Genomic DNA, 123,283 nt, shown 5'->3' on the forward strand with positions numbered 1-123,283 from the left:
CAGTTGCTTGGAAAGTGCAAACTTGGCAACCTGGCTGAGTGGCCCTATTTGTTTTGCTTGTTTTTATTTCTGTCTAAAAGCAAGCATGGCAAGTGGCAATGTTTCTCTATACCAAGTTGCTTGGATGTCGTAAATGTGGCAACCTAGCGGGAATAGTATACTGTACTCCTCTGTACTGTAGTCCTCTGCACTGTCCTGTCCTGCTGCACTGCACTGTACTGTACTGTACTGTACTGTACTCCACTGTACTGTACTGTCCTCCACTGTACTGTACTGTCCTCAGCTGTACTGTACTGTACTGTACTGTACTGTACTGTACTGTACTGTACTGTACTGTACTGTACTGTACTGTGCTGTGCTGTGCTGTACTTTGCTGTACTCCACTGTACTGTACTGTACTGTACTGTGCTCCACTGTACTGTACTGTACTGTACTGTACTGTACTGTACTGTACTGTACTGTACTGTACTGTACTGTACTGTACTGTACTGTACTGTGCGGTGCGGTGCGGTGCGGTGCGGTGCTGTGCTGTGCTGTACTGTACTGTACTGTACTGTACTGTATGCCACTGTACTGTACTCCACTGTACTGTACTGTACTGTACTGTACTGTACTGTACTGTACTGTACTGTACTGTACTGTGCTGGGCTGTACTCCACTGTACTGTACTCCGCTGTACTGTACTGTACTGTACTCCGCTGTAAATGGTAAATGGTGCATTTATATAGCGCCTTTATCCAAGGCGCTTTACAGTGATTGTGCATTACATTCACCCATTCACACATACATTCATACACCGATGGCAACGGAAACCATGCAAGGCACCAACTAGCACATCGGGAGCAATTAGGGGTTCAGTGTCTTGCTCAAGGACACTTCGACAGTAACTCTGGGGGAGCCCGGGTTTGAACTGGCAACCTTGCGGTTACCATCCAGGCACTCTACCCCTGAACCACCGCCGCCCCTGTACTGTACTGTACTGTACTGTACTGTACTGTACTGTACTGTACTGTACTGTACTGTACTGTACTGTACTGTACTGTACTGTACTCCTCTGTTCTGCTCTCTTCTGTACTGTACTGTACTTTACCGTATGGTTCGGTACCATAATGTACCGTACTGTACCGTATTGTAGCATACTGGACCGTACTGTATCATACTGAACTGTGCCATACTATACTATACGGTACTGTACAATACTGTACTGTACAATACTGTACCATACTGTACCGTACTGTACTGTACGCTACTGTACTGTTCCATACTGTGCTGTACTGTGCTGTGCTGTGGCTTACCATACTGTACTGTACTGTGCTGTGCTGTGCTGTGCTGTAGCACAGGGGTTCTCAACGTTTTTGGCCGGGGACCCCCGGAAATGCTTTGGCAATGTCTCGGGACCCCCGCCCCGCACCCTCCCGACAATATAGCAATATAGCAGTCAATATAAATTGACTGCTACAATAACCTTAAACCATTTTGGGCGGGAACCCCTTTTGGTGTTTTAAGCATTGTTATAATTTAGCTATTGAAAAATAGCAGATCTACAAGCTCATAGTGCGCCACCGAGTGGCGCGCTACGAGCTTGTAGGTCTGCTATTTTTGAAAAATCGTGAAAATAAAATTTAAAAAAAAATCTTTTTTTTTTTTTTGAAAATAATTTGGGGACCCCCTAAAATAATTTGGCGACCCCCCGAGGGGTCGCGACCCACGGGTTGAGAACCCCTGCTGTAGCATACTGTGCTGTACCGCGCTGCTGTGCCCTGTGTATGTGTGTGTATGTGTGCAGAGAAAAGGGGAGGTGCCGGGGAATGAGGAAGTTGTGATGTAATTTGCATCACAGCGAAATGTTGCGCAATAACAGTGTGTCTGACAAAAGTAATATTTGTACAGTAAATATGACAGTTGCGTGGATGCAATGTAGTGCAGCTGGATTCGGGTGGCGTGCAGATTTTTTTTTGCATGGAGAGATGTGTGCTAACAGTGTGGTTTGGTAGGAGAAAGACCACGGATAAACGGCCATGTGCTTGTGTACCCCAAGGCCCCAGTGAGGCTCTTCAACGTTGAAGCACTGGGCCCTAGTGGTAAGAGGAGGGACTACAGGCAGACCCATGGATTCATGACCGGGAAACCCCATGCAGCTGGGCTTTAACATTGAGCGCTAAGGTTGCACTTCCGCATTTGACCACCAAAATTTGGTGGAGTGTGGGCAGTCAGTCAGGCATGCAGGCAGTCAGTCAGGCAGGCAGGCAGCCATATTGTGATATCAAATATCACAATATGTTGAGCAAATACCATGCCATTGATATTGTTACAACAGCATCGTATTGTGATGATAATATACATTCTTAAAAAAATCAAACCATTTCAAAGATACAGTACCAAAAGCAGCCGACAATACTATAAGGTTTGTGAGCTTGTAGTTGGCTATTTGTGCTGCCTATTTTTTTTCTTTTCTTTTTTTTTTAATGAACTAGTCTAGTATCATGTCATGATATCGATATATTGTCCAGCCCATACGTGTACAGTACATGTATACATTAGTCTGGAAGTCCATCCAGGTGTAAATATCTGTTATTTACTATGAAGGAAAGGGAGCGGAGCAGACAGAGGGAGACCCAGCTGTACAACTCTACTGGGATGTTGTAGTAGAGAGGGAGTTATTGTCCCCATAAAACCAGGAGGTGGCTTCATTCAAGCAGAAGGCGGCAGATATTTTTAGCTTTGAGACAATAGGCAGCCAGCTGAGAAAGGTTCCCTATGGTTATGTGGTTTTAGGGTTAAGTTGGTTTGTTTATCATTTGATTCCCATCAGCTGTCGCCAGAGCGACTGATAGTCTTCAGGTTCCACACTTTCTCACATTGTCAAAAATAGCAGATGTACATGCTCACAGTGAGCTTGTATATCTGCTATTTTTGAATAGCCAATGCAAAAATCCAAAATGACACAGATATTCCCGTTTTTTAATGTTAAAAGGACATATATGACAGACATTCAACACAATACCCATTATTCACATGATCATAGACATTACAACGTGACAAAGGATATGAATACGTCTTTGACAACTAGAGTCCAGTAATGTGGTCGGCTGTGTGAGGTATTTTTGAAGGTTTTGTGTGAATGTACTTGAAGAAGATAATTGTAATTACAAGAAGATCTTGTAAAAATTGTGCTTTTTTATTTTTTTAAGGAGATCTGATCTTGGTCTAGGGGTAGTCTCGCGTAGCCAGACAACCATTCCACAATTTCCGAATGCTACCGTATATAGAGTTTGGAACTACACCTCCCGAAATCTGAGTAAGGAAGCTGCCATTTCTGTTCACAAAAATATATTTTAAAATATCTTTACATTTTATTTTTGTAATTTCCATTTCTGCTGAGCAACAAGCTAGAAATGCTTAGGTGATTTCTATTTATATTGGGATACATTTGCGTGACTTCGCTTTACAGCTTACTCATGATAGAGCTTCCATTACTCCAGACTGTATGACGGAAGCATTTGAAAAATGCGAGAGGCAACAGTCTGGCCACGCAAGACTAGTCTAGGGGTAGTCTAGCAAGTAACACAAACTGGTACTCCATGTGTGGGAATTATCTCCACCAGGTGATCAGTCATGTCTCTCTCTCTCTCTCTCTCTCTCTCTCTCTCTCTCTCTCTCTCTCTCTCTCTCTCTCTCTCTCTCTCTCTTTTCTCTCTGTGTGTGTGTATACTCGCTGTTTGTCTGTCTTCCACAGCTAATCTCGCAATAGACCAATCAGTGTCATATTTCTTTTGCACACTGACAGCAGGCCAAGGACCTCAATTTCAATATTTTTCAAATCTGTCAACTATACAGTTATGTAATTTGAAGAATTTAGTGGGATAAGCATCCCGTCAGTGAGAGAGACAGAGCAAGCGAGTCATGTGAGAAAGAGTTTGAGAGTGATTAGTAGAATTGTAACTCATTATGCCACCAAACCACAACTTCTATTGAGTCATTGCGGAGAACACTGACGAAATAGTAAAATGATACACTCTACAGTGTAGAGTGTATCATTTTTGGGGGGCGGAAGTTGCAGGACTTTGGAAATGCTCAAGGAAATGACATTGACGCTTTACAAATCTGTTTACATTCTCCGTGAATGAAACAAGTGTTGTGATTGGTCGGAAAAATATCATATCCGAGGGAAATACATCTGACGGATGTTCCAGCCCGACACGTCCGCCGATACACTCTCTGCCTTAGGTTGTGACCAGGCTTTTCTCTTCGCAGATGAGTAAGGCTGGGACCGAGGCTAACGTCACCACATTTGGAGTGACACCCCTCTGCACTGTTATTGGTTAGCGAAAATACAAGGTTCACTCCAGGTTCACGCCAGTTCTCATGCTTGTCTCGGCCACGCGTTTTTTCTCCTTTGAAAACAAAACTCCTGCAGGTCTCCAAGGCTATTTCCACTGTGCCAGCCCATTTTCTGTTTTTAACAAAGGGCCACGTATCGTATGTTGTGATTACATGACACCTCTAAAGGGCCACGTATCGTATGTTGTGATTACATGACACCTCTAAAGGGCCACGTATCGTATGTTGTGATTACATGACACCTCAAAGGGCCACGTATCGTATGTTGTGATTACATGACACCTCAAAGGGCCACGTATGGTATGTTGTGATTACATGACACCTCTAAAGGGCCACGTATCGTATGTTGTGATTACATGACACCTCTAAAGGGCCACGTATCGTATGTTGTGATTACATGACACCTCTAAAGGGCCACGTATCGTATGTTGTGATTACATGACACCTCTGCAAGGGCCACGTATCGTATGTTGTGATTACATGACACCTCTAAAGGGCCACGTATCGTATGTTGTGATTACATGACACCTCTAAAGGGCCACGTATCGTATGTTGTGATTACATGACACCTCTGCAAGGGCCACGTATCGTATGTTGTGATTACATGACACCTCTAAAGGGCCACGTATCGTATGTTGTGATTACATGACACCTCTAAAGGGCCACGTATCGTATGTTGCGATTACATGACACCTCTGAAAGGGCCACGTATCGTATGTTGTGATTACATGACACCTCTAAAGGGCCACGTATCGTATGTTGTGATTACATGACACCTCTGCCAATTGCGTTGGCTCCAGATTCTCAAGTGTGCTGACTTGATCATCTGACATATTCAAGTGGCACTTCCTGATGTTGAAAGACATCTGGCACATCAAAGTACTGTGTTCAACTAGGTTCCAATTTGTCAGAGAGAGAGAGAGAGAGAGAGAGAGAGAGAGAGAGAAAGTATTATAATTGGGGCATTACTCCTGGTGGACATTTGTGCTCTACTGAGCACAACTTTTTTTTTTGTTCTGTTTCTGTCAGTGTGTAGGATTTCATGATCATATAACTGTTCTGGTTTCTTTGAGGATGATATTTTGTTGAATGACATCAAGAAGTTTAATAATTGAAGTGTTTTAATCGATTGTGTTTGTTGTTGTAGTATAGTACAAAGCATGTACTTGAACATGTTTGCATATATCTGTCAAAAGGATGAAACACAAAAATGCTTGAGAGCTAATTTCCACTTCAGTTTTTAGTGTTCCAGTTCCAATTTTGCCTGCAATTATTTATTTGTTCTGGGCACGGTTTTTCTTTCTTTTTTACATGAGTTGGGCGTCATAATCTAGAGCCGGGAAGTCCGTTCTGGCAGCCAGCTCGTAGCATGGCTCATTAGTCAATAGACTTTCAATCCATACCTCCTGGGTTCCAATCCTGCTTACGCCGCTATTTTTGTGACAACTGCAAACAACTTTTTTTTGCCGATAAAGTAAAGTTTTAGACCATGGCCGGTTAAGACTGAGGCGACAGAGACCGACTTTCATGACTGAGGTTAGGGTTAGGGTTTGGGGAAGGGTTCCGACATACAGTACATACGTTCACCCGTGGCTTCGTGCGGTGCCACTCAAAGTGACTACTGGGTTGGGCTTGCTGGATGGGCCAACCCCTAGCTAGTATGTATGTCATAAGCAGTTGAGGGCTAATTTCACCCCTGTGCATACTGTATAATTGGTATTCTGACCTGGAGATTTTCTGTTTTAAAAAGAGCTGGTCAGACAGCTGTTACCAAACAAACAGTGGCGCACAAAAGTAATGAAAAGAGCAGATCTACAACCTCAGGTTGTGAGGCGTTGTGAACTTGTGAGCTTGTACAGCAGTTTGACTATTTTGTTTCATTATCTTATTTTTGAGTGGTGCAACCACGTGTGTGGCTGGCTGGCTGCCTGGGTCTGAGCACGAAAACAGCATGGTTGTTTTTCACCACCTGTGCGCAACCTAACACACACACAAACACACGCACATATTAACTGTATATATGATGATTTCGGGTGTGCCAGTACAGTACAGTAGAGCAGGGGTTGCGAGACATGGCCAAAACATTTCCTGTGGGTAGACATAGAGTGGAGCGCGTCTTTTTGGCAGCTTAAAGGGATAGTTCAGATTTTTTTAACTTCAGCTGTATGAAATACGCATTAACCCTTAGAAGATGAAAGACGCCAATTGGCGTCTTCATCAGAATTCCGTAAATGATCAATGACGCCAATTGGCGTCTTCACAGTTTTTGATGAATCTAAACATATTAATATGCTCCGAAGCGCTGTTTAAATTCCTGAGCTTATATTCCAACTACATTACCCAGAAAACCCGTGTCACGTGACACACGTGTACGTGTTGCCATTGGAAGCTGGTCCCAACCCCTGTAAACAGTGGGGGCAGAGGGAGTCTTCATTGTTTTGCCTGTTTTGCCGTCTCGCCCGAGCGATTTTCTAGCAGAAAAAGTTGAAAGCAGTACTATTTATTTGAGCGAGTTTTGTGGTAGTAGTATTGATCCATACGCGTCCCAGTCGCCTTCTCCAGGCGGAGTAGCCCTGGTCCAGTGCTTACAGCGAGACTCGCTGCTCCCTCCCTCCTTTTTTCATTGTCTCCCCATCGTCGTCCGATGAGCTATACCGGGAAACCATTGAAGAAGACGATCAACCCGGAATGTTTTGAGGTAATCTTATTGTAGAAAATGCCCTTCTATAGTGATCAGAAATCATAAGATGATCGCTACAAATAGATGCTTGGATAATTACTACTACTAGTCAGATCATGACGCCAGAATGACTCACCACGATGGCCCCCAGCCATTAGCCAGCACCAAAGGTGCTGGCTAATGGTGTTGGTCGGTGCATTGGTGCTGGATAATGGCTGGAGGGGGGGTTGGTGTCGATCGGTTGGTGCAGTACAAATGTATCGTAGCAGGCATGCACGCATGGCAGTACAAGTATTTTCTATTGTAGCGTGCCTTATAGGCGATCTGATCTTTAGAGTAATGTTCGCTCCTTTTATTTACTGTCTACAAAGACGGAGAACAAACATGCATCGTTTACTGAAGCAACGCGTGGTTGCTTCGATCCTAGCCCCATATGTGCCCTCTCCCTACGCTCATTCTGTAGCTCATCTCGGAGCTACAGAATGAGCGTAGGGAGCTACAGAATGAGCGTAGGGAGAGGGCACATATGGGGCTACTTCGATCCTTGCTACAAGGATCGGAGGGGGGACGGGGAGTGAAGCTAACAGTAGCGTATTATATAAGATCTGTATGACGTTTCATTGACGTCTGAGCTTGCATGATAATTGCATTCATTGTATATTGTATACGGTCATGACTGTACATTGTTTAGTGTGTCTCCGTGTGATGATGATGATGACGATGATGTCAGATAGCCTACGTCCCCCGTCCCCCCCCCAACTGGCTATTGGCCGGGCTGACTACAGCTAAATGTTTATTTTTATATATTTAGAACTGGCATCAGATGAGGAGGAGGAGGAGGAGGATGATGAAGACGAAGAGTCAAGACTGCGATGGAGTTCTCCGACACTGAACCGGATGCATTCATTCATTTCAGTTGTTTTTTTTAAATTTAGCCTACACACACACACACACCGTCAAGAACAACTGGAATGCAGTGGTTTTGGGACACTGGGGAGTTTGGGGACAACTGTTTTGTATGTAGGCCTATTTATTTTCTGTATTATTTATTATAATTGTATTATGTTAGTAGTCATAAAAAATAAAAGACAAGCTTTTACAATGAGTTAGACCTGTCATGGCTATTTTGTTCACTATTCTGAGGTTTATGGTTTGACTAAGCGAGTTTCAACTGTGATTTACTCTGTAACGGTAGATGGTAAGAACCCAATTTTTTTGTTATAATACAGTATACATTCAAGTCTATATTTTGATACATATCATGGGCACAAAGTCATATCAAAACAATGTCCTTGGATGTGTTTTTTATCCAAACTGTTTTTTCACAACAGGTTTTTGAGATACATGCATGAATAGACACGGTACTGGTAAGACTATGTAAACATGGTATATATCAAAATGTGCGTTAGAATGTCTAATTTTACCCCAAAAAAGAATTGAGTTTATATGATGTTCCATTTCAGAGCTAGGGGGACTTTTAGCTGGATAGGTCAGATTGATCATGACTGACCATGCTATTTATAGATGGCAAAATATCTACAGTGGTACATGTGAGAAACTTTTTATTTTATTTTAATTGAACTAGACAACTCACCCTTTAAAATGAGATATGGCATGGGTGTGTACGCCCAGCAGAAAAAAAGTTCTTTAGAAAATAAAACTTCAACTGGTCATAACTTTTTTTGTTGTCCTAGAAACAGAAAACAGTGTAAATGCAGGCTCTTTTAAATGGCTTCCAACACAAGAACTAAACATTTTATCAACTCAGTTCATTTTTTTCCTGGAAGCAGACAAGTCAAGCTTTCTCTGAAGGTCTTTCGTTGTCACACATTCACAACAGAGAATTTTCAATAAATCATTCAAAAACGCCATTCTGCCATAGAGAAGTCTAAAAACTATATAGAAATCCATGAATATCTCAAAGAGTTAAAAGTAAATTAATCCACAAGACTAACGTAATTTGTATTGTTGACCTATTTCTAAAATATTAGTGCAACTTTCGTTCATTTTTACCCCTCACACGGAACTATGTTTTTTGTGTCCATATCACTACGCCCAAAAAAGAGTTCCATGGTCAAAGTTGAACCAAAGTTGCACTAATATTTTAGAAATAGGTCAACAATACAAATGACGTTAGTTTTGTGAATTAATGTACTTTTACTGCTTGGCCCCAGTGCCCCCCACAAAATGACTGGAACTACTTAATATTCACCAAAACCAGAGCAGAACTCCCACCACGGGACTCGGGCAATCAATTAATACAGTTGCAACCACTGTATTAATGGCAAGTATTTCATACAACTTAAGTTAAAAAAATCTGAACTATCCCTTTAATAATTTTATAAATAATTGCACATTAATAAACAATGTGCAACTTTGGTACAAGGGTGACAAAGTCAAACAGCAAGGCACTGTTGTGGAAAATGTTAAAAGCCTTTATTGATTTGGCTCATGCATACGAAGGGAGTTAAAATGCATCTATGCGTTTGCGGCACACAGCCTTCATCATGGAGACCAGCCCCCTTTTTGAAAACCAGTCCCTTGATCGACAAGTGCTCTTGGGAGGTTCCCTCGTTAGGAAGTGCCCCTCCAGCTGAATCAAGTTCCCTTGATTAGGGTGTTGGGTATAAAAAACCTTTTGGAACGCACTCGCCCTCCTTGCATAGCCTCCTTGTGCCGAAACAAGAAACAGACACCATTCGTTGCCATGGTTACCATCATGCCATTGTGTTACTTTTTAGTTTTTACAAACTATTTTGTTTGTACAATTATATTGCATTGCATCGTGTATTTGTTTGTGTGACATGTGGATTTCATTAATATGGACATTTAAAAGGAAACTGTCAAAAGGGACATTTCATATAAATCCATGGTGTTTATAAATCAGTGTGTTAAAAGGTGTTTTGTTTGTGTGATTTCATTTACAGTTTTTCACGGTGTCTTACACTTGGTAAATAAAGAGCCCTTAATTGTGAACATCAGTTGGAGCGTTGTCTATTCTGCATCAGATGAAGATTGTTTAGGAGCAGTTACACAACGCAAATGTAATTTATTTGTGGTGGTACTTTCATTTGTAGGTCGCGTTTTCCATTCGGACAGAGAGCAGTACTGCACAAGCCAATCGAGTTTAGATCGGCATAGACTCGCCCTTGAGGGCTTTATAAGCCACTTTCACTCAAAGTTGCTTGGTTTCGGACGACACGGCGCAGCCTCCCGTGAACGCGCATACCGAGTGCAAGTGTGTAGGGCGAGTGGGCGAGGAGGCGGTTTCAAAAAGGGCCTAAGCATTAATGAGGAACAAGCAATACTTAGTTACGTATACTGTATAGGAAATGACATCATAGGCTCATTACCATACTAGATTGAGCAGGTGAGTAGATAATGGGAGGGAAGAATCTTCTTTTTTTTCATACTCAAAACGTACTGTTGAATTTCATGCTTGAATGGTATTCTGTGTCTGGGAAACATGGTTTAATGGGTTCTGTTAGAAAATCTTTGTTTTCTGGCTATAAGGGGGTTTATTAGGATCAGGCAGAGTGGTGCATTATTGATTCTTAGTGTGAGGTTAGCTTTGAAGTCTTGCCTGTGTCTAGAATTGCTAAAACTGACTTTCCCTGTGCATGTGTTTCTCCTCCAGGACTACACTCTGACTATGTACTTCCAGCAAGCGTGGCGAGACAAGCGTCTCTCGTACTCTGAGATTGCACTCAATCTCACTCTGGACAACAGAGTGGCAGACCAGCTGTGGGTCCCAGACACTTACTTCCTGAACGACAAGAAGTCTTTTGTCCATGGCGTGACTGTGAAGAACAGAATGATCCGCCTCCATCCTGATGGAACCGTTCTTTATGGTCTCAGGTAAGCCCTCACCTGTCCTGGTATCTCACCATGTTCGGATAGCACCTGGTTGATCATTTGATTAACCACTTAAATATACATACTGTAGATGACCATAGTCCACTCTATATTACTTATACAGGTCTGTATCTCTGAGCCGTGGCGATGGGCTATTTTCTAAGAATGTTCACACCCAGAATAGCAACGCTGTAGGCTTTGTGTGGTGTTCAGATTATTAGCTGGATACAGAAAAAGATTGCAATTTAGTCTCTTCTCTTTTGGGTCAGCATACAACATTATTGTTAACGTCCGTATTGTAGGCAGGAGTGAGTCTCATGCATTTTAGTCTCTCCGCTGGCCCCTGCTGATTATCGATATCAATAATTGATTTGTTATCAATAATGAAGCAGTGCAATACAAATAGAGGAAATGTATTTGATCGTGCAGACTGTTTCTCTTCATCTAGAAAACATCTCTTTGTGGTGTTAGTCTCTGATGCTTGTGAGAAGATTGCTATCCATAATTGATAGATCATAATCAATAATGTAGCAGTTCAATACAAACGCAGAAGCTGTATTTGCATTGCTGCAGCATATTTGATTGCACACGCCAGCATATTCTGTCCATGTTGTTGCCATACTGCTGGCCGCTGTCGCCAGTTTTCTGCCCCTCTGACCCATAGAATGCCATCTATAAAGTGTCTCTAGAATGTACTTGTGTATTCACAATATTAACATTGCAGTTGTTCATTCACTCCTTCTCCCTCTCTCTTTCCATTGTGCTTCCCCTCTTGTACGAAGACGGCTTAAAAAGTTTAAGTATCTGCACTGCACCAGAGAATTTGTTGCTTTTTCTTTCTTTTTTTTTGCTACAAAAGTAAATAAGTGTAATTTATCATGCTCTGCTTCTAGCATAAGAGCTGAAACACTTTTCTTTTGCATACAAAAACAAAAAATAATGGAGGAGGGAGGCAGGGGTGGGTAGGTGGGAGTGACTTTATGGTTGTAATTTCAAATGGCGTGTCAGTACCGGGGTCAGTACCACTACCGATGCCTCTGGGCTCCTCTCTTATTTGCGTCCTGGGTTGGTTTCCGCGTCTTATTTAATGCTAACACAAGCTGCTGTCGGGGTCAGCCAGGTCACATTCCTGTGTGTGCTCAGAACAGCAGGGCTCTGTGGCTGATGGCGGGGACTCTCACAGGACACACACGCCGCACGTCACGCAGTGTTGAAATGTGTGTGACAGCACAACACACATTTTCTGCTGTACATCAACAGGCCAGTGATACAGATATACTGTAAAAATAGACCCCTCCCCCCTCATATCACAGCTACCTTGTTTTTAGTTGAAACGCTTTAAAGAGCATGAATAATAATGGCTTTAAGGTTCCATATTGTGGAATATCAGGTGCTGAGCAAGCAAGCAGCATGCTGCCTGCTATTAGCTCTGAAGCTGAACGTGTGTGTGTGTGTGTGTGTGTGTGTGTGTGTGTGTGTGTGTGTGTGTGTGTGTGTGTGTGTGTGTGTGTGTGTGTGTGTGTGTGTGTGTGTGTGTGTGTGTGTGTGTGTGTGTGTGTGTGTGTGTGTGTGTGTGTGTGTGTGTGCGCGTGTGCGTGCGTGTGCGGGGGCAGTGAGGCGGGGGCAGTGGTACTTCCAAAATGTTATTTCCAGTTTCCAATACTTTTACTTCTACTCCACTACATTTCAGATATACATTTGAAAACTTTAGTTACTAGTTACTTTGTAGATTTTGTTTATTATTACAAAACACCTGTACCATGGCGACTTGGCGCCAAGTCGCCCCAACTAAAATGTTGGGGCGACTTGGCGCCAAGTCGCCATGGTGCCCAAGTCATAGACCGTGACATATGCGGAGTATGCGGAAGTGCCGTTGACGCCTGTGCTGTGCCTGTGCTCTGACGTCACTCACTTTACCTTTGCGTTTTCAACCCAGTTTTTGCAGCTTCCGTTTCTCAAAGCTGCCATTACTCACTCCGTCCGTCCAATGACTCCATTTCTCTTCAGAAGCGTTAATATTGTAACCTCGGCACAGCATGACATCAGAAATGATCCCAGAACGTCCGCGTTCTGTTCAATCACCGCAGATGCTGCCTAGATTCCGAGAAAACAGCCTTTTAAAACGGCCCAGAAACAGGAACTGGACTCCTATGTTGCCTTCTTCCGATTGGTTATGGCCGCTCACGTGACACGCGCTTTGACGCAGTGCAAGGCATGTTGGGTTACAGGTGTTGGGAAAGGTGATGGGAATGATGGGAGAGGTGCACATACTCTGCACCACTCAGTTCACACATTGGTGTTATTTTCTTTAAGCTAGATGTGAGCGCGCCGAAAGTGCCTCTAGTAGCCTATATTAACGACTTAATTTCGGCCATTTGAAAGTAGCCGATCTAGGGGACACGGTGGCGCAGTCGGTAGTGCTGTCGCCTCACAGCTAGAAGGTCCTGGGTTTGATTCCCGCTGGGGACGCTGTGGGCGTGTTCTCTAGCCATAGGGGTGGGGTGGGGAAACGGCCTTTCAGTGTGGAGTTTGCATTTTCTCCCCATGTCCCATACAAGGCCCCAGTGAGCCTCCCTAGTGGTAAGATGAGGGACTGCAGGCGGACCCGTGGAGGTATGATGAGGAAACCCCGTGCAGCTGGGCTTTAAAGTTGAGCGCTCGTTTGCACTTCCGCATTTTGGACACCAAATTTGGTGTCCAAATCGAAAAATTCCAGGTGCTTCAAAACGCCACTGAGCAACTTCCACTGACATGAATAGTGGGGGGGGGGGGGGGGGGGGGATGGGGCTATCGCGCCGGTTCAGTCTCTATCCTTCTTTATACTCTATGGTCCCATAGGGTAGGTACCCTCACAAAAAACATGCAGTAATCCTGGTCTCTAAACTGCCTCCCCCTGGCCAGCTGGGGCGCATGATTGAGGGGAAAATAACTAGTTGGAATAACGTGTTCCTTCCACGCGCTACGTACAACCAGGTGAAACTCGCCCCTGTCAGGTGAAAAGAAGCGGCTTGGACTCCTCATGCATAGAAGGAAGTATGAGGACAGTCCGTTGCTCTCCCCGGGTTGACAGAGGGATTGTAGAGCCCATGATTACTTTTTATTAAGTAAAAAAAAAAAAAAGATAAGAAAAAGAAAGTAGCCGATCTACAAGCTCACAATGCGTCGTGATCTTGTAGATCTGATATTTTCAAAAGATTTTTTTTACATTTGAAAACTTGAAATGGGACATTCCGCATAATCAGTACTTTTACTTTTGTTACTTTTACTCAAGTACATTTTGAATTCCGGACTATTCTATATTGCAGTACTGATACTTTTACTTAAAGTACCTTTTCCACCACTGGGCGGGGGTGAGCATATTTGACGTAGTTGATGCCAGTGCTGCCAGATCTTGGTCTTCATGACCAGAACAAGCAGGAGATGACAACAGTTCTCCCAACTGTCACCAGAGAGGCAATTTACAATTTACAATTTAGGCATTTAGCAGACGCTCTTAATCCAGAGCGATTTACATTAAGTAAAACAAAAGCATGGCATACATCACATATATAAAAAGTAGTTATCATGAATCATGCGTAAACTAAGAACGTAACAGTGGAGTATCTATGTTAACTATACATACTATACTATATAATATATTATACATGTGTGCTATAAAGTGCTATGACTGCATAAAGTGCAATTCTAGAGCTGTCTACGTAACAAGCTATAAGTCTGTTTAAAATACTATCTAAGTCTACATAATGTGCTATCTAAGGGGCTAGGGCAAGTGCTACGGGCCATGGTGGAGTCTGAAGAGGTGGGTTTTCAGACTACGGCGGAAGATTGGGAGTGAGGCTGCAGTTCTGACTGTGATGGGCAGATGGGCAGAGATGCTCTGGCTATCCAGCCTCATCTAATTATCCATAGCTTGAAAAGGCTGAGCCAATAACATGCACACCACACAGGCAATGCAGGCAGACCGACAGACACGGATGCACGCACGCAGGCAAGCACGCAAGCACGCAGGCTTTTAAAAAAAAACATATATATTTTATTAGGCAACATATAAATGCAAACAGCACAATGTACAGTCAGGCATTTTTGTCCAAAAAGGATTTCACAGAAGAAAGACCTTGCGGCCTTGTTTCCATTCGGGTCCCATCCACTCACACATGACATGAATAATAATTTAACACAGTAACAACAATTGATATAACAATAATAATTTAAAACAACATATGAATTTCCTCTAAACATGAAATATACAGTATGCACAATGCACAGGTTGGGGCTGAAGTTAATCGGAAGGAGATTATTAGCATAAAGAGGCTGGGGCGATCACCTCCTCTCCCTTTGACCTGCTGACAGGTGAATTTTTAGGCCTGTCTTGAAGGAAGCCAGTGATTTGTTTGTTTTGAGGGATGGGGGAGGGCATTCCACGCCTGGGTAGCAGTGCTTTGGAAGGTGAATTATTTGTTTTATAAATGGGTGGCACCAGATCGTTGTTCACGCTCCTTCTAGTATTATGGCTGTGGGTGTTGCTCACTTTTTTAAAGTAATTAGTCAAGTAAGTGGGTACTGAGGGCATGGAGGGTAAAGTTGCATTTACAATTTTGAATGTCAGGCCCATCTTCAATTGCTTGACTCTGTCTTCCGCATGCAGTCATGCGATCACAAACGCACATATTTCTGCACATGCGCACATTATGGTGCTCTAAAACCTGGACACACACCTGCACAAACATGCACTATGCACTCCCACAAACTCACGCATACAGTACAAACACAGTAACACACACATAAACTTCATGCAGCCATGGGCAACATCCTCAATCCAGATATTAGGATGCCCACAGCATCAATTTGGTTTTGTTTTTTTCAAATTCAATGTTGGTTAAAATTCCATGAGAGAAGGAACAGAAAGTACGAGCGGAAACATCCATATATCAGCCAGGTCAGGTCATTCAAAATGGAGAAACATCCATATATCAGCCAGGTCAGGTCATTCAAACATCCATATATCAGCCAGGTCAGGTCATTCAAACATCCATATATCAGCCAGGTCAGGTCATTCAAACATCCATATATCAGCCAGGTCAGGTCATTCAAACATCCATATATCAGCCAGGTCAGGTCATTCAAACATCCATATATCAGCCAGGTCAGGTCATTCAAACATCCATATATCAGCCAGGTCAGGTCATTCAAACATCCATATATCAGCCAGGTCAGGTCATTCAAACATCCATATATCAGCCAGGTCAGGTCATTCAAAACATCCATATATCAGCCAGGTCAGGTCATTCAAACATCCATATATCAGCCAGGTCAGGTCATTCAAACATCCATATATCAGCCAGGTCAGGTCATTCAAAACATCCATATATCAGCCAGGTCAGGTCATTCAAACATCCATATATCAGCCAGGTCAGGTCATTCAAACATCCATATATCAGCCAGGTCAGGTCATTCAAACATCCATATATCAGCCAGGTCAGGTCATTCAAACATCCATATATCAGCCAGGTCAGGTCATTCAAAACATCCATATATCAGCCAGGTCAGGTCATTCAAAACATCCATATATCAGCCAGGTCAGGTCATTCAAACATCCATATATCAGCCAGGTCAGGTCATTCAAACATCCATATATCAGCCAGGTCAGGTCATTCAAAATGGAGAAATAGCTAGAATTCTTTTTAGCTGCCTTTCTCCTGCTCTCTTCTTCACTGTCACTCTCCTTCTCTCTTCTTTCCCCCTTTTCTCCGCTTCTCACTCTGTCTCTGTCTCTCTCTCTCTCTCTCTCTCTCTCTCTCTCTCTCTCTCTCTCTCTCTCTGAATATTGTAAGGTCTTTTGTGAGAGGACATATCCTTGTGCTATGGAGACTGACGTTTTCTTTTGTGAGGGAAGCACAGCTCTGTTCCACAGCTCAATAGATGACATCACATGGCCAGGAGGAGAAAGCTGTCGAGCAGAAGAAGAGACGGATTTGAATAACCCTTTTTTGTCAATGGAGGCTTATGGTTAATTTATACTTCATTGTATGGCCGTGTGGCTTACCGTAAATAATCACCTCCGAAAAACAGGACATGATTATGTTTGTGTAGCACTGCTCAACTCTATAGTTTTTAAATGTGCTACATAAATAAAACTGGATTAGATAGATTTTTCAGCATGCGACACGGTCATACCACAAAGTATAGATTGGGTGGGCTTCACCGTTGCCTTCAAGTGCCTCTGGAATTGATGATCATTCCATGTTTGATGTGTTTGATGTGTTTCCAGCTATGGGCAAATAGCATGGGCAGATGGATCTCATAGCCATGGAAGGCAACCCATCTAGGAGAAGGACACTCTGAACTAGGGCAGATGGATCTCATAGCCATGGAAGGCAACCCATCTAGGAGAAGGACACTCTGAACTAGGGCAGATGGATCTCATAGCCATGGAAGGCAACCCATCTAGGAGAAGGACACTCTGAACTAGGGCAGATGGATCTCATAGCCATGGAAGGCAACCCATCTAGGAGAAGGACACTCTGAACTAGGGCAGATGGATCTCATAGCCATGGAAGGCAACCCATCTAGGAGAAGGACACTCTGAACTAAAACTAGGACTGTGAGGAGTTGCGCCCCACAGTCCTTAACCCATTTAGACCTGAGACCGATTCTAAAAATGGCTTCTAAATCCTAACAGTTTTCTGAAATACCTATGTTTCTGTATCAGTGGTGCTCAATATTTCATGTGAAGGACCCCCAAAAATTGGCCGCCGACCCCCATCTGAAAATATGCCCCCCCCCCCCCTCAGAAGCAAATAATTGAGTTAAAAATGTTCGCTCGAATATATATTCAAAGATTTGTGCCACATTTTCACGATTTAAAAAAAATAGCAGACCTACAAGCTCGTAACGCGGCACTCCGCGCTATAAGCTTGTAGATCTGGTATTTTTCAATAGCTAAAGTATAACATAATGCTTAAAACACCAAAAGGGGTTTTTGGTGTTTTATCCAGAATGGGTAAATAATCAGCATAGAAAAGCCAACTATGGAAAACAGTCATCCCAAGTCCTATACTTCCAGTGGCGGGAGTGGTGGACAGTGGTTCTGGTCCTCCTCCCGGAGGACATCATGACGACAGGACCGTAAACCCGCAAGGGGGGGTCCTATCCGATCACAGCACCACGTATAATGCACTCTTGTGTTGTCGCGGGCGGAGACCATTCATAATGGTAATCTTCAACGCATGTACAGTGAGAGAAGAAGCTAGATTGGTGGAGCTAGCACACTGTGCTGAGGAACAGTGAGTGGAGATCCAGGAAGAGTGCACACTAAAGACCGGATTGTGTACCGCAGAGTGGAGAGATGCACGTTCATCATTTCATCTGCGTGGCAAAACAAGGCCCAGGCTGCAACAGTTGGCATAGGGCTAATGCTGGGTTCTCTGGTGCGTAAGGCCCTCTGTCAGGTTTACCATCACACCGGATCCATAGGATCCTTATCGCAGAGTTCTCCGGTAACAACAGTCATAGTTGTGTACTCACGCACCATCTGAGGAGGTGGAGAAGTTCTATGAGGACCTTGCGTCAGCGGTCCGAGGCGTCTCGGCGCACAACTTCCTGGCAATCCTGGATGACTTCAATGCAAGTGGAGGACGTACCCATGGGCGTCAGTACGATTCGACACCACCACTCTCACAGATCTGTGATGTCACAATCCCCCCCCCCCCCCCCCCCCCCCCTCACACACTTTGACTGGCTGTTTTTGTTGCTTTTTCCCGCTTGGATCTCCGTGATGCGTTATTATGATCCCACCACAGTTAGAAAATCCCTGCTGTGATTGGCCAACTCTGGCAGCATCATAAGTGTAAATCATACACTGTAGAATTGCATGTAGAATTGCATGGATTCTGAATGTATTCACTTAGCTGTTAAATTATTTTCTTCAATGTGTCAGATTAATCAAAGACCAATGATGAGCCTCACCTCGGTGTGTTTATATTTCTGGAGCTCTGTCTCCAAATGAGATTCTGTCCCAGTATTCATGGTGGTTGTTGTGTTTCGTCCGTAAACAAGGTCATTTGGAATAAAGGTGCATAGGCTGCCTTAGGGGGCACGCACGCACGCACGCACGCACGCACGCACGCACGCACGCACGCACGCACGCACGCACACACAGCATGGGATGAACTGTGAGAGCGACCATGCGTGTGGAGGAAAGGGGCGGGGGTCGTTTAGACTTCCATGTCCTATTAGCTCCAACACAGTGCAATCTTTGTTTGAATAGATGTAGTCCGGTGGAACGCAGCGTCTGTGTTGAATAGATGTAGTCCGGTGGAACGCAGCGTCTGTGTGATGGGAGAAGAATGAATAGATGTAGTCCGGTGGAACGCAGCGTCTGTGTTGAATAGATGTAGTCCGGTGGAACGCAGCGTCTGTGTTGAATAGATGTAGTCCGGTGGAACGCAGCGTCTGTGTGATGGGAGAAGAATGCGTTGCATGTAAATAAACAGGTGTAATCACTGCTGATGTCTAACTATACTCATCCTTCAATGGAGAGAAAGAGACCGAGAATTCCTGATCCTGTATTTTAACAGGATACATTGGCTTTTTTGAGTGGTGTAAACCACTCCTACAACTGGCTTTTTTGTGCAGAAAAAATGAGCATGGTTGCTATGTTCACCCTGTTGTAATGACGTAATGAAATCACACCCGGGTGAACAGGGTGAACATAGCAACCATGCTCATTTTTTCTGCACAAACAAAGCCAGGTAATGAAATCACACCCGGGTGTGATTTTATTACGTCAGACATGATTTCATTACGTCAGACAGACCTTACACCACTCAGTTCACACGGGTGTGATTTTATTACAGTAGGATGATGTGTGTGTGTGTGTGTGTGTGTGTGTGTGTGTGTGTGGTATACGCCTGGACTGCTAGGCCAGCGGGCGCCCATGGGTTGTGTATTCATGACATGCAGTCTCACACATACAGCGTCTCTCCTCAGACAAAAAGCTTCAAGACTCCATAGCTGATGATGGAAGGGGTCTATAAATAGGCTGTTATTTTTACCCCTGCCATTTTGGCCTTGTTTCCATATCCCCCCGTGCTTCCTGTGGTGATTATGGCAGAAATGGCAACTGAATGACTGACTGGATGGTGAGCATATAGCAGTCCAATAGGTTGACTGACTGACTGGATGGTGAGCATATATCAGTCCAATAGGTTGAATGACTGGATGGTGAGCATATAGCAGTCCAATAGGTTGAATGACTGGATGGTGAGCATATAGCAGTCCAATAGGTTGAATGACTGACTGGATGGTGAGCATATAGCAGTCCAATAGGTTGACTGACTGACTGGATGGTGAGCATATATCAGTCCAATAGGTTGAATGACTGGATGGTGAGCATATAGCAGTCCAATAGGTTGAATGACTGGATGGTGAGCATATAGCAGTCCAATAGGTTGACTGACTGACTGGATGGTGAGCATATATCAGTCCAATAGGTTGAATGACTGGATGGTGAGCATATAGCAGTCCAATAGGTTGAATGACTGACTGGATGGTGAGCATATAGCAGTCCAATAGGTTGAATGACTGGATGGTGAGCATATAGCAGTCCAATAGGTTGAATGACTGACTGGATGGTGAGCATATAGCAGTCCAATAGGTTGAATGACTGGATGGTGAGCATATAGCAGTCCAATAGGTTGAATGACTGGATGGATGGTGAGCATATAGCAGTCCAATAGGTTGAATGACTGACTGGATGGTGAGCATATAGCAGTCCAATAGGTTGAATGACTGACTGGATGGTGAGCATATAGCAGTCCAATAGGTTGTGGAGCGACATACAGTACAGTAGAGGGGTGTAAACTGGGACAGCAGTTAAAACTCCACTGTTTAATCCCCCAGTGCACTGTGGCCCCACTAACTGGCTGTCAATCCCCCAGTGCACTGTGGCCCCACTAACTGGCTGTTAATCCCCCAGTGCACTGTGGCCCCACTAACTGGCTGTTTAATCCCCCAGTGCACTGTGGCCCCACTAACTGGCTGTCAATCCCCCAGTGCACTGTGGCCCCACTAACTGGCTGTCAATCCCCCAGTGCACTGTGGCCCCACTAACTGGCTGTTAATCCCCCAGTGCACTGTGGCCCCACTAACTGGCTGTTTAATCCCCCAGTGCACTGTGGCCCCACTAACTGGCTGTTATGTAAGAACCAGAGAGAAAGAGAGAGAGAGAGAGAACCATCTTTGACAAGGTTATGACTGATTCTCCAACCTATACGGAGAATTCACCCACGGGCCTCCAATTATCGTTAATGTTATCATGTTCAATATCAATCAGTGTGACTCTGTACAGTATGTGTGTTTTTCCCTACACAGGTAAATCCTCAGTGTTAATGTGACCCTTACAGGTCAATTGTTACACTCTCAGAGTTAAATGAACCCTGAGGTGTGTGAGATGATGCTGGTATAGACTCGTGTCCTGTCCCCTGTTGTCACGGTCACCAGTTGTGTGTCTGTCTCTCCTGCCTCTGGGGCTTAGCACGGGATGCCAGCCTGTCTCAGCTCTGACCAACTTGTCGTGCATGTGGCAGGAAGTCTGTCGCTTGCAGTGAACCCTCTAGACGTAAAGTAAAATTACAGTGCAAGTCTCACATGCAACGGCTCCTCATATCTGTGTCAGACAGATCTGCAATGTGGACCTATATACAGGGAAATGACAGCAACAGCAGTCATAAGAACACAAGAACATATAAAAACAGCACCCTTTTGGGTCCATTTTGTTACATTTGTACACTATCTGAGTAACAAATTGATAAGATGACATTCGGGATTTTACTGTGCATGTGTATGAGGGAGCTAGAGAGCTTTCCCCCTCATGAAGGTGAAAACAGACACACTGCAAAGTTTGGCAAAAAGTTGTTGCTGGAATCATACTAATAATGAGATCTACATCTGGGAGGCGTGTCTTTATGGAGTGCACACATGAGAATGTAGCCACAGGAATCCAGCTGATCAATCCCCTTGTCATACTATCAATCACCTTGTCATGCTGTCAATCACCTTGCCATGCTGTCAATCACCTTGTCATACTGTCAATCACCTTGCCATGCTGTCAATCACCTTGTCATGCTGTCAATCACCTTGCCATGCTGTCAATCACCTCTTCATACTGTCAATCACCTTGTCATGCTGTACCAAGTGGTCAATGTACCAAATGGTACTGGCTGTATGAAGGATGTATACCAAGTGTTATTAGACAAGACTCCAGTGTTTTAGACCGCTAAATCATCAAACACCATGTCCCAGTGTTTTAGACCGCTAAATCATCAAACACCATGTCCCAGGAAAGTAGGCCAATCACAGCGAACAGACAGACAGACATTAACACAAAGCTGAGGCCACTCAAAAACATAAAAAGTTTCCGGTCATGAAGTGTGGGGTCATGACTGAAAGAATAAGGCTGTGGATACAAGTGGCCGAAATGAGTTTTTTCAGACGGGTGGCTGCCATCTCCCTTAGATAGGCTATACGGTGAGAAGAGTAGGGCGCTGCTCCTTCACTTGGAAAGGAGCCAGCCTTGGTTCAGGCATCTAGTACGGATGCCTCACGAGCGTCTCCCTTCGAGGTCCCACTGCATGTCCCACTGGGACATCTAGCTCATTTTTATGAGACTGTGTGAATGATCTGTTTGTAGACAGGGTCTGGATCACTGGACTGGTCCCTTCTCTCAGTAGTGGGCTCCTCACTCCTCGTCTCCAGGGAAGGAAGGAATCAGTTGGTATCCCAATGATGTGGCAGCACCTTCAGAGCTCTGACTTAAATCTCTGCTTGGCTCACCACACTTTACAGCTCAATCCTGCTGGTTCCATCATGGTTGCATGGATTCACCACCATCCAAACCTTACTATATGCTTCAAACAAGCACAAATTGATTAAATAAATTAATTACCAGCTGCATTATTATTATCTGCGGGGGTCCGCTATAACTGCCTCTGTGTCAGTTTCAGCCAAATGTATTACTGTCTGTTAGCCATTAAATCAGCGGGTCGGGTCTGCTGCTGACGTTACGGCACTTTTTAGCTGCGCTCCGCTGAGGCAACATGGCTGGAGACGAGGCAGCCAATCAGAACTGCTCGACTAGCCATGCCATGCAGACGATGGGATGTTATGGGTTGTTGCCAGTGGTGGCAACTGTCATGACAGAAATAAGCTAACCAACCTCCAAAAACCAGGCAAGCAACTGTGGGGAAAAAACAATCCAAGTGCTATAAGCAGCTATAGGCTTTTGCATGAGAAGTTGGCAGACGTATAATAGCTCTAAATCTGGCATTAAAAAAAGATTGACGTTCTATTCAATATCTTAATTACAATGAGATTGAGCTAACAGTTAAGTTTTGTTTCTCTATGTGTTCAGTTTGGGAAAAGTTGTCTAGTCACACACCCATCTTAATGTTGGGTCTACTCTGGACTAATCTGTCTCTGGATCGGAGCTGCAGACGATAGGAAAACAGAGATAACACTTGCAGAAAAGGCAAAATGCCCCACAATATGAATACAAATGTATATATTTTATTTTTATGGTAACTGTTGTATAATCGCAATATTACACTTAGGTGGCTTTACTGTGATTATTGGCACTTCCCGACCTCGTTCCTGAATGCATCACCATGCTAATTATCACGATAATGCACACCCTCATGTAATATTGCTTAATTGGGAGGGGGTGGGGGTACACGGCCATAGAGATGACTCCTCCGGCTCTGACCAGCGCAGTGTTCTTGTGGTTAGAATGTCCGCAGTGGGACTGGGAGGTCGGGTTTGATCCCCGGCCGGGTCATACCCCTCCCTGCTTGGCACTCAGCATCAAGGGTTGGATTGGGGTAAGTTCTTGCAACATACTAGCGTCATGTCCAGGGGGTGTACTTGTACATAATGCACAGGGTGTGTACTTGTACATAATGGCCAGGGGGTGTACTTCACTTCACGCTACACAAACAGGAGATAGGCTCTTGTCCTATGGGCCTCATGGCTTGGCAAGGCTTACTTACTTCCTCCGGCTCTGGGTGCCGTTTTAGGGGAGGCATGCTTCCACATGCGGCACAGGGTCAGGTCTTTTCGTAAACCCAGGGTGCGTTTGGAAATAGACACTGATCATTTCCTTGAGCGGTACTTCCGCCAAAATCCCGCAACTTCCGCCCCCAAAAAAATGATACCGTCTACAGCGTAGGTCTTGCCCAGCGTGACACCAATCACAGTCCCCACAAACGTAGACCATAGCCTGGGCGATCCCATGGCTGATTGAAAGGAATAGTTCACCCCCTTGAATTCATGAAGTTTGTTCACATTCCTTCTTGGTGAAAAAAACAAAACAAAGAATTCTCGCAGTGCAGGATTAACAACAGTAAAGCTAACGGGGAATAATAACAAGGAACGTGTCTCTCCTTGGTGTGTGTGCCTCATTCATGCACATTGCACTATAGCTGTCAAATATATAATGAAACCTTGAATAATCATCGACTTTGGGGATTTTTTTTTTTTTTTTGGGGAACAATCGATTGTAAAAATCACACCCGTATGAAGTGAGGGGCGCTCTTATCATTATACATCATCATATGTCATCTCATGAACAACTGAATTTATGTGATTGGTTAGCCGATTTGCTCGTCTACATATGACAAAAGCTGTATATAGGAGGGGCTAGCGCCCCTCAAAAACACACCCATGTGAAGTGAGGGCCGCTCTTATCATCGTACATCATCATGACGTAAGATGTCGATTTGCTCGTCTACATACTGTATGACGTAAATTCTCCATTCATTGTCAATGGCATTTAATGTTTGTGTTAAGACGAAATTGCCGATTTGCTCGTCTAAACATGATGTAAATTCTCCATGCATTGTCAATGGCATTTAATGTTTGTGTTAGGACACTATAGCTGAATATAGGAGGGCCCCTCAAAAAAGAAAACTAGATAAAGTGCCCGGGGCACAGGTCTCCACCAGGGCAGGTCAGGTTGTGGCCTCCTGGTGGCGCTATAATAGGCCAATGTGAAAAGGGTGCCATTTCTTTTCACGCCTTGGATGGCAATTGGATGATTTGAGGCATTTTCTTTCAAAAATCAGTTTTGCAAAAATCCACCTGTTGGTGGCGCTATAACAGGCCAATGTGAAAAGGGTGGGATATATTCCTCAGCCTAGTAGGAAAGTCTGTGAAAGATTTCACGTAAATTGCACACTGCTGATTTGAGGCTTTTTGTTCAAAACGGGCCAATCCTGCAAACTTTGGAAGCCATTGTTAGCCAATTAGGATGGAATATGAAATATCCGACAGATCTGTCTAGAACACATGACTATAGAGATAGTGTATAACGATTTGCGGGATTTTTGGACAGAATCTGGAGGAATAATATCAAAACATTTGTTTTTCAAAAGTTGGCCTGCTGGTGGCGCTATAACAGGCCGTTCTGGATGGACGGATGGACACACGGACACACAAACAGACGGAGTGCAAACCATACTCTCTCCCCATGCCTTCGGCCTGGTGGTGTGTGTGTGTGTGTGTGTGTGTGTGTGTGTGTGTGTGTGTGTGTGTGTGTGTGTGTGTGTGTGTGTGTGTGTGTGTGTGTGTGTGTGTGTGTGTGTGTGTGTGTGTGCGTGCGTGCGTGCGTGCGTGCGTGCGTGCGTGCGTGCGTGCGTGCGTGCGTGCGTGCGTGCGTGCGTGCGTGCGTGCGTGCGTGACGTGCATCTTATATCTCAGGAAACTGAGACGTTTTAATGCTAGTAAACGGGCCCTGATCATGGTCTACAGGTCACTCACAAAGTGACCTGTAGCACAGCACTTTGTTGCCATTTGCAGATTTTCAAAAACGCAGCATAGACAGAATACATTTTGGTGTGACCGCACTCTTAAAGTTGGATAATATTTCAATTGCTGTCAAGTAACACGTTACTTTAAGAAACTGTTGTTTATTTAACACAAAAATGTATATATATTTTCTTTTTTGTTTAGCTTCTAACGAATTCATGCACTCTATGATAATGCATATACAAACTGTCCAGATGGGCACTGAGTTGTTTATGTTTCATCATGGCATTGAAATGTAGGCTGCTAAAATATTATTTTAATTCTAATAACATGATTGTGGCTGTCATCACATTCCATTTAGCCTCCCCTCTAACATTTCATATTATACTTTTGTGTTTTGTGAAAGTGACACAAGTAATAGAATTCATTACTTGGAACAAAAAGTTCCAATTTTGACTGCTTATTAATGCAGATTATTTGCAATGGGCAGGTTTTTATTTGCACTGGTGTCACTGTTGTTGATTGTTGTTGTTGTGTGTGTGTGCGCGTGTGTGCGTGTGCGCGTGTGTGTGCGTGTGCGTGCTCGTGCGCGTGTGTAGGATAACCACCACAGCAGCTTGCATGATGGACCTGAGGCGGTACCCTCTAGATGAGCAAAACTGCACCCTGGAGATCGAGAGCTGTAAGTACACAAATGCACGCACGCACGCACGCACGCACGCACACAGAGTTGAGGAACAGATACATTCCCCCATACTAACTAGGCCCAACCCTCCATTGCTGGATTTGATGCTCAGTAGCGCCCCCCAGTGTTTGCGGTGGGAGTGTCTGGATCTCTCTGTGTGTGTGAAGAAACGCTGAGAGAAGCTGATGGGAGCGATAGCCACGATGTCGGAGAGATAAAAATACACACACATCACTAATGGCTCGGTGATTGATAACATCCAGCCTAATTATTTCGGTTGCGTCTGCGGCCAATCCAAAAGCTGTGGTGGCGGTATTTAGTGCTCGGTGGTATTGTGTGAGTGTGTGAGTGAGTGTGAGTGTGTGTGTGTGTGTGTGTGTGTGTGTGTGTGTGTGTGTGTGTGTGTGTGTGTGTGTGTGTGTGTGTGTGTGTGTGTGTGTGTGTGTGTGTGTGTGTGTGTGTTAGTGTGTGTGTGTGTGTGTGGGGGGGGGGGGGGTTGTTTGGCAGGTAGGTGGAGGTAACATCTTCCCTTGGAGGGCATCTTGGACCGGCCCCTAAAGTAGCCCCTGACTGCACAGCCCTATGGGCTTAAGGACGGATTTCTTGTAATTAGGCTACTGCACGTAATGTAGTGTTCATGAGTCGGCTGTGAGAGAGTGAGAGAGAAAGAGAGAGAGATAGAGAGGAACATAAGGGAGAAAGACGAGGGTCTCTCTGTGTTTCATGTGCGTCCCTGGAGACATGGATTATCATTGCTGTCGAGTGGAAACCTCTTATGTCAAAAATTCAAATAAAAAAAGCCATAAATAACCGATCTACCAGCTCAAAACGATGCGCATCGCAACCCGTTTGTAGATCGACTACTTTTTTGTGACACTTGTACTTGTATGACGCTCGTATGATTAATTTATGGGGGGACAAATCTGCCCGACAGCAACGTTATGGGGCTGGGATGCGGTGTAGAGTTTAGGGTGGAGACATGCATGTATTCTGGAGCTGGGATGTGATGTAAGGTCTAGGGGCAATCTGAGAACCCATGATCAAAAAATAAAGGAAAAACACCGCCCTCTTTTCCTTTGAATTTGATGGAGTCAACAGTCTTTCTCAAGAGACTAGGTCTAGGGTGGAGGGGTGGAGGCATGTATTCTGGGGCTGGGATGTGGTGTAAGGGTGCAGGAGTCCCGGTTTGTTCACACTGTCACAGTGTACAGTGTGCACTGTTGCCGGCAGCAGCGCTGAGCACACAGCACAGGCACACTGCTTGTGCTGCTCGGTGCTAATTGAACTCAGAGTGTGTAAAAATGGAGACCCCCACGGGTCAATTAACACAGGAGACCCCCACGGGTCAATTAACACAGGAGACCCCCACGGGTCAATTAACACAGGAGACCCCCACGGGTCAATTAACACAGGGTGGGTCAGAAAACACTTCTCTACTATTGTGCTGTCATCTCATCTCATCTCATCTCATCTCATCTCATCTCATCTCATCTCATCTCATCTCATCTCATCTCATCTCATCTCATCTATTCTGATCTCATCTCATATCTCTCTCTCTGTCTCTCTAGCACTCTCTCTCTCGCTCACTTTTTCAATCTTCCCCCATCTCATCTCCTCCCCCCTCTCTTTTTTCTGCCAGCCTTTTTATCTCTCTCCATCACTCTGGCTCCTTTTTTCCCTGCTCTGTCACACACACACACACACACACACACACACACACACACACAACACACACACACACACACACACACACACACACACACACACACACACACACACACACACACACACACACACACACACACACACACACACACACACACACACTTGTGCGGCTCACACAGGCACCAGTTTTGATCAGCAGGCAGTATCTGCTCTCATATGGATTAACTGGCGACGGCTTGAACATTGAACTGGCTTCATGCCAGAGCATGCTGTTTTATTCAGACTAATGAGCCCGGAGAACTCGCACTTCCCTTGATAAACTTGATGTATTTTTAACCAACAGAACTGCGGAAACCCTGGTGGATGGCTGTTTATAAGCCACTCAGTACCGCAGCTTATGGCTCATTCATATGTTCCGCCATACGACCATGACGCTCACCAGGGGTGTCGCGCTACTTTTAGAAGTGGGGGAGCGCATCTATTATGCTTATTTCCCTCTAAACCCAAGTGTCTTTGCCAAAAATAGCCGATCTACAACAAGCTGCTACGTTGGCCAATGTTCTCCCCAGAATATGCTAAGAAGTTAGGGGAGTGTCGCTCCCCTGAGCTTCCCCTCCACTACACCCCTGCTCGATAGATTTTCAAGTGAATTACACAATGTGTAAATGAGGCTTCAGGTCAGAGGTGTGACATGAGCATGCATTGAGCAAACATTGATTTCTCCATAAGCATGCAAATACACCCATCCTGCACACATACTGTTGTAGTGCCATATCTTGCGCGCTGCCTCGATCTCTCGATGTCTCTCTGTTGGGAATCTCTACACGAGTCCAGTGATGTAATAGGTGAACAGACTTCTGTCTGAAAATGTACAATGTTCGAAGCGAGAGACAGTGGACCAAAACTAATGGACTTTGATGCAAACTGAGTGAGCAGCAACATAGAGGCCATGGTGACCTCCTCTCCTCTCTATCCCATCTCTCTGCACTCCCCTCCTCTCCTCTCCTCTCCTCTCCTCTCCTCTCCTCTCCTCTCCTCTCCTCTTCTTTATTGCTACTTACACTACACGCACGCGCGCGCGCACACACACACACACACACACACACACACACACACACACACACACACACACACACACACACACACACACACACACACACACACACACACACACACACACTGTAGTGTATAAACATGTTTTTCTACAGCTAAAGGGATATGGGTACTGTTGGATACTTCTTATTTTGTAATCTTACTGTATCTTATAGTTTTTATTTGTTATCATTACTATTGTCATTGTTGTTAGCACACTACTTAGACCTCACAAAATTGCATTTCGCTTCTTGTATCTGTATGAGTAGTGACAAATAAATCCTTCCTGATTCTTCTTCTCCTCTCCCTATTCTCCTCTATACCCCTCTCCTCTATTCTACCCTGTTAAGGTGCTTGCACACTGGACGCGTTTTTCGGAAAACCGATGGAAAACGTGTCCAGTGTGCAGGGACCTTTATTCTCCTCTCTTCTCTCCTCTCCTCCCTGTAACTGAGGTCCCTCTCGGCTGATCAGTGCTACACATAAAAACGTCCAGCATGGTGGACTTGAGCTGCTAATTGGGGTGATGCTGGGTTGCACTAGCCAGGATGTTCATGTAGATAAAGTAGGGGGTGGGGTGGGGCAGGCAACGCATTTGATGTCCGTTTTCCCAGGCTCTTGTAGAGCGCCACATGCACCTCGGCTGCACTCCGGTTCCATTGCAGCCGCTCCTGCTCCTGTGACTTCCATTCTGTTCTTAATCTTTCTTAACCGTTTCCGTACATAGGACGTCGTCACACGTCCTAGGGGTCCCAATCGACGCGTACATCCGACGTCCTCACACGTCTTAGCGCATCCTCAATGATACGGGGCGAGATAAGAATATTCTGAATTTTTTCCTTTTTTTATTTGTCAGTTCGCGTTTCGGCTACCGTATGCTGCAGTCTAGGCAATTGTTATCTTACCATTGCCTTAGCCGTTAGCACGGCGGAAAGAATGACTCGTCTCTCCTAATCCAGGGCGCTCTCCGTGGTGTTGAACGGATCGATATACTGGCGCTTCATTTCTGCTCCTCATCCGTCTCTCCCGCAAAATATGAACGCTTTTTGGATCATATGTCGTATAAATTAAAACGATCGCAATGTAAGCTAGCTATGTAACGTAAACTTTTTTTAGTGGATTGTTTCCGGGTCGTGGGTTTCCGAGTAAAAGCGGCCATGTCTTTCTGGGAACTTCCGGCACTGATTGTGTTAAAGGACCACTTCACCACATTTCAACCTATCTTCATCTAATAGGTCCTCACTAATAATCATGGCACGATTTTTTTCTACTCAGTCTGTCTCATAGGAGGGCTGTGGGCAGTTTAGAAACCAGTGACATCATCATTAGACAGATTTCTTTTTAAACAAGATTGTTTTTACAAAAATGTTTAGATTTTCATTATCGTGAGAACGATGGCTTCCAACTTTTCAGGACTAGAAAGCCTGCAGTTTCTATTAGCTTGTATTCCCCATCGATGATGTCACTGGAGGACGGTTTCTGAACTGCCCACAGCCCTCTTATGAGACACAGCCCTCCTATGAGACACAGCCCTCCTATGAGACACAGACCGAGTAGAAAACAATTGCACCATTCTTTCATGATTATTAGTGAGGACCTATATGAAGATAGGTTGGTGGTGAAGTGGTCCTTTAAATCTCGCTTGGGAAAAAAAAGGAAAAAAAAGAAAATAATATATATATATATATATATACACACACACACATACACACGTCACAGGTTCAGGGTTTAATTATTAATGCCACCAAAATGTGGAACGCCCTACCAACAGTCATTACGACATGCGAATCCCTTGACTCCTTCAAATGCGCTCTCATTGATTGATTGATTGAAATATTTATTAACAGTTTGCAGAATTACAGTACATTTCAAGCACAAACTCAATACAAAGACTGTTAACTGTGAGTGGACGACCCAATTAAGCATTACACTTGTTTACAACCAGATCAGTGGCCTTGTGGTTGAGTGTCCGCCCTGGGACTGGGAGGCTGGGGTTCAATCCCCAGTCGGGTCATACCAAAGACTCAAAAAATGGGACCCAGTGCCTCCCTGCTTGGCACTCAGCATCAAGGGTTGGATTGGGGGTAAGTCCCTGCGACATACTAGCGTCATGTCCAGGGGGTGTACTTGTACATCAAGCTGCCTCATGCTACAGAAACAGGAGATAGGCTCCTGCGCTATGGGCCTCATGGCTCGGCAAGGCTACTACTTGTTTACAAGAGGGTCCACCATGTTCAATTCATCAAAACATTTAGAGACGTACAGATAGACACTACTATATAGTCAAAGAACAGGAATTCATCATAAAGGAGGTAAAAAGGGAAAAGAAACATACAGTGAGGGGAAAAAGGGGGGGGGGGGATTCAGATTTTACGGGGGCCAGTTTCGAATTGCAGCCGTCCGTAGGTGCCCTTTGAGATCGGTTTTGAAGGAGTCAAGGGATTCACATGTCTTAATGACTGTTGGTAGGGCGTTCCACATTTTGGTGGCATAGGAGCGAAAATAATTTAGTCCCTTGTTTGTCAAAGGGCACCTATACGGACGGCTGTAATTCAAAACTGGCCCCCGTAAAATCTGATTCCCCCACCCACCCCCTTTTCCCCTCACTGTATATGTTTTTCATCCCTTTTCACCTCCTCTATGATGATTTCCTGTTTTTGGCTATATAGAAGTGTATATTTGTACGTCTCTAAATGTTATGATGAATTGAACATGGTGGACCCTATTGTAAACAAGTGTAATGCTTTATGGTGTCGTCCACAGTTTTGTATTGAGTTGTGCTTGAAATGTACTGTAATTCTCCAATCTGTTAATACATCTTTCAATCAATCAATCAATCAATCAATCAATCAATCAATCAATCAATCAATGTTGTCTAAATAGGTTGTGTTGCCTGTTATCATCGGTGTGAAATGGAACACAGAACAAAGAGATGCATGTGATACCTGGGATGCAGCGCAATCAGCATGTGATGCACGGGATGTGGCGATGCCTGGGATATAAAGCACATACTGTATGTTGCATGGGATACAGCACATATGATGTATGGGATGCATCATCTGCTCAACCATGAGCAGATTTATGTGCAGCCATATTGGAAAACATGCCACCATATTGGAACCTAATGTTATTTTGTTACGCGGTAGAAATAGGCTACGTCCAGAACATATTATATCAAACAAACTTACAGTATATCAAAATGAGGGTCAAATCAAACATTTACAGCCCCAGCAATTTAGCAAAGTGATAGGCCTATAGTCCAAAATGTGTAGGCCTAGGTCCAATTGCAAACTGGCGGCCATCTTGTAAAATGGAGGAATTCTGCGTGGCATTATCAATTAGGGTCATATGAAGGTCATCTGTGCCCAATGTCATACTTTTATCACCAACTGAACTATTACATCAATTTCCCGCCTAACTAGTATATGGCACCCCCATATCTTCAAAGTCTACAGGCATGGACACTTAAACCTCTCCAGTTTAATCTCCAATTGATCCAAAATGCTGCAGCTCACTTGGTCTTCAACCAGCCAAAAATCTCACATGTCTCCCCCGTTCTCCTCTCCCTCCATTGGCTGCCGGTCGCTGCCTGCACAGAGTACAAAACTCTGATGCTAGCCTTCAAAGCAACCAAAGGTATGGCACCCCCATATCCTGCAAGTCCAATCGGACCCTACAAACCCTCCCACATGCTTGGATCAGCCGACGAAGGGAGGCTGGATGTACCTTCGCTAAAAACGCAGGGACAACGCTCCACGTGTCCCAAACTCTTCTCCCTTCCGGCTCCAAAACTATGGAATCCACTTCCCATTGCAATCAGAACTGCAGACTCACTCCCAATCTTGCGCCGTAGTAAACTCTTCAGACTACATCTTAGCCCGTAGCACTTGCCGTAGCACTTGCCCTAGCCTCGGCGACATTACAGGCGTACGCCTGTGACTTAGATATAGCATTTTATGTAGACATACTATAGACATACTGTAGCACTCTATAGTGTACAGTATACTCATAGCTGTACTGTACAGTTTTACTACTGTTAGACAAATGCTAGGTTCTTAGCTTCCTTATGATTCTTGATGACTATTTTTTTATGTATTTGATGTATTACCATGTGTTGTTCTTGCTTACAGTACGCCCTGGATTAAGAGCGTCTGCTAAATGCCTAAATTGTAAATTGTTGTATATTGAAATGGCATGTATAGTGACATTGAGATGACTAATCAAACATATGGGACACTTTATTAGAACAAAACAAATCGCTACAGCCTCAGTAATCAACCAGTGAAATTACGATACCTCTCATATGGATTACATTGACAGCTGGAGTACACCATTCTCCCGGACCAGAAGTGGTGGCACTGTCTCAATTGTGCGCGTGAAATTGTAGTCGCCCATGCCTGGGTGAAAGTGGTAATAAGGAACCTCCTGTATTTGCTAAAGGAGTAGTTTACCCAAAACTTATTTTGTAACAAATACACACCCCATGAAGCCTTGAATTCATGGATATTTTTGTTTGGTTTTTGTCGCATTCCGAAGCCAATAATTTGATGACCAATTTGTTTAGGCCTCCTTGAAAGCCCCTTTCAGACACTTTTCTGTGTCTATACAGCTATTCCCGTGATGGATTTTACCGTACTTTCAATGAACTCAGCTCACCTGCTGAACAGACTGTACTGTACTTCCAGGCAAGGCTGCACTTGAGGGTGTTGAGTTTCATCTCAAATGTTCTGTATATTTCATCTTAATCCTTAAAAGCACCATTAGTAGCGGAGCGTGGCAACTTCCGTTTCCCTCGCAACTACAGCGGTTAATTGTAATGCACTCTGGGTCTCTGGGGCTTGTCTCTGCAGATGGCTACACCACTGATGATATCGAGTTCTACTGGCGGGGCGGTGACGGAGCCGTGTCAGGGGTGGACAGGATAGAACTGCCCCAGTTCTCCATCGTCGACTACAAGCTCATCTCCAAGAACGTGGTGTTCTCCACAGGTACAAGACTGGGAAAACAACCCACACGAGGCAGTCTCACTGCATGCAAAAATGCATGATTTCTGCTGCCAATAAGATCTGTTCCATAACCATGTATACAGTAATTCAGTTTCAAAATGAACCACTTATAGTGAAAGAAAATGACGAATTAATGACGTACACAATGACGTACACAATATGGACGCCAGGTCGCAAGTGGTTAATATATATATACTGTGTATATATATATATATATATATATATATATATGAAAAATAAATAAAAATAAAATAAATCAGAACCAGCACCAATGCGCTGGCAATGAATATGCCACGCTCTTTGTTGTCGGGGGAAGATATAGCTTCCCCGTGGGCGTTATTCAGTTCTGTTCTATTGAATTCTATTTCCATCTTCCATCTCAAGCATCCAGCACTCTCTCTGCCTCCCTCCCTCCCTCAGGTTCCTACCCTCGCCTCTCCCTCAGCTTCAAGCTGAAGAGGAACATTGGCTATTTCATCTTACAGACCTACATGCCGTCCATCCTGATCACCATTCTCTCCTGGGTGTCCTTCTGGATCAATTACGACGCCTCTGCCGCCAGAGTGGCCCTGGGTACGACTAACCCCCCCCCCCTTCCCTCCTGGTTGCTGATGACTCATTACCCCTGGGTTATAATTGAAAATTAATTGATAACAAAACCATTCAAAGAGAGCTATTAGCCATATAGTACTGTAAATTATGAGGGGGACAGGTTTGGATTAGATTCATCACTGTTATGAATGGTTTTAACTTAGTGAATATGAGGCATTTGCATATGGAAGCCAGGTGATTCATTGTCTCCACCAGGCCAAAAGCCACATGGTGATGCAATAACGGGCTGATTTGCCTTTTTGAGGAGCGCTAGCCCCTCCTATGCCCAGCTTTGTGTGTCTGTGCCACATAGTGATGATTTGATTGGCTGAGCACGGAATGTGATACAACTTTATGATGATGTATGTGTGATTTCTACATACAGTATAACTGCACTAAAACTTTGTATGCACACTCCCTAGAGCAGGGGTTCTCAACCTTTCTATTATCACGGACCAGCTGGCAGTTCATGAAATGTTCACGGACCGGCATGGGCGGGGGGGGGGGGGGGGAAGACTGACTGGCCTAAGTAGCCTACCCGCTGCGCTGCTATAATATCATTCACAACATAATGTTGTATCGTTGTCCTAAATGGCGTTATATTAACAAGGATAGTATGATTAAAAAAGGATTAGGCCTATGTCTTTTTCATTCAGAAATGACTTTGGACATGTGGAAAACTTTAGTTAAACATGCAGAGTGACGCATTAGCCTACTTTACCTGGGTTACATCATCTTCTGATACTTCAATATGTTTTGACATGAAATAATAATCCCGTACCGTGTGGTGTTTTGTTTCATTAGCGCGAGTGTGACAAAATAGGCTACAGCTGGTTATTGTTCCGCTGCTGCTGCTGCTCTGAACACACGGTAACGGTAAAGATACCAAGGATTCGAAAGTGACGTCACTGTTATGCTACGCAACACGGAAGTAACACAGACTCGAAGCAGTTTATAAACCACAGTCAGTCATGTGTCCCTGACGAATCCTTGGTATTTTCATTCAACCGGACAGTCAACTTTTCACCACTGTTTGGAAAATCCTGGTGACGGTCGGGAAAACTTGGGATTCCCTTCTCGCGTACCAGTGGTTGGGAACCTCTGCCCTAGAGAGCAAGGAAAAATGTCTGCCTCTTAAAGCAGCGTCTGATTGTGGTGAAACTGCGCGCACATTCCCACTACGCTGTGGAACAAATGCCACCCTTTTCACATTGCCCTATCATAGCACCATAGTCCGGCAGTCGAGGTGGACGGGTGGGAAATTTGGTATATAGTCTTTTTTATTGGCCTAAAATATTGTCTACATATATATATTCAAAATGAATGCTTGGAATGGATTCAGAATCATGACAACCCCCTAGTTTGACATGTCACATGCTACTTAAAGCATAAGGAAAGTTTGACATTTTTGACAATTTTGCCTGCCATAGGATGTTAATGAAAAAAATTGCCCAATACTGACAGCCGGTCAGCAAGTGGATTCATGAATGTATGTATATAGACAATATTTTAGGCCTTAAAAAAGACCATATACCAAATTTCCCACTTTAATCAAAAGAAGCCTGTAGACTACCACCAGGAGGCCAATTTTTGCAAAATACTTTTTTATATACAGTAGCTCCTACAGATTTTGTAGGAGAAAATCAGTACGTGATCAAGACGGATCTGTCCTATTCCATCCTGATTGGTGAATTCCGAACATTGCTGGCCCACAATAACCTAACTATCCTGGTGGAAACATGTGCTACAAGGAGCACTTTTTTAGTTCTTTATGATTTATTGATGTGTTTTGCCAAGAGACTGGCTGTCTCTTTCCCGGCATTTTAACCTTCTGTTTTTATTTCTTCTCATTAGGTCTAAGCGCGTCTCGATCGTGCTTGCTGATAGGCCGTCTGCTGTTTATAAATGACTATAATATACTGTAGGCAGAGCGGAAAGCGTTACAGTGTGACCTTGAATCACACACCGTTTCTTTCTTTCTTGTAGTTTTGTCTGTCTGTCTGTCTGTCTGTCTGTCTGTCTGTCTGTCTGTCTGTCTGTCTGTCTGTCTGTCTGTCTGTCTGTCTGTCTGTCCGTCCAAGCTTTTCAGACTCAGAGAATAGAACAGCCTATTGGTCAAATAGTACCTTTTTAATTCAGTGCCAAGATTGGAAGATAAACATTCATACCGATGTCAAATGAGATGTACTCTCTGTTGATACAGTATAAGAGTCTCACACAAAAGTAGAAAAATATCTACAAGTTGATTTGCTATTTTTGCTATTTTTGAAAAAGAATAAGTGAAAGTGGTTAAATCTGTTAAATCTGGATCCATTTTGAACACAGATTATTTTCTCCATTTTCTGAAAAGTAACGGTATTGGACATAATAGGTTTCCACCTGACAGCAACTAACTGTCATATACGTGTATATGCATTGTTGATATAAAAGGATGATGTCAAAATGGAACGCCAAAAACATTTAAACATCCTTTGGACTAAAACAGCTGATGATAGGTTCAACGTCAGGAAAGCAGCTTTGAGCTCTGTGTGTGTGGCGGCGTTGTCACAAGGCATTTGTTTCTTGAAGAGATTGAGGCCCACGAGGGCCTAAAACACTGAGCCCCAAACGGCGCCTGTAAAATGCACATCTGTTGTTTAACCACTTAAACCTCAGCATCCTTGGAAAACGTATGCAGAAAATAGCAAATCTACAAGGTCACAATGCATTGCTCACGACGCTATTTTCACCAAAGATATTTAATGTAGAGTGAAAAGTCACTAGTATAGTTTGAGTCATACCTGGCATGTCAACCTTATATACTGTAGGGTTTAAATGGTTAAAGCAGTGGTTCTCAAAGTGAGGTCTTAAAAGGAGTCCTTTGATGGGGTCTGTAGGAAAATGAGGAACAAATTAACCACTTTAACCCTATTTTATACTTGGGCTATTAAAAATTGCTGAATCTTGAACTTGGGCTATTTTCAGATCATTTTGAAAATCCTTGTAATTGTTTGAATACTTTTCCATAATTTGGACACAATTTGACACAAATAATCTGTTATGGTGGCCCCTGGCAAAAAAACACATTTTCAGACGGGGGTCCACGGCCCCCATTATACATATCAATTTGGGGGGGGGGGGGGGCCCTTGACATGAAAATGTTAGAGAACCAGTGTTTAAAAGGATCTAGTGAACGGCAGAGAGACAGGCAGAACGTGTCTGCGAGCGAGTAGAGTAGAGAGTAGAGTAGAGTAGAGAGCGACAGGCTACATCAATGCTGAGTAGAGTAGAGTAGAGAGTAGAGTAGAGAGTAGAGTAGAGTAGAGTAGAGAGCGACAGGCTACATCAATGCTGAGTAGAGTAGAGTAGAGTAGAGAGTAGAGTAGAGTAGAGAGCGACAGGCTACATCAATGCTGAGTAGAGTAGAGTAGAGAGTAGAGTAGAGAGCGACAGGCTACATCAATGCTGAGTAGAGTAGAGTAGAGTAGAGTAGAGAGCGACAGGCTACATCAATGCTGAGTAGAGTAGAGTAGAGAGTAGAGTAGAGTAGAGAGCGACAGGCTACATCAATGCTGAGTAGAGTAGAGTAGAGAGTAGAGTAGAGTAGAGAGCGACAGGCTACATCAATGCTGAGTAGAGTAGAGTAGAGAGTAGAGTAGAGTAGAGAGCGACAGGCTACATCAATGCTGAGTAGAGTAGAGTAGAGTAGAGTAGAGAGCGACAGGCTACATCAATGCTGAGTAGAGTAGAGTAGAGAGTAGAGTAGAGAGCGACAGGCTACATCAATGCTGAGTAGAGTAGAGTAGAGAGTAGAGTAGAGTAGAGAGTAGAGTAGAGTAGAGAGTAGAGTAGAGTAGAGTAGAGAGCGACAGGCTACATCAATGCTGAGTAGAGTAGAGTAGAGTAGAGTAGAGAGCGACAGGCTACATCAATGCTGAGTAGAGTAGAGTAGAGAGTAGAGTAGAGAGCGACAGGCTACATCAATGCTGAGTAGAGTAGAGTAGAGAGTAGAGTAGAGTAGAGAGTAGAGTAGAGTAGAGAGCGACAGGCTACATCAATGCTGAGTAGAGTAGAGTAGAGAGTAGAGTAGAGTAGAGAGTAGAGTAGAGAGCGACAGGCTACATCAATGCTGAGTAGAGTAGAGAGTAGAGTAGAGAGTAGAGTAGAGTAGAGAGTAGAGTAGAGAGTAGAGTAGAGTAGAGTAGAGTAGAGAGTAGAGTAGAGTAGAGTAGAGTAGAGAGTAGAGTAGAGTAGAGAGTAGAGTAGAGAGCGACAGGCTACATCAATGCTGAGTAGAGTAGAGTAGAGTAGAGTAGAGTAGAGTAGAGTAGAGTAGAGTAGAGTAGAGTAGAGAGTAGAGTAGAGAGTAGAGTAGAGTAGAGTAGAGAGTAGAGTAGAGTAGAGAGTAGAGTAGAGTAGAGAGCGACAGGCTACATCAATGCTGAGTAGAGTAGAGTAGAGAGTAGAGTAGAGTAGAGAGCGACAGGCTACATCAATGCTGAGTAGAGTAGAGTAGAGAGTAGAGTAGAGTAGAGAGCGACAGGCTACATCAATGCTGCCTGCTGGCTGCTGCTGAGTTATTTATAATCCGCGTGAATCTGACCAAATGCAGATTGTGCATACAGATGACTAACGTATCAAACACAATGCACGGATGTCAGAGAAAAGCAGGTGAATCGTGCTGTGACTAATAGCAGATGGTTAGCGGGGGGAGCGCTGTGCTTTTTATATATAGCCGCCAGGATTCGTTCCTTGTCTGTTTCGATATGCGATTGGACAGAGGCCCAAAACCCTCTGTTGAACACAAAACAGTCACATGCACGCGTGTAATTGCGCACGCACGCACGCACACACGGACACACGGACACACACACAAAGTTGCTCTTTGTCAGGGGGAATGTTTTTGTCCATATGGGGTCTCAATCTTTCAGCTCAGTCGGTAACGACGTGTCCTGTGTATGTGAGGACACACATCAAACACATCCTCACAGCCTGTTAAAACACCTGATTTGTGTTAATGTGAGTTATGAAATGTGTGTGTTAGTAAAAAAAAGAGATACAATAATTTACAGGAGTGCTACTGGTATCCCTCTCAAACGGAGATGAAGGGAATAATATTCATAGGGAGGAAAAGAATGCCACAAACTAAGGCATAAAAGTCCAAGTCCAGGCACTCAAGGTGGATTTGTAAGTAAAAGGCCTTCATTTAAATACAGGCTACAAACATAAAAGTGTCGGCCATTGAGCCTTCTTCAGGGTGTGATGACATGCACGCACGCACGCACACACACACACACACACACACACACACACACACACACACACACACACACACACACACACACACACACACACACACACACACACACACACACCGTTGCCGTTGGTGTTTTTAATAATGTTTCTCCTAACGTGTGTTAGTGTCATTAGTGTCAGACCGATTTGACTGCACATTGGCTTCATGAAGCTGATGTTGTGCATAATTATGAGCATGTGGACACGATGATAGTACATTAAAAATCAATCAATCAATCAATCAATCAATGTACTACATTTTGATTGATTGATTGTCATTTCTATTGTAAAAAATGCATATACATATATTTTCTACATACCTGTCAAAAGAATATGAATAATATTTCCATTGTTGTCCTTTGAGTGCATTTGTGTATAAATTGGCATGTGTTGGGCTGGAGCAAAATCGTACAGAAAAATATTATCAATAATGAATAGATTCATACAATATACATACAATATATTAGACAAATAAAATAGCAAAGAAATAGCATGGGTACAAGTATATCTTGCTACGACTCAACTATTTGATGGTTGAGTCTTCCAGGTAAGCCATTCCACATAACTGCTGCAGAGTATAACTAGATAAAGTGCCCCTCGGGGCACAGGTCTCCACCAGGGCAGGTCAGGTTGTGGCAACCTGGTGGCTCTATAATAGGCCAATGTGAAAAGGGTGGCATTTCTTCTTACGCCTTGGATGGCAATTGGATGATTTGAGGCATTTTGTTCCAAAAATGTGTTTTGCAATAATCCACCTGTTGGTGGCGCTATAACAGGCCATTGTGAAAAGGGTGGGATATATTCCTCAGCCTAGTAGGAAAGTCTGTGAAAGATTTCACGTAAATTGCACGCTGCGTGCATGATTTGAGGCTTTTTGTTCGAAACGGGCCAATCCTGCAAACTACTAAACTATAACAGGCCGTTCTGGAAAAGTTGGGGCAGAGGTTTATCGTTGGCATCCAGGGAGTGTGTGTGCAAAATTTGGCACCGACAGGGTTAACGGTGTCAGAGATTAACAGACGGACGCACGTGTACACGGACTCGGAGTGCAAAACATACTCTTCCCCATGCCTTCGGCCTGGTGGAGACAAAAACTAATTCTTGATTGTGGAGCTCCCACTGGTGGAGTATCTGTACATCATTAACTTTTATGTGTCTACGTCCAGTGGTGGAAAGTAACTAAGTACATTTACTTAAGTAATGTACTTGAATACAATTCTGATGTATTTGTACTTTACTTGAATATGTCCAATTTCCAGTACTTCTACTTCTTCTACTCCACTACATCTCAGAGGAAAATATTGTACTTTTACTCCACTACAATTATTCTAAAACCTTTGTTTACTAGTTACTTTGTAGATTTTGATTATTATTACAAACATACATTAACCACCTCAGCCCTATAGACATTTCGGCTATTTGAAAATAGCAGATCTACAAGCTCACAATGCATCATACATTTGAAAACTTGAAATGAGACATTCTGCACAATGAGTACTTTTACTTTTGTTACTTTAAGTACATTTTGATGTCAATACTTTTGTACATTTACTCAAGTACATTTGGAATTCTGAACTTTTACGGAGTAGTTCTACATTGCAGTATTGATACTTTTGCTTAAGTAAAAACTTTTTCCGCCACTGTCTACGTCTGAACTGGTCTAAACTGTTGACTCCATACTGAGCTCCATGCAGGGATCACTACGGTTCTGACCATGACCATGACCATGACCATGACCATGACCACCATCAACACCCATCTGAGAGAGACCCTCCCAAAGATCCCCTACAGTATAAGAGTCTCACACAAAAGTAGAAAAATATCTACAAGTTGATTTGCTATTTTTGAAAAAGAATAAGTGAAAGTGGTTAAATCTGTTAAATCTGGATCCATTTTGAACACAGATTATTTTCTCCATTTTCTGAAAAGTAACGGTATTGGACATAATAGGTTTCCACCTGACAGCAACTAACTGTCATATACGTGTATATGCATTGTTGATATAAAAGGATGATGTCAAAATGGAACGCCAAAAACATTTAAACATCCTTTGGACTAAAACAGCTGATGATAGGTTCAACGTCAGGAAAGCAGCTTTGAGCTCTGTGTGTGTGGCGGCGTTGTCACAAGGCATTTGTTTCTTGAAGAGATTGAGGCCCACGAGGGCCTAAAACACTGAGCCCCAAACGGCGCCTGTAAAATGCACATCTGTTGTTTAACCACTTAAACCCACATCTGTTGTTTAACCACAATTGCTTAAGTAAAAACTTTTTCCGCCACTGTCTACGTCTGAACTGGTCTAAACTGTTGACTCCATGCAGGGATCACTACGGTTCTGACCATGACCACCATCAACACCCATCTGAGAGAGACCCTCCCAAAGATCCCCTACGTCAAGGCCATCGACATGTACCTCATGGGCTGCTTTGTGTTTGTCTTCCTGGCGCTGCTGGAGTACGCCTTCGTCAACTACATCTTCTTTGGCCGCGGTCCCCAGCGGCAGAAGAAGGCTGCTGAGAAAGCGGCCACTGCAAACAACGAGAAACTGAGGCCTGACCCCAACAAGGTGTGTGTTGGTGCCAGACCTGTGTACGTACCAACCTGAGGCTGTACTGTTCAGGTGTTAATGTGCTGATGACCTTCTTCTTCTCTCAAGGTCAATGTCATGCTGTGATACAGCAATGATTATGTAGGGGAGGGGCCATGATTGGTAGGCCCAGCTCTGATCTCAGCTCTTGTTGAGTTTTCTGTAATTTTTAACTTTATATTGTACTAATTAACAAAATGATTAAATTAATGTAATTGTGGTTTGTAGGATGTGCACAAAAAAGACTGGGGGAACAACTTTAGTTAAATTTGATATAGTTGTGTATTGGCATACAAGTGGCATTAATGTAAATGGGGATGGTGCTTTTTTTCTCATGGCAAAATCTTGTCCCTCTGCTGAATGCTGCGATGAATATTTCAAGTCCTCCTACTTCAGCTCTCCATTTCTCTCTGGCCATGTGTGTCAACAACAGCTGAATGAAAATAGACAAGTATCTCTATTAACTCAGACCACTGTTTCTCAACATCAGATCAGGGGACCACCAGGGGTCCAAATGGAGACTTGTAGGTCTGTCACTCTGGGAGTGTACACATGGAACCAAATGGACCCATACGGTTTCATTTGTACACTCTGAGAGTTATTAACACTGAGGATTTTACAGTGTAGATTGGGGTCACCGATTTTTTGTTTTAATCAAGTGGTCCATGGCCTAATGTACATACCGGTATATCAAACTTCAGGGCTCCTGGAAATTCAAAAAGGTTGAGAATCTCTGGACTAAGCCAATCATCAACAAATGGCTGGTATAAATACCTTCAAAGGGCAAGGCGTTTTGGGTAGTTCATTGACTTTGCTCCAAAGCCTTACCTTTAACTTCTATTCAGCTGGTAGTGTTAGTTGCAATAACAACAACAAAAATAAAATATCCTTTCCTTCTGAGTGTGGTAAGCTACCATTTCCCCCCCAAGTAACAGTGCTGATTTTGTATGCTTGCAGTGGCTGGTGGGAAATGTAGTTCAGAGAGATGATGCTCTGTATGCCAGAATGAAACAGAGGGAAATTGACGCGTATGACTCGATGTGGGATCCCATCTTTGTGGACGATGGCGCATTAGGACTAGGCGAGCAAAGAAATAAGGTACTGGCGGTTTTGAAAGTCAAAACTTAACAAATGTCATCAGTCTGATTCAAGCCGATCAGAGGAAAATGCTGTAGTTATTTTGTGCATTTCTTTGATTTTTTTGTAGATTTTAAGGCAGCTTTGATCATCACTCCCACCATTGTGTTTTATTCCCTGCTCTTGGTTTGCTCTTCATGCATTTCCCTGACAAACAATCATGGCTGACAAGCACTTTGGCTTCAGCACACTTTAATCTTGAATGCGAGTCAAGCTGTAGATTTAAGTTGATGGGAAGTGGCGAATTTGCAGTGGTGGACAGTAAATAAGTACATTTACTCGACTATTGTACTTAAGTAATTCTGTTGAGTATCTGTACGTTACTTGAGTATTTATTTTTTGGAGCAATGCACTTATTTTAAAAAGAAAATTTACATTGTAATTTGTGCTTTTTAATACTTTGTGATGTTTTAAAGCAAGTAATCCAGTACTTTCTCTCAAGTACAAATTTGATTAAGACATTTTCAGTTGTACAGTAGTTGAGTAATATTTGACCAGACATATCAGGATCTATCTTTGACTCAAGTACTGGAGTTGAGTACTTTGTCCACTACTGAGAATGTGGTTGTAGAGAAGAGAAACAGGATTAATTTAAGCTATTCTTAACATAATTCTGGTTTGAGACTGATTGAATCTCAAAGGCAATCTAAGAGTCTCTAAAGAGTAAAACAATAGAAAGAACAAGAACAAGGGCCTCAGCCCAGCACAGAGCGAGAGAGGAAGATCATTTGCAGTTGGATGACTAGTGCCAACTGAGAGGGTCTTTCTTCAGAGTAAAATTATAGCAAAACAACAGATATCATGTATCCTTGCTGTTGGGCAGAAACCTTGTATGTCCAAAACCATTACTTTTCAGGAAATTTCAGAGAAAAAAAAAGAACCAATGTAGTTATTATTTAGTCACAAGCTCTTGTGTCTAAATTGTGCTTAGATATTTATAAAACCCACATACAGACTTGACCACTTTCAACCTGGTGTCCCTATTTCCCTTTATACAGTAGGCAAAAATTTCAAATATTTCCAATGTTTTAAGACATGAGGGAAAATCTACAAGCTCACAACACAATGCATCTTGACTTGTTGGCTTGTAAGATAGGCTACAATGAAATATGGAGCTATAAGGTTTCTGCCCAACAGTGATGATATGTAGTCAGGCTATGGATGAAGAATTGTTGATCTGAATTCACTCCCTTCAACGCCCATCCTGACCTGACCCAAGCCTTCAACCTTTCCTCAACCTTATCCTCTCACATTTTTTATTTTCCTTTGGTTTATCTTTGTTTACTTGGTTTGACAGAATTTTAACCCCATCTCGGTTGAAATTCTGAGATGACAGAGGATTTCTCCATTAAGAATTAGTTTGTGGAGTGCTCTGCACTCTAAAGAAATGTATTTTCATACTTTTGTGGTTGTAGTCATTTAGGGCAGCAAAGGTTAAACAAACTAATTGATTTCATCGATTATAAAAAACATATATATCGATCATTCAGTAAAATAATCGATTCATAATCAATGCCTATTTTGGCCATGTCATTATAGCTGAAACTCTTAAAAGCAAAGTGAAAATAGCAGATCTACAAAGTTACAACGGGGCACATTGCGACCTGTTTGTAGATCAGCAATTTTTTTTGCTGTACAGCATTTTTCGACTAGTGGCCTTTGTAAGTAGTTAATGGTTTCGTGGACATATTAAAACATGCACTTTTGAAAAACGTGCTTCTCAGTTATTCGATGAATCGAAACGTAATCAATAGTTGCAGCCCTATAGTTATTAGATATTGACTGATGGTTTTCAATATAGTAATGCTATAATTCATTTGAACTCAATTTACTGTGCTCTAAGTAGCACGGTTTGTCTCATTTGTTATGATTTCTTTTGGCACATCACTATTACTGTATTTAAGTTATTCTTTGATAAGTTGATAATGACAGTATCATAAGTCTATGTTAGAAATATGCATGCTAGAGCGTTTTGTATGTTTTAAACCTGTGGTTCTCAAACTGTGGTCCAGGGACCACCAGGAGTCCTTCTCCAGGTTCCAAGTGATCCCAGTAAAATGAGGAACAGTTAAACACTTAAAGCCCTAATGTATATTTTAGTAGATATACAAGACCACATTGTGAGCTTGTATGCCATTTTTGAAAATTGTAACATGTTAAAGATTTTGCACGACTTGTGACATCATCGTCCAGAATGTGAGTCCTTCTTGGACTACAATGAATAGACTACAGCCCATGTTTCCTGCAGTTCAAGTCAAACATTTATTTTTTGTTGGTTTGGCTTCTGTTTGGAATTTCTTTAGTTGTTCATGCATTTGTTTTAACCTGTATTAGGTATTAGTAATTTGTATTATGTCTGCAAATATTAATGTTGTTATATGGTGTTTACATATCTTTTAAAGTTATTGTGGTAGTGTCATGGTGCCCTTCACTGTGGAGGTGCTGTTAGACAAGGTCACTGACACCTTAGAGCAGTATATTAACCAGGTGATTGGCATCAGCTGGAGAGACCAGGCTGAATAGAACTACAGGAAACATAGGCTATGTAGTCCAGGAAGAACTAGCATTCTGTATGATGATGTCACAGTTGCCAAATTGTTAAAAATATCGAAACGTAAAAAGAAAAAAACGGCACAAAACTTTTCAAATGAGTCTAAAGGCCAAACAACACAAATGCAACTAGTCGCAACTCTTTGCAACAAAACATTTTTAGGTCAACCACACCAATGCCACAACTTGCAACTCCCATTGGGGAGTTGCATAGCGAATCATTGGTGTGGAGTGGGCTTAATACGTATCGATTTTCTGGGGTCCTAGACGTGAAAATCTTTGAGAACCACTATTTTAAACATAAGATCGTCTCCCCGCCGTCACTTCTTCTAACACCTCTTTCTCCGTTCCTCGCAATACAGATGACCCCCGATGACAACATCCTGTTCAGCACCCTGGAGATGAAGAACGAGATGGGAGGGGGCCCTGGGGACCTGTCCCGGGGTCTGGGCGCTCCCGGGGACCCCCGCAGCAACACCATGCTGGCCTACGACAGCTCCACACTGCAGTACCGCCGGGCCGCCATGGCCCGGCAGAACTATGGCCAGTGCGCCCTGGAGCGCCACGCCCAGAAGAAGTCGCGCCTACGGAGGCGGGCCTCGCAGCTCAAGGTGAACATCCCGGACCTGTCCGACGTGAACTCTATCGACAAGTGGTCCCGGATGATCTTCCCCACGGTCTTCTCCTTCTTCAACGTGGTTTACTGGCTCTACTACGTGCATTAAGGCAAGATGGTGCGGCCAGTGGCCATCTCACAGCGAGCGAAGAATGGAGGAGGACGATTTGGGGGGAGATGAGAGGGAGAGAGGGGGAGGAATGAGAGATGCAGTGCACCAAATTTGTTTGCAGATCAATTTTAAGAAAACGTAAGGACTTTTGGAGGGACTGCGGCACCAACACCTCACGTCAGCAGTGACTCTTTTCGGATTGGGGGAAACACCTTAATGACTGACTCACGCTAACGTAACGAACAAAGGAGTGAGATTTTAAGACAGACATGGTGCCTGGTTCCAGAATTTCAATATATCACTAATATTTGTCATTCGTAGCTTAATCTCTGTGGATCAAATATTTATGCTTGTGTTTGCATATACTTTAAAAGATTTGTTTTGTTTAGTATATCTATTTACTTCGTAGCCGAGCTTACTGCATCCAGGGAAGCTTTATAGATGATTTAAAAGGAGTCATCCTTGATAGACTATTTTCCTATAATTACTGTATATCAAAAAAGAAAACATTCTTTAAAAAACAAAGCATGCTTATGTTTGATTTCATTTGCATCTCAGTCATAATAATGAGCTCAAAGATTTTACTTTTACTAGCTGAGGTTTCATCTGCCTAGCAAACGCTGCTGTAGCCATTCTGCAGATCTCTTGTAGTCATCATAGCTTTCCATGCCATGAATCCCCAAATAGCCCCTAATTGAGAAATGGTTTAAAAGAAAGGTGAGAGAGAGAAAAAAAAATAGATGATCTACAAGCTCACAACATGTTGCACTGTTTTGCTGTTTGAAATGTTTTTAAACATCTTAACATTAATGACTTGACCAAAATAGGGATGCCAGGTTGAAAGTGGTTCAACTGGCACAATAATGTTATGAATTGAATTTGAATTAAAATTACACATTATATATATATATATATATATATATATATATTGAAGTATTTTATTTTTTTCAGTTGATTTTCCAATTGTCCCCCTTAGCGTCCCCTTGCCGCCCCCCACCTTGAAAACCTGTGGCTTGCAGGCGTATTACCTTGGGGGCCCCTGGAGATGGGCACTTCCACTGGAGGACAAAGGGTGGTCAGCAGGGGGCACTATTTTCTAGGGACATCGCTATTATATGGGTCCTCAGTGGTGCTAATGTTGGACAGAAGGAGAGCTTCCATTTTTGTGGAGTTTTTAATCACATGAACCCAAACCTCATTACCAGGCTTTTCTCATCTTACAAGGAAAAGCCTGCTAACGACCTAAGTTAGAACCAAGACGGGAATAGCCGGTTTACTTTCCGTATCTGCGTGAGATGGGAAGAAGGTTGGAGTCTTTTCGTTCCAATGGAAGAGTGAACGTGAACACAGCTTCTGAACCATTCCTTAGCTCCATTGTCACTGAACTTGGACCCGATCATCACAAGCAACACTATTCTCAAGATGTTCATACTAAAATGGCTGTTTTTCAGAGAGACAAATCAGGAGAAAATCTACTTTATTATCAACCTTTCTCTGTCCCAGAAACACACTCTCGCGGGATCTAGCACCAGTAAACATAGGACGCCCGCAAGATTTTCCCACTTAGGAGGCCAATTGTTGCCTCTAGTGACTCCAATTGGGATGGACTATCTTCCTAAATAAACAATCTTTGGTTAGAATGTGTCTGTGGGGTGGGACATCCGTTGTATGTACTTCCCCGGAAGCTGTCTTTTTTGACCAATCACAACACAACTTTCATGCTCAGGGTCTGCACATCATCAATATAACTCCCATGGGTGGTTGTTCTCGCCCCGTGTACATTAAGCCTAGCATTCCTATTTGGGGCGAGCATTCACTGTAAACAGCCAATTATGCTTCCGCTTAAAATTTAAGTTCTGCTCTCGTTGCACCCTGACAGAATCGTGTCCTCATCGAGTCATCACAAAGCCCAGGTTTTCATTGTCTTTTTGGTTTTTAAAAGATGAGAACCTTTAATCATTGACTCCTGTGTGCTTTTGCCATCGTGTGAGCAGCTTTAAAGGAATAGAATGGCTTTAATGTGACTTAATGCCTGGTGGAGGAACCCATTGTTGACGGATGGGTTGAGTTGAAGCCCTTTCATTGCAAAGAACGTTGCTGCATAAATATGATAATCCACAATCACCATTAACAGTAGAACTGAATGATAGATGTACCATGCGTTTCATTGTGATTAGGGTTCTGTTTCAGAAAACTGTAGATACGGTTAAATCATGTTTTAAAAAAAAGAAACAAGTACCATTTTTATAAATCAATATTCATGATACAGTATGTGTAAATATTATGGATTTATTCTACGGGTCTCTATTGTTGTTTTTGCAGTTAACTAACAGGTAAAATGTTCCATTACATTTCAAAAGAAAAAAACAAACAAAAAAATGTTCTCTGAGGAAAAAAAACATGATTTACAATTTTGCTGACCCTATACTGTTTGGAGTTCGAGTTCTCCCTTTTGTTTAATTTTTAATGGACTCTAAAAAGCATCTACTGGCCAACTCAAAAGCACTTCCGGACTTTTGGGTCAATGTTTTTGTTTTTCTTCTCTAGAAATGACTTTACACTACCCTGCTACTGAGGTGTCAAAGCGGGGCATATTTTGTACAAAGTTCCTGTAAATTCCAGTTGTAATATTTCATATTGACTTGTAAATATCTTGTGTAATGATTGTCAGCAATTATGAAGATGTATCTAAAATTAATTAAAGCTCAACTCAGCTTATCACTTCATTTACAAAATATGTGGACGGTGGTTTTGTGTTTGATTGATTGATTGAAGAATTTATTAACAGTTTGCAGAATTACAGTACATTTCAAGCACAAACTCAATACAAAGGCTGTTAACTGTGAGTGGACGACCCAATTAAGCATTACACTTGTTTCCAATAGGGTCCACCATGTTCAAATCATCAAAACATTTAGAGACGTACAAATAGACACTTCTATAGACAGGACAGGAGTTCATCATAAAGGAGGTAAAAAGGGAAAAGAAACATATACAGTGAGGGGAGAAAAAAAAGGGGTGGGCGGTGGGGGGGATTCACGTTCAGCTCCGTTAATTTGTTTGTTTTCCTTGGAGGAGCTGCGTTGGGTCCCCAAGTCGGCTCCGTGGCCGTACCTTGAGTTGGCTGTGTGGCCGTGACCGTCTCTTGTGTTGTCCTTGCGTTGGGTCCCCAATTCGGCTCAGTGGCCATACCTTGAGTTGGCTGTGTGGCCGCGACCGTCTCTTGTGTTGTCCTTGCGTTCGTGTTTGAGGGATTCCGATTTTACAGGGGCCAGTTTCGAATTGCAGCCGTCCGTAGGTGCCCTTTGAGAGCGGTTTTGAAAGAGTCAAGGGATTCGCATGTCTTAATGACAGTTGGTAGGGCGTTCCACATTTTGGTGGCATAGGAGCGAAAAGAATTTAGTCCCTTGTTTGTGCCGAATCTGGGTTGTACATGGTTCGTTGCACTCCCTCTGGTGTTGTGGGTGTGGACTTCGTTAACATTAAGGAAGTATCTAGACAGGTACATGGGTATCTTGGTGGTGTATCGAATCTTGTGGACCAGACCCATTGCAAGATGCTGTACTCTGTCGTCGACCCTAAGCCATTCCAGCCTGTCGAAGTGGGCAGGGGTGAGGTGGGTTCGGGGGGCTAGGTCAAGTAGGAGCCTGACCAGTTTGTTTTGGGAAGTCTGGAGCCTGGTTTTAAGGGCCTTTGAGGTGCTGTGGTACCAGGAGGTGCATGCATAGTCAAAGAAACCCTGTACAAGGGCTCCTGTTAAGGTCTTCAAGGTGTTTTTGTTGACCAGTGAGGAGATCCTGTAAAGGAATCTTGTTCTATGGTTGACCTTTTTGATTACGTTGGCGGCCATTTTATCACCGGAAAGATTAGCCTCCAGGATGGAACCTAGGTAGGTAATTTCATCTTTACGTGTGATAACATTGTCACCCACTTATGTGTTATGTGCTTCTGTTGGCGGTCATTGATAAAAAAGAAACTGGGCTGTGTGTGTGTGTGTGTGTGTGTGTGTGTGTGTGTGTGTGTGTGTGTGTGTGTGTGTGTGTGTGTGTGTGTGTGTGTGTGTGTGTGTGTGTGTGTGTGTGTGTGTTGGAGCTTGCATATCCATTCATGAGTATTGAAGCTTTGCCCTGGGGGTGACACAGCAAGTGACACAGTAAGTGAATGAGAGAGTGACCACACAAAACAAGTGAGTGAGTGAGTGAGTGGGTGAATGTGTGAGTGAATGTGTGAGGAAACGGGTGAGGTGAAGACTGCAGCCACTGCATAATGGATGGGGAGACACAGGAACACGAATATGGTGGTCTGGTGGTGGTGGTCCGGAGCTGTGATGGGGTGGGCTGGGATGGAAGCCAGTGTCAGTCTCTGCCTCAGGGGACATTAAGGCAGAAAGCCTTGTACATGCAGGCATTCTCTGGACTCACTGGCCCGAAGGGCCAGAGGACCCCTGAATGAAAGATGGGAAGAGGAAAAAGTGAGCGAGTGAGAGAGGTGGGGGTGGAGAGAGAGAGGAAGGACCTTCGATTCTTTCATTAAGCGGCAGACAAACTGCAATGAATCGGCCCCATCACCCTCCCTTGCTGATATGATCAGTGTTGCGTGAATGTACTGAATGCGTGTCAATATTTAATGTAAAAAAAAAATGCTGAATTGTTAATGCTTAGTAAGAGTGGTTGTTATTACTGCATCTGATATGCAGTTAATGCTTGATAGTTGCCCGCCAAAGTTGTAGGACAAATTGTAGGCAAGGCAGTCAATTCTGTTTTGTAACGCAAATGTACCTTCAATTTGAATGTAACATAGTAAACCTACCACATTATAATGTAATACCAGTAAGATGCCTGATCGAGGTTGCATGCACTGGCCATATATGGAGGGTGTCTTGGGTGTACAGGGTGTGATGAGGTCAGATCAACATATGGAATGTCAGAACAGGTCAGCTCCATATATGGAGATCTAAGGGTGGCAACGGGGGCAGTGTCTTGAGTGTACAGGGTTTGATTAGGGCCCAGGTAGGGCCGGGCCTTAATTTTCGGACCTGTTGAGAACTCTAGTTTTCGCCGGCTGCCAGGCGCGGCTGCACAAATAACTTTGGGGCAGGCCGGCTAGAGTTTAAATGGACAGGTATCAGTCAAAAGGGAGACATCAAAGCGGAAGGATGGATGGGGAAGGAGTTGTTCTGACATTGAACTAACTAAGTGTAAGAGCCATACATGATTTTAAATGGTATATTGATGACATCACAGCAGGGCATGGGCGAGGCCAAAGTTGCCATGGTTACCCAGGGTATTTAAGCCTAGTCCCTGATTGAGCACAGGTGTTGCTGACAGGCAGAGGCACACTGTTTTAAACTGTGTTGGAGGAGCTGTGGTCTGACTCTATAATATCTATGTGTTTGACGGTTTATTTATGTATTCATTTCTTACTGAATACATAAATAAATGAGAATAAATATCATTTATCAACTCAACAAAACGTTTGGTCTGCAGTTAAATTAGAGCACACGTCTGAACAACCTCCCAGCCGTCAGTAACCAGTTGTGCCAGAAGTATAGGGCTTCGGGCACTACACTAAGGTATGGGCTTAATATCCCTGATGATGTCATAGTGATGTAAAGAGACCTGGGCACAATGTATGGGTTCTTTCCCCATGTATGGGGATGATGATGTCATAGTGATGTCACAAGTCCTGGGCACAATATATGGGGGCTTTCCCCATGTATGGAGATTTTGAGTGATGAAAAACGCCCCATGTATGGGGATTTAAAACGCACGATTCCATAGTTAACTGCGACCTTCTGTCGCAAATTATGTGACAGAATAGAATAGAGCTGGAGACTCTAAAAACCTCCTTACTGATCTTCACTCTAATCCAACTATAATAAAGAAACATGTACAGTATCTGGATGTCAATGTCAATTGGATTTGGATGTCAATATCCCCTTCTGAAGAACATGAAGAACATGGCTTTGACTGTTTTACAAGAATAATATAGTCAAGAAAGACCAGTAGTTGTTAATCTGAGTATCGAGTACCGATTAAAAACGGCCTAATCAATAAGCACCTGCACAAATTCTATACTAATGACCACTGCTTTGGTGCTGGTGAGCTGGTCCCGATGGAGCACCCTGCAGCCCTGGCCCCTCACCAGTTGCACCCGATAGACCACGTCAGAGTTTTTCCTGCAAGCTCTATCTTTCTTGATGGGTCAAATACTCATACCTGAGCCCACTGTGGCAAAGTCTGCAATTCGCCTGGTAGATCATAATGGCCCGGAGGCATTGTAGGTTTTTGGAAACCCCAAAGACCCCCCTTCACCTCCCTCTCTCCCTCCCACAAGCCATTGATGATATTCAGACCGTGGCCACCTTACCAGCAAGGTGCTAACTACTGTAGGTGCAACTTCTCATTGACAGCCCATTCATCAAAACAGAAAAGTCCTATCTGATTGTATTAAACAGCGTCAAACTCGGGTGCAGTACTTAGTTCAGACTAGTCATTGGTCCGACAAACGACAACCTAATTACTTGCGGATCCTGTCACAACTCACCAACGTTGTAGCTGTGCGAAAAGCTTAAATTATCCTCTTTCTATCTGCAAAGTGTTTGTTTCATAGAAATCCACTGTAGACATGTTATGAGCTAGTTTTGAGCTGCTTCCTGTCATGAAATTCCTTGCAGGTGATTTAGGTCGAAGTATTGGAGTTTGGAAGCACTCGTTTTTAGTAAAGCAACCTCCTGCTGCCTCCTGCATTATGTGCAAATTCAAAACAGGTGGTACGCAGGGCTGTTGAGTGATATCCAACGAGCACTCCCAAACTCTGACACTTAGGAAAAAAATAACATGCACAGAATTTCTTGACAGGAAGTAACTCATAACATGTCTATGGTGGGTTTTTATGAAACAAATACTTTACAGATTGAAAGAGGAGAATTTAAGCTTTCCGTTCAGCTGCAATGTTGGTGAGTTTGACGTTGGTTAATACAATTAAATAGGACTTTTGTGTTTTGATGATGGGAAGTTGCACCTAGTTAGCACCTTGCTGGCAAGATGGCTGCGGTCTGAATATCGTCAATGGACACGATGGGAGCTGTTGTACCTGGCTTCTCTCCTCGGACTGCCGGTTCTGTTGATGACAGAGAGAGGCAACAATAAGCCTTGTTATCGTTGTCCAGTGCCGACACAGTGGACCATTTCACTTTGACCTGCTGTAATCAATCCTAGACCCAGTTGAGAAGGACAACCTGATGATCTCTCTCTCCGCAGCTAGTCGTTCTAGAGGCTACAGAAGTGACACACTGTTCCCATGTCTTTTTTTTATATATATTTTTATTAGGTTTTTTCCATTTTAAAATATAAGACATACATGACCAAACAAAACATAGGAAATAAAACAAGAGTCAAAACAAAAAAGTAAACAGAACAAGCGGAAACAAGACAGACAACAACAAAAACAAAACAGACCCTCCCAAGTATCTACCCGCCCTCACCCTCCCATGACCCGGGGGAAACGGAATAAGTTACTAACTGTTCCCATGTCTAAGTCAAAGTCAAAGTCGTACGATTAGTCACAGACGTTACCGCAGTGAAATTTGTTCTCCGCATTTGACCCATCTCTTGGAACGGTGAGCCACAGCGTGCGCCGCGCTCGGGAATCATTAGTTGATTTGACCCCCAATCCAACCCATTGATGCTGAGTACCAAGCAGGGAGGCATTGGGTCCCATTTTTACAGTCTTTGTATGACCCGGCCCGCCCTGAAACTGGGAGGTCGGGGTTCCTCCCAGTTTCAGGGCGGACACTCTAACCACAAGGCCACTGTCTGGTCAGTAGGAGGGCCAGTACCACCAGTGTCCCATTCAGGTGCATGGAAACGGTCCGCCTGGTGGATATCTCAAAATGATAACTTGTTAAATAAAAAATAACTTGTTTTTGGCTTTTCTGCCTTTATCGTTAGATACAAGTGGAGATTGACAGGAAAGAGGGAGAGAGAGAAGGGGAGAGACATGCAGCAAAGGTCGTCATGAACGAGACTCAAACACGCAACACGCTGTCAGGCCAGAGCCTATATGTGGCATGCGCCTGGACCACTAAGCCAGCAGGCACCCCATCATGTTTAGTGTTAGTTTGTGAATATGACGTTTCCCTGTTATTTTGTATGAAATCACCCAATTTGGGTGATTTCCTTGCTGTCCTGCATTTGCGTACTCACCTAACCACACCACCAGATCGTGACAGAAGTAGGGCAGTAATGTGCGAAAAACACAAAACTTTAGAGATACAAGGTTTCTGCCCAACAGCGACAAAAATGTACAACCTCTGTTACATATTGTCTCAGAACAGTATTAATAGACAGCTGCTGCATGTCTCTCACTTTTCCAAAAGGGCATGGGGAGTATGGGGGTGGGGTGCAGATGCTTAAGCATTAAAGTGGAAATTTCCGCTTTGTAATGTTTTCGTGTCACTGGACTAATTAGGGATTCACAGACCTTTGCTCTATTTTTTTAGGGTGTGTGGGTGTGTGCGTGTGTGTGCGTGCGTGTGTGTGTGTGCGTGCGTGTGTGTGCCATGGAGGCTCACAGCTGTGCCACTGTGCAGTACTGCAGTTGAACTGCCAGCCAACAGAAGCCTGGTCAGTGAGAGGGCAAATCTGTTACAACCCACACATCAGAGCACATGACATCATGCCACACCCCTGCACGCCGTATGGACTGGAAACAACACGTCACAGCTCGGTCACAAGACGTCTTGTCGTCCTGTGACATGCTGTGACGTGTTGTGAAGACCACATGCCCCTGTACGCTACCCAAAACCCCCCGAAATGCACATACAAAACTGCATGTTGGCACAGTTATTATTATTATTAATTACCTGGCTGTGCTTCCTCATCCTCCCATGTGTCTCAAAACGTTGTCTTTAGTTTAACCACATTATCAGCAGCTCCTTCTTTTCTCTTAAACATCTGAGTAATTGTTCGTTGCATTGTGCTCTCTTGTAAAACTGGGCGAAAAATGAAATAACCGCGCGATAAGGATAACCCACTGTCCAAAATTAAGCACTCCAAACTCCATTAGTGGTCAATAACATTTAACCCGGATGTATATCAAATAGCCTGATCTAGCCTAGCAGGAACCGGATATGGATATCGTGTTTTAGAGGCGGGACAAGTGCGAGGATTCGATTAAATGGCGATAAAACATTAAAAATAACTCGCCATGTCGTTAATGACATTGAGGGCTTAATACAATGCATCTCCATGTGCCTCCATGTGCTTGATGATTTACACAGGAGTGGACCAAATACAGCCTTCAAAATCGCGTTTATGGGTGCAGGATTTCAAAAGTGGGTGCAGGTTCTATTAAATAAGTATTTTAACACTATTGTTTATTTATTTATGGATCTAAATTACTCCTAAAATCACTTTGGGTGGGACAAATGTGATGCTGGGGGGGGGGGGGGGGGGATTTAACCCCCCTGTCCCCCACCCATTTGCGCCCATGGCTGTACGCCATATGGACGGGAAAAAACACGTCATCAACCATCACCAACCAGGTAAAGGTGACATCAACCATTTAATCACATCTTATATCCACTTAAGCCCCTATTGACGAATATTCAGACCGCTGCCATCTTGCCAGCAAGGTGCTAACTAGGTGCAACTTCCCATAGACAGCCCTTTCATCCAAACAGAAAAGTCCTATCATTAAACGTCAAACTCACCAACATTGCAGCTGTATGGAAAGCTTAAATTATCCTCTTTCAATCTGCAAAGTTTTTGTTTCATAAAAATCCATCGTAGACATGTTATGAGCTACTTCCTGTCAAGACATTCTGTGCAAAGGTTATTTTTTGTGTCAGAGTTTGGGAGTGTATCGTTGGATAATCACTCAACTGCCCTGCATACCACCTGTTTTGAATTTGCACATAATGCAGGAGGCAGCAGGTGGTTGCTTTACTAAAAACGAGTGCTTCCAAACTCCAATACTTCACCTGCAAAGAATTTAGCTCATAACAAGTCTACGGTGGATTTTTATGAAACGAAAACGTTACAGGTTGAAAGAGGATAATTCAAGCTTTCCATACAGCTGCAATGTTGGTGAGTTTTAAGTTATTTAATACAATTTGATAGGACTTTTCTGTTGATGAATGGGCTGTCTATGGGAAGTTGCACCTACAATTTACAATTTACAATTTACAATTTACAATTTACAATTTAGGCATTTAGCAGACGCTCTTAATCCAGAGCGACTTACAATAGGCAAGAACAAAAAGCATGGGAATACATCACATATGTAACAAAATGCATTTATCGCGAAACATGCGTAAGCTAAGACCGTGACTAGAACATATCTATATAATGACACTATACATATAAACTATAACTAGAACATATCTATATAATGACACTATACATATAAACTACACATATGTGCTATACTATGCTGTACATATATACTATGAAGTGCTATGACTACATACAATGCACTTATTGTGCTGTCTACATGACATGCTATAAGTCTGTTTCAAATGCTATATAAGTCTAAGAAGTGCTGTCTAAGGGGGTAGGGTAAGTGCTATGGGCCATGATGGAGTCTGAAAAGGTGGGTTTTCAGACTACGGCGGAAGATCGGGAGTGATGCTGCAGTTCTGATTGCAACGGGAAGTGCATTCCACAGTTTTGGGGCCAGAAGGGAGAAGAGTTTGGGACGTGTGGAGCGTTGTCCCGGCGTTTTTAGTGAGGGTACTTCCAGCTTCCCTGCGTTGGCTGATCTGAGTGCGCGGGAGGGTTTGTAGGGTTCAATCATGCTGGCAAGATATGGGGGAGCCATACCTTTGGTTGCTTTAAATGCCTAGTTAGCACCTTGCTGGCAAGATGGCAGCCTACTTTCCCCTGTGGACACACTCTGAGCCCCCCACCACATATGTATAAAATGCACTTTTTGGCCAGAAAATATATGTATGTATTTTTTTCCACTGGAAGAAAAAATACTTTTAGTTACTCCACTGCACCCTCTACAGATATTGCTAAGGGAAAATCCCATTGACGAAAAGTGCATTTTATAGGCTTGTGGTGGGCCCCCGGGCTGCAGCCCACCCTAGCCCAATGGTAAATCCGGGCCTGACGATGGTGTGTCACCTACCAGAAATAGTCGATCTACAAGCTATGTGTATTATTCGCATACGTGTGTGTGTGTGTGTGTGTGTGTGTGTGTGTGTGTGTGTGTGTGTGTGTGTGTGTGTGTGTGTGTGTGTGTGTGTGTGTGTGTGTGTGTGTGTGTGTGTGTGTGTGTGTGTGTGTGTGTGTGTGTGTGAATAAGTGTTAATGGATATCTCTGTGAGAGATTCTGGCCGGATTCTGGTTGGATAGCCTGCTCTGGGAAAGACAACATATGTCACTATGAGGAAGTAAGAAGCATCCTACATGCACACCATCTGTGCCAGGAACTGCTTTGTGTGTAGCCCACAATAGATCAAACTCTATCACTCACTCACGATCTTTCTCTCTCTCTCTCTCTCTCTCCTCTCCCTCCCTCTCTTTCTCCCTCCCTCCCTCCCTCCCTCCCTCCCTCCCTCTATCTCTCCCTCCCTCCCTCCCTCCATCTCTCTCTCTCTCTCTCTCTCCTCTCCCTCCCTTTCTCCCTCCCTCCCTCCATCCCTCTCTCCCTCCATCTCTCTCTCTCTCTCTCTCTCTCTCTCTCTCTCCTCTCCCTCCCTCTCTTTCTCCCTCCCTCCCTCTCTCTCTATCTCTCTCTCTCTCTCTCTCTCTCTCTCTCTCTCTCTCTCTCTATCTCTCTCTCTCTCTCTCTCTCTCTCTCTCTCTCTCTCCAGCCTGAATTGTTTAATTGTAAGCCTGTCTCTAAAACGCTTTGTCCTCGCAATGAGTAGTTTTGGTGTGCACATGCAGGCAGTGGCGTGCACAGATAGACACTAGGGGGTGCTAGAGCACCCCCTGCCCTTTTGGCAATGTGCCCTTTTGAAAAAAAATATATATATATGTTTTTTTCTTTTTCTTTAAAAAAAATAGCAGACCTACAAGCTCGTAGCGCGCCACTCGGTGGCGCGCTATGAGCTTGTAGATCTGCTATTTTTCAATAGCTAAAGCATAACATAATGCTAACACCAAAAGGGGTTCCCGCCCAAAATGGATTAAGGCAACCGGCCGGTTCCACGCGCTGCACAAGGTGCCCTTTTTTAACTTGAGCACCTGCCCCTCTAAATGTCTGTGCACGCCACTGCATGCAGGGATAACAAGAACAAGAAGAATGCTCATTACTCGCCACTGGGCGACCAATAGTTCCGAACGCTACTGTATAGTTCCAAACACTACTATAAGTAGCCTATAGTTGATCCCTTGCAATGGATGGGTGTTGTGATGAAGCACACACAATACTTGAACCAGGTGACTGTGAGACGGCGAGATCACAGAATATCGTAACTCTTTCAGATGTTAAGAATGTGATTTAATTTTGATAGCATGTTGTAGATGGATGCTATAGGTTCCTTGTTTATCTGGTATCCTAGTTGCCTTGAGGAACAACAACAGTGTTCTGTCTGCACTACTACAGCCTACTTATGTGACTATACCTTGGCTTAAACAATTGTTTCTTATTGACTATAGAGTTCATGCTTATTCTGCTTATTCCGATTTTGCACTTGCAAGTCGCTCTAGATATGATTGTCGGCTAAATGTATAAATTGTAATTGTAATAGTAGCAGATGTGGTATAACCTATATTGTACTGATTCATAGCCCAGACACACTCTCTTGTGTTGATAATTGAGGGGAGCTATAGCCCCTCCTATGCCAAGCTTTGTTGGTCTGTGTGAACAGAAACATTGGCTGATGATTGGCTGATCAATCACCCCATAGCGATGATTTGATTGGTTGAGCAATATATTGAAGATAAGAAAAGTGATTGGCCGGAATGACATTTGTGATGATTTGATTGGCTGAGCATGGAATGTGATGTATGATGATGTATGATGATAAGAGCGCCCCTCACTTCACATGGGTGTGATTTTATAAGTCTGATTTATTGATTGATTGATTGATTGATTGATTGATTGATTGAATACTTTATTAGACAGAAAAGCAGCAACAGAGTACAGTTAAACACTTGGTCTAAAAGGATAGCACAAAAAAAAGTCCTTGCGGTCTTGTTTCCTTTCGGGTTCTATGTATTCAATTCATGAACATGCCATGAAAAATAACATGTTAACAACTTATTTAATATTATTATTAAATGTATTATATTATGTATTATATTGAAAATAGCCCATCTATTAGCTCAGAACGTGTAGCGATGCGACTGGCTGTGGCTGTGCTGGTGCTACTCTCTCGACAGACTCGACTGACTCGACAGTCACGTCTCGTGACTGTCTTGACCGTGACACTGGTAAAGTCAGCTACCTGGAGCAAATATTCACGCATCCTAATTATTTGTCACCTCTCTTACCTCACTACAAATAGCTGGCCTACATCTACTTGAGGAATTCCAAACAAACTGCCCAGACAAGATGCCTGTCTATCCTGTCTATCGGGGCGGCGACACACAGGCAAGATAGGTGTCTGCCCATGTGCATTGTCTTAAATGTGGCCTTGAAACTACATGCCTATAGTGTGAACTCATTGCAGAGGAGACTCAGGAGAGCATGGGAGTCTGGGTTAGGTGAAACATCCAGGAAACTCACAGGAGAGGTACATTTGCAGTAAGTGATCTTTTCTTTTTGTTATAGTAAGTGTTGATTACCTCTATATTCTGATAGTAGGCCTAATCATTACATTGCTATGGAGTGTTTGTTCAGTACCTGGTGTCTCCCTGTCTCTCCAGCTCTTTAGTAAACAGAAAATACATTTTCAAGACAGTTTACAATTTTCATCCAATAAGGAAAGAGAACCCATTTATCATCTTCAATTGTATAATGTTCCAATTCCAATTTTTGTCTGCTCATTTGTTTTGATTTGTTGTTTATCCTGATCTCTTCTGATTCCGACCTGAAAATGTATTTTCTGTGTACTGAAGAGGTGTAGAGATAGGACGACCTCTGTTATTTAGAAAGCATACAATGACTGCCACCAGAATATAGACCTAACATTTTGTTTCAACCAAAACATATCATTGACAGCACCTTTAAGAATGAACTGAAGGAGATGGGGGCCAGCGGTTTGTGAGAAGAAGTGTCGCATCTGCCGCCATGACGTGGATAAATCCCCTGGCATTGGTGCGGGACGCCCTGAGAGGTCAGAGAGAGAGGGAGAGAGAACTCCGCACCCTGGTGTCCAACCTGCCGTACGAGGGCCTGGAGAGGAGCAGCCAGCCGAACCGCCACTTCCTTGGCAACGCCATCAAAACCACCAAATACACCCTGCTCCTCTTTATCCCCATGAACCTCTTTGAGCAGTTCCACCGCATGGCCAATATCTACTTTGTGGGCCTGGCCATTCTGAACTTCATTCCTGTGGTGAATGCCTTCCAGCCTGTGGCGGGCCTCATCCCCATCGTTGTCATCCTGATCCTGACCGCCTTAAAGGATGGCTGGGAGGACTTCAGGCGCTACCAGTCTGACAGGAAACTCAACAACACACCGTGCTACGCCTATTGCAGGTAATTGATGGCCTTGCTTTGCTGCTCTTGGGTGTTTTGCATGCAGTGGTGGAATAACTACTCCATTTTCTTTTTGCTTATGAATAGCAATTCCACAATGAAGAAATGTAATGATTACCATAAAATTATACTTGCAGTACCAAGATAGATAGCCGGTCTACAAGCTCAAAACGTGGCACATGAATAGACAAAGTAGTAGAAGTATAAATTGGTTATGTTTTGTTATAATAATATAAATCTAAAAAGTAACTTGTAACTAAAGTTTTCAGTGGAGTAAAAAGTACAATAATTGCCTCTTAGAGTTGAAGCATAAAGTATTGAAATTGTACAGTACACGAGTAATATATTTACTGCAGTTAACTGGTGGCCTTGCATTGCTCCTCATGGGTGTTTTTCATGTTAACAGTAATTCCCGGGATGATTTCCCGGGAAACACTGGTTGTGGTGCACAGATAAAGATCCAGCTGCGTAGCTACAGTACATGATGTGCAGGCATATTGTGAGAGCAACCAAAACAATGAAATGACGCCTTACAGACTAGTGTGTGCATGTGTGTGTGCGCTTGTGTGTCCGTGCGGATGTGAGTCTGTGTGTGTTTCCAAGCTGTGTGTGTGTGTGTGTGTGTGTGTGTGTGTGTGTGTGTGTGTGTGTGTGTGTGTGTGTGTGTGTGTGTGTGTGTGTGTGTGTGTGTGTGTGTGTGTGTGTGTGTGTGCTTTACTTCATCTGCGTCTCAGCGCCCCATGGGAATTTTTGACCTAGAAATAGAAAATATGTGGGAGATTATTCTTGGTTTGAAGAGTCTCTCAACAATATATTGCATCCATCACATTGTGTGCACACTGATGAAATCCTCATCTTAGCGTTGCGTCAGTCAAGACGGTGAGTTTAGCAGTTATCTATTTTGGAATTACTGGTGAAAAATGAATAATTCACAAACACGGCAAAACAGTCATTTTCAGCCCTTTCATTATCTGAAGCTAATTCGTTTGGTGGGAGGGTGGATGGAGCATGGAGAGAGAGAGAGAGGGAGAGAAAGAGAGAGAGAGATTGAGAGAGAGAGAGAAAGATTGAGGAGAGGCGAGATTGCGCGCGAGAGAGAGAGATTGAGAGTGAGATGAAGAGAGAGAGAGGACAGATTGAGAGAGATGGGGGGATATCGAGTGAGGGGGGAGTGGAAAAGAGAAGATATACAGTAGTACAACAACTACAACATGATGCTAGGGTATCATCGTTATGTGCATGCTTTCGTCCATGTGTGAGTTCATCCATGTCTGTGTGTTCGTGTGTGTGTGTGCATGTCAAAGTGGAGGCAGGCCAGGGTTCAGGCCAGAAGCACAGGCTCCAGACACAACAGTGGGCAGTCTGGGCAAACCAATTATAGATATTTTGGGGGTCTCTTCTGCCTTTATTGATAATCTCGAACCCAGGACTCACTGTCAGGAATCAATGGGCCTCATGCGCCAATAAGTTCATAATTTTTCCTCTTACATTTCTTCCTAATGGCCCCTACACACTGTAGGAGTTTTAAAGTTGTCGGCGAGTCATCAGATCGTTATGTATTTCACACTGCAGGAGTCTTTTTTTTAAATCGGCTGTCATTATATCTTTGTGGCTTTCACACTAAACGATTGATCGCCGACCAGGGATCACACACTGCAAGTGTGTGATCCCTGATCACCAAGATGCGATCCAGACCCGATACATATAGCCTGCGGCTACATCATTTGTTTTTTTATTCCAATTCATTTTGACATGCACGTGCAGGATGCCGTGATACAAGCACGAGACCCACACAGGGCGCATCTCTCTCTCTCTCTCTCTGCGTGCACGGCCACGGCACGCCACACACACACAGGAATAGCCATGCAGGCTACACACAGGGCGCTATAGCGAGACAGGACGCTATAATCTTGAGTTTCATTAAATATCTGTCTCTCTCTCTCTCTCTCTCCACGCGCACACGCACACGCACGCACGCACGCACACACACACACACACACACACACACACACGCACACACACACACACACACACAGCGCACAAGGTCCAAACCAAAAGTTTGCTCTGCACTGTTGATTCCGATGCGGTTTTATCAACATTATTCAAGTGAAATGCGTAACGGCAATATTGGGCTTATATAGGCTACCAATATGTGGGTAGCCTACAGGGAAGGTTATATATAGGTATATATATATAATCTGATCATCTATACAGTCGACAGACAGACAGACAGACAGATAGACAGCAGTGCTGTGAGCAGTGTGCTCTCATTGGTTGTAATACAGGCCTTATCGGGGCGCAGTCGCAACCCAGTTCATACTGTATGATATCCAGTCGGCGACAGAGTCAAATATCAAACGTGCTAGATGTTCAGAAATGGTCTGGGAGGCGTCGGCGAGCGCTTTTATCGGCGCTGGATCTTCTCGCAGCTCCTTTCACACACAGCGAGCAAAACCTCGCCGATCAAAGCCCGATTTTACGTCAGCGGCGAGCGCCAAAAATGCTCCCCGACGAGAATAATCGGAGCAAATATCGGGCAGTGTGTACGAGCCATAAGTGAATTCCTAAGAGAAGTCCAGTCAGATTCATGAAACGTTCTTAAGTAGGCAGAATTGTTCGTAAGCATGTTCTTATGATGATGAATCCAAATCCTCGTAACTTGAAGGGGTGTGCCAGTTCATTCAAAATAACATAGGTATCACCTGTGTGTGATTGCAGCACACAGAAATCACAGGACCTCACACACAGAAATAAAGTTGAGTGAATGAAGTCAAGAATACATAAACTAAAGTCTAAATATGGTGGAACACCAGTGGACTCCAAACATTAAAAATCAATAGTAACCTACTGTGGAGGTACTTCTGAAGTGAACAGCACATTTTATTCATGAATGTATTTTATTATCTATCTCACATTAGTCAACTTATCACCACTAGACATCAATGTAAATTTGCTGAATTTAGCATATTATCCATATGTCATGTTCAGAAGTAGTGGATAGTAGTGGATATAAAACATTTTATTACTGAACACTGGAGGGTGGGTATGGAGGGGCTTTAAAGCAGCAACTGTTTGGTATGTAATGGTGAGGAAATAGGGGTGTTGAGGGTGATATGGTGGTGCAAGGGGTGGGATAGGGGGGGCTTTCAGGTAGGAAGGCGGGGGGGGGGGGGGGGTGATGGTAGGTGGGGTAGGGGTTATGGGGTGGGTATGGTGCTTGGCTTCAACTCAACTGGTCTGTTTGGGTTGGATTGTAATTTTCAGGCCAGTTGAAAACTCTAAAGCAGTGGTTCTCAAACATTTTCATGTCAAGGAACCCCAAATTGACATATAGTCTGCAGACCACATCTGAAAATATTTTCTGCTGCTTCTGCTGTTTTGAAGATTTATCAAAATGTTTTGAAAATAGCCGATCTACAAGATCAAAATGGACAGTAATGGGATGCGTTGTGAGCTTGTAGATTGGCTATTTTCAAAGTATAAAATGGGATTAAAGTGGTAAAAATGTTCCATATTTTGCTGTGGACTGCCGGGAACTTCCTCAAGGACCCCTTGAGGTCCCCAGACCAAACTTTGAGCATCATGCAGAGGGCGCTGTGTTTCCTTTATGTTTTCAGATTGCACTTAAGAACAAAAAAGGCACACTAAGAGTGCTCCACAGTGTGCGTAGATTCTGTTCTTACCTACGAACAAATCACAGCTAAGAAAACATTGAGGCATCCCAAATCCTTCTTAAAAACGTGGGTCTAAGAATACATTTCTTCTTAAGAACGGTTGGCGCATGAGGCCCATTGCCTATTTGGTACACACCTTAACCACTTGACTATCGGCACCTCAAATGATGTACCTTTGTCTCCTCTACATTTCTAGGAAGGGACCCCTGGGACTCAAACATACAAATTAAATATTATGAAATAAAGGTAGTGTAAGTGATATTTTTTGGATAAAACTAAAGGTTTTTTGTTAAAAGGTTAAATCACTATACTATAGTAATTATTGCTATAGAGTGTTTGTTCAATAACAGGGGTGCCTGTCTCTCAATCTCTTTAATAAACAGAAAATTCATTTTCAGGTAGGTGACAAATGTACAGCCAATCAGGAGAAAGTAGCCATTTATCAGCTTAATTTTTATAGTGTTCCAGTTCCAATTTTGTCTGCTCATTTCTTCGTGTCGTCACTTACAATTCCACTTCCACTCATGTAACCTGACTGAGTTCTCTATCCTGATTGGATAAAATTGGTATAGTATCCCGACCTGAAAATGCATTTTCTGTTTAATAAATTCTACGGAGACTGAACAAACACTCATAGCAATGAGTACTATCACAATAGAGGTTTTTTTAACACTTATTTAAGAATATCACTTACACTTTAACCACTTAGCTTCTCTACAAGCTCACAACGTGATTCTTTTTTTGAGTGGTGTAAACCACTCCTACGACTGGCTTTGTTAGTTTACGTGTCTGTCTGTCTGTCTGTCTGTCTGTGCTCAAAAAATGAGCATGGTTGCTACGGTCACCCAGTTCACCCGGGTGTGATTTCATTACGTCAGACATTACGTCAGATCAGAGCTGATCAGGCTATATAATACCTTAGGCTTACACCACTCAGTTCACACAGGTGTTTAGTTCGTGGATGTGCGTCACTGCGTGCTCTATTGTATTTTTTTGAGTGGTTTAACTGGCTTTGTTAGTTTACGTGTCTGTTCGTACCAAAAAATGAGCATGGTTGCTATGGTCACCCAGTTCACACGGGTGTGATTTCATTACGTCAGACATTACGTCAGACCACAGTTGATCAGTCTATATAAGACCTTGCACCACTCAGTTCACACGGGTGTGATCTTTTTTTTTACTCGAGGAAAGTACTCCAGCACAAGTACAAATTTGACTTTCATTGTAGTAATATTTGACTAAGAGTAGATCTATACTTTGACTCAAGTACTTGGATGGATGGATGGATGGATGGATTTTATTTTGTCATTGAACACTGTTTACACACATGTACAACGAAATTGATCTGTTGGCATCACTCCAAAGCAGTACAAAAAGTAATCATAATGTGTTAGTAGTAGCACCCAGTAGGTACCAAGAATAAAAAGCAGTAAGAAATAACAGTGTATGTACAGTCAGTGAAGAGTTCATGTTTTTTAACCGGAGGGGGGGGGGGACTCTATCTCTTGGTCAGAGAGTTCAAGAGGACAATGACTGAGGGGAAGAAGCTGTTTCTGGATCGGGTGGTTGAAGTCTTGAGGCATCTGTAGCCTTTTCTCCTCTGTGAATGGGAGGGGTGGAACAGTCTGTTGTTGGGGTGGGAGGCATCCTTGATGATGCTGAGGGCCTTAGACTGGCAGCGTTGTTTGTGGATGGACTCAATTGATGGTAATGAGGAGCCTATAATATGCTGCGCAGTTTTCACCACCTTCTGTAGTGATTTCCGCTCTGCCACAGTACAGTTTCCGTACCAAGCTGTAATACAGTAGGTCAATGTACTTTCAATGGTACAGCGGTAAAAGTTTTCCAGAGTCAGGTGGGATAGCTTGACTTTCCTTAGTCTCCTCAAGAAAAAGAGACGCTGGTGGGCCTTCTTTATGAGGGATGATGTGTTTAGGGTCCAGGAGAGGTCTTCAGATATGTGGACCCCTAGGAACTTGAAGCTGGTGACACGCTCCACCTCCACACCATCGATGAGGATCGGAGCATGCTGCCCCCCTCTGCTCCGTCTGAAGTCCACAACCAGCTCCTTTGTCTTGGAGGTGTTAAGGGCGAGGTTGTTCTCTGCGCACCACCTCACCTGGTGTTGTACTTCCTCCATATAGGCGCGTTCGTCGTTGTTTTTGATAAGGCCAATCTGTAGTGTCGTCTGCGAACTTGATGACATGGTTTGAGCCATGTGCAGGTGTGCAGTCGAAAGTGAAGAGGGAGTATAGGAGGGGGCTCAGGACACAACCCTGCGGGAGACCAGTGTTCAGGGTGATGGTTGAGGAGGTGAGGTTGCCTATCCTGACCTGCTGGGGTCTGTTCACAAGGAAGTCAAGGATCCAGTTACAGAGCAGGGGGTCAATGTCAAGGTCGGTAAGTTTCTTAATCAGTTTGGAGGGGATGATTGTGTTGAATGCTGAGCTGAAGTCTATGAATAGCATTCTCACACAGGTGTTGACAGTATCCAGGTGAGAGATGGTGAAGTGTAGGGCTGTAGCAATGGCGTCCTCCGTGCTCCTGTTTTCACGAAAGGCAAACTGGAACTGGTCTAGGGTTTGTGAGATGGTGGATTTCACATGAGCCAGGACCAACCTCTCGAAGCACTTCATTATGATGGAGGTGAGTGCGACAGGGCGGAAATCATTCAGCCTTTCAGCAGAGGGGTGCTTCGGTACCGGTACGATGGTGGTGGTTTTAAAGCACATAGGAACAATTGCTTGGGTCAGGGACAGGTTGAAAATGTTAGTCAGAACCCTGGATAGCTGTACAGCACAGGCCTGGAGAACCCGACCAGGGATTCCGTCAGGCCCAGCAGCCTTCCGTGCATTTGTCCTGCACAGTACCGCCTGCACGTCAGTTGTGGTGAGTATGAGGGGCTGGTGATTTGTAGGGAGGACAGCTTTGGTGGCTGTCTCCATATTCTCCCTATCAAAGCGAGCATAAAAAGTATTTAGCTCGTCAGGGAAGGAGGTGTCACTGGACAGAGGTGAAGCTTTAGTGGATTTATAGTTTGTAATAGCCTGTATACCTTGCCACATGCGCAACTTGGGTTGCGGTTGAAGACTTTGTCCCCACTGCAGAGCTCTAGTGCAGTAGAATGTTACTGAAGAAGGACATTGGATTATTCTGGTCAGTCTTGAAGCCCTTGGTCCTTTGAAAGCTAACTTTAATAAAAAATGTATATTTTATTACCTTTTTTTTGTTTTCTTTTCTTCTTCCACTATTTACGGCTACATGGTTTTGCATTTAGTGAGAGAATATTAACACAAACCTTACAGTATATATAACAATATATAACAATTTCTATTATTATACCATACTTGACAGATCACACCCGATCACACACATCAGCAACACAGACACAACCACAACGGACTTACAGTATACATAGTGATCCAAGCATTTTTTTATTGGGGCGGCAGTGGTTCAGGCAGTAGAGTGGCTGTTTGGTAATCCGAGGGTTCTCAGATCGATTCCCCGGCTCCCCCTGTGTTAGTGTCGAAGTGTCCTTGAGCAAGACACTGAACCTTCAGGGGTCACTGCTCCTGATGAGCAGGTTGGTACCTTTCATGATTTCAACTGTCATCCGTGTGTTGAGCACATTGTGAATGGGTGACGGTAATGCACATAGTAAAGCGCTTTGGATGGCATCATGGCACTATGCACCATTTAGCCTTTATTTAACGCAGACACAACAAGGTTATGTGGAAACTTTGCATTGTCATGCCCGTTTTTACACACAGATGCGTTCTTGTGGCTTGAACGCTGCACCCTGCTTTCAGCAACAATTATCCTTTTAAAACGTCATTCATTTTGGCCTTGTCAAATACACTTCTTAGTGTCCGTGGAATGTTGTCGGATGACTAGGATTTAACTGAAGACGCACACCCTTATTTTAACTGCATGCATTGCATAACAGAGTGTTTGTTAACACACGTGTTGTTACTATCTATGACGTTTCATGTAGCTACCGATACCGGCACGCACACGCGCGTGTGCGTGCGTGCGTGCGTGCCGGTTTTGGCTGCTGCTAGCTCTGGTTTATGCGTTGCATTTAGAGCATGAATGCAGACCTGCAGCCTCTTATCTTTAGCGTAAATAAAAATAACGTTTTTGCTACTCACCAAAACAAAGGCGGATTGTATCATTAGAAAGCCTACTTTCCTTTAGTGGGAGCACTCTGAGCCCTCCACCACACGTATAAACGGTACTTTTGGGCCAAAAGGGGATTTTGTTTCCACCGGAAAAAATACTTTTAATTACTCCACTGCGCCTTCAAGCGATATTGCCCAATGGCCAGAGAATAGAGGGTATGCGCGTGACATCATCATCAAACCAGGAAGTTATGCAGGAATGCCTACTGAGCCCCCATCCTTTTATATACTCTATGCTACTGAGTGGCAAAAAACTACTTTCTGGCCTTGACAGCCCATACATCCACACAGAAAAGTCATATCTGATTGCATTAAACAACATTAAACGATGTTAAACTCACGTTGCCTGTTGCTTTGCCACTCGATGTGCCATTCACTTTAAGCATGCGCATACTCTCTATTGCCTCAGAGAATATTTTTCCACCGGTGAAAAAAAATCCCTTTCTGCCCAAAAAGTACCGTTTATACGTGTGGTGGGGGGCTCAGAGTGCTTCCACTAAGGAAAGTAGGCTTTCTAATGACACAACCCGACTTTGTTTTGGTGAGTAGCAAAAACGTTCTTTTTATTTTACGCTAAAGACGAGAGGCGAAAGTCGAGAGCTCCAAATGCAATGCATTGTCTGATATGCCCATTGCCCATATGAAGATCCCTGTGTCATCATATGCCCATATATAGGCATGCCTCCTTTTGTGCCCATCATTTATGGAGCTTACTGATTTGTTTACTGATAGACATATGGGTGTAGCTGAATTGGGAACTTTTATGACTGAGTCACGGTGACACTGCTGTATACGCTGTATACACTGTATAATCTAAATAGTAATAATTTCAAGTGAATTTAATTATATTTAATTAAACAACTAATTTGGCTGGCGATCCCCTGCAGCCAATTTGGTGTATCTGTGATAGATCATGTAAACACATTGGATTCAAATGTCTACAGTAGCTAAGCTCATCTTCTCAATCGCTGTCATTGTCAGTCAACCTGTGCATTATTCACTACTGTGTTGGAGCTCAGCTGTGTCCAATAATCATTAGTGTGGATATTGCTCTGCTCTGAATGTGACTCATCCTGTTAGCATTGAATTAACCACACAGCATTGCCAGTCTGTCCACAATGATTATAACAACCAATCTTAGCCGCTTCCCACTGAGCATTTTTTTGTCTAATAGACGTCTAATATACGTCTAAATGGCCGTCTAAAATGGGCTAAAAATGAAAGTTTATTTTGTGGTATAGGCTTAGATTAGTTTTTCCCTTTCTTATTTTTTTCTTAGGAAAGGGAAGAGATTAAAAAATATATATTCAAATGTTCCTGATGAAAGTGTAAAGAAGATGTGAGTAAATTAAGTATTAGTAGTACAAAATATAATATAATATTTCAAATATTCCATATATGAGTAGAGTGAGAAACATACTGTATTGACATGAACATGTTTGAGATTGTCTGCACTAGTTGTGGAGCTGCTATCTCCACACAATCATAAAACATCTGTTGATCTTATCTCAAAAGACACCTCAGATAACCTGTTGTCGAACAGAGCCATATTTAGCGCAGAAAGCAACTCCATTCCATCTCACTTTGAAGATTAGAAATGCACATCAGTTGGATTAATTGTGAGTTAATTAATTGAGTTAGATTGTAGATGATATATATATATATATATATATATATATATATATATATATATATACACATATACATATACATATACATATATGTATATATATTTTTTTGGAACAAAATGCCTTAAATCATCCAATTGCCATCCAAGGCGTAAGAAGAAATGGCACCCTTTTCACATTGGCCTATTATAGCGTCACCAGGAGGCCACAACCAGGCCACCTGACCTGCCATGGTGGAGACCTGTGCCTCGAGGGGCACTTTATCTAGGTGTAAATTAACTTTCCCACCATCACTGCAGTTGTTACGTCTAGATCTTGTATCTCTATGTGTTATGTTCCCTGGGCTATTTTCCTCCTTCTGTCATAATCTACTCCAGCCCTGGTCAGTCCTGAGTCTGACTCCTCTGACCATTGTCGTGTTTTACGTGTTTGTGTCACCTGTGCATTAGAACACCCAATCCTAGGTGTTCGTCACTACGTGGCTTGCTGTCCTGTGCTTGGCCCCTCGCCACAGCAGCGGTGACAAGAAGGCTTTCCTCTAAACCTGCTGGAGCATTTCTGTGTTCCAAAGAGCCATAAACAAACCTGGGCCTCATTCCAATTCCAACATCACATGCTTTTTCATTGAGTTAGTCTGTTCATTCCCATACAGTCACTGTAGTTCCAGTGTGTTCTTGCAAGCAAGCCAATATTTCACCTGATAATTACCTGATAATTTAACCTAATATGCATACAGTAATCCATCAACTACTCCCACTGCACGTTTAATAAATGCATACAGTAAAAAATCAATCTACTGCAACAGCTGCGTAATGACTGACTATAATTAACAACATGGACATTTCTCATTTCAGGAAGGAGAAGGATTTTGTGGAGAAGCGCTGGAAGGACGTGAGGGTGGGAGACTTTGTGAAGGTGGTGTCCAACGACATAATTCCTGCAGACCTCCTGCTGATGTGCACGTCGGACCCTAACGGAGTGTGTTACGTAGACACGGCCACCCTGGACGGAGAGACCAACCTCAAACAAAGAAGGGTTGTGCTGGGCCTGTCCGCTTCTGTGAGCATCAGTGTTTATGTGTTTTAACCTGTTTCTTTCCTAATTGCCTCTTACTGCTCAATGCTTCTGTTTCATAGATATACTGTATGCACTATGCATATGACGTAGATACATACCACAGACATACAGTACACTAAATGTGTGGATGCCTCATTGGCCGCTCTGGGGCCATACATTCATAGTTACATGCTGTATGTCGCAGAAATATTATCTGGTATAGCTTGCCTTAACTCCACTGCATGATATATGACTGAGTTTTAGTAGAAAACCACTTTATCAGGCCACTTTTCGAACCGTTTCTTTTTTCCCCGCCTAATATTGAACCAGATCAGAACGTTTCCAAATGAATTGATTCGGAATCCTAAAAGTTGGTTTGGAACTAGCCTCGGTACCCAGGCTTTTATTTTCGTTTGCATTTGGTTCAAAAATGCCTACTGCCAGATACATAACAATTTGGGGTCCTTGACATGAAAATGTTTGAGAACCACTGAGTTAATGTGTGAGCGGTGTGGTTATGGAAAGAAAATGTGCATCATGACGTATGCTTTTCCCCTCCTTTTTCCCAGCATAAAAACGCTCTAGGCAGCACCGTTTCTTCATAAAAGCTTTCGGCAAAGATATTTGGTGTAGAGCAAAAACAGTAGGGTTCTTAGTATAGAGCCCTCAGGGACTATACGGTCAAAAAGTATATAGGGTTTGGTTTTAAGTGGCTACGGTTATGTTCTGTGGTCCATTAAAGATTTACTTTACATCAGATGGCTCTGGCATGAGGATTGACTAATGACTTGTTCCAATGCAGTCTACTATTGGCAGTGGTGGACAGTATACCAAGTACATTACTTGAGTACTCCCTCCTTACTGGCCTACCGGCATGTGCACTTAAGCCTCTCCAACTGATCCAAAATGCCGCAGCTCGCTTGGTCTTCAACCAGCCAAAATTCTCACACGTCTCCCCCCTTCTCCTCTCCCTCCATTGGCTCCCGGTCGCTGCCCGCACAGAATACAAAACTCTGATGCTGGATTTCAAAGCAACCAAAGGCATGGCTCCCCCATATCTTACAAGTATGATCGTACCCTACAAACCCTCCCGCGCACTCAGATCAGCCAACGCAGGGAAGCTGGAAGTACCTTCACTAAAAACGCCGGGACAACGCTCCACACGTCCCAAACTCTTCTCCCTTCTGGCTCCAAAACTATGGAATGCACTTCCCATCACAATCAGAACTGCAGCCTCACTCCCAATCTTCCGCCGTAGTCTGAAAACCCACCTTTTCAGACTCCAACATGGCCCGTAGCACTTGGCCTAGCCACTTTATGTAGACTTAGATAGTATCTTAAACAGACTGTTATTGCTTAATGTAAGTCGCTCTGGATTAAGAGTGTCTGCTAAATGCCTAAATTGTAAATTGTAAATTGTAAATTGTACTGAACTTAGGTAGATTCTTTTGAGTATGTGTATTTTACTCAAGTATTTATATATTTTTGTATACTTATGACTATTACTCCACTACATTTTAAAGGCAAATATTGTACTATTGGCTCCACTACATTTCTAGGAAGGGAAAAAGTACATTTTGAATGAATTAATTATTTCAGACAGACAGACAGACAGACAGACAGACAGACGTCAGACAGAGAGGTCTAGGAACATCTGAAAACTGCATTTAACATACTGCAAGTTAACATACTGATGCCTTGCTTACACGTGAAAATTACTTGCAGTTCACTCTACACATGTTTTTATTTTATTCGTCTCCTCTCTTGTCATTTTGCAGACCTTGGACTTTGAGCCTGAGCGATTCAACAGCACGGTGGTGTGCGAGAGGCCCAACAACAATCTGAACCATTTCAAGTGTTACGTGTGAGTATCAAGCACATGAATCACCAGTACTCCCCACACACGTCTTTGAGTCTCCGAAAGCAGCCGAGCAAAACTAATTTCCAACCCACTCACTGCTATTCCGGACGCATTATTGGCCTGTAATAGGCTACGATCGATTTCCTCCTAGCGTACTGCCGTACTGTAGCTTTTATAACAGCCGGGCTTTCCTTCCTGTCCAGCTAGAGGCCATGAGGCAGCACATTCACTAATAGGGAATATTATGAGGGCTAATGAACATCTAACGAGATCTGACAGTAATGAGTGTGAGCGTGTGTGGGGTGGGCATTTGCAGAAAGAAACAAAGTACATTTACTCAATCTAGAGTTGGGGCCGCTACGTGGCCCTCACACCCATACCTCACACCGCCAATCTGACCGATACGTCTGACTCTGAGTCATAGTGACGAGGGCTTTGTCAGAGTATCCGTTGTTCCCGACTTCCCTGACTGTTGCCCTTTTGTGCCTATATGGAGATCTCTGTATCTGTAAAGCTTGTTTTCAGCTAATGAATAATATGAGTGTATCATCCACGACTGTTTCTTTCTTTCTCCATCTGCAGAGAGAAGCCTGATAAGAACAAGCTGGGTGTGAGCATTGAGAGTCTTTTGCTCAGAGGATGCACCGTGAGGAACACAGAGCACGCGGTGGGGTTCGTGGTGTATGCAGGTAGGTTCACAGGCGGATACACCATGAGGAACACAGACCACTGCATCTTTCTAAATGAGACAGCAGTGGCACAGGGGGTGTTGTAATGTACTGTAGACGATAGAACAGGAAGGTTCCTGGTTCAATCTCGGCTCCTCCTGGCATTGCGTTGAAGTGTCTCTTGAGAGAAGGTTGGCATCTTGCATGGCTGCCAATGCCTCTACCTGAGTAGAGATGAGTGGAGTTGGAGGATATATATTTTTTTTGGGGGGGTGCACTTTCATGCTTTATTCAGATAGACACGGTACAGAGAGAGACAGAGAGAAATGTCGACAAAGAGCAGGGGAGTGACATGCAGCAAATGGTCTGTCCGTCCGGAAATCAAACCACTGACTCACTGTTGGGCATTAGAGCCTTTTTGGTACGCACCCCGACTGAAAAGTGCTTTATAAATGCAGTCCATTCTATGTGGTTCCCCACAGCCTGCTACAGTATACTACCATCATTGCAATGTTCTGCTGCACAACGCAGTGAACCCACCACTGCATAAATGTTTCACTATCATTTGGAAACCATTTCTTGTACATTTCAATGCGGCAGAGGCTCAGGAGGTACTCTTCCTCGGAATAAGAAGGACCCCGGTTCGATCGGTGGCTCCCCCAGGCTTCTTGTGTCGCCTGGTTAAGTGTCCCTGAGCAAAACCCCAACTGCTCCCTCATGTGGCCACTCCAACCAAATCATTGCATGGGTCAATGAAAACTAACTAAGTATGCTTGATTTATAGGCAGCTATAGTTGCGTGCCAGTGTCATGTAAAATAGTCAATCGAAAAGCTCTTAGATCTGCTATTTTCTGTATTTTTAGAAAAAGTGGTTTATTCATAATGTATTTTTGTACGTTTGAGTCCCTGGGGTCCCTTCCTAAGTAAGTAGCGTGCCATGTAGCCCATAGGGCAGGAGCCTATGTCCTGTTTCTGTAGCATGCGTGAGGTGACTTGATGTGCATCCCCCAGCCATGATGTACAAGTACACCCCCTATACATGATACTATATGTCGCCCTATATGTACCCCCAATCCAAACCTTGGTGCTGACTGCCAAGCAGGGAAGCATTGGGTGCCATTTTTATGGTCTTTGATATGACCTGGCTGGGGGATTGAACCCTGACCGCCCAATCTCAGGGCAGACACAATATTTGTGTACTGTATGTTTGTGTAGTGGAGTGAAAGTCATGTTTCCAAAACAAAACATACAGAATATCTGTAAAGTACAGATATGTAGACTTAAAACATTTACGTAAGTACAGTACTCAAAGTAAATAATGAGTTACTGTCCACCAGGTAGGCCTATGCATGGTGTTGTGTCTGTGGCTGTGCTATGTGTGAATTGTTGCATCATGGGTCTATAATGGGTCTACGGTGTTTTCCCGAGGGCATCACATCACTGTCTCGCCTAATGATTTCCCAAAGAATAACGAGCAGATGAAACTGTTATTATTGCACTCTTTGAGATCAATAATCACTCCTCTCCTAAGTGAGTTTTTCATGGCTTGTTTAATGCCTCTCTGTACTGGTGGTCATAATAATTGGATAAACGCCCTTCTGTCCCATGTTCAAGGTCACGAAACCAAGTCCATGCTCCACAACAAAGGGCCGAGGTACAAGCGCAGCAAACTGGAGCGCAAGTTGAACAGTGATGTCATCTTGATCGTCATTCTGCTCTTCGTCATGTCTCTCATTGGAGCGCTAGGTACAGTGACATTAATCATAAATATCATTACATTATACAAAGAGTGATTCATGGAATATTCCTTACAGTGTGTTTATTTATCCGAATATATTTAGATAGTATAGTGTAGAGCAAACATGTTCATGTCAAGGACCAACAAAATCGATATGTATTTTATTTGGATCGTGGACCAACATTCGAGAAGATTATGTGCAAATAACCCCCATAAGAGAAAATGTGTCAATAGCATAGCAGATATACAAGCTGTAGGTCTGCTTTTTTTGGAATAGCTGAAAAATAAAAGGTGTTTAACCACATGAATCCTAACGTCCTTATTCTGGGGCAAACATATAGCAAACATAGCAGATAAAATCTCAACCCAACGCGACGATAAAAGGAGGGATTCTTCTAGTTCTATAGTAGACCCATGTGGTACTCCGTCCAACTAATTAGTACAGTAGGGGTTTGGGGACCCCCTGAAACCCCTGGGGGTCCCTGGATCCCACTTATAGAACCACTAGTGTAGAGAGACAGGGAACTGCGTGCAGAAGGACATGCAACACAGGTCTCCAGAATCAAAAACGTTGCAATGATGTGGTCAAGCCAAGGCGCTATCTGGTAGCCTGCCCGGCACAGTGCATTTATGAATGGGACCTGTCACTTCCTGGAGGCTGTTGGCCTAAAGCCCAGTGAGAGCAAACACTGTAGGTATACGAGACAACTGACCGAGTAAGGAAGGACTCGGAGTGGAGCCAAAAATAGCTGCCTCCCTTGCAGACAGAGTGGGTGTGATTAATCCCCTGTCCTCACATACAGGTCACTACATCTGGCTGCAGACACTTCCCAGCATTCCTCCATTCCTGGTCCCCGACAGCCTGGGACACCACGACCCTGCCCCGCTGTCTGCATTCTATATGTTTTTCACTATGATTATCCTGCTGCAGGTAACGCACAATTGTGGGACGTGCGGCGCGTGCGTGCGTGCGTGTGAGTGCTGTGCGAGTGTGTGCATGCGTGTGCAACTGTTCATACACATGTGCACGCCCCGCGGTCTACGTGATGAAGTGTCCCTGAGAAAGACACGTAACCCCTTAACTGCTCCCCAAGCACTGTACTAATAGTTACTAATAGTGCCCTCTGCACCTAATAGTTAGGATGAGAAAATGCAGAGGACAAATCTATATGCAAATATAGTTACAGTTTCCTGTTTCCTTTGATTCCTGTTTTCTAGTTTGATTCCTGATTCCTGGGTTAGTGTTGAAGCATGTCAAAGTGTCCTTAAGCAAGACACTTACTAACAAACTAACTCCTAACTGCCCCCAATGAGCAGGTTGGTGCTTTCTTTGCATGGTTTCCTCTGCCGTCGGTGTGTGAATGTAATGCACATTGTAAAGCACTTTTGACAAAAGGCGCTATATTAATGCATCATTTACCCTTTAACCCATCACCTCCTGTTCCCCCTCAGGTCCTCATACCTATCTCTCTCTACGTATCCATTGAACTGGTGAAGATCGGCCAGATCTTCTTCATCACCAACGACATTGACCTGTACGACGAGGACTCGGACAGTCGGGTGCAGTGCCGAGCCCTCAACATCACAGAGGACCTGGGTCAGATACAGTACATCTTCACAGACAAGACCGGCACGCTCACCGAAAACAAGATGGTCTTCCGTAGATGCACCGTAATGGGAAACGAGTTCTCGCACCATGAGAACGGTAAACCTCACACATAGAACAATTCAGTCTAGAACCACACACGCACATGTAATACCTGAGATTCGAACCCTGTTCAAGGGGGAATCCCCCCTAGCCAGGGGCGATATTAGGCGTCAGACTGAGCAACTCTGCTGTGTGTGTGTGTGTGTGTGTGTGTGTGTGTGTGTGTGTGTGTGTGTGTGTGTGTGTGTGTGTGTGTGTGTGTGTGTGTGTGTGTGTGTGTGTGTGTGTGTGTGTGTGTGTGTGTGTGTGTGTGTGTGTGTGCGGGCTATGCAGCTGTTCGACTGGCCGTCCTTGATGATGCTGACTCTGAGGAGGATGTGGTCTTCAGCCAGATGCCGCGGCCTCCTCCGCAGACAGGATGGTCAGTGGAGGCCGAGGACACTGGCTCCGAAGCCACGCAGCGTCGCCATGGCGCCCAGCGCAGGAGCAGAGCTGCAGGGAGCACCTCGGGCGATGTGGCCTTCAGCAGCCCGCTGGTGAGATGGCAGCTCAGTCACAAAGCAAAACGTCAACGTGTCATATGCTGTGAATTCCACTCGGTATTATGAGACACAGAGCCCAGGGCCGTATTGTCATCAGCATTCCACTGGTGGGGTGATGCTGGAGCTCAGACACTCAGCCACTGGAGGTTGCTAGGGGTGTCCACCTACCTTGCAGGTTTCCATTTGCCGGGGGAGGATGGGAGGAAAATCGTGCCTCTGCTTCTGATTATCCCCTCTCTGTCAGGTCATTTCTATGGCTGGTGGGGAATGGGGATATGTTTTATTGCTGCTGCTTCTGGTCATTAAATAATAATAAATGCAAATAAATAAATATAAACATGCATATATACGTATATATATATATATATTTCTTAGGAAATTGTTAATTGATTTTGACTCGTTGGTAAGAATCACAATTCTTCTGTATAGTTTAGTATACGTACAGTACGTTAACCACATGAAGTCTTTTAGGCAAGATCCATTTGTCAAGATAAAGAAAGAAAAAAAGATGGCAAAAATGCAGATCTACAGTAGAAGCTCAAAAACAAAAAGGCCACCATAGCAGAGCATTGAACCGTGCCTAGTACGGTACAACAATTAATTTGTTAAAAGCTCAAGTTGTCTTTATTATTGCATTAAAATGAGCCAGGCAGCGACACGCGGCGGCCTCATGTGGCCGTGGGTTCATGATGCAGATGGTCAAGCTGCTAGGTGTCAGCGATGAGCACTGCCCCCGTGTCTGAACCAACATATGGCCCCGCTGGGTTACATTAGGCATGGACTACTGATGGCACATAGACTACAGTAAATGTGCATTATATATTAGTCATGGTGTACAGTACAGTGGTCACGGTGCCAGTTCTATTTTTGCCCACAGGAGGAAGGGTGCAGGCCAGCTGTTGTCATGGAGAAGCATGATGCGCAGCATCACTTATACCTTATTTACTATACTTACACCAACATGAATACCATACCACACTCTGTTACCACATGTATAAACACCAATAGTACTACTAATAATAATAACAGTAACAATGATAACGATAATAATGATGATGATAATAATGATAATAATATGTAACATGTATTATGTATTTTTATATAAAGATAGACAGAACAAAAACCAATGTGTACAAAAGGTGCAGTGAAATAATGTCACGGTGTGTATCAAAATGGAACCCAAATGCAGGCAACACAGGCAGAGTAAGTTCAACAAGTTTAATAGCGATCAAAACCAAGGGAAAAGGCTTACATCGAAGTACAGCAGGCAGAGGTCAAAACCAAGAAAGCATTCCAAAACGGGCAAACAAATCCAAGGGGGCAGGCAGAATATCAGAGTCCAAAAACAGGCAGGAGGTCAATATCCAAACTAGGAAATAATCTAGGAACACTAGGAAAACACTAGGAAAATACTGAGAACAGGAATACACACATGTAACAAATGGTTATCTTCTAGCAAGGAATGAGGCAGAATGAGTCCAGTCTTGTAGGTGGTGGCTTGATTGCGGAAGTAGGCACAGGTGTGTAATGAGAAGGGAACTGTTGGGCTGATGAGGCAGTGGGAGACAGGTGTATGGGTCTGCAGTGTGGTGGAATAGAATGTGGGAGTGGCCAGCATGGAGACATGGTCTGTGGAGAGACAGACTGTGACAAATAAAATAAAAACATTAAGAGAAGCATCATGGAAAGGCCCTTTGATAAAAGCAAACCCAATCAGATGATGGAAAACAAAATGGAAAACAAAATGGTGACCAGGCTTTTAAATGAACAGGACCACAAATAAACCTTAAGTTGTGCCAACAGGAAATGGAGGTGGTTCCGGATAGGAAGTTGCTTCAGCGGCTCCTGGGGAGCGGCATCGGCGTTGAGGCAGACCCCTATGTGGACTTCTTCCTGGCTCTCGCCATCTGCAACACTGTAGTGGTTTCCACGGCAACAGCTCAGCGACAGAGGGTGAGCTGTGTGTGTGTGTGTGTGTGTGTGCGTGTGCGTGTGCGCGTGCGTGCGCGTGCGTACCCTGGATGAAAGACATAGATGAAGGCTGCATAGAGAGCGAGAGAGACAGACAGACTGAGACACTGCCAAGCATGAATTTGTGCTCTTGAAACTGGCTCCATCATCCTGTCTGTCTGTCTGTCTGTCTATTTGTCTTGTCTGTCTGTAATCTTTAGTTTTGTGTTGTTGCCCCGCCCCCCTGCATCACGTCCCCCAAAGGAGCACAAAACAAGCGTTCATGCTTTGTGATTTTATCCTTTTTCCTGTCTGTCTGTCTGTCTGTCTGTCTGTCTGTCTGTCTGTCTGTCTGTCTGTCTGTCTGTCTGTCTGTCTGTCTGTCTGTCTGTCTGTCTGTCAAACTCGATTTCTAGCCTACAGCCATGAAAGTAGCTTGGCATGTGGTTTACAGTTGTACTGTCACCACTGGCTGCCTGCCTCAATGGTAATGGTAATTCCTCAGTCAAAGGTTGCAAGACTGCATGTTGAAAAGTGTCGGGTTTTCGTCACCCCACAATCCTTGAATGAGTCCAGTGAGCAGTGTGCAGTATAGGGTAGGCTTTTCTTTAAACACGCAATCTTTATAATCTGCAGGAATAACTAGAAATGTGCAGGTCTTTGACGGTCATTGTCACATGACTCACAGGATAATTTAGGCCTATATTTACGACCTGCTCTACCTCCTGAGCCACAGCCGCCCTGATCATGCAAAATGGAAGATCATCTACTGTAGTTATTGATAATAGTATATAAGGAGTTGCATCATGATCAAAGGAATCCATGGCAAATATTTTTGATTGTATGACCTACTATGGGACAAAAGTGATTGCCCAAAATGTAAAGTGACCTGGTATAGCACCACCATGAGGCCTATTTGAGTAATTTGGAGAGTCTTCTTTGGCCTACTGAGAGTGTGCATGCAAAGTTTATGGAAGTTCGGTCGGTCAAGCAGCACACAGTCACACACTGCTACGTACCGTGGCCCGGTCAGCCTTGTAAAAGCAATGACTGCTATCATCGGGTAAGGCCGGGCAAATTACACAACTTCTTCACAAGAACAATGTTGGTGTAACAAAAGAAATATGAAAAATATTTTTGCATCTAAAGATTATCATTGCATATTACAATGCAACTCTTGTTAATTGCATGCCATTGGTTAGTACCCACACATCCCATAATAAGCCATAGGGACAGGAGCATTGTATTTGGATAGGTAGTATAGTGTAGTATAGATAGTATATATAGTATAGTGTATAGTATAGTGTAGTATAGATCCAATAATTCAGGCGGACAAGCACCCGATTGGCTAGTGTGCAGCCTTGTGGGACGCATATTATTCACAAAAAGATTGTACTACTTTGAAAAACATTTAGCAATTGAGTTTGTTGCCCTACTAAGCACTAAAAATATGACACTGATCAGCCCTGTGGTTAACACACACACGCACGCACACGCACGCACACGCACACACACACACACACACACACACACACACACACACACACACACACACACACACACACACACACACACACACACACACACACACACACACACAGGGCCAAATGCATGAATCTCCTGGTGGAGAATAGATTAATTAAGTTGGCATTCCACTTATCGGCCTCTCAGTTTGACTTGGATTTTTCATGCTCACTGGAAATGTTAGCCAAAAGTTGCCTCTCTCTCATCAGTGGTCAGTGCTAATTTCTGTAATTGCTCTTCTAAAGCCCCAGATGAAATGGCTTTGTCTCTTCTAAATTAACCACACAGTGAGGGGTGAGTGCTGGGGGAGTCGGGTCACCCTTATTAATTTGATTACCCGTTGTTCGTGACTCGTCTGTTTCACGTTCAAATGGGACAAGATGGTTGGTTGTAATGGAAGGTTCCAAAGCAAAAGGAACAAGTTGTTCCTTTTGGTGGAACGCATGCATCCTGTGCTTTGTGGAGAGGGCCCAGAATCTCCCATTAAGCCGCTTTGTTGAAATGTCAGTGAAGTTATCAAAGTGGGACCTTGGGACGAATGCAAAATAATAATAATAATAATAATAATAATAATAATAGAAACAACAAGCTGCAGCCTATTCATTCCTGTCTCCTTTGTAATTACCCAGCTGAGTGGGAGCCAAAGCTCATCTCCGTACCCATTGGACACTTTGTCGAGCCTGGTGAGGACGGCCAGCTCCCTCCGCCAAAAGATGGCCTCTTGGCAACGTGAGCTTTGGAGGAGCCAAACTCTTTCTGAATGCAAGCCGATGGAAGAGGAAGATGTCCCTGCTAAAACAGATGAGCCCAAAGGCCTCGACATGATGCCCGTCCAAATGAAAAGTGCTCTCCGTACCCAAACCGCCGAGCCTGTGGTCGACTTGGACAAGCTGTGTTATGAGGCAGAGAGTCCGGATGAAGCAGCACTGGTGTACGCGGCCAAAGCATACGGGTTCGCCCTTCTGGCCAGGACCCAAAACAGCGTCACTGTGAGGCTGCCACATGGGGAGGAAGTGAGGTTTGAGGTGCTGGACACCTTGACCTTCGACTCCAACAGGAAGAGGATGTCGATCCTGGTGAGAAACCCAGTGACCAAAGAAATAGTTCTCTACACAAAAGGGGCAGATTTTGCCATAATGGAATTGCTTGGCACACCATATGCAGGTATGTGTAGGTAACAGATATACAGGTATGGTGTCAGACTATTTGTAGCCTATATATTGTTTGATATGTAGCTCAAGGTGCTTTACACTGTTTACAGCACAAATTTTGCTTTTTAACTGACAAGTTAACAGATAAGAAAGTAAGAATTGCGGCTTTGCAATCACATACATTGTCAAAGTACCGTAACAATTGACTCAAATGGACCCGCAACGGCTCAGTACTATGTTGTCATATATATTTCCAGAGCACCATGGCAAGCAGTTGCAGACCATAGCAGCAAATACTCAGAAACATCTGGACTGGTACGCTAAGGAGGGGCTGCGGACCCTCTGCTTTGCAAAGAAGGTACATGCTATGGATATTAATGTTCACTGAATAAATTAATTAATTGAACTCCCAAGAGTGTAGGCTACAAATTGTTAAACGTCCATTTGGTTCCATTTGTACATACTCTTGGAAGTTAAGTCATACTGTGCAACTTTGTCTGTTAATTTTGATATAATCTTTCACTTTTATATTTTTCACAATCATCAACATACAGTAAATGTGTTGTTTTTGGACAACTTACTTTTTGATGAATTGTGACCTGATGGCCAATATAAAATGTACTAACCCCTGATCAAGCAGGCAGGCTTTATTAGCTCAATGGTAATTGCGCATAACAGCTTTTGATTCTGTACACACTACACAGTATATACTTCATCCCACCTAACTGAACGTACAGTAGACCAGAGTAATCTAGTAAGAGAGTGGCGACACTAGCGTTGACTCCCATTGTTGTAACAATGGAATGCGGAAGTGCTCATTCTATCTCAATGGGATAGTTCCAATGTTTCGAACTATAGCCGATAGCACACCGCTTTGCGGCTAGATCAAAGCATGTCGCCACTCTCTTACTAGATTACTCTGTCTGCAGTAGACGTACTGTTATATTGGCTAAAATAATGTTTTATTAATAAAAAATCACACAGTGTGATTTTTTATCACACCCGTGTGAAAAATGGGTTCTGGATTGCAGAATTTACCATTAATTAGTGATTGTGTGTTGCAGGTGATGAGCGAGGGGTCATATAATGACTGGTCAACCATCAGACAAAGTGCGTTGACTGCCATGAATGACAGAGAACAACTCATCAGGGAGTCCTCCGTCCATCTAGAGACAAACCTCAACTTGTTGGGTAACACACTTCAGCCACACACCTGCCGCACACTCATGCACGCACGCACTCATGCACGCACGCACTCATGCACGCACGCACGCACGCACTCTCGCACGCACGCACACACTCACGCACGCACACACGCATGCATGCATGCACGCATGCACAATTAAGTTGACGTTAAAGTTAACCACTTCACAACCCCGGCATCGATATTTGGGGAGAAGCGGATCTATAAGCTCACGCAAAGAGAATTGGTGAAGACCAGGACTAAGTGTAGAGGGTTTAAAGAGGTTAATATATGCTCCATCTTTGTATTCAGATTAACTGAACCTCTTCTTTGGACATTTAATTGTGCCCTATAGGGGCCACGGGCATCGAGGATCGTCTGCAGGAGAGCGTCCCCGACACCGTTGAGGCACTCCGGGAGGCAGGGGTCCAGATGTGGGTGTTGACGGGTGACAAGCCAGAGACAGCTGTCAACGTGGCCTACACCTGCAAACTGCTGCGCGAGGAAGACCTAGTCATCCATATGAACGGCAAGGACAAGGTAGGCCTTCTGAGCTTGTAGTTATGCTATTTTCACTATTTATGAGTATAAAATACTGCTTAAATGCATGGTTATACTGTTCCTCATGTATTCCTGTTGACCCCCTGGAACCCCCTCCATGACCCCTGGGGGTCCCAAGACCCCACTTTTACAACATCTGCCTTAAACTGTTGATTTTCTTTTCTTTCTTTTTTATTTTATTAAACTTTTCGTTTAGCCATGTATTGTCCAAGCACCAAAGTTTCAGGAGATGTTTCTCGGTAAGACTGTCTCACTCCATGCAGTGTTTTAAGCACATTTCCATTTGAGCTAAAGGTCAAATCTTCACATTTCCACCTCAGAGAGATAAGATGTCAAGAGACGGGCCGTGGCTGGTCATTAGATGTGCTGACCTGACAGTCAGGAGGAGGACCGGACACTTTAGAAGAACACCCGGCCTGTCTCCTAATCAGTGACAGTGGTGCAAGAAGTATTCAGATTTTATTTTACTCGAGTGCTTTTAGTATTTCCATATATTAATCTCTATCATTGACTAAATCAATTAGTTTGATTAAATGTTGCACACCAACCGTCTTCTTCTTTATACTAATATACAGTACACAAAGGTGGTACTTACCGTTCCCAAGCCTTCTCTTCTGAACAAGAGTGTATGTATGATGTATCTGGAATGGACAACTTTGTACCATCCCACCCACTGTACCTAATAATAAAGTCCTGCCAGCAGTTAATGATATGACCCAGTTTAGCTTAAAAGAAACAAATTGTGCAGATGAGCTTTCCCTGAGGCTCAGAGAGAGCTGTCATCATAAACATGACACTGTGACATGCAGTGGCCAAACTGGGCACACTGACGGATATTATGAATTCAGCAGAAAATGATATCATTATTTATTCCATCCTGCACTCCATCCGTGTTTTTGTAACTGCATTTCCTTTGATAGTACATTAAGTATGAATGGCATTTTGATTCATTGTCTGAGTAGATTTTTTTTGTTTGCTTTTTGTGTTGTTTGTTAATTACACGCTTGGTTTTTGATAATGGAAGCTGTTTCATACATGACAAGATCCCGGGAACATTATCTTTCAACCATCTTTACAATAACCAGTAAGACACCTGAGGCCTGAGGGCGAGAAGTGACCTCGCCCTAAAGGGCATCCACCTGGGTGACAGCAGACTGCTGGGCGAGTGCTGGCGCTTTGGCATGGGAGGTCAGATCAACATATGGAATGAATTATGTACTGGCCATATATGGAGCATGTCTTGAGTGTACAGGGTTTGATGAGGGCCCAGGTAGGGCCGGGCCTTAATTTTCGGGCCTGTTGAGAACTCTAGTTTTCGCCGGCTGCCAGGCACGGCTGCATTAATAACTTTGGGGCAGGCCCGTCTAGAGTTTAAATGGACAGGTCAGTCAAAAGGGAGACATTGAAGAGGAAGGATGGGGAAGGATCAACATATGGAATGTCAGAACAGGTAATGACATATATCCATATATGGAGATCTAAGGGTTTGAGGTTTGAGGTCAGATGTAGAGTTGCTGGCCAATATTGATGACATCAGGGATCTTCATATATGGGCTTAATTGCGACAGCAGGTCACATTTTCTATTACATCTCCATCCCTGATGATGTCACGTGATGTCACGAGACCTGGGCACCATATATGTAGCCTGGCTAATAAGCCAGACTAATATCACACAACACTGTCGCGGTATATCAGTCTGGGCTGGCTCCACTTGGATTTCATTTCCCGGGGGGCGGGTTCAAACATTTTCTCTTTGACGCAATTGGTCAGAGCTACTGTCAGTCAAAAGTCTCAAGCATTGAACGTCACTGTACCAAAGCCCGCCCATATTGCATACCGTGTCCCGATTGGTCCGACCTGTTCTCGATTGTAGGAAAGAGGCGTGCTACTGAGCCTCGCCAGACCGAAATCCGCTGGTAGGCAACTTTTTTTTGCCAACGGCTGATTCGGTCTGGTTTATTAACCAGGCTACCATATATGGGGGCTTTCCCATGTATGGTGCACCCTCCGTGCCTGTTTTTAAGTCTAAATTAAAAACGTACCTCTACACCAAATGTTACGCGACTTTTTTGACTCTGTGCAGCACTTTGGAACATTGTTTTAAAAAGGTGCTATATAAATAAAATTCATTATCATTATCATTATGGGGATTTTGAGTGATACACTGACGGACAAAAATGATTTCATAGTAAATGCGACTTGCGGTCACAATAATTATTACAATGATTTTGTTGCCTTTAAGTTCCATTAGCAACAGCACTGAGCCCATAAACACACCTGAAAGGTTTACTCCAGTCATATGACTGGAGTCTCCAGTCATATGACTGGAGTCTCCAGTCATATGACTGGAGACTCCAGTCATATGACTGGAGTAAAATGTGTGAATTTTAAAACTACAGCCCGGTGGCGCCATAGAGTAATAAAAGGATAGAGACCGAACCGGAGCGTTAGCCCCGCCCCCCACTGTTCATTTCAAGTTGCTCAGTGGCGTTTTGAAGCACCCGGAAGACTGCCGGAAGTACAATTATAACTCAATAGCTCGAGCGAGCGGAAGTTTAGCCTAGCCCAGATCTCAAATTTGAGGTCTGGGGCTTACGCACGTGACGTCATGAACGTCCGTCCACCTCCATGAAAGTGCTGCAATTCCACATTTCGCCAGTAGGTCGTGGCAGCTTCAATGTTGGATAGCCTTACTGGGGGCTTGGGTGGCGCTTGGTGGTGGAGGCCAGGGGTACAATTCCTGTCCACCATCAGAGATACTTGAATTCAACAAACACAAATCAAGTTGTGTAATGGTGGCCATAGAACAATGGTTCTGAAACTTTTTCATGTCAAGGACCCCCACATTAATATACATAACACACATTAACATCTGAAAGGATTTGGTGCCAGGGACCCCATAAGAGAAGATTGTTGTTGTTAAAATGTAATATAATACTATCACCCTGCAAGAGACCATGAAGAATACTCTGGCGGTTGTTTTTTCAGGACATGTGTGCATCCATCCTGGACTGCATTGCGGAGGAGGTGAAGCGCTATGAAGCCGACCCCAGGAACGTGGGCCTGGACCCCAGCATGGCTCTGGTGATAGACGGACGCAGCCTGTCCATCGCTCTGGAGTCTGACCTGCAGGACAGGTTTGTGGATGTGGCTCGACGCTGCCGCTCCGTCCTCTGCTGCAGAGTGACGCCCTTGCAAAAGAGTCAAGTGGTCAAGGTCGTCAGGGACAAACTCAAGGTCATGACACTTGCTGTTGGTAAGTGTGAAACTGTTTTCTTTTTCTGTATTATTGTTACTATGTTGACATAGTGTATAAGACAGACAGTGTATAACTATCTGCCTTTAACCAAACATTGGCCCTGTGATTTTCAGGTGATGGCGCTAATGATGTCAACATGATCCAGACAGCTGATGTGGGCATTGGGATATCTGGTCAGGAGGGGATGCAGGTCTGTCTGTCTGTCTGTCTGTCTGTCTGTCTGTCTGTCTGTCTGTCTGTCTGTCTGTCTGTCTGTCTGTCTGTCTGTCTGTCTGTCTGTCTGTCTGTCTGTGTCTCTGTCTGTCTGTCTGTCTGTCTGTCTGTCTGTCTGTCTGTCTGTCTGTCTGTCTGTCTGTCTGTCTGTCTGTCTGTCTGTCTCTGTCTCTGTCTCTGTCTGTCTGTCTGTCTGTCTGTCTGTCTGTCTGTCTGTCTGTCTGTCTGTCTGTCTGTCTGTCTGTCTCCTTTGTGCACAGACCAACAATCATGTGTTTGTCTCTTGCAGGCTGTAATGGCGAGTGACTTTGCCATCTCCCACTTCAAACATCTGAAGAAGCTTCTGTTGGTCCACGGGCACTGGTGCCACTCTAGACTGGCAAACATGATAATTTATTTCTTCTATAAGAATGTGGTCAGTTGCCCTCCTATATTCAGCTATAATGTAGATTTGCGTCTTACACAAACATTAAATTCCCATTGACACTGAATGGAGAATGTATGCATATGTGGACGAGCAAATCGGTATTTTTTGTCTTACACAAACATTAAATTCCCATTGACAATGAATTTATGTCATGAAGTACGATGATAAGAGTGCCCCTCACTTCACACGGGTGTGATTTTACATAACTGAAATAAATAAATTCACTTGTAAACGGCTATAAAGATGTTGTATGATCATGCACAATGATTTTTTTACTGGCTTGTGGCTTTTGTCAAAATGTATAATTTTTATTATATTACAAAAAACACATAAAAAGCTACCCTTGAATGACCATAACAGGCCTGTAACTCTGAGAGTGTACAAATGGAACCAAATGGACCCGTACACTCAAGAGTTAAGGGGGTCCTTGCAAATAAAACATTTGAGAACCACTAGTATATTGGACTCTTAATGTGACATACATAGCGTCGTAGTAAATAAGTGTCATAGATATTCTTAAGAAAACCTTGAGGCTTAACATTTAGTAAATGATCAAAATAAGAACATTACAACGGTGTGTAAAAAGGAAAATGTAGAATTTTCCACTGTGTATGGTCCTACTGATGACCCCATGTCGTCTTGCAGGCGTATGTGAACCTGCTGTTCTGGTATCAGTTCTTCTGTGGCTTTTCGGGGACCACCATGATAGACTACTGGCTGCTGGTCTTCTTCAACCTCTTATTCACGTCGGCCCCGCCCATCATGTATGGGCTGATGGACAGAGATGTTTCTGCTGAGATGCTGCTGGGCGTTCCTGAGCTCTACAGAACTGGTCAGGGCCCAGGGGTCAGTGGCACTACTTTATTCCTAGCCTCGTAGCTTCCTTTAAGGCACACAAATGTATACAGTCTACAATGTACAGTACTATAGTTCTACAGCGAAAGCTTCTCTTTTGATTGTTGAAGTGTGTGTGTGTGTGTGTGTGTGTGTGTGTGTGTGTGTGTGTGTGTGTGTGTGTGTGTGTGTGTGTGTAGACAGCACTATAATTGCATTGTATGTAGTCATAGCACGTCATAGTACATATGTATAGCATAGTATAGTATATATGTATAGTTTATATGTATAGTTTCATTATATAGATATTCCACTGTTACGTTCTTAGCTTACGCATGTTTCATGATAAATGCTTTTTATATATCTGATGTATTCCCATGCTTTTTTGTTCTTGCTTAATGTAACTCGCTCTGGATTAAGAGCGTCTGCTAAATGCCTAAATTGTAAATTGTGTGTGTGTGTGTGCGCGTGTGCGTGCGTGCGTGCGTGTGTGTGTGCATCTGTGTGTGTGCATATTGATGTGCGTCTGTGTGTACACATGTGTGTGGATGTGTTTAGGTATACAAGTTTTCAACGTTCTGGATTGCCATCCTAGATGCCTTCTATCAAAGTCTAGTGTGTTTCTTCATTCCGTACTTGGTAAGACAGAACCTGATTCTTCTTTTCCTTTCGGCTTTTCCCTTCAGGGGTCGCCACAGCAAATCATCTGCCTCCATCTCACCTATCCTCTGCCTCCTCTTCTCTCACACCAACTAACTTCATGTACTCTTTCACTACATACATAGATCTTCTCTTTGGTCTTCCTCTAGGCCTAGCTCCTGCTTGGCAGTTCCAACCTCAACATCCTTCTACCGATATACTCACTATCCCTCCTCTGTACGTGTCCAAACCATCTCAGTCTGGCCTCTCTGGCTTAGTGGCTTTATCTCCAAAACATCTCACATGCGCTGTAGAGTCCAGTGCTGAGCATTTATAAACTTTTGACTGAGGAGTTTCTATACAAAGTTGGTCATTTGTAAATTGTTTTTGTGTTTGAAATAAACAGATTTTTATTATTCATGTTATTGATGCTATGTAGGCTATTCAAATATATAAATTAAATTCATTATTTCATGGGACTTAAAATCATTGTTTATTTTGCTGGCCTTCGCGATCCTGGAATTTCGCCTTTTTGTACCAAAGATTTACAACACCAAAGGTTAAGTGACCTTGCCCCTAAAATGATGAAATTCCAGGCCCGGTAACAGGGGTCTTTTCATCTCTATTAATGAACCGAAAATACATTTTATGGTAGGTCACCAATGAGAGAGAACCCATTTATCAGCTTCAATTTTATAGAGTTCCAATTCCAATGTTGGCCATTTATATTTCCAATTTCAAGTGTTTATCCTGTATGATTTCTCTCTCCTGATTGGATGAAATTGGTATCCCTACCTGAAAATGTATTTTCAGCACTGGGGAGACCTCTGTTACTGAACAAACTCTTCTGTATAACGATGATTATTATCAGAATATAGAGCTATTTAAAACTTATTTTAACAAAACACTACTTACAATTAAATGGTCAAACTATATTTCGATGTGTGTTGGGTCTTCCTAAAAATATTCTTGAGTTATTTTGTTCACTGCTGAGAGCAGCTGACCCTGCGGTTCCCTGGTGTTTTTCTTTGTTTGTTTGTTTTAATGACACATTGTCTTCTTCCTTCAGACTTACCGAGGTTCTGACATTGACATTTATACCTTCGGAACGCCGATGAACACGGTGTCTGTGTTTACCATCCTGCTGCATCTCTCTATTGAGATCAAGTCTTGGGTAAGTTGTGTATCGACACCAGATTAGATTTATTCATCCCAGAGGGGGAGTCTAACAGCTTTACAGCTGCCACAGACAAGCGTCGTAAATAAACGCTATATGAGCCGAGAAAACAATAAAGGCATCCATGTGCATAATATAGATTTGAATAATACTAAAATACTATCTTATTTAATTCTGTATTATGTATTAAGTTATGTAATAACAAATAAAATACAGAAGAGAAAACACTATATCCATTCTTAGAATTCTGAATATTACTGCAACATGGTAAAACAATTAATAATAATTAAAAGGAATGCTGAGTTAAACATCATTATTGTATACAATATATTGTATTGATTATCATCCTGGTCAGATCAGATCAGTAAACCAAAGCAAAGAAATGATTCTCCTCCCTACTAGGGCTGCTATGGCTTATCATCCCCTCTGGCTTTTATCACTCCCTCACCTGACTGGGTATTTTAGAATTTGCATTATATAACCAACATGTCATTATTTGTGCCGTTAGAATACTTTGTTATATTTAGACGAAGTAGGACATTACATTCACAGTTTCAGCCCAATATATGAATCTGCATGTGCTGCTTTCGTCATTCTTCATTATTGAGTGTGTCTGTTGAAGAGAGAGCTGCCGGCTGCGTGATTTGCTGATATGAACGGTGTAGTGATGATGAGTATTAACGTTGACGTTTGTTGGCGGTGCGTGTTATTGGCTGTCAGACGGTGGTTCACTGGGTCATCACCGTGGGCAGCGTGGTGGTCTACTTCGTTGTGACCCTGGCCTACAGCACCATCTGCCTTACCTGTAACCCTCCATCCAACCCCTACTGGATCCTCCAGCAGCAGATGACGGAGCCCGTATTCTATCTGGTGTGCCTGATCACCACCGTGGTGGCGCTACTGCCAAGGTACCATCTGCAGGCCCAGATTGTGTGATTCCCCTCTAAAACCTAATCTGTAGCACTGTGGGTGCGTGCGCGTGCACGTGCATGTGCGTGTGTGTGTGTGTATGTGCGTGCGTGTTTGTGTGTGTGTGCTGTGTGTCAGTGAAGTGAGGTTTTTATTTTATTTTATTTTACTTTTATTTACCAATTCTGTTGAGATATAAGATTTCCTTTTCAAGAGAGCCCTGTCCAGGATAGCAGCAGCATTATGAAAGATTCAAACAATATAAAACATCAACATAAAATGCTGAAATTACAGTGTAGTTAATGACGTGAAAATGAAAAGTAAATGAAAAGAGTACTGTTGGAACAGGTAGATTAAAAGAAGCATTCATATAAAACACAGTTCAATTAAAGTCAAAGGTGACGAGGCTTAGGGTTTGTTCAGCAGTCTGATGGTTGCTACTGTAGTTAAAAACTGTTCAGAAGTCTTGCCTGGCAATGGTCCCCTAAAGACGGAACGTAAGAGGGTGTCGTTTTAACGTAATCTACATCTTGTAGGCAGATTTCTAACCGGATAATGTTAATAGTGAAGGTCAGGGCTGAGTGAGCAGGAGGCTCACTGTTCCTCTCTGTGCAGAAGAGCTCACAATGCTCTGGTTTTACATCAAAGAAACGCATATTTTCCACTGGCCTACTTTCCCACCACCACCACCATCACCACCACCGCCAACACCCCCCTCTCTCTCCCCCCCAGGTTCATGTTCCACGTGGTGAGGAACACGCTGGCCCCCACCCCCCTGCTGCAGGCGCGTCATCTGGACCGCCTGGAGACCTCCGTCAAGCAGCCCGGGATGAAGGAGTGGAGGAACCTCAGGCAAATGGGGGAGGTGACGTGCTCCAGGCTGTCCCGTCCGCCTTCTCACACCGTGGACCAAGACGAAGAAGACCCCCCCCTCATCATGACCTGATGATGTCATCATTGTGGGACATCAGAATGTCACAGCACTTAGTTAGTCTCAGGGGTCCTTTCTTTGTCCTCCTTGATGGACAATAAAAAGCCAGAGGCTTTTTTACTCACAATGAGTAGCAATGTGACGCATTGTGAGCTATTTTCAGCGAAGATATTTGGTGTGTAGAGGGGAAAAATGGAGGGTTTAATTTATTCAAGACAATGTTGAGGTTGTTAAAAAGAGTTTTGAACTGGTTCATATCTGGATATGTCTCAGTGTAAAACAGTGTTTCACATTTTTGGAGAGAGTAGGCGGTGGGGGGTTACATAAGAACAATCTGGAAACTAAGCTGTTTTCAATAACACAATTCTTCCTCTGTCTGTGTTGTGACAAATCATCAGCTACGGTGATGAGTTCATTTTGTAATGGAATGCTTGAGGAGAACCCCCCCACTCTCTCCTTGTAACAAGCTTCCAAAGTGAACACATAAGCCTGTTACTTTCCTGATGGGTTTTGAGTGCACACTGGTAACCCAATCAGTCACGCTACCCGCCCTTCAAAAAAAGAAAGAAAAAAAAAAGCTTTTCTAGAACAAAATGGCTCACGGACATTTAAAATATTCCCCTCACCTAGAAACCCGAACGTAAAATTGCTCAATGGATCTATCGTACCACATGATGCATTGCTTCATTTGCATCCCATCGATGCACTTGTGGTTTGCAGATGGCACAACATGCTTTGATATTTTCATCCCATTTGTCTATATTTAGAGCAGTTACATATGACGGTGTCAGAGAGGAGGAGAATGACAGTGTTTATTAAGGCTGGGCCTTAATAATGTGTATTATGTATTTGTTGTGTTTTTCAAAAGTTTTACACCGATCAATATTCAAATTGTGACACTGCTGTTGGTATATTTTTATAGACCCTACTAAACAGCATCTTCTATTACTATGACCCAGATAAAATGGCAACATCACGAAATTGAGAGGAAGAGACAAAGCTATTCAAATGTAAAGTCAGCTGCCTTTATGAAATAAAATAAATGTGAAGCAGCTGAATCCACCTGTCTGAGATAACTATACAAGTGTTTATATAACAAGTTACTTGCCTTCATATTGAAACAATGCTGCTCTCTAGTGGTCAGATGGTGAGCAGCACAGAGGTCAATTATGACAATGTCATTGAAAAATACTGTAAAATACACTGTATGGGGAATTTGTTAAAGAGCACATAAACATAATAATCATTTGTAGGCCTACAATGGATGTGGGAGCCCAAAGAGAATGCAACATTGACTATGAATATCTATTTGTATTAACAACTTAATAATTAGTATAATACAATTATTCATTATTAGTAAAACAAATCATGATTGTTTACAACTTGTTCCACACCTTCACATGAACATGACAAGCCTGTAGACTACATTATCCCTAAGAAGGTATGTCTACAAGTCAAACAAACACTGTTTTGTTTCGCATAAAGCCGTGCTGGATAGGAGTGGAGGGCAGCGATCCAGGTGTGCCTAGAGCCTAGACCAGTAGACCACACTGTCGCATCGCATCGTTCCATTAAGTGAAACACTGTATGTACATCTAAATATTAGATATGGCCTCCCCTTTGAACAGAGTAATATTAATATAATTGTTCTCTTATTTTGCTTCATTTGATTTAATTTGAGCCAGCAATACCCAGGTGTCTTCAACCAAAGGAAAGAAAACAACAAAAAAATGAAAATACATAAACATACTATACATACATAGTGAACATACAGAAAAACAAAAGAAAACTCAAGTCTAAAGAACATAGACTGCAGCTTATGTAACAATTGTGTTATGTTATATAGGCCAACGGCGAATAGGTGAACATTTGGCAAAAATGTAAGATCTACCAGCTCACAATGAGTCGCAACTTGTAGTATTTTCATTGAAGGCCTCTCGTGGACCCCAGTCAGGGACGGATTTACAGTAGTAGGGGCCCCCGGCCTAGACACATTTTTGACAGACAGACAGACAGACAGACAGACAGACCGACCGACCCTGTGCATGGTGGGCTTTAGACTGGATAAGGCACAGCAGGAAAATCCGGCCCTGACCCCAGTTAATAAAGTACAGTAAATAACAGATCCTTGTTAACAAGTTAACCAAGTCTGTCTGTAAGCAAGTCTGTCCGTAAACTTTTGGTCATGATTTGTCTCATAAAGTGGTCATACTGTACATGAGACATGCCACAGTACATCAGGCTACCAGGTAGGCATCATATCCGGGAACCAGGTGCGTCCAAGATGCTTGGACACCTCGCTGTGGATCTGGTCCATGTTGCTGTACGTGTTATCTGGGATCAGCACCTCCTCCATGATGGACAGCTGTGTCAACCTCCCCCCGCACATCTTCACAAACTCCACGAAGCCACTGCAGGTGACCTCACACTCACCCAGCCCAATAGCCGTCAGGCCCCCGCACCGTCGGCCGATCTGGATCAGCTCCTCGTCCAGGGGCTCCAGGCCATTGGCGCAGACCACCAGCTCCACCAAGCGTGGGCAGTTCAGTCCCACGCGGCCCAGCATCTCCTTGCTGACTGCCCGGCCGAAGTACAGGTGAGTGACGGGGGTCTCCTCGCGGAAGAAGGGCTCAAATTCCTCCTTGTAGATGTAGAAGTACATGACGATGTTGACCTTTATGGGGCAGTGGTGGAAGAAGTACTCAGATTTTGCAAGTAAAAGTAGCAACCACAAAAGATGTTTTACCCTGAATGTAAAAAATACTCTGTAAAGTAAATGTCCTGGAATCAAAGTTTTATTTGCGTAAAAGTACAAAAGCGTATTGGCATCAATATGTACCTATACCAAAAGTAAAAGTACTCATGCTAAATGTTATGTCCCATTCCATTTCAAGTTTTTAAACATTTGTCAAAAACTTAAAGATCTACAAGCTCACAATACAATATGATACGCATACTACTGAGATTTTGGATCTGCTATTTTAGAATAGCCAAAGTATAAAATAGGGCTTAATTAATTGTAAATTGTAATCATAATCTAAATCTGCAAAGTAAATTGTAAAGCTAAAGTTTTCTAATAATTGTAGCCGAGTAAAAAGTACAACATCCACCGCTGCAATGTACAGGAGAATATAAATGATCTAAAAATGTAAATACTCAAGTAAAGTAAATTGCCTCAAAATTGTACACAGTAAATGAATACAGTAAATTTGTAAAATTTCCATCACTGACCTTGGGTGAATGTTGAATGAGGGCCTCCCAGCTGCTCCTCTGGATGGGACGGAAGGGTGTGTGTTCGTTGTTCTCGCTCACCACGTCGATGCGGAGATGCTCCAAGTGAACGTGCTTCTCGGACGACAGGGCGAGCAGCAGGTCATCGCTCAGCAGGTGGTAGTTTAACGCCAACTCCCTCAGCCCGTGGCACTGGTCTGCCACACACAGGATACCTGAGCACAGGGGCAAAGCAGGAGGGATTACAGTGACAATAACGGTTTTGACATACAAGGTTTCCTCCTGACAGTGACAGCATATTGAATCTAATGTACGTAGATGTACGTATCATATTTATACGATAATTTTACCCTCTGTACGATCAATAATTCCAAAAATGCCCAAATGTTCCATCATTTCACCATATCACAAAGCAGTTGTGAATTTGCTAAACTAGTCCTTACTCGTTCGAATATATGCACACTAGTGATGACCATGTACAGTGTGGGTAATTTCGTTCATGATTTGTGACATTTTTTGTGAAATAAGTTCCTCTCACTAACTTCGGAAGCCGATTACAGCGGAACGATACGGACTATCACAATTCTCCCTGTGATGGGTATAGGTCCAGACTCAGAGATCATGTGTACCAACTTTTGTGAGATTTGGACAAAATCTGTAGATTTTCATTGAAGATTCTGGGAGATTTTGAAGATTCTAAAAAAATTCTAAATGGTGGAAAATCCATTGTTCCACTGTCTATGGTCCTGTCCAAAATTGATGGAGTTTTGGGGGAAGGTCGGGCAGGAAATACAGAAGATTTTGTCAATAAATATTGTACCAGAACCAAAGTTCTTCCTGCTCGGTCTATATCCAGAGGGACACAAGATAAAGCGTAATGAACAAATGTTTATAGATATATGTATTTTACAAGCTAAGAGAGTGATAGCATTGACCTGGAAAAGGCCAGACAAACCAAGTATTACACAGTGGTTCAGGGAATTGTCTTTATGTTTACCGTTGGAAAAGATTGCATACATTCTTAAGGACAAACAAGAAATGTTTCAGGAGGTGTGGGGCCGTTTTATAAGATACATAAAGAACAATAATTTGTCACATTTAATGGATGGAGCTGAAGAGGAGTAGTGCTGTTGTTTGTTTTTTTTTGTTTTTTGTTTTTTGGTTATTGTTGTTTTGCTTTCTTTATATCAGTAATTGTCTTGTAATGTTCATTGTTGTTGTTTTTTGTATATTTGTATTGTCATTTGTGTGTAAAAAAGGAAAATAAATACATTGTTGGGAAAAAAAATGGTGGAAAATCTTTCTAGACGGATGGGAGATGCGATGCAACGGGAGATGCGTCATAATGACCCAAAGAGTCCAGAGAAAGAATCCAGAGAAAAATATTTTTTTGATTTAATGACTTACGGTTCAAGAGTTATAGGGCAAAAGGTAAAGTGGACTGTTATAGCACCACCTAGTTAAATTGAGAAAAGGGCCTTGTTATAGACATCCATAATGTAATGGTCAATACCTATGTAGAAATTTTGAGTGATTGGTACAAGTTGTTTCTTACAATAAATAAAAAAATGTTGAAGTGAGTGGTGCAACAGTGCCCCCTGTTGGTACCCTAAACATACATACGGACATAGGGACGGACGGACATTGCTGGTTATAGGAGTGGTTGCACCAGTCAAAAATAAATTGTAAAATTACATATTTACAGTACACCTGTGATATACAATTTTGTCTGTGTATGATAGTTTTCTTTCAAATACGATAATTTTAAGCCTTTCCCATCTGGCAACACTACGTGGGAAGCACGAATCTTGCCAGTTGTAGTGAACTTACTCTTAGTGGATTCAAGTTTTCCTAGAATGTCTTCTTCTGTAGTTGTGTTCCTAATATTTCTTGCTCCTGTGTTCCTTCAACTCAAACTCTTCTTCTTGTCCCTATTCTCAAGAATGGGTAATAGATATTTGGCTTATATAAGTATACTAATACTATAAATCTTATACTGTCTTCATCCATTATCTCCTCAGTGGGTTGACCAATCGATCTGATCTTGAACATGTGCATTGACCATTGGCATATGCAGTGAGTGAGGAAGCCAATTCTTCACTTTTGCTGTTTATTTATAGCATTTTTGTTAACTCTTCTTCAATTAACACGTCTCACCAGGTCCACTCCTGCTCTCACCAGGCCCAGGACCTATGCGTTGCACCAGAGTCCCAGCACCAGACAGTTCATTCAGGAGTGGTGGGCAATGGTTCCGCTGGGAAATGGTGCTGTGGCTCCGCTTGCTGCTTGCATGGCCCTCCTAAAGGCCTCACCGAGGGTTGTTGGGCTTCCTCATCACGGAGGACACAGGCTGGGGCGATAACCCATACTGCTCACCCGGGTGCCGTCTACTGTACATTCTGTCTGTCACCCGTCTCTCCAGTGGTCACCAGACTATACCTGGTTGTCACATAGTCTATTCCTATGAGTCACTATAAATAGAAAACTATAACTAAAAACACATCGCATGGATGCACGTGGGACATATCCTCAGTGATTTATCCTGATCGGGTCTTCCAACATCATACGACTCACTCAGGCGACCCAGCTGGGGTGATCAAGTCCCGACTTACGTCCCAGTAGCTACCCTCAATCAGTCCCACTAGGGCAAAAGCAGGGCCACACAATCCGTTGGAACTACTCCAGAACTACTCTGCCAGGGCTGGGAGGTACTAACACTGCCTGTAGATGGAGACAGTGGATAATGGACTAATGGGAGCAGTGCCAAGGTTACATTTGATTGGCAGGTGTTTCCAATTGTCTAATTGTAGCATGCTGTATCTGGGCTCATGCAGGGCCGCAGGCAGGCAGGCACGTACAGAGAACTACACTGAACCCCCAAATGCTATATGATCAAGTTAGTCCGTTGCATGGTTTCCTCCACTGTTAGTGTGTGTGTGTGTGTGTGTGTGTGTGTCACCGTGTGTGTGTGTGTGTGTGTGTGTGTGTGTGTGTGTGTGTGAATAGGTGAATGTAATGCACATTGTAAAGGGCTTTCGAGAAAGGCTCTATATAATGTGCTACTTAACATTTATTTATCTTACGCACGCACGTACGCACGACGCACACACACACACACACACACACACACACACACACACACACACACACACACACACACACACACACACACACACACACACACACACACACACACACACTTTTACCTTGATTATTAACTAGAGTTCATGCTTTGCTTATTCTGATCACAGATTGTAAGTCACTCTGAATAAGAGCAGATCTGCTAAATGTGTAATTGCAGTACCATTGCAGCAAAATAGATGATTTCAGTTTCTTTAAATTCCAAATCCCTTTATCTATTATCCACACTTTGAGAACGCTCACATTTTAATAATTTAATATAATAAAAAAAAAAATTCTAATATTTCTAGCAGATCACAACGCAACACATTATGAGCTTATTGTAGATCCGCTATTTTCACTATTTGTCGTATGATGAAGTGTTAAACCTTGAAATGCATTCTATTTGATATATTAAAGCAGCCACCCTGTCTTTGACCCACTGACCTGCAGGGGACACGTAAGGACAGCTGTTCATCTTCAGTAGCTTAAGGGTGTCACTGTTGTTGGCCACCAGCACCTTGAGAGACGGGTCATCTACCGGCGTGTCCTCTATCTTAATAGAGGACAGCGACTTGGAGTTGACAAACAGCACCGTCAATGCAGATGCAAAGTGGGACTGTGAGAGACAGAAAGAAAACTTCAGTGGAGGAGACAATTATTTTTGTCTCCCAATTTAGTCATTATGCCAATAGAGGGTATGCGCGTGACATCATCATCAAACCCGGAAGTTATGCAGGAATGCCTACTGAGTGTCAAGAAACTACTTTCTGGCCTTGACAGCCCATGCATCCAAACAGAGAAGTCCTATCTGATTGCATTAAACAACGTTAAACAATTTTAAACTCACTTTGCATGTTTTCGATTTGCCACTCGATGTGCCATTCACTTTAAGCATGTGCATACCCTCTATAATAGGCTCTGTGTTTGACGGTAGTTCCATTTTGGTGGCATTGAATGAATGAATGAATGAATGAATGAATCCATAGAAAAACACACTGTTTACTGTTTCTCATGGCTTCATTTGACTGGCTCAGTGGCAGATTGGAACTGGAAATGAACCACACCTTTTTACTGTATGTATTTTTATTTTCTACTGAGTTATGCTGCTGAGCCAATCAAATTGAGCTATTTGAAGCTAAATGAAGTATAAGAAACTGACCCAGAACAGGGAACGGGAACGCCACCATCTGGAAAAGGGAACTACTGTACAGTCGTGCACAGAGCCTATTATTAACCCTCCCCTTACATTTCTGTGTGGCCACTGCTGATGTACCCCACTGGCTCAGCTGCCAGTGAGGAGCCCCCACCAGTACAGGAGGACCTACATATAGTGCCTCCATCCTCCCATTCAACACCATAGCCCATAGTATGTGCATAGACAAAGATCACCGTCCCCCTAAACACGGCGAGTGGTGTTCATCTACTGTAGTGTTCTAGATGCACTATGGTGGATTTTAACCTCTACACGTATATGTTTGATACACTTCTGATCTTTTTGTGTGAGATACTGCCTGGTGTCACTGTCATCTTGTTCTCTAAGCTTGCTGCTTGCTAACATTCATCACCCATAATAAAGGAATACTCTATAGGACCCCACCAGCGCAGTGACCTTGTGGTTTGAGTTCCCGCCCTGAGATTAGGTGGTCAGGGTTCAATCCCCCGGCTGGGTCATACAAAAGACTTTAATGCCTCCCTCCCAACGGTTACATAGGAGGTAAGTCCCTGCGTCATGTCCAGGGGGTGTACATGTACATCATGGCTGGGGGATGTACATCAAGCCATGCACTTACGATACATAAACTGGAGATACAGTAGGCTTCACATGAACCATATGAGGCTACTTGCTTACTTACTTATGGGTATACCTTAAGTAAGTAAGCATTAAGGGTATACTATTAAAGTTCAGTTGGATTAGTCACATTAGTTAGACGTGACTATTACTCTTAACATACTTTAAATAGGACTATAAAAATGATCAAAATGTGCGTGCCGGCATACTGTACATGCTTGTATGTTGATTGATTGATTGATTGATGCCTATGAGCGTGCATATGCTACCTGGCACATGTCCATGAAGCTTGGCCGAGCTGTTGAGATGAGCCCCAGGGTTTGAATGGTGCAGTTCACCAGCTGAGAGAGGATGTCACACGCAGCCTCCGCAGACTCTGTACAACTGTCCACCTGTTTACATTTAGATTTCATCGTTTGGGGAATCAAGAAAAACGAAACGGGAGTTAAGCAAAGAAGGAGGTTTAAGAATATTGGGCAAAAATGCTGGGACGGTATATCATCTCGATGTGTTAAACCCATTAGCTCAGACAGCTGCTGCGTTATGAACATGTTAAGGCCAGATGGTCTGAAAGCAGATCCCACATGGTTTATGACAGCTCTACTGAGTGCCAGCTTCTAACACGTCGATCTGCTCTTCATTTTTCAAAACCCTTTTTTTTTAGTAATCATCATTCGAGTGCCCTCAAGATCTGCGAGATAAGCTTAAAAGTAATACAAATATTATAATAATAATAAAAATAAGAAGAAGAAGAAGAAGAAGAAGAAAATGAAAAAGTAATCAAAAAAGAACAATCCTCGCATGCAGTAGAACTACTATCAGTCACCAGAAGATGTGAATGTGAATATAAAAACGAAATATCGATTGAATCAAGCAACTTAAAAACTGAATAGATATGAAACATATGAACATAAGTGTTTTGAATTGAAATACCCTTAATACCTTAAAACCAGGAAAACATGTCATGTATGCCATATCACATTACAATCCCAAACTATATAAAGTGTCATATCACGATATTGATATAGTATCCACATTATCGATATATCAACATATTGCGCAGCCCTGATATAAGGGGAGGGATGGTTTTCACCTTGAAGCTGACAAATTGCAGGTGCTGTGCGTGTCTCTTAATGATCTGTTGGATGAGGTCAGGGTGCGTGGAGCGCAGGTATGACGTGGCCGGCTGGTTCAGCTCAAACTCGAACCTCCTCCACAGGTCGGGGAAGTGGAAGACCTCGTTCCAGTCGCGGCACACGGACGATGCCTGCGCCCGGTCCACCAGGGACAGATTTTGGAAGATCTGCAGGACCACGTGATGGGGCAGGTTCCCCCAGTTCTCCATGCATCTGTCCTGGAGGCCTGAAGTGGAAAAACTGCTGGTCTTATATCTCTTGGCGCCGTCATCCTCAGAGGAAGGGAATGTTCGAAACATTGATTTGACATTCATCAATCCTTGCTTCATTCTGAAAGAAAGTAGTGAGACTGTCAATATTATTATAATCATATTTTTTAAGGCAGTGTGATATTTGTGTGTTAAAATAAGTGTTAAATAGATATACATTCTGATAGTAATCATTGTGTATTTATCAATAACAGGGTCTCCCTGTCTCTCAGTGCTCATCAGAGTTAACATTTAGTCCAGTCTTTAGAAAAGCAGGTAATATACACAAGTGCCAAATGATCGGTTAGGCTATACATAAAAACTAGCATACAAAAATCACACATCTGTGAGCACTTTTCATAACTAATATAAAAAGACTTGTTGCTTTCTAATAAAAATATAAATGTCCCCTTAGCTGAAGGTTGCATAGCCTAATATAATATTAGGCTATAACATGGTGGTATAATATTGCAACCGTGTATTTTACAGAAACTATGACAACGTTCCCAAAACGGTATACTTACTTGATTGATCAACATGCGTCAATGTTCCGTTCAGGTTGTTGTTGCACAACATCACTCAAGATCAGCCTGATGAAAAACTGGAGACAAAGACCCATCATAATAAATGCTTTGCAGAGAGAACAACACATCACACACATACAGTAACAAGTCATGTAGCATAATCTATGAAGCAATTTAAGGTAAAACATTTCTCAGTCAAGTCTTACCTGTTGTAGCAGAGTATTGTTCTAGCGGCAGTGTGTGTTGCTGTTTGAACACAGACCACACACTACTCATGCACGACTGAGAGAAAGTAGGTCAGTGTGCCAAGGGCGTGTGCATGTGTGTGCGCACATCATTGCTAAAGAGAGATTAGTGGGGTGTGTGTGTGCGTGTGTGAGAGAGAGAGAAAGAGAGAGAGAGAGAGTGTGTGTGTGTGTGTGTGTGTGTGTGTGTGTGTGGGGGGGGGGGTAAGGTAAGGTCATTAATTATTTGTGTCAGTGAAGTCATCATGCACTAAAACATGCACAGCCAACCTGGATTTACAAGCAATGTGAAATATAAATTTTGGTCCACAATGTCAAACTACAAAAAATAGCATCCGGACAAAATCAATGGTTGATAGCTGGGAACCAAAATAGATACTTACAGCAAGATTATTCATGTTAACAGTGTACATCATGGAACCAAATGGACATGGTCATGGTGGACCCTTTTATGGTTCAATTTTCTTCCATGTGTACACTGTCTGTGATATACACACCAAACTAGTTTTGAGATCCACTGACATAAGACTTCAGCGGTCGTCATCTATCCTTATGGTCTAAAGCCCACATTAATGCTTACATGAATGCCCTGCTGCTGGTTGTTATATACCTGGTTATATATTCAGACTGAGAGCCTTGGAGGCTGGTAGGTTGTATTATGTGATTTAACCTGTCCTGGATTCATCTGTCAATAGGTTTAGTGGAGGTGCTTTGCTGCCCTCTGGTGGACTTTTTTGTTTTTACAGCTTGCCCACAGGGCAACGCCATAGGTTGGCCTTCATGGTCATCATTGCGCTATAAAAAGTAGTTCGCAAGCGCAAGTTGCTCAGCGTTTTCACTTGTTATTTTGTTTAAAAACGACTTTCTTACTTTTAAAAATATATAAATAACTATGCTATTCATTTAGAAACGCGTACTGTCAAGATTGGTGAAATTATTAGAAAAGTAGACCGTTTTGCGGAGTGATACCATGATGAGTGATTGAGTTGATTGAGAAGGAGTGTCAGCCGAGAGAGTTCAGGACACTGAGGACAGGTCAGAAAGTCAGATCGCATGATCATCCGAGTGGAATCAACACGTTTGCAAAGGTTAGTTGGCAATAATTAATCGATACAGTTTGAAGATGACTTATTGTTTTTTCTTGTTGTTCTACTAAGATGTTGTACTTTTATGAGTAGTTCAACCGAGTCCTGAATGATTAAACATTGTTTAAAGAAAGCTGGTTAACAAACTCATGTTAACCCGTGGCGTTTAACAGGTGTGTCGAAGATTTAATGTGAACAATAAGGCAGTTCACTGGCTATAAAAAAAATAATTAGGCCTACCTAACAATTTGACACTTTTATATAACGTTTATTTTATAGACTTTCTCCAACAATGCGCCGTCTTGCAGGTGTAGGCGTGTAGCACATGGCCAAATTTAACAATTCGATAGTATGAACATTACAGTATGTGGATTTATATTACATGTTGCCTCTGACTGAACTGTAACTGCATTTAGCCTAGTGTAGTAACTTTTTCATGTTTTCTTCAAATGCAGGATCGAGAATTGATTGAAAGTCAAAATGAGTGGACGAGCAAGAGCCAGATCAAGGGGCCGAGCACGTGGTCAGGAGACCGCAGCTCCTGGAATGGTAGGACTACTGTGACAAACATATCAGTTTAGTTGACTTGCAGAAGCATTGTAGGCCTACTTGGAATTATTAAATACACTAGTTCCCAACTTCCCGTGCCTTTTGTCATCCTTGGCCTGCAATATGCTTCTGTTGGTATTCACTCTCAGTTTGAGCTTCAAGTGCTGGCAGGTGTGTGCCAGGCACCTGGACATGGGTCCTGCAACTGTGCTGTTTTTTCCAAGCATCAAAACAAACATGTATATCAAGCTGCACGTCGTTGTAAAGGGGATGAGGCTTTCCATTCAGAGAAATAATCGACTGAAATAAAGTTTCTTAACTTTTTTTTCGTAGGATATTCTGTTTTAGGGGAAACCAAATGATGATGTACAATCAAGTTGGCATTAGTGTACTAGATTAATTTATGCAGCTAGTGGCAACAATTACAATTCATAAGCACAGCATAAGAACTGTAAAGCAGATCTAATTGTTTAAGGGACTCTATATAGTATATAGTTGCTCCACTCTTCTCTGGTTCTTAAAACTGGAAAAAGTAGCCTGTACTGGAGAATCAAAAATGTACTTTTATTTTGGGTGGGATATGATGCCGCTGTGCGACCATATTTAGTATTTAAGGTGTGACATAAGCACCTCCTCCAGAGCCACTTCCGGGTCCTACTGTTTGTGCCGCTTTTGTGTCCCCATAGAGTTATACTGTGTCCCTCCATCGGAGCGGTGTCTGAACCGATCTGAGACTAAAACCACTAAAGTCTCATTTTACCGCTTTCCTTGCAACAACAAAGCTACTGACATATTGTACTGAGCAAATGGACTGTTACCACCTTCAATAATTATAATGATAGTCTATTGTCTCCACATCATATATTTTCTTTGTCATGGACAATTGTACAGTTAAATTAATAATTTGTAAAACTGTCCATGACAAAGAAAATATATGATGTGGAGACAAAGACTATAATTAATTATTATTATTATTGAAGGTGGTAACAGTCCATTTGCTCAGTACAATATTCCGTGGGCATATTTAGAATGTGTGCAGGGTTGAGTACGTTGAATCTAGTTTGCATTACTACAATCTCTAATGGAGGATTTAGTTGACACAATGAAATAAAATGGCGATAGTATTCAAAGTAGCTTTGTTGTTGCAAGGAAAGCGGTAAAATGCGATTTTAGTGGTTTTAATCTCCAATCGGTTCAAACACCGCTCCGACGGAGGGACACAGTATAAAGGCTCATACATAGTCTGGATTTACGATGGTTAGGTGACCACCGAACTACAACATGATGTCACAAGCTGCGGTGAAGAGGGAACCACCGCCACGGCTCCAGCCCTTCTCTCTGTTTTTACTCGCCACCGCTCAATGTTATTTCAGCTCCGGTGGTCAGCTCACCACCGGAGCGGTCACCGAAAATCCAGACTATGAATAGGCCTTAACTCTATGGGGACACAAAAGCGACACAAACAGTAGGACCCGGAAGTGGCTCTGAAGGAGGCGTTTGCATCACAGCTTAAATACTCAATAACTTCAAAGCTACAGGTATAGTAATGACATTGTTCAATGTTGAAAATTAGTAATGCCCGTAAACCCTAGTTGCCCAGGGGCCTGTACTTGGCCTCTTCATTTTTTCCCTCTACAATAAACTTCTTAAACTAGCCGATCTCCAAGCAACGCTTCACAAAGGCTATTTTATTTTCACTAAATGTTCTATAATGACATGCTCAGAATAGCGATGCTAGGGTAAGGTTCATGTACTGTATGTAGTGTGTGATGCCAACCTAATGTGTTTCTGTAGGCCCCGTCTCTGGAAACCGCAATGGCACCGTCTATTCCTGCTCCTGCTGAGGGTGAGCTGCCTGGCAGAGGCAGGCAAAAAACTGCCCCAGGAGCCATAGCTACAGAAGGTGACTTATCTTGTATCATCCTATTCTTGTGGTCTTTCTGCTGCCTTGCACTGATGTTTGTCATTGTCATAAAAATTTGCATGGACATTTTTTCAATTAAATCTCTTAAATAAATAGGACCACAAAACGTGGTCCTATAAAAAAGTCCACAGGACGTCTTTGTGTTATCCTTTTAGTTTTAATGTCTTACTGTACCATGTGCTGTTCACATTTCTGCCTAATAAAGTATTCAATTAATTACAGGGTCCTGTAGTTTAAGTAGTAACATTAAAAGAATTATAGAATAGGTGTTATGGCAGCTTTATTGAGCTCAATCAGATTGTGATGATGATACCCTTTCCTGGTTCTAATCAATAGAGGTCAAATGCTAAATAAATATAGTTAAGCAGAAGGAAAGTCATTAGCGTTGTAATTTATTTATTTTATCCCTTTTTAGAGGATGTGCTGCAGATCTCTGGAGGCTTCCAGAAGGTGAAGATTGGAGAGCGAGGACGTCGCCGCGATTTCCACGATGCAGGAGTGAACACCAGACAGTCCATGGAGCACGTCAAAGAGTGCAAGGCTGGTCTGTATATGACATGATTGTATAAAATAATACACACACACAAGATGCACAATTGTTTCTCTAGGTAACTTACATAATGTGCAGAACACATAGCTACAGTACATACCTAATATGTTTCAGAGCTCACACATGATGGTGATATGAAGCGTCTCAATTTCAGCACCAAGAGGATTCAATTAATTCATATGCATCACACATTGTGAGGTCCTCACTTCAGGGCCTTTATAAAAATATGCAACATGCAAATAAAAAAATAGAAATATAGCAATAACATTTTAATAATGCTGTTACAATTACTATAGTCTGGTTGCCCTGTTTGGGCATCCAGACTAATTATATACGGGTGCATAATTATGTTGGTTAGACCAACAATCCTGCAGTCAGTCAGACAAACCCGTGCTGTGAGTTAATCACTCGTGGCTCTCGACATGCGTAAAGGGTTAAAACTAAAATGTGCTGCGGGTTAAAAATCACCCGTAGCTTCCTGTGAGGTGAAAGGTTGGGGAGGGTGTCTGACTCATGGTGTCTGACTGTGTATACACAGACTATTATACACCACCCTACCCTATACAGTGTACAACACCATACCCACCTGCAAACATGACAGACCAAAACACTGCTGTAAATTGTTTTTCCTCTTTGTGTTCACTGATTGCTTTCAAAGGAACCGCTGGCTCTGTCATTCAGTTGAAAGCCAACTTCTTGCGCATCATCTCGCGTCCTCAGTGGGCTCTGTATCAGTACCACGTGGACTACAATCCTCCCATGGAGTCACGCCGCCTGCGTAGCGCCCTTCTCTACCAGCACGATGAAACGCTTGGCAATGCACGCTCCTTCGACGGGGCCATCCTCTTTCTGCCTCGCAGACTTCACAACAAGGTACTAAAACACAAGCAGTCACATCTCACCTGGCACAGAAATTGAGCCCTTTAAAAAAAACAATTAATGCAGAAACATTCAATTAAAAAGCTGATTGAAATAATATGTCAATAAATGTAAATCAAGAAAAGACAACTAAACTCAGCAACAAAAGTTCGGAAACTTAACTTTGGTCCATTATTTCTCCACTTAAATGATACCAATCGGTATTGTATTTTATATAATTTTAATCGTTGATTAGTCACCTTTACAACGGGGTATAGATTGTAAGGATCAGGCGTTCGTGGAATGAATGCTAAACGTGTGGGTAGCGCCTCCAAAACATTTGCCAAAATGGCAAGTGGTTGGTATTCAACCCTTGCTTGGAGTTGCTTAGTGGCCATTTTTACACTTTATTAATTTTACACTCAGTGTTAGGGAACTTCTGCAAGATCGAAAAACAGCTGCAACAGCTTTGCACCATGCTGGTCAGCCAACCTAGCCACATTTTGCTGTGGGATGGCATCCCATTCCTCAACCAGGTTTTGTTGCAAGTGCTAGAGTGACCAACAGAACCACGTTGGCTGAGTCAGTCAACGTGGTTCTGTTGGTCAGCTTGGTCACTAGCACGTTACCAAGCTGATCAAAAAGTGTTCAATTGGGTTGAGGTCTGGACTCACGGCAGGCCATTCCATCCTCTCCACTCCCAAATTCTGGAGGTAGGCAACTCTAATGATCCTGGCTCTGTGGGGGGCGAGCGTTGTCATCCTGGAGGGTGCCGTTAGGTCCCACATTCTGAATGTATGGGATCACCACTGGCTCCAGAATCTCATCCCGATATCTCACTGCATTGAGATTGCCTTCAATGATGACAACTTCAAGTTCTGTCTTTCCTGTGAGACCGATACTGCCCCATACCAAGCTGTTGTGGCTGCGTATGGATCTTCCAGACTCTACTGAGTTTCCTAAAATTAATAAAGTGTAAAAATTGCCAATATGTGAATTTGTTTTTCCTTATTACTGTGGGAGAGTGCAATCATCCAATCCACTAAGCAACTCAAAGCAAGGGTGAATACCAACCACTTGCCATTTTGGCAATTTCTTTTTGGAGGCACTATCCACACGTTTAGCTGTGTTGCTCATTCCACGAAAGCCCGGTCCTTACAATCTATACTGCTTTGTAAAGGTGACTAATCAAGGATTAAAATGATATAAAATACAATACCAATTGGTATTATTAAAGTAGAGAAATAATGCACGAAAGTGAAGTTTCCAAACTTTTGTTGAGGTTATTATTATTATTGAACAACATCTCAAATGATATCTGTCCCATAAGGACGCATGTTTAGGAGTCCTACTGTTTATGTGTTTGTGTGTTAACTGTTTAGGAGACAGTGCTTAGCAGTGAAACCCGACATGGAGAGAAGGTCCAGATAACGGTTACACTGACCAATGAGCTACCTCCAACCTCGCCTGCTTGCCTTCAGTTCTACAACATTATCTTTAAAAGGTCAGATTTCTAAAAATGGTTAGATCTGCAATATCTTATAACAATACCAAGTTCACAGAAAATATATACAAAATATTAACCAACTTAAACCCTATTGATGATCTATTCTTGGTGCGCTAATTTCTCCCTCTACACCAGAACACTTAGCTGTAATCTACAAGCTACAAGCGTGATTGTATCACGTCAATGCGCTGTGAGCTTGTTAAGCTACTTTTGGCGAATGTTCGCCAAATAACTTTATTTATATAGCACCTTTCTAGGCATGAGCCGCAAAGTGCTGCACAACATGGAAGGAATAAAAAACAAAATTCACAAGGAAAATAAGATGATCTATCATAATAAACAAATAATTACCAAACATTCAAGCAAATGAAATAAAACGTCAGTAAAAGGCAGGGAAAAACTAAAGTTATTTATAGTAATGTTTTTTGAAACTAATAGGGTTTTAATAGGGATTTAAAACGTGTAAGGGAGTCAGTGAGGCAATTTTTTTTCTTGTAGCGCATTCCAGAGGTTAGGAGCTCGGCTGTCGAAGGCCCGATCGCCCTTAGTGACATAGTTTGCAGTACGAATTTTTCGGAGCCCCTTGCCTGTGGACCTCAGGCTGTGAGAAAGGTCACGAGGGGGCTCTGTGCATGACTAGTTCTGTTTAGCAGATGGTGGCATTCCCATTTCCTGTTTTTTGATTATGCTTATTTATTTGCCAATACATTTGCACCCCTACTTTGCACATCTACTTGGTTAACTTTAATTCTAATACATAACTCTTATATTTGTTAGGGTTCTGAGAATGCTGAACATGCAGCAGATTGGACGGCACTATTACAACCCAGACGATCCCCTCAACATCCCACAGCACAGGTACTGATCCACTCCACATCCCACAGCAGAGGTGCTGTATAAACCATAGAGAAAATAGTCTGCACACTGGAAATTATGTTGTTCCTCCTTGTCAATTCGTCAATTCTACGTTTCGATCATGAAAGAACTTAATATTTTTCATGACAGGTTACATTAGACATGCATTACATTAGTCTTGTTTGTCCTTTCTCTTGTCCTTTCAACACAATGACATTGTTTCTCAGATTGACGATCTGGCCAGGCTACACAACGACCATTTTGCAGTATGAGTCGAGCATCATGATGTGTGCTGATGTGAGTCACAAGGTGCTGCGCAGTGAGACTGTTCTGGACTTCATGACCAACCTGAAGCAGCAGTGTGGCATGCAGCGCTTCAAGGAGGCATGCACCAAGGAGCTGGTCGGCCTCATTGTACTCACTAAGTAAGAGGAGCTGAATATCGTATATTAGGGTGCTGAATATCGTGCTAGGAGTCTAAAATCGTCTGTAGTTGTCTTTTCCTGGTTTTAACCACTTAAGCCCCATTTCATACATTAAGGAAATGTTCAAAAATAGATCTACAAGCTCAGTTGTAAGCTTGTAGATCTGCTCTTTTTTTAAAAAATCGTGACAATACAGCTTCACCTGAAATGAGTTTCTGTATACTGTATCTGCAGAAATCCCATATATTCTTACTTTCCACAGGTACAACAATAAAACCTACAGGATTGATGACATTGCATGGGATCACACTCCAAACAACACGTTCACCAGGGCAGACACTGAGATCTCCTTCGCCAACTACTACAAGACTGTACGTTTTCCAGCTGCCAATACATGTATAGGCACCTTGAGAATTAGCAGCATTATAAAGAACACCAATAATTTGTTTTCCCTGTACCGTGTTTGTGTAAATGTCAGCAACTGATTTTGTTGGAGCAGGTCCATAATTGCTGCATGAAGACAAAATGGAAACATTTTATTTGTAAATGCATACAACTTGACAGCAAGCACAGATTATTATTCTTTATTGTGACATCAACTTATGGACCGTCTGTGTACTGCATGTAAAGGCCTACACTTAACTAATGGAATAATTTAATCTTTCTTCAGCAATATGGGCTGGACATCCGCTGCAGTGACCAGGCACTGCTGATTAGCCAGCTGAAGAGGAGAGGTCCTGCTGGCGCACCAGACCCTGGACCCGCCATGCTGGTCCCAGAACTCTGCTATCTCACAGGTGCCAGCTCCTTCATGCCACTTTCATCTCTATAACCCAAGAACCCTAACATCCTTTTTCAGGAGCTAAAATTTGGTGAAAATAGCCAATCTATAGGCTCACAGCGCGCGTGTGTGTGTGGGGGGGGGAGGAGGGAAGTAGTGTACAAAGGACTCTTGTCAACTAAGTACACAGGGTTAAAGTAGAAAGAAACCAAAGGCCCAAAGTTGTTTATCCAGTACATAAAGGTATATTTTGTTGTGCCAGTGTGCAAGCATAGACAATACCGTTGACTACTGTCAATGAATGCATGCACAGTAGGTGCTATATGCACCTACTGTGTATATAGCATGAAGAACATAAAAAATGCCCTTAAACCAGAATGCCATTACCCACAGGTCTGACTGACAAGATGCGTGCCGACTTCAACATCATGAAGGACTTGTCCGCTCAGACCAGACTGACCCCAGAACAGAGAGAGACACGCCTCAGCACTTTTGTAAACCAAATTCAAAAGTAGGTCATCATGCTCATATTTGGCAGCAGGCACATGTACAAGACTTATTAGTGTACAATCCTGGTACAAGAGTGAACAGAAAAGTGTTGCCAAAATGATGACTTTAGATAACTACATTCTCTTCTGTTTTTCATCAGCAGCAGTGTCCTAACGGTTGCCTTCTTTTTTCTTTCTTTTTTTAGGAACACACAAGTCCAGACGGAGCTAAACACCTGGGGTCTCAACTTCGATAAAGAGCTTCTGAACATAAAGGGCAGAGTCCTCCAGTCTGAGAGGATTTTCCAGGGTTCCCGCTCGGTAAAATAATTATTATAAATTATATCACATTGTACCTGGCATACCTATTTTGGACATGTCATAGGCCAAAGAATGTCAGTAAATGTTGGGGTGGGGGGGGGGGGGGGGTGGGGGGAAGCATTTTCCAAAATTGCAGATCTAAAAAACATTTTTAAAAATGGCAGATCTGCCCACATCACGACATGTGACCTTGTTGATCTGCTGCGCGTGATGTTCTCGGGCGCAGAAAATAGCTGACCTACAAGCTCAACACATGGCAGCCGCGCTGCATTAGGAGCTTGCAGATCGTGCAACGAAATATGAATCGGGTTTTAGAACTTGTTGAAACCCTGTGCCTTCTGCACAGGGTTTCAACAAGTTCTAAAACCCGTTGAGGAAGCGATTACTAACAAAACTGTTTTGTTTTTTAACTCAGTACGACTACAACCCCATGCAAGCTGATTGGTCCAGAGAGATGCGTGGGCTGCCTATCATCAGCTCCCCCCCTCTGCGTAATTGGCTGTTGTTCTGCACCAGACGCAACAGCAATGAGGCCCAGGGCCTGGTGCAGACCCTTGGCAAGGTCTCTGGTCCTTTGGGCATCCAGCTGGACAGACCTACCATGTGAGTTAATGGAAGTACAAATGTGTTTTTGTCCACATGGTGGCAGTAGTATCCTTAGATTACAGACCTTAAACATTCCAAGGTTTGTGGGAAATGTCATGAACACATCTTAAGCTGTCACAACATAACAAGATGTTAACCTGCATAATTATGTTATTTGTGTTTAATGAACATATGTATGTCACATTAAACTGTTATGCTTTTTTAAAGGGTCGATTATGAGGACCGGCAGGAGGCTCTCCTCAGAGCTCTGCAGCAGAATGTGACACAGGACACTCAGATGGTAAGTAGGACTGCAACTATCCAATATTTTATCAGATTATTCTTAACTTTTTGATATAAACAGTCAATGACAGTCTGTGATAATCAATCTTTTAATTGTTTTATATATCGACTAAGTTTAGTTTATTTGCGCGTAGTTATTAAACATGACAAAAGAGAATAATACGTTCTTTAGATCAGTGTTTCCCAACCTTTTTTGTGACAGGGCACACTTTTCATAGCCAAAAAATCCCAGGGCACACCTAGATATACGGGGGGTCGGGGTATAATTTATATATATATATATATATATATATATATATATACTTTTTACACACACACTATAAATATTTGTTCTCATATACACAAGATGGCAAGTTTTATTTAACAAAAATATTTTTTATATTTATATATTTTATTTCCTGACCTACCAATGCGAATACAATTGCTTTCATCACGTCACGCATGATCAATAAAGTTTGAGTGCATGCAGTGCACATTGCACACACAGTCACTTTCTGACGTCACTGCATGCTAGTGTCTGTGTTGTGTGTGTGTGTGCCCGTTTTGCTCGGTGACTCACACACGGCAGTCAGGCAAGAAAGACTTCCTAAAGTTTCCATAAAGTTCACTTGAAAGTTACGTTTGAGAAACTTATATAATTATGAATTCACGGTATGACAACAGCGAACGTTATGGAACATGAAGGACCTGGCTACTGCTTCTCTCTTGTGTCGTCTCACTCGTCTGCCGTACTTCTCAACATGAGTTCAGCTGTATGTAGCTCCGCCCTGGCGATTTGTAAGCCCATCACTGCCGCTTTTGCAACACAGTGTGGGCTTGTAGGTCAGTTTAAAAGACAACAGCAAAAAGCAGGCTGGAACGCGCAGAGGCAAGCAGTGTTTTTTTTATACAGTACGTGCCAGGAGAGTAGGTGATCTCCTCATGTAAACAAAGCCAAACATTAGCATTTCTATGGCCGAGGGTCGTTAGGCTGGTGAGGATAACAACCGCAGGCAGCCCAGTATCTATTGATATCGGGGGAGGGTCGGGGGTTACTTTTCTTCCTGGAAATATAAAAACATCTGGGTTCCGAGTCTACTTTTGTTCAAATCAAACGGCGCACCTGGCCATCAAACGGCGCACCTGGCCATTTCAAATGGCACACTAAAGTGCCGCGGCACACAGGTTGGGAATCACTGCTTTAGATACTAGCCTGAGAGGCCAAACAAAACACAAACGGGCTTGTCACGTGGCATTCCTAGGACACAAAAGCATGGTGATGACAGAAATGATGCTGGGTATACACAGCCTTGAAACAATATAGATAAGGAAGTTAAAAGGAATGATGAGGGAACAGTAAATGTATTTGCCCACTGGTGCGTTTATTTATTTATTGGCCAAATTTCATAGGACGTAAAAACACATCTACCTCACTGTGAAAAAAACATACCAGTGTGCAACCACCTTACTTTACAAAGGCTATGCACTAGCCTTTGTTCAGACCTATATATTATTTCTGTTTATACTTTGTACATTGTGTATTTGTCCTGCCACTAAAAGATTAGCACTTAGGTGATTTGTATTTCATAGGTACTTTGAGGTGTATGGATGTTTTATTTGCTGTTCTGTAATGTAATTTTATTTCTGCCTCTTGGCCAGTTCCCACTCGTAAAAGAGACAGTCTCAATGTGGTTTTACTGGTTACATAAAATAAAAATAATGCTATACAAGTCAGATTAACATTCCAAATAGCTAAAGTCACAGATTCTGCATTTGAACGAACCCATCACCTAGGCTAACAAGTATTGCTATTGCTATTGGCCCTAACAAATAGTAAAGTAATCATAATCTTGTGTAATGTGATGAAATCCATGTGATCCATGAGATAAAAGCTAAAACGTACTGTCTCAGAGGCATCCTCCATTTTTACACAAGGAGAAGGAAAAAATGAATTACTGAGATGTCTATTCACATGTGATTAGTATTAACATATAATACCAACGTTTTACTAATTAGCCCAAAAGTGTATTTATTTGGGTAAAAATAATAATTCCAAACGGAATGTCCCCGAGTAAAATGGATTGGGTTTAAGGAGATACTTGTTGCATTGTAATGGAATGATGCAACTCTGTACCCATAATGTGAACCTGGAACCGTTAAGCCAGCGTCATCATTGATGTACTCTCATAGGTGGTAGTGGTCCTCCCCACAAATAAGAAGGACAAATATGACAGCGTCAAGAAGTTCCTCTGTGTGGACTGCCCCACCCCCAGTCAGTGTGTGGTGGCTCGTACTCTCAGCCGCCCACAGGCCCTCATGACCGTAGCCACCAAGATTGTTCTGCAGATGGCCTGCAAGATGGGAGGAGAGCTGTGGAGTGTGGAAATCCCGGTTAGTCCCTTTGTCACATACAATCATTTGATGTTTTCACAAGTTGCATTCATACCTCATATTTCATGCATTCATATTCATGCACAACTTCTGAAACATTTCACTCCTTTGTAGCTCAAGCAGCTGATGATTGTAGGAATCGACAGCTACCACGACACCACTGCTGGGAAGAGGTCCATTGGTGCTCTGGTGGCCAGTCTGAACAATGGCATGACCAGGTTAGTACAGTATATGGGGACTAATTATCATATTAGCAATTATTCTATTAACTTTCTTGATTCATTGAGAAGCACGTCTTTATTTTATTAACAAAATGGTTGATTGAAAATTAATTGATTACTTATTAGACAGAAATGTAACATTTGAGCTAAAAGGATATCCTATGTATTCAATTAATCAACAGTTTCATATTTGTTGATATGTACTTGGTAGTGTTTTTATGCTATGTACAGAGTAGGAGAAAAGAGAAACAAAAGAGAACTGTAGGCAGTGTATTCAGTGAATGCCAACACATGCCAACAAGGTTTAATTAAATGTACTGATATATCTGTGCTGTTGAATAGGTGGTACTCCAAGTGTGTTCTCCAGGACAGAGGACAGGAACTCATTGATGGATTGAAGATGGCCTTCATCGGTAAATTCATTTTATTTCAATATTCTACCCTTGAGCCCGATGTGCTGGTTGGTACCTTGCATGGCTTCCGCTGCAATCGGTGTATGAATGTGTGTGTGAATGGGTGAATGTAATGCACAATCTATGTAAAGCGCCTTGGATAAAGGCGCTATATAAATGCACCATTTACCATTTACCATTATGCATACCCTACCTGCATAACCACCAGCTCATTGGCCTTGTGGTTAGAGTGTCCGCCCTGAAACTGGGAGGTTGGGGTTCAATCCCCGGCCGGGTCATACCAAAGACTCTAAAAATGGGACCCAGTGCCTCCCTGCTTGACACTCGGCATCAAGGGTTGGATTGGGGGTAAGTCCCTGCGACATACTAGCGTCATGTCCAGGGGGTGTACTTGTACGTCAAGCTGCCTCACGCTACAGAAACAGGAGATAGGCTCCTGCCCTATGGGCCTCATGGCTCGGCAAGGCTACTTACTTACCTGGCAGGTGAAAACAAAAGCCACCAGATTAGCATTTGAATGCCTAATTGTAATCTGCATGTGTACTGTCCTGGGGACAGGCAACGCGGGAAACCCTGTGCAGCTGGGGTTGAACTTTGAGCGCTCGTTTGCACTTCCGCATTTGACCTGTGGAAGTAGACCGTTCTTCCGGGTGCTTCAAAACGCCGCTGAGCAACTTCCATTGAAATGAATAGCGGGGGGGGCGGGGCTGTCGTTCGTTGAGACTCTGTGCCTTCATCAATCTGATTCAGCCTAATTTGTGAGATGGAATTTGTTTTTCAGGTGCACTCAAAGACTACTACAAGTTCAACAACTTCCTGCCTGCCCGCATCATCGTGTATCGTGATGGAGTGGGAGATGGGATGCTGGCAACTGTGGTGGATTATGAAGTTGCACAGCTCAAGGATTCCATCAGGACGATGGGGACTGACTACATGTAAGAACTTTGTCCAAAGTTAGATTTTGAATGTCTGCCTTATAACTACTGTTGGCTTTGCTTCTAGTCCTCCAAACATGAGTAGTCTCCCAAAAAAAGATCAGAGAGACATTGGTGGGATAATTGTATACATTTATTGCACGGTCACATGTGTTTCATACAAGTGTCAGCTTCCTGTTAATGTCATTCTATGGGAGCAAAGGGTGGAGCAGCTTGTTGACAGCTTTAAAGTGTGTTCAATTGCAATGAGTTTAAAGCTTGGAGTTCTACATTGAACACTGAACGGGCATCAACCAATAGGAAAGAAGCTTTGCAGTTGACCGAACTTGGCCGCCATTTCACTTGTAGTTTTCTTTCAGTGAGCCAACCACTCCAACGTAAACCCTCCAGAAAACTGGCACTCACAGAAGCTTGTAGGGACTAAATTGAAAACAAACAGATCTGGAACCTGTTTGCTGTATGAAATGCTCTAACAGTTTCTGGCCTCCATCTCTAGGGACATGTGCAAAAGGGAGAGGCTAGTATAAAGGATAAAAATCAAAAAGAGGTTGCATACTCGTATCCACTATGCAGAATGTTGAAACCAATGTTTTGACCAGAGGTCGTCTTCAGGCTTTAATATTTTTATTTTGATCTCCATTTCTAACCTTGTCCTCTGTTCTAGGCCCAAGTTAACTGTGGTGGTGGTGAAGAAGCGCATCTCCTCCAGGTTCTTCGCCTACATGAATGGCAAGCTGACCAACCCTCCCCCCGGAACTGTTGTTGACACAGATGTCACCAGACCCGAGTGGTACGTTCTCTCTACTCAGCAGTATGTCTCTTAACAATGTACGGTGGGGAACTAAACAGACCACAACAGAAAGCAGCAGGCATTTCCCCAAACCCACCAGCTACATATATTAAAGTGTAACTGTCAGTGTTCGTTTATATTAAACGTTTTAATTGATTCATTGACATTGCAGCATCCATACATTTAAGTTCTTCTCACATGATCAACATTTCTCAGTCCTTTCATAGTTGATCCCTGTTCTTGTGCTAATGGCAAAAATAGCAGATCTATAAGCTTGATCACGTATTGTGACGTAGGTCTGAAGACTAATATATATATGGTGTAGTGCGAAAAGGGGGCGACCCTAAGATGTATACTGTAGGGTTTAAGTGTTAAAAGATGTATTGGTGGGTTTTATTTTTCCATCTCCCTCCACCCTGAACACTGTTAAACAAAATAATGTCTGTCTTCCTCCAAGGTACGACTTCTACATTGTGAGCCAGGCAGTTCGCATGGGAAGTGTGTCTCCTACCCACTACAACGTGGTGTACGACACCAGTGGACTGAAGCCTGACCACATGCAGCGACTAACCTACAAACTCTGCCACATGTACTACAACTGGCAGGTAACTGCAACTTCCTGCATTGACTGCTTGAAATGCAAGACATTCTGCTGATGACTCACAATGTTTGTTTTGTTGGCCCAAAGTATGCTGTCTGCATGTTTTGTTGGCCCAAAGTATGCTGTCTGCATTTCTACCTCTCTTAATTTAAGCTTACTACAATCAATTTCTTCGGTGCATGATGACAGTTTTTTTTGTATTCATTAATTATTAATATAATTAATTTGATAATACCTAGAAAGGTGAATCAAGTCTGTTGACTGAGCTCTATGTCAAGCCTAATCCAATGCTCTAATTTGGCAAATGATAACCTGTATTTTTTTGCTTTCAGGGCATCATTGGGGTTCCAGCTCCCTGCCAGTACGCACACAAGATGGCGTTCCTGGTCGGTCAGAGCATCCACAGGCAGCCCAACATTCACCTGGATGATTACCTGTTCTACCTGTGAGGAAGAACACATGAAGAGGCCATTGAGCCCACACATTGTTTATTTTATTAGGTGCTTAAAAATGTTTTGACAATTGGAGGTTTATACCCATTGTGTTATTTGTAGCTACAGATTTTATTTTGGCTGTGAGAAGAAAAAATGCTGTTGTAGAGAACCGTTTGACTAAAAGTTGATCAAAAGTTCTCTAGACTGTTCTGTCAGACAACAGAAGTCAATACAGTAAAACCGCTTTCCTGATAGTGGTGGTGGTAAATGTATAAAAATTGGAGAAACAAAAAAAAGATGCAATCAAACCAATAGAGGGAAGAAACACATGTATAACATGTGAGCTTGTTGGGTTAGCCTTCCTCTTCTCAACTCGCCTTCAATAAACATTGGAAGATGACTGACAGTGAAATAATACAGCTTGAACAGCAATAATGGGTAAGGGTGTTATGTTATGTGCCATGTTCACTTAGTGATCATGAGGACCTGTGTTCGATTCTGACATGTTTTGAATGCATGTACACTAATACAAATAAATCTTGTGGCACCTCCACTAGTGTCTAGTCTTATTCATTCATTCATTATTAGAAATGTATGTTAAATTGTAGCGTAGTCTGGCATATAACATGACAAATTAGCCTGATTTGATACTTCATGGTATGATGAATAAATTGGCTTAACCCTGTAAGACCCACTGTTGCAATAATACATATTTACAACATTTAATATTTTTTCTTTCCTGTTCTTCATCTAAACGTCATTGATGATCATTGCAATGCCATTGGTCATGATATTTGCATATAAATGCCCCCGCAGAGGCTGAAATTCTTACAAATTAAAAATCTCTGGACTGCAATTTTGATTTTTTAACCTATGACATTTGACCCTGATGTAAGTAAAATAACTTTGTGATCATTAGAATGTCTAGAACATGTTTTATTTATTATTGTGAAAGATATCCCCCAAATGTAAATAATAAATGTATTATAAATGTGCATGCATTTTTTTTTTTACATAATTTCCTCTACTAAGTCATAGTAAGGTTGAAATCTCTTTTTTGCAAGTAGAACAACTAGAAATGTATATGTAGTTCTACAAAAATACTTCAATGATGGCTGGCAAATCCCTTACATCTCACCTTTAAAAATATTTGAATGAAAATCAATGACAGGAACATGAGTATTCTGAGACTTAATAGAAGGAATAATACGATATCAGTCATAGTTATATCTGGTTGTCAGCTCCGTTGATAGCCGCACCTGAATTGACAGGATGTGTCAGCGTGGGAGAGCTGAGACAAGGGTAACAGGGATTCAGTTACCTGGATGGTGTACAGATCGCACAGGACTTGCACTGGATGAATGGTCGGGCTAGGTGTAGGGCATCAGATGCTTGAACCTAGATGCATCCCATATTTCAATGTGCTTTGATGTTTTGTATGGTTGGGTGGTAAAAGGATATAGCCCTCAGCCTTTAACCGCATAACACAAGATGTTCCGCTACTAAAACTGATTGGAGGAAGTGTGTCAAACAGATACGAAAGAGGAGTTGAAGTCTCCCCGTATTTCCACCCCATTCAACCGTTATCTCTGTATTGGATAGGCGAAATCATCCGTTATCAGCACCTTTGAATACGGCCAATATGGCCATACTGGCATACTCACTGTTTCAGTATGTCATTATCACCTATTGTGACGGGTGATAATGGTATTTTTGTGTCACTGATGTCAATGACGGAGGCGCGCCGTGTCTGGTGGCCTTGAGCCACGTGAGGCAACGTGCCGAGCGTTGCGACGGCCACCAGACCCGACTCAGCGCCATCCGAGTTACGTCCCGATAGGCAGAGAATAGTATATATTAGTAGCCCCTAGTTTCCATGCGCCGACAATAGAGTTGGAAATGTCACGTTCAGCCAAGGGTGAGTATGCCAGTATGGCCATATTGGCCGTATTCCAAGGTGCTGTTAACGGTTGATTTCGCCTATCCGATACAGTGATAACGGTCGTGCCCATCATGTTAGACTCATCCAGATTGGATGATGGAGGTGGCAATGAAGATACATTGAAGCAAAACAGTACAAAGTTAGTTAGTACCAAAAAGTACCACAATTGTCGGCCAAATGTTTAGCAACGGAAACTCCAGTTTTCCACTAAGAGAGCAGCTGAAATTCAGAATGTTCCTGGTGAAGGACATGCAAAAATTCGAAGAGTGCAGCGGATGTGTTCTCCCCCCCATCGAAGCCCTGACGATCGTTGTGTCAGCAAAGCTCGTGGACTTATGAGGGACCCAAGCCATCCCAACCGCAGAGATGCTTGCGGATGCTGCCACATGGAAAACGTTTTCAGTCTCAAAGCCACTGGAAATAGACTGCAAATAAGCTTCTTTCCCCAAACAATCAGATACATGAACGAACTGATAAGAACCAGGGCGAAAGTTTACCTAACTTTGCTACTACAGGGAAAACATGCACATGTATATGTTACTATTTTTCTAGCACTCTTTATTCTATCCCTTTGTTTGCTGTGCTTGCTGTGTTTTTTGTTGTTTGCCATCTATGCCGCTGCATTGTCTGTAAGGAAGCCAAACTAAAATAAGTTTTACTCTTATGTACCTGTCCTGTACACAAGATGTAACAATAAACTCCAACCTTGAACCTTGATCTAGGTTCAAGCATCTGGTGCCCTACACCTAGCACGACCGTTCATCCAGTGCCATTTAAGTCCTGTGCGATCTGTACACCATCCAGGTAACTGAAATTCCCTTACCCTTGTCTCAGCTCTCCCACACTGGCACATCTTGTCAATTCAGGTGCGGCTATCTAACTATAATACTACAACTAACTAAACTTCTAGTGGAGATATATACAGGGGCTAATTAGCATTAGGACACTAAAGTATACAACAAACTACAGTGAGTACACCACTACAACAGTTGCTTTGACATCACTCTTGTATAATAAAAAAATACAAACCAATAGAGCTTGACCACAGCATTTCAATGCATGATCAATGAATGATGTTGCCCATTGAGTTCTTACAGTCAGAATACATTCATGTTGATGTTTGGATCATTAACACATTTAAATTTTACTTCGAAAACCTTTTTGTTGTTTTGTTTTTTTGCATTTGACGAGGCGGCCATCTTGAAAACTGGCAGCCATCTTGGATTTTCAGCTGGATAACGTGCTTTTCATAGAAAGTACATCCTGGACATCATGTGTGCCAAATTTGGTGAAAGATTCTTATGGAATATTGACTTAATCTGACCCATCTTTTTGTTTAATTCCCATTGTATAATCATAATATTCAATAATTTTGATTTGCTAAATGCAGAATTGGATTTCTCATACTCAGAAACATACATTTCGATGTATAGGCCATCACAATAGGATTATTCAATCAAACTATAGTTCAAACACTGTTTAAAACCATTTTGAAAGGTGGCCATCTTGAAAAATGGTGGCCATTTAGTTTTTTCAAGTGGACAACGTACTTTTCTGAGAGAGTAGGTTCTGAAGCACTTGTGTGCCAAATTTGGTGCTTGTACCATCAAGTGAACGATCGTTTCAGTAATCTGCTCCACTACCGGACCAGTGTATAAAACCACGTACACCCTATACTTGACTGGGATAGGCTTCCCCAGGTGGC

At 43.0% G+C, this 123,283-nt stretch overlaps 4 protein-coding genes across 6 annotated transcripts in view; 3 read left to right on the plus strand and 1 right to left on the minus strand.

The window, feature by feature from the left end:
• The window catches only part of gabrb2a (gamma-aminobutyric acid type A receptor subunit beta2a), a gene marked incomplete at both ends in the record, with an annotated part of 83,959 nt that extends 36,972 nt beyond the window's left edge, over nt 1-46,987 (plus strand). The window contains 7 exons of one of the 2 annotated variants that reach the window (XM_079503398.1): nt 10,659-10,879; nt 26,275-26,357; nt 33,968-34,105; nt 34,544-34,696; nt 42,310-42,554; nt 43,533-43,673; nt 46,625-46,987. In XM_079503398.1, coding sequence (XP_079359524.1) covers nt 10,659-10,879; nt 26,275-26,357; nt 33,968-34,105; nt 34,544-34,696; nt 42,310-42,554; nt 43,533-43,673; nt 46,625-46,987 — 1,344 coding nt within the window. The remainder of the gene's footprint in view (nt 1-10,658; nt 10,880-26,274; nt 26,358-33,967; nt 34,106-34,543; nt 34,697-42,309; nt 42,555-43,532; nt 43,674-46,624) is intronic. The other variant, XM_079503399.1, reaches the window with a different exon arrangement.
• A 13,643-nt stretch (nt 46,988-60,630) lies between these two features.
• atp10b (ATPase phospholipid transporting 10B) lies at nt 60,631-94,403 on the plus strand. Of its 2 annotated transcripts, XM_079510392.1 has the most exons (22): nt 60,631-60,694; nt 61,112-61,590; nt 71,928-72,132; nt 73,908-73,993; nt 74,573-74,679; nt 76,273-76,404; nt 77,200-77,327; nt 77,849-78,101; nt 78,378-78,580; nt 80,390-80,539; nt 82,690-83,224; nt 83,469-83,569; nt 84,276-84,402; nt 84,750-84,934; nt 87,945-88,212; nt 88,329-88,405; nt 88,718-88,843; nt 89,501-89,701; nt 90,248-90,328; nt 91,398-91,502; nt 92,226-92,413; nt 93,147-94,403. In XM_079510392.1, the coding sequence occupies exons 2-22, from the start codon at nt 61,181-61,183 to the stop codon at nt 93,358-93,360; spliced, it is 3,882 nt and encodes a 1,293-aa protein (XP_079366518.1). In that variant the 5' UTR covers nt 60,631-60,694; nt 61,112-61,180; the 3' UTR covers nt 93,361-94,403. The 2 variants fall into 2 exon arrangements, with proteins under 2 accessions (XP_079366518.1, XP_079366519.1); XM_079510393.1 differs by lacking the exon at nt 91,398-91,502.
• A 1,124-nt stretch (nt 94,404-95,527) lies between these two features.
• fbxl3l (F-box and leucine-rich repeat protein 3, like) lies at nt 95,528-102,853 on the minus strand. Its single transcript, XM_079511534.1, has 5 exons — nt 102,582-102,853; nt 101,758-101,880; nt 100,144-100,315; nt 96,577-96,791; nt 95,528-96,019 (listed from the first exon to the last, which is right to left on the minus strand). The coding sequence occupies exons 1-5, from the start codon at nt 102,831-102,833 to the stop codon at nt 95,588-95,590; spliced, it is 1,194 nt and encodes a 397-aa protein (XP_079367660.1). The 5' UTR covers nt 102,834-102,853; the 3' UTR covers nt 95,528-95,587.
• A 1,755-nt stretch (nt 102,854-104,608) lies between these two features.
• Nucleotides 104,609-120,189, plus strand: LOC306924850 (piwi-like protein 1). The gene is made up of 21 exons (XM_079503520.1): nt 104,609-104,729; nt 105,182-105,275; nt 107,070-107,178; nt 107,615-107,743; nt 108,408-108,622; nt 109,990-110,111; nt 110,892-110,972; nt 111,197-111,394; nt 111,657-111,765; nt 112,065-112,191; nt 112,569-112,686; nt 112,870-112,984; nt 113,400-113,587; nt 113,798-113,870; nt 116,042-116,242; nt 116,357-116,460; nt 116,806-116,876; nt 117,658-117,811; nt 118,476-118,601; nt 119,059-119,206; nt 119,535-120,189. Exons 2-21 carry the CDS (start codon nt 105,207-105,209, stop codon nt 119,649-119,651), a joined length of 2,574 nt encoding a protein of 857 aa, XP_079359646.1. The 5' UTR covers nt 104,609-104,729; nt 105,182-105,206; the 3' UTR covers nt 119,652-120,189.
• The last annotated feature ends 3,094 nt before the right edge of the window (nt 120,190-123,283 follow it).

Source organism: Electrona antarctica (assembly GCF_951216825.1).
Source record: "Electrona antarctica genome assembly, chromosome: 1".
Taxonomy (NCBI): Eukaryota; Metazoa; Chordata; class Actinopteri; order Myctophiformes; family Myctophidae; genus Electrona; species Electrona antarctica.

Excerpts from the sequence above, each read along its gene's own strand:
- atp10b (XM_079510392.1), top strand. The coding sequence starts at position 61,181 with ATGACGTGGATAAATCCCCTGGCATTGGTGCGGGACGCCCTGAGAGGT. Across the intron at positions 78,581-80,389 it reads TGGCCTTCAGCAGCCCGCTG|GAAATGGAGGTGGTTCCGGA; the intron begins GTGAGATGGCAG and ends TTGTGCCAACAG. Across the intron at positions 84,935-87,944 it reads ATATGAACGGCAAGGACAAG|GACATGTGTGCATCCATCCT; the intron begins GTAGGCCTTCTG and ends TTGTTTTTTCAG.
- fbxl3l (XM_079511534.1), bottom strand. The coding sequence starts at position 102,833 with ATGGAGAACTGGGGGAACCTGCCCCATCACGTGGTCCTGCAGATCTTC. Across the intron at positions 101,881-102,581 it reads TGCAATTTGTCAGCTTCAAG|GTGGACAGTTGTACAGAGTC; the intron begins GTGAAAACCATC and ends AAATGTAAACAG. Across the intron at positions 96,792-100,143 it reads TCCTTACGTGTCCCCTGCAG|GTATCCTGTGTGTGGCAGAC; the intron begins GTCAGTGGGTCA and ends CCCTGTGCTCAG.
- LOC306924850 (XM_079503520.1), top strand. The coding sequence starts at position 105,207 with ATGAGTGGACGAGCAAGAGCCAGATCAAGGGGCCGAGCACGTGGTCAG. Across the intron at positions 111,395-111,656 it reads GGCCTCATTGTACTCACTAA|GTACAACAATAAAACCTACA; the intron begins GTAAGAGGAGCT and ends TACTTTCCACAG. Across the intron at positions 119,207-119,534 it reads ACATGTACTACAACTGGCAG|GGCATCATTGGGGTTCCAGC; the intron begins GTAACTGCAACT and ends TTTTGCTTTCAG.